Source organism: Lucilia sericata, unplaced genomic scaffold, assembly GCF_015586225.1.
Source record: "Lucilia sericata isolate MDLA Ls3-8-SP2 unplaced genomic scaffold, ASM1558622v1 Contig000519F_arrow, whole genome shotgun sequence".
Lineage (NCBI taxonomy): Eukaryota > Metazoa > Arthropoda > Insecta > Diptera > Calliphoridae > Lucilia > Lucilia sericata.
In genome coordinates this window covers 100,841-225,000 of record NW_023994531.1, presented here as the reverse complement: position 1 = coordinate 225,000, position 124,160 = coordinate 100,841, and the positions used below count along the sequence as shown (strand labels likewise).

At 30.6% G+C, this 124,160-nt stretch overlaps 1 protein-coding gene and 1 long non-coding RNA gene across 2 annotated transcripts; one reads left to right on the top strand and one right to left on the bottom strand.

Annotated features, from left to right (window-relative positions):
- Positions 1–7,552: 7,552 nt before the first annotated feature.
- LOC119605783 lies at positions 7,553–8,870 on the bottom strand. Its single transcript, XR_005231605.1, has 3 exons — positions 8,104–8,870; positions 7,811–8,020; positions 7,553–7,672 (listed from the first exon to the last, which is right to left on the bottom strand). It is a non-coding gene; the product is annotated as an uncharacterized LOC119605783 (long non-coding RNA).
- Positions 8,871–14,419: 5,549 nt separating this feature from the next.
- LOC119605784 (mediator of RNA polymerase II transcription subunit 26) lies at positions 14,420–71,270 on the top strand. The gene is made up of 5 exons (XM_037959087.1): positions 14,420–14,804; positions 14,930–15,435; positions 15,502–16,609; positions 57,322–58,164; positions 65,453–71,270. Exons 2-5 carry the CDS (start codon positions 15,370–15,372, stop codon positions 68,347–68,349), a joined length of 4,914 nt encoding a protein of 1,637 aa, XP_037815015.1. The 5' UTR covers positions 14,420–14,804; positions 14,930–15,369; the 3' UTR covers positions 68,350–71,270.
- The last annotated feature ends 52,890 nt before the right edge of the window (positions 71,271–124,160 follow it).

Below are 124,160 nucleotides of genomic sequence, written 5' to 3'. Positions count from 1 at the left end.
GTATGTATGTATGTATGTATGTATGTATGTATGTATGTATGTATGTATGTATGTATGTATGTATGTATGTATGTATGTATGTATGTATGTATGTAGGTATGTATGTAGTATGTATGTATGTATGTAGTATGTATGTATGTAGTATGTATGTATGTATGTATGTATGTATGTATGTATGTATGTATGTATGTATGTATGTATGTATGTATGTATGTATGTATGTATGTATGTATGTATGTATGTATGTATGTATGTATGTATGTATGTATGTATGTATGTATGTATGTATGTATGTATGTATGTATGTATGTATGTATGTATGTATGTATGTATGTATGTATGTATGTATGTATGTATGTATGTATGTATGTATGTATGTATGTATGTATGTATGTATGTATGTATGTATGTATGTATGTATGTATGTATGTATGTATGTATGTATGTATGTATGTATGTATGTATGTATGTATGTATGTATGTATGTATGTATGTATGTATGTATGTATGTATGTATGTATGTATGTATGTATGTATGATGTATGTATGTATGTATGTATGTATGTATGTATGTATGTATGTATGTATGTATGTATGTATGTATGTATGTATGTATGTATGTATGTATGTATGTATGTATGTATGTATGTATGTATGTATGTATGTATGTATGTATGTATGTATGTATGTATGTATGTATGTATGTATGTATGTATGTATGTATGTATGTATGTATGTATGTATGTATGTATGTATGTATGTATGTATGTATGTATGTATGTATGTATGTATGTATGTATGTATGTATGTATGTATGTATGTATGTATGTATGTATGTATGTATGTATGTATGTATGTATGTATGTATGTATGTATGTATGTATGTATGTATGTATGTATGTATGTATGTATGTATGTATGTATGTATGTATGTATGTATGTATGTATGTATGTATGTATGTATGTATGTATGTATGTATGTATGTATGTATGTATGTATGTATGTATGTATGTATGTATGTATGTATGTATGTTTGTATGTATGAATGTATGTATGTATGTATGTATGTATGTATGTATGTATGTATGTATGTATGTATGTATGTATGTATGTATGTATGTATGTATGTATGTATGTATGTATGTATGTATGTATGTATGTATGTATGTATGTATGTATGTATGTATGTATGTATGTATGTATGTATGTATGTATGTATGTATATGTATACATGTATGTACGTATTTCCTAATTATAGAAACTTAAGGGATTCAATTTCTATCTAATATAAAAGGATATGTTTTAAAATTAAATTAATTACATCGAATGGTCATTATAATAGTTGTTTTCATTATTTTAATCATACTGCGTGGCTACGTTTAAGCCGTCTTAGCTTTTGAGCCAATGAAGACGGCGACTACGCGGCCGCAAAATATTACCGGCGGCCAGCCGCCGCCGATTTGTGCCGTCTCGCCTTGTATCTCTAGTATCGACTTTTGTGACGCACAAGGAGGAAACAAACAGGGGTTTTTTCAATTTTCTTTCAGAGTTGCATAGAATGGTACTTTTTTGTGTATACACATGGAAAAGTACATAAAAAATGTAAACAATGCAAAAAATACATAAAAAACGTAAACAAAAAGAAAACAAACCATAACAAACTCATTGATTTATTTGTGAAATATTGAAATATGGTAATAAAATTGAAAATTCTTTTTGAGCACTGAATCTGAAATACGTTGTAGATAGGGAATCGAAAAACGAATCGATCTCTATATTAATTATTCTTCGGAGTACTTTCTATTAGATGCTGTGATGTAACAAACTTTGAAGAAATTACAAATTTAACAAAAAAGGGTTTATGCTTAAAAAAATTAAAAATATTCTTTCAACAACAAAACAGTCAATAGTGCCCGATGGGGAATTGATAGACTAATTGATTCCCATATTGATTTAGCCGGTGTATCGTAACAAACTTTGACAAATTCGCAAATTTTATGAAAAAGTTTTTTTAAACATTGAAAGGCTCACATTTTATGAAAAAAATATTTTCTTAAAATATTGATTAATCAATTAATCAATGAATATTTTAAAATTTTTTAGTATAAAAACTGTTTTATTAAATTTGTAAATTTGTCAAAGTTACGTTACACCGTCTTATAGCAAGTACTCAGGAAAAAAAATCAATATACGGTTCGATTTGTCTATTGATTCCCTATCGATCACATATTTTTTAGTTTTGCTGCTCAACGAATATTTTAAAATTTTTTGGTATAAAACCTTTTTCATAAAATTTGCGAATTTTTCAAAGTTTGTTACTTTATACCGTCTTATAGCAAGTACTCAGGAAAAAAATTGATTCCCTATCGTTCACATATTTCAGATTTTCTGCTCAACGAATATTTTAAAATTTCTTAGTATAAAATCTTTTTCAATTAATTTGCGAATTTGTCAATGTTACGTTACACCGTCTTATAGCAAGTACTCAGGAAAAAAAATCAATATATTGATCACATATTATAGTTTTGCTGCTCAAAGTATATTTTAAAATTTTTTAGTATAAAAACTTTTTCATTAAAGTTGCCAATTTGTCAAAGTTTGTTACGGTACACCGGCTAATAACAAGTACTCAATATACGGTTAGATTTGTCTGTTAATACCCTATCGGGCTTTGTTGACTGTTTTGTTGCTCAAAGAATATTTTTAATTTTGTATAAGTAAAAACACTTTTGGTTAAATTTTTAATTACTTCAAAGTTTGTTACATCACAGCATCTCATAGCAAGCATCGCGAAGAATATTTAATACAGAGATCGATTCCTTTTTCGATTCCCTATCGATTATATATTTCAGTTTTGGTGCTCAAATAAGATTTTTAATTTTATGACAATTTTTCACAATTTTATAAATAAAGCAATACGTTTGGCACAGGGTATACAGAGGCGTCACGAGCAAAAAACTATTTCCCTCTCTTTCGCACAAAACGAATTCAATAATTTTTTTTAGCTGTATTTTATATACCTCTTCTCACCAAACAATTTCAAAATCAAACAAAAGCTGATTTTAGACTTTTTTAAATGTCAAAAGTGACACCTCTGTATACTTTGTGCGTTTGGTATGGTTTGTTTTCTTTTTGTTTACACTTTTTTTGTAATTTTCCACGTGCATACAGAAAAAATACTTTTTTGCAACTCTGAAAAAAAGTTAGTTAAAGTTGAAAAAAGTTTGTTTTCTTCATAGAGGTGTTTGAATTTTCTGAAAATAGAGTCCCTTTACGCAGCAAATACAGATTTGCCTTTTTTACCCGTTTTTTCGCCCTAAGGCTGGGATTTCTTAATATACAGTGTCTCACATAAATATTCCAATTTATTATTTTTTTATGAATTACTGTGTTATTTTATGATGCTACTTTAAAATACTATTATTATAGTATTTAAAATTATCAAAATCATATTTTATAATACTTTGCCTTTAGAATAGAAAAAAAAATCGTTAATATCGAAAATACCTTTGGTTAAGGAGAGAAAAAATCATTATTTACTATCGAAAGTACTCATTTTGCCTGTTTTTTACTCTTTTTGCCCCCTCCTAATCCAAGTTCTGAAAAAACATATAGCCTATAACACTCTCCAAGTATAAATCTAATTATGTTTCAAATTTGAAAACCGTTTAGGCGTGAAACGGCGAATTCATTTGAATTCGCCGTACCTACTTATGGTTTTTGACATCTACGTAAACCAAAATTGCAAAAACAAAATACATGTAAAATGTTGTTGTTGCAGAACTGCCATTGAATTCGAAAGATATTAAAATTTGTAAGGAAAATATATTCTGAATTGAATAATGTTTGTTTCAAACGAAAAATTCTATTCCGGCAGATTAATTTGCAAAATTTAAGTGAGTGCCTGAAGTTAAGTAAAACTTAATTTTTTGTGAAAAATAAACATAGAAAAGTACATATTCGTGAAAATATTATATTACGAATGAATGAATATTTGTTGCGAATGGATAATTCTACTCTGGCGGAGTAATTTTCAATATTTAACCATAATGTAGCAGCCGCCGGACGGGTAAATACCTCATATGGGTTTTGTTATATAAAGCGTTCCGGAACAGACTTTTTTTTAGTTAATCTCTGTGTATATATAAAACAATATTGTTTAATTTGTTAACATTTAATAGATTTCAAAATTAAGCCATAACGTAGAAGTCAGCTGCCGCCAGCCGGGTAAATACTTCATATGCGTTTCTTAATATTAAGTGTTCCGGAAGAGATTTTTTTAGTTAATCTACACAATTTTAATATAAAATAAAACAATATTGTGTAATATGTTAACATTTAATAGAAGAAAATATTTTTCTTAAATAACATATTTGTATACATACTAATTATGCCATTTTTTAAATAAAATGATATTTGTTTACGAGATGCTTGGAATTTTCAGATTTTTTACATAAATAATTTAAAATATTAACGAAATTTTTCTCCGTTTAACGGACATTTTTAAATATAAAAATGTAAACAATAACAAACTTTGACATCTACGTAAACCAGGCGAATTAAGAAAAAATTATCAGCTGATTGAATAACACCACCTTATATGAATTCGCCTTGCTCTATATATAAAAAATTTAATGAATTCGCCGCAAAATGAAAAGACTTCACCTAATAATCTATTCGCCTTGGAACAGACAAAGAGATTTATAATATATATTAGGATTAATTTTCATATAGCTTTGGATCTAATTATTCTAATTATGGATACTTTTTTAATTATTAGCACCAGGTCTTTCTATGACCTATCATATGATACTAATATTGTTAAAATTGAGCATACCGTTCCCAATATATTGAATTAAGTAGATAGTTTTTGAACTCCTTAATTAGAAGAGAGCAAACAAAAAATGGTATTGTAGTATTTGTGTCAAAAGCAATATTCCATTTAGGGTCGTTCCTTGACTTCATAATTTCAGATCCTTATTTTAATGTTATTTTAATGTTTTAAAAACTTTTCATGAAAGGCAATGTTTTCATTGATCCAAAACAAGAAATAAACAAATTAATTAATTTTTAATTACTTGATTTTTTTTAGAAAACAGTAACTAATATTATACCCCCTATTAAAATACTTCTAGCCGAATTTAAATATAAAAAGGGATCTGGTAAATTATATAAGTCTTATATCATTACGCGGTTCCATTAAAAATGTCTATTATTTGCAGAAAATGTAAAAATGGATCTGACTTTGGTGGGAAATGTATTGGTCATAAGAGAATCCCATTTTTATTGCTTCCTAAAGTATAATAGGTAATTTCAATAAATACAAAAGTGTGTACATATATTCAATATTAATTATAATATTATTTTTGTTTATTTCGTTGAAGGATTAATGCGTTCCAAAATATAACTCTTACAATTTGATGGATTGATCATAAAATTTATGAAGAACTACAAAAATATTTTAGAGTCCTACGTTTTACAATTTTTGGAAGTGTACCCATCAACAGTTGGAAGATTAATACAGATTGCCTGAAAATTATCTTATAAGGTTTAGATTACAATACTTTTACATTACAATACATTGCATTAATATCAGAGTTTCATTGTCTTTAATACAAAATCATATTTGTTGTCAAAATGTATTGAACAATTTTCATTCATGTATTATGAAACCTATTTTTTTGGTTTATTTTCAATTTCAAATTATTTATGAAGAAAATTATATTGAAAAATAAAGAAAATTAATTTACAAATTAAAATCTAAAAGAAAACTACATACAAATAAAAATTTTCTAAAAGCGTAATACATATCATCATACCCATCATACTCTGTGGGGGAGCCCGGATATTAATGACAGAGGTGAGTGTTTACTTCAATACCTTTTAACTACTAACCTAAGTGTTTGCAACGTTTTTCAATAGGATCAGGGAACAGGTCATTGATATTACTTTGGTTTTTGTCTATATTAGACAAATATTTATTATGCTAAACGTCAAATTGTTATCATGATAAAAAATTAGTGGGTACAGACGGAATTTATTAGCGTTATAACGTCGGTATGACAGTGTTGTCTAAACAATTGATTAAACAACGTTGTCTTGATAACAAACGTCATTTTATTGTCAAATTTGTTTAGAATTTGGTTTTTGTGCAATTAAAATTGATTTTTAACATATGTTTTAGGGAAATTAGTGTTTATTTACAAAATTTGCATTTAATTTGAATTGCTTTTATAAAATATAGCATTTGTTCAATAATCTGTGAGTTGTCGTGATAAAATCAGCATTTTGTTACCCCTATGCATTAACATAAAGAAAAAACTGAAAATTTTTTTGCCGACGTTTTGTCAAGTGCCGTGATAAATATTTGTCTAATATAGACACGGGGTAACCGATCATAAACCATTGACATACATTCTCGAATCGAAGACAGGCTCAGTTTACTAATGACATATTAGCGGTAAAGACAATGTTGTAGCTGACAGATTATCAAGATAAATTTACGGGTTTCTGAATGCATTGAATGTCAAAAATCCAAAATAAATAGATATACTAAATCACCTCATGTTGAAATTCCAATTCCTAAATGTAGATTTAAACATATCCATATGGATATTGTAGGACCATTATCAGTTTCAAGAAGTTATAAATATATTTTAACATGCATCGACAGAAGAAAGTGTTAAAACTTTTATTCAAAATAATATTTCTCGTTTTGGCATCCATTAAAAACAATTTACATCTAGTTTTTTTCGAATTTAGTAGACATACTTGTAGCCTCCGGTAGGTTAGTGGTTAGTGTTCTAGTCTGGTAGACCGGAGGTGGTGGGTTCGATTCCCACCTGAGACACTGGTTAAGGAGCGCACAACAGGCCCGATAGAGGCCTAGGTGTATTTCTTCGGATTTAATGTATATACATCCTCCTTTCAAACTAACTAACTAACTAGTAGACATACTTGGTATCAAAAAAATTTACATCTCTGCCTATCATCCACAAGCTAACGGAATCATAGAAAGATTCATTTTTCCTCTATTCGAACTGTTATTTCTCATCATAGAAACAGTCGTAGTTTAGAAAATAAAACTGAGTTCTTACTTCAGAAACTACGGAAACATTTTTCCTCTATTCGAACTGTTATTTCTCATCATTGAAACAGTCGCAGTTACATTCCTCCTTCTTTAATGAATTGTTCGTACGTTTTTGTAAAAGTCAATAAAAAAATTGGATTGCAATATCATTTTAAAGGTCCATATAAAGTCATAAGAAGAAACGATAAATTTTGTAAAATTCAGAAGGGCAATCTACATTGTCGGTTGCAATCGATCATTTGAAACCAGTTTTTATCGATGAATCAAAGTTAAATGAAGTACTACATAATACAAACAAATACTTTTAATCTAAACTAAAGTTACTTTATACCATATTTCCAAAGCTGACGGGGGAGTAGATGTAGAAACTTAACTTGTTTCTTAAAACACTTATTAATATATATAAAAACTTTTTCCTGTTATTGTTTGATTTGAAATATTTTACTTTTTCATTATAAATAATTTGCTTGATCAATAAACATAATTTTTATTAAAATATAAAAAATATAAATTAATTTAAAAATTGTTCCATCAACGGCTAAGCCGAAATTTTTCATGAGCCGACCATATGTTTTTGAAAGCTGAAAATAAAATAAAATTTAATCATAATTATAACTATTCAGTGTTATTTTTAAGATAAATTTCACAATATGACAGAGTACTGCTTTTGCGAAATTATTTCACAAATATTTCATACCAATTTTGAACAGAGTACCTACCCAGCAGTTCGGCGGGACAGTCCCGAACCAACCACTTATGGTAGCCCTAGTCACCCGACTGCCCAGGCACAAAGTATACAGAGGCGTCACGGCTAAAAAATATATTTGTCTCTTTCGCACGATACCATTTCAACTTGTTTCGTTTTCGTCTTATTTTTTGGGTTTCTTTTCAATTATCTTATTGGAGGTAAGTAAATTATTAGTTAATTGCTGTAAAAAATATAAAATAAAACATCATAATATGTATATTAGTGTAATGACTTTTTGCAATTTTTGCAAATATCAAAAAATACCATAGCAAGAGCTTGTAGGGCGTGAACAGATGAAGGAATATGATATTATTTTTTCGCGATCGTGAAAAAAGTTCCAAGTGTGCCCTCTTTCGTTTACTCGGGAGATAGTAATGACGACTGTCCACTCCCTGTGTACAATAAAGTGGCGACTGTCTTCGCATTCGATTACGAAGAATATTTTCGTGACAAATGACCAAAAACATTCAAATAGGGTACAACCAGCTGGTTAAACTTTAGTGATAAATAAGAATTGTGTCTCCAATAGATGTGTAAAATATCGACATTCTGAAGTACAATATGTCCCCTCACTCGTTTACATAGGGTACTGTCAACCATATGGTTACACATTAGTGTAAATGACTGGCTTTTACGTATGCATTCCCTATAAGAACAGTGGCAGTCATTTAACCGGTCATTTGACTGCCACAGTGATGAAAATGTTCATCAAAAGTTACTAATTATCTGCAAGGTATATTAATTATAAGGTAGTGTTAACAGAGCAGCTGATTGTTTTTTGCTAATACACTTTTGATTTTTTTATATGTAGTTTGACAGTGTTCTGGCACTTTGAAGTGTAGGCATGCTGTCAAACTCCGTATATAAAAAATAAAATGAATTCACTCCGTATTTCTGAATTCGCCGACGACACTACCTTATAATTAATATATCTTGATTATCTGTTTCTTAAAAAGTGATGGAAACTTTTGTGCACATGTGATTTTGCATCACCCTCGCACTTATGAATTCTATCGACTTTAACACATATATTTGAGTTGCTCACTCTTTTGATGTTTAGTAATCAAGGATGACATAAATATTAGTCACGATTGACTGATCATGCTTGATGGATATATCCATCACAGTGAACAAATAAGAACAAATTAATCGGTCATTGTTGACTAATCATACTTGATAAATATATCCGTCAAAACTGACGGCATAGACTACTCCAAGACTGGAATCAGCTGATTTTAGCAATATGGCGTAGGCAAACAAAAAAAATTTTCCGAAAGATCAACAAAAGAAAATGTATAATGAACCGCGGGAGATTTAAAAGAGGGACATATATATTTCCATCGCTCTTCACCTTACACTTAATTTTTTTCAAATGTAAAAAACAAATTGGATTACAGTCAAACCCATTTATAACTATTTCTTGCTCTTTACGAACTCATCTTAATTACCAGAATTTTGATACAAAAACATATTTTATAAAGAATTCTTGGTTAAAAGGAATTACTATTTAGTCCCATTACTATTTAGAACATTGAGGAATAATTAAAAAAAACTTTTAATTAGAATCTAAGCAAATATTTAATAAAATAAAGTTGTTTTCCTTTTAATCTTATTTTTTTTTTGCAATTCTTCTTCACATACAATTTCTTCAATGTTTACATTTTTTGCTGTTATTTTTCAAACGAACGATAAAAACAATCATACAGCTCATCTCACACATTCATCGATTTTTTAATCTTTTATCTTTTGCTCTAAAATTTTAACTAATGGCGGAATTCAAAAAATGGTAAAAAAAATTTAAAAAAAACCATTCGGTTCGAATTTACTTTTTTGACAGCTGTCAATGGTTCCTTATCTGGTTATCTGTGACTGACGGTTATATCAATTTATAATTAAAACACAATTTATTAATATTTTAAGATAAATATATTTTTATATTATTAATATAGTAAGCATATACATAAATTAACAATCATTTCACCATTTTACATACCTCGCAGAATCTTAAATCCTCCCTCTTTCGCTTCTTGATATTTGGCTTTCGCAGAAACAATGAATTTATAACGACGAAAAATACAACTCTGAAACACAGCGACAGTCATTTGGCTGTCATTGTAGATGAAAATAAAGATTTTAATATATATTAATCAAAATGTAGTTGTTTCACTCTTTCATATGCAAATGAAACCCTTTACCACACATTGGGTACATCAACAGTAATTTTACCGGTCATTTGATTGTCATTATTGATGGAATTATCCATTAACAATTTTTTTAGCAATTTTATAAAAAAATGTTGCAAGTGTGTTAGTAAAATCATTCTGTAGTATTAGTTTCGGTCATACATTTCTTGTAGGGTTGATTCAAGGCGAATTCAGATAAGGTGGTAAGGCTCAAGATATATTAATTATAAGGTAGTGTTATCAGAACAGCTGATCGTTTTTTGCTATTATGTTCATTTTTCGCCGTGGTGTATAATTAATGTCAAACTTTGTTTACATTTTGTAAATGTCAAACTTTGTTTTCATTTTGTTAATGTCAAGCTGGTTTCATTTTGTATATTAAATTTTGTGATTAAAGTGAAATTGTGTGATTAGGGTATATTTTTGTGTTTTTAATCTTTAAAAGTTAAAACATCAAAATAAATTATAAACAGATTCAAATTTATAAACATTTTTTGTTTAATTTAAATTCGCTTTGATTTATTTGTCAGCTGTTTTTGAAATTTTTCCTTTACAGCCAATTCGCCTTCAAGTGCAGGCACAATGTCAAACTACATATAAAAAAAATATAACCAATTCGCTTGGTATTCTGAATTCGCCGATGACACTACCTTATAAAATTAATATACCTTGGTAAGGCTGATAATTTTTTTCTTAATTCGCCTGGTTTACGTAGCTGTCAAAGTTTGCTATTGTTTACATTTTTATATTTAAAAACTTCCATTATACGGAGAAAAACTCCGTTAATATTTTGAATTACTTATGTAAAAAATCTAAAAATACCAAGCATCTCGGAAACAAATATCATTTTATTTAAATAATGGCATAATTGGTATGTATACAAATATGTTATTTAGGAAAAATATTTTTTTCTAACGTGATTAACTAAAAAAAATCTCTTCCGGAACACTTGATATAAAGAAACACATATGAAGAATTTAGCCGAACAGCGGCAGCTTACTTTTACATATGGCTTAATTTTGAAATCTATTAAATGTTAACAAATTAAACAATATTGTTTTATATATACACTATGTAGATAAAGAGATTAACTAAAAAAAGTCTGTTCCGGAACGCTTTATATAACAAAACCCATATGAGGTATTTACCCGTCCGGCGGCTGCTACATTATGGCCAAATATTGAAAATTACTCCGCCGGAGTAGAATTATCCATTCGCAACGAATATTCATTCATTCGTAATATAATATTTTCATGAATATGTACTTTTTTATGTTTATTTTTCACAAAAAAATAACTTTTACTTAACTTCAGGCACTCACTTAAATTTTGCAAATTAATCTGCCGGAATAGAATTTTTCGTTTGAAACAAACATTATTCAATTCAGAATATATTTTCCTTACAAATTTTAATATCTTTATCTTTATTTTTTAATAAAATATAAATTTTTTACAAAAATTTTTCATCAAATGAATTCGCCGTACTTATGGTTTTTGACACCTACGTCAAGGTATATTAATTATAAGGTAGTGTTAACAGAGCAGCTGATTGTTTTTTGCTAATACACTTTTGATTTTTTTATATGTAGTTTGACAGTGTTCTGGCACTTTGAAGTGTAGGCATGCTGTCAAACTCCGTATATAAAAAATAAAATGAATTCGCTCCGTATTTCTGAATTCGCCGACGACACTACCTTATAATTAATATATCTTGGGTGATACCAAGTCAGGTAATGTTCGTTTTGTTGCTAACTTTGAGCATTAACCTATTAGATCCCAACCATCTTAAAATCAATAAATGTAAATTATTTATTTAATTTAAAATAAAATTGAACAAAAAAATTATAAATTTTGAAAATGCGATTTTTGGCCTGTACTCGGATGGGTACGGAGGGACAATATGGGTATAAATACAAATAAATAAAAAAATAAAACCAATTTTTATTTTTTTTTTCAAAATTTTGGTATTTTCCTACATAAAAAATCGAATCAATTGGAGTTGAGATTTTTTCCATTAGATTAATTCAGTGCACTTTTTCGACTCATTATTGATATTTGTGCTAAAATAAATTAATTAAAATTCATCAAATGGGATGTATTTTTCACTGCCATGTTGTCTGGTAGATTCTCCAGTAATTAAGTGTATTCATTAATTTCTTGGAAATATTTAAAAAATAATGAAAAATTTAAATGTGAACTGATTTTATTATAAAGATAATCAGTAGCACCTGTCAGGCTTCTAAAATTTTTACCAAAAGTGTCATAAACATCCTTAAAAGATGATTAAGATATACCCAGTGTGCTGTGCTACCCTAAACACAATATAAATTCAAATTCCAATTTACGATTTTTGAGGATTCTTGCTCTATTTTTTGTATTTGATTCATGTGGGGACACCAGACAACAATTGTAATTTTACCAATTTTTACCAAACGTTAGTATGGATTTTAACGCTACCCATGCAAAATTTAAAGATTCTAGCTCTAATAGTTTTACTGACATACGAATTTTGTATTACATTAATAGCAGATGTCAAGTCTCCTAGTCCGCCCATTTTTTCTCTCTCTTTCTCTCTAAGAATTTCTCAAATATAAGAATTTATGTATTTATATGTTACAAACCAACAATTAGAAGATTCTACTTCTACCCAGCAAAATCTTCAATTACCCGGTAAGTAGACAAGTAATATTGGAGCAAAGTGTAAGTACTTTCTTTTTGGGTGAATAACTACTTATTTTTGTTTGACGATGACCAAAAATAACTGGTTACAAATGTGCTCACCCGTCTTTTCCGGATATAAAACCTGCCTTACAGTTATTTTCTGTGTTTATTAGTCTATTCTATTACCCAATGCTCCATTAACAAGTTGTTTGATCGTGCTATTTGGAATAGTTTTTACACAAAGGTACAAATCAATATGTCTTCAAAAATCTTCTAATATCGACTATGTTTAAAACCATTAAATAATTCCTTATTATACATACGCTTTATACATCTAGCTAAAATAATTTTATTAATAAAGATCACTCATTACCAAGTAATGTGTGAAATAACTACATTACCTACAATACTCATTACCAAAATTTGAAAATATGTTACCGGGTAATAGTTTCCCAAATATACAATTTTTTTATTTAATTTATATTGGAGCTAAACGAATTCCAACTCTTATTTTGGAGATTTTTTGCTTTTTGTTTTTACTTTGTAAAGAAATTGACAGTTGTTCAATAACAGAATTGAACATACACACAAATAAAATAGAGAATTTTATTTGTACTTATGTGTTGGTTGGCTTGTAGGGTATAAAAACACTATATTTATTTTATTTTTTTATTTAATTTATATTGGAGCTGAAATGCCCCCTATTGCTAGTCCTTCAATGTATTTCCCCAATATAAACATGGATGTCAAAGATTTTCCTGCTAAATTTGAGGATTATAGTTCTAATAGTTTCTCAGATATAAGAAATTTTGTATTTAATGTATATGGGGTTCTAAAACTCCCGCCCATTTTCGGTCCACATTTACACATAGACGTGAAAGTCCGTGCTAAATATTAAGATAATGCAAGATAATCGAATTTATGTATTTAATCCATAGTGGCCGTGGTACTCCCTATTGTTATGTTAGCCCACCCATTTTTTTATAAATACACTAAAATGGTTTCGACAAAATTTGAGAACTCTAACTCTTATATTTTCTCAGATATAATAATTTAAAATTTTCTTTATATGGGAGGTACTGCCCCTATTTCTAGTCCGTCCATTTTCTCACAAATGTTCATGTGGATTTCAATGTTGTTCGTTCAAAATTTAGAGGTGGAATTTCTAATAGTGAATGGAACTTTTATCAAAAAAGTCTAAAAAAAAATTATTTGTGAGATTGGTTTTTAATGAGTTAATGAATGGGGTCATATTATTGGAAAGGTATTTCAAAGCTCTTTCAAACGATATTTATATCGCCCGGATCGGTTCAGGAATAGCAAAGATTTTGCATAAACGTATATAAACTTTAAAGGTCTATAACACAAAAACTAAAAAAATGGTGACCAAAAGACTTATATTAAAAATCATAGAATCAAAAGTTTCATAGGCTTTCAAGATTGGAGAGTTATATATATTGTAAATATAAGCCCATGTGTTTTATATTTAACTCTGTTTTTCTTAACAGCAGCTGGTCAGCTATAACATGAATAATAAAATGTAAATTAAATTTTACCTATGTGGCAACGTTGCTGGTAAACAATAAACTTTGCGTAGATTTGGCTGCACTCTATTGTTTCAGTTATTCCAAGAATACACCAGAAAAAGCAAGCACAATATAGACAAACATAAATAATATTATGTTTTCTCTTTTTAGCTTATGTATTTTGTGTCACTAATTTAAAGAACGAGGTAAAACATTTTTGCATAGCAGGCTATGCCATTCACTATGGCTACCACAACGTTTCACTAGTCTAGGATTTTGTTAAAAAAGGAAAATATTCGTGATTTATTAAAGTTGTGAGGATAAAAACAAAAATGTGATATTCTTTCTTTCAGTGCAATTTTATAAACAACTTTTTGTTTTCCCATAAAAATAAAATAAATTTTGAGAGACCTTAGTCATTGTGCGGCGACAAACATTTTTAATGTTGTAATATCTGTTTTTTGTTGTAATTACACACATTTTCAATAAATTAACCATCTATTGGGAAATTGTATGAAATTGTATTGTTAAGCAAACATTTTTATAAACAAATTTGAAATAGTTCTAGGATATGTTTGTTCATATTGTATGTTAAGGTAAGCGCTCTCTTGCGGTCTAAATTAAATAAGTATGGTGTTTTAATTTGTGAAAAAGTGATTAAAGTTGAATATTTTGACAAAAAATTAATCGAAAGTCAAATGAATTGATTTTTTTATTGCAGCTTTTAAAGCCATCCAACAACAATAAATCTCACGGATACACATCAATAAAAACATAATTTGTTGTGAGTTATATCTGGAAAATAGTCATAAAACGTCATTGCTTATTATTTTGCCATTAGTGCCTGAAACATACGTTTTTCCAATTCAAATCTAATTGATGAATTCTATAGTGATACCTCCTCTGTAACATCATTCAGTAAAAAAGTTGACATTTCATGCCGAAAATACTATATATATCCAAAAATATATATAATTGACATTCCAAAAGTTCTATTATTTATGTACCTACATAAATTATTATCATATACTAATACCTATGAAGGACGACAAATGAACTAGATCGCAATTTTGTTTAATCGTAAGCGAGCGAGATATAGGATATATATTTGAAATAGACTCATATATATCGACATACACATAATTGGGTTGAAGACTATAAATGAACAATAAGCATATACTTGATCTTACTTTTCGATTATCTCAATCTCTCGATCAGAACTATGATGTAAGGATAACGTTGGTATATTTTTTTGTTGTTTTTTCTTAACAAATATCGATTTTGCCGTTGTAGGTCGTTAGTATGGAGACAGTTTTGTCGGTCATTTCGGCGCTGGAGGGAACAACGATTACAAAGGAACAATTGGAAGCCACCAGATTGGCCAAGTACATTAATCAATTAAGAAGACGTACAAAATGTGAAAACTTAGCTCGCCGTGCAAAATCTTTACTGAAAAAATGGCGGGAAATGGTAGGAATACAACAGTCTAGTGAATCATCATCAGCGGCGGTAGGTTCAGGCGCAGTAACTGCAACTGGGCCCACTGTGAGTAACCCTATTTCCACAACAACCGCACCTTATAATATGCCAGTCACCGACAATGCAGTTTCTACGTCTCATTTAAAAAATCCTCAAATTAGCCATCAACAACAAAACAGACAAAATCAATATGCAACTAGTGTGAAACAACATCAAATTCAACAACAGCCTTATCATTCACAACCATCCTCGCCTGTAAATCTTCAAGATAAATCCAATCCCAATGAATATTTAATTTCAATGTCCAACCCTGCGACCGGTTCACAGGTGACAAAAAGCTCAATAACAAATATACGTAAGAAAAAAAGACTTGAAAAAAGTTTAAATAACGATTTAATAATTCAGCACCAACCGAAACAACAACCCACAAGTTTTGCCAATTTAATTACTGGTTTAGGTAATACATTTCCTTCAGAACGAAAAACTCCACGGGAAAAATCCGAAACTGTTGCATCGACCGTAAAACCAGTAGAAACATTTATAATCGAACACTCATCAAATTCGAATTCCGATTTAATATGTTTACCATCCAACAATACTGTTAGTAATTTTACCTCAGCAACTGATGTTCCTCCCGTTGTAATTGATTTACAAGATACCAATTCTAGTATGACTTCATTAGTGTCAAAAGATGTAACAAATGTATCCTCGTCGTTCTATAAAACAAAAACTTCTACAAAGAAATCAAAGAAAGAGAAAAAACGCAAAGATCGTAACGTCACGTCACGTAAAAATCAATCGATACAAGACTGTGAAGATCAAAATACAACAACTGCTTCCTATCAGCATAAACGGGCATCTGATGTATTACAACTAGATGAAAAGTCACATTCTGCCTGCCCTACAATATCAAATATATCTGGTATGTATAATTTCATGATATTATTTTAAATTAATAATAAACAAGTAAGGGAGTTATATTCGGCTGTGCCGAATCTTATATGCCCTTCATTCACCATAGCCTTTTTAATTATTATTTTTTTAATTTTTTATTTTTTTTATTTATTTATTATTAGTAATATAAAGCCATACCGGCCAAAATAACAATATTACGCAGTAAAACATATATCTGAAATAATACAAACATTTTGATTAATATGCAAAATATAAAAATTATTAATTAATTACAAAATTATTTTCAGTATTATTTTTCAACACGTTTACATACTTTAAATTTTCTAATTTTTTCTTTAAATTTTCAAAATACATATTTGCAATTTCTTTGTTATAAATAAGCAAATGCAATTTTCTCACAAACAATCCGTACCTTGTTGTTTACTTGCGCCTAAATGCACAACAATTCTAATTATTTGACGAAATTTTTAGAGGTTGTCTTGGATTTTTGCTCATATCTGATATATATGGACCTATTTTGCTGATTTTAAATAGGAAACATCGAAAGCATATCTGATAGAATGTTTGAAAATTTAGGTGCCTAAGATATCTGTGGGTCTTCAGAAAATTGATTTCAACAGACACACACTGACAGACAGATAGACATGGCTTAATCGTCTCTGCTATCTATAAGGTTCCATAATATACAATAGCGAGCACAAAATATGCAACGCGTGACGATATGATCTTCGATTTCGTCTGTTTCGAAATAACGGTAATGAATCCATCTCTTCTTTTTGCTGTTTATTCTCTTAACTCTGGGCTTCCAAACAAGCGAAATTTTGTTTCAATTTCTATTACGCAAAGTGAAATATTTTATATTTGCTGAAAAAAGTGAACTTTTTTCGCGAGCACAAAAAATGCAACGCAATAAAATAACAGTAAATTTATGATTTTTATTGCGTTTTGAATGAAAGTTTCTTGAAGAAATTAAACAATACGAATATTATAATAGTAGTAATTATTATCTAATCAAAAAGAACTATTATTAAAGCTCTAGAGAATAAGAATCCATGCTTGAAATTGGTTCGTTCTTTTGAGTGAAAAATTTGGCGTAAATCGATATGAATCACGATTTCACTTCAGAAAAAGCATGGAAAGGGAACAGATAGTGGTTGTCTATGGAAAACTTCCACTTTTAAAGACCGTCAGGTGGACGTTGCTAGTTTCACAAAGGAGCATATGGGTGACTCTATTGGAGTTCACATTGCTCGCGGACGTTTTAATAAAGTGTAATTTGCTTGGAAAACATTTTACTAAGGAACCATTCATCAGTAGAGTCAAGAAAAACAAGCCCCGTTATTTTGCGAAACGTATCAGCATTGGTCAAGTGAACAGCGGGTTAAGGTCTTATGTGACGACGTGAGCAAATAAAATTTATTTGGCTCCGATACCATAAATTTCTTACTAGATGGCCTAGACAAAGACAATATATTCGTCTAATAGTCACATATGTCGAAAAATCCATTTTGGAGTGGTTCAAGAAGCGAGATTTTCGCAATGAAATCACTGATTATATGTCAAGCATTTACAGTACCACCTGACCAATGCTTAACACATTTCTCAAACTCAAAGCGGTACTTTTTATTGACTCTACTAATCTGGGATTTCTTTGTGAATCATTTTCCAAGCAAATTACACTTTGTTAAACCTTCTGCGGGCAATTTGAACTCCAATAGAGTCACCCATATGCTCCTTTGTGAAACCAGCAACGTCCACTGACATCTTTCGTGAGGCGATTTTGAACAATTTAATCATGTGACGGTCTCTAAAAGTGGTAGTTTTCCAAAAATGACCACTATCTGTTACCTTTCCACGCTTTCTCTCAGGTGAAATCGTAATACAGATCGATTTACGTCAAATTTTTCACTCAAAAAACAAACCAATTTCAAGCATGAATTCTTATCCTATAGAGCTTTAATAATAGTTATTTTTTGATTAGATAATAATTACTACTATTATAATATTCGTATTGTTTAATTTCTTCAAGAAACTTTCATTCAAAACGCAATAAAAATCATAAATTTACTGTTATTTCATTGCATTGCATTTTTTGTGCTCGCGAAAAAAGTTCACTTTTTCCAGCAAATATAAAATATTTCACTTTGCGTAATAGAAATTGAAATAAAATGTCGCTTATTTGGAAGCTCTGAGTTAAGAGAATAAACAGCAAAAAGAAGAGATGGATTGATTACCGTTGTTTCGAATCAGACAAAATCAAAGATCGTATGACCCCGCGTTGCAATTTTTGTGCTCGCTACTGTATATACAGTGATGTTCAATGAAATAGAGCAACCATCACGTTCAAAGTTTCTCTCCACGTAAAATCTCTCCTACAAAGAATAGAGTTGGAAAAAATAACTGAAATTTTGTATTGATCTGCTAAGAATATAATATCAATATTTTTTCAATAATTTACGTCGCTACTCGTAATTTTAATGTAATTTTAAATTAAGCTATATAATAAAATAAAGCCAGTTTGCAAAAATATAAAAATTTAACAATTGACAGACAATTTTCAAAAATTTTGAATGTTGTAATATCAGTTTTTTGTTGTAATTACACACATTTTCAATAAATTAACCAACTATTGGGAAATTGTATGAAACTGTATTGTTTAGCAAACATTTTTATAAACAAATTTAAAATATATCTAGGATATGTTTGTTCATATTGTATGCTAAGATAAGCGCTCTCTTGCGGTCTAAATTAAATTAGTATGGTGTTTTAATTTGTGCAAAAAGTGATGAAAATTAAATATTAAAAAAAAAAAAAAATGAATCGGAAGTCAAATGAATTGATTTTTTTATTGCAGCTTTTAAAGCCATCCAACAACATCAAATCCTACGGATACACATCTCAATAATAACATAATTTATTGTGAGTGTTTGAGTTTGTAAAAATATAAAAATTTAACAATTTTCAAATTGAAATCGATCCAAATAGTATAGCTTTTTATTATAATTCTAAAAGATTCTCATTAAAAAATTATAATTATGAGTTCTAGGGAAGGGCTATAGACAAATTGATGAAATAATTGGGTGTACCAAGAAAGTGATAGAAGATAAGATGCTGTAAAATATGAATTCAATCAAAAAATATAGAGGAAAAAATGAAAAATTATTCCTTTTTTGAAGCGAAAAATTCTGACTCATGCAGAGGATGACACTTTTGTGTGCTCCGTGTACCCTTAAAAGGGAATATAACTTAGATGTTGCCAGCTTAATAGTAAGATCTCTCATGTATTAAAATAATATAAAGGATAAAATTAGTTGAAAAGTATTATATGGTACTTTAAAGATCCTGAAGGAAAAAATAAATTTTCTCAAAAACATTTGAAATTTCTCCTTGAGCAGGAATCGAAATATTTTGTGGTCAGATGTAAAATATCTATTTATTTAATTCTGATATGATCCGTATAGCTGTACGTAGACGTTTCAACATTGGATTTTGTCCCCAATGTACTATAAATATCATTGTTCAGCTCCAACAAGATTCCCAAAATTTTATATAAAAATAAAACAAAGAATATTTCAAATTTATTAGAGATGAAGATCTCTTTTTATTTAAAAAATACTACCTCGTAGAAGTAGATGGTTTTTAAATGTAATATGCACGTAGTGCTTGTGTCGTAGACAAATCAAAAGTAATTTATAATGTCAAACGAAACAAGCATAAATTTGGTGCCAAACGAAACAAGCATATATTTGATGGCAAACAATATTTAAGCACCGTTAGCGGTTTCTCGTTGGAATCTTCCAACAAAGTTGCAAAAAAAGGGAAGCTTTATAGGATTCTAACGTTGTTATAAATAGTATTTCAAAAAGGTAGTTAAATCAATTTTAACTTAACATTGCCGGCCACCTTGCAATACCTTAGGAATAGCAAACGATTTTAAAACGATGTAGATTTTTAAGAACTCTCGACTTTCCCCACAGAACCTAAGTCCCGCAGGTGGATTTTTAAAAAGTCTCTCGACTTTCCCCACAGAACCGAAGTGCCGCAGGTGGATTTTTAAGAAGTCTCTCTACTTTTCCCACAGAACTCCCGCAGATGGATTATTATTTAATATAAGTAATATAATATATATAAAGATAATAAATAAGAAGGTAAAAACATTAATAAGGTAGTAGGAACATAAATATATTTCTGTGAGTGATAATAAATTAATGGTTAAAAAGCGTTAGACCACGTAGAATACGTTAAATTGTCGATATATGTTTCGAAGTCCCTAGGATTAGCTGGACCTGTCAGTATCCAACCAAATATAGTTTTCTGTGCCCATAATGACCCTAATATGTTTTGTTGTATTTCCGGTAAAATAATGCGAGAATATAAATCTGCTCCAATAAGAATATATACAGGTCTACTAGTAAAAAGAATCAGCCAAACAAAGATTTGGCAATATTTTTTCAATATCGACATTTACAGAAGTCGAACGCAAATTTCCTGTTATTTCTGGTAAAACAAATGCGTTAGTTGATAATTTTATTGAAGAATCTAAATCTGAACAAATTTCCAAAGGACAAAATTTTGTAACTCCAAAAACGTTAGAATTCGCAGAATGAGTGGGAAGTTTTAATCTTTTTCGTAAACGTTTAGAAATGAAAGAACATTCTGAGCCCGAATCTATTAAAGCACGGACCTGATACTTATGGTTGTTATGAATTATGTTTACCATTGCAGTCCCTATCAAAACGGACTGATTCTGTCTAGTATGAAATACTTGAGGATTGTATACTGCAGATGAAGCATAGAATGATGTCGATTTTTGCAAATAAAACAGTTATTATTGATCGTACAACTTCTGACATTATGTGTCCTCGAAAGGCAATTAGTACAGCAGTTATAATCATTCACACTAGAAATTCTTTGTTACTGAAAGATTTTTAAATCGACGACAATTTCGCAAATAGTGAGACTGATTAGGGCATAAGATACATGAAGGTTTAGTAATAGTAGAACTATTTGACTGCACTGAAGAGTCGACATCAGTCGAGTTCGTACCTTTAAGATCTTGAAGACATTGCAATGTCTGAATTCTTTCTGTAAGAAAGTTATCGAAATCTTTCCATGTGGACAAAATAGTTTTGTTCTTAACACCCTGTTCCCACAAAATAACTGTAGATCTAGGCAAACGTTGAATACACATAAAAATGATAATTGGGTCCCAATTATCAGTAGGCACTTTATAAACAGAAAGAGCCGCAAGGCAACTATTAATTCCGCGTTGTAATGTTTTGAGTGCTGTTATCGATTCCTTGTCAAGGAAAGGAAGACCAAAAATATGTTTTAGTTGGTTATGTACCAACATACGAGGATTCTCATATGCTTCCTTTAAATCGCGCCAGGCTACCTCAAAACTTACGTTAACAAGTGGATATTTAGGAACGAATTCTCTTGCTTCACCCTCGGTTTTTCGTATCAAATGGCAAAGGCGTTCTATATTGCTAATCCGTGAGCTATTAATAAAAATTGCGGTAAATAAATCCCTAAAAGCGGACCAAGAAACATAATCACCTCCAAAAGGATCGATATCACAAGGAGGTAGAGTCAGAATATGCTCTGAATTACCGGAGTTCGGATTTACCGTTGGAGATTCACTACTTTTCGAAGCCGATTTGAATTTATCTATTTTTTCATATATGGATCCTCCACATTGGACATAAGCTGAGTAGGTGGCTTGATATTTAGCACTCACTACTTCAAATTCACTAGTTTCTAAAGTGTTAAGACATACGTAGTAAGTCGTCTTAACATTTTTCCAAAGTGTTTTTAACTCCTCACTCTGAATCTCTAAGGTATAAACCGTATGAATTTCTTAGCCAAAATTACATATCCCTAAATGCAATAAGAACACCCGATGCTTTTATAAATGTGTTTAGTGAAGAAACCGATTTTTTTTAATATATGAAAAGTCAATAAAAATAAATAAATTAATTAATAGACCGATATCAAAATACTACTTGACTACAAAATTTATATAAACAAATAGATAATAGTCAAACTGGCCGAGCGTAGGATGACTAATATGAAGGTAGAAGAAGAATCAACCGTTTATGTATTTTATTGTTTTATTTTACAGATCTAAATCTGTAAACAAATAACGCACAAAAGAAGATGTAAAAAACACTGATTTTTGTAATAAAATTTACTTTAGTTTATTGTCCATAGGATCAAAAAGAAATTTCAAATATAAATAAAAACAAAACAACGACTTTTATCACTTGCTCACAATTGAAATATATTTACGTACCTTATTTCGTAGAAATAAATAAATGGTAAATATATCTCCGGTGGACTGTAATATAGGAATGGAGTTGTAGGTGCCAAAAAAGATCCGGTACTGATATCAAGATCCAAAAAAACCGATAAATGATCTAAGAAATCCGGCTCGAAGGACCAAATGTTCAGCTCCAACAAGATTCCCAAGATTTTATATAAAAATAAAACAAAGAATATTTCAAATTTATTAGAGATAAAGATCTCTTTTTATTTAAACCAAAATATTACCTCATAGAAGTAGATGGTTTTTAAATGTAATATGCACGTAGTGCTTGAGTCGTAGACAAATCAAAAGTGATTTATAATGTCAAACGAAACAAGCATAAATTCGGTGGCAAACAATATTTAAGCACCGTTAGCGGTTACTCGTTAGAATCTTCCAACAAAGTTGCCAAAAAAGGGATGCTTTATAGGATTCTAACTTTTTTGTAAATAGTATTTCAAAAAGGTAGTTAAATCAATTTTAACTTAAACAATCATTGAACATGGTGGCGGATACGTAATGGTATGGGGTTATTTTTCTTGTTTGGAACATGGTCTCTATTTCGGATTGAGGAAAGATAGGGCTGTAAATATCCCATAATTATAATTAATGATGCTATGCTGAATGAGAAATAGCACTTTTTTAACCCTTTCCGTGGTTTTGTCGAATATATTCGACATTACAATAGACTCTGTTTTTAAGCATTTTTTGGGTATAATATTTAACTTTAGTTTTAACTTTTTTCTTTTAGATAAAAATGAAGACTTTATTATATTTATAATTGAGATTTTGAAAGATCTTCCGTATTTTAAAAGTATTTAAAAATCAGATTTTAAGAAATTGTCACTTATGACTACTTTTTAAAAAGAGCTTTTTAACAACGTTTAAAAAACAGCTTCATTTAATGGTCAAAAAAATTGATTTTAGGAGATCGGACTATGCAAATTTAAATTGTATTTTATTGAAAGAAGTTTAAGAACACATTTTACAAAAAAAAAAATCATAAAAAATGTTGGTGGTACTTTTTGTGGAGACTGTTTTTCGAATGTCTAATATATTCGACATTTAACTTTGACTTTTTATAACTCACTAGGGAAAACTCAAATTCAAAAAATATTATTTTTCCCGGATTCAGCATACTCAAATTATCTTAAATATAAGTTTTCAAGTTTTTTTCTAGACATAAATTATTTTCGACCCTGAAAGGGTTAATGTGATTCCCACTATTATGTCCTCAATTTATTTATTAATTTTATTCATTTTCTTTGTACATTAAGATTGGGGAGGCGTTATGAAAAGGATAAATTCTGATTGAATATTATTTTGTGTTATTTATTGTAGCACAGTTTGTAAATATTTTGGGTTTAGGTATTATTGCTAAGTAATATATAAGTTTGTCCTTGAAGACTTTGTATTACTGAATAAATTGAATAAATAAAAGCGAAATTCTTTATATGACTCCATATTTCTTGCTCCAAAAAGAGGTGTTATTTCTTATTTTTTGTTGATATTTTCTGGTTTAAACTTATGTATTTCTACATTTTATTGTATTTTCTTAGAACAAAGAATTATTTCAACAATTTGCCTATAGCCCTTACCTTGAACATTACGTATTTTTATAATTTTTCTGCGACCTCGAATGCAAAGTTTGCTTGTGCCTCTTTTTGGACTCAAAATTAAATTTTTTTTAATGAGATTATATTAGGATTGTAATAATTAGGATTGTAATAATGTATTTGTATCGGTTTTAAAACGAGAAAAATTATGAACTCGTTTTTAAACGAGAAATTTTCTCGGATTCGGTTTACAGAATAGACAGGAATGATTTCTTACCAAGATCGGAGATTTTTACACTCACACATTATCTTTTAGAAATATTTTTCTGGTAAATTGTTGAAATTTGTATAGAATACTGAAACAGTTCCTATTTTAATGGATGAAACTGTTATATTTTCGCATTTACATTTTTCTCTGTTTAATCAAAAATTTCTGCTACATATATTCTTTTAATTTTAGTTGCGGAATATATTTGTATAAACACCTTGGAAATAGTTATTTATTTATATTTTCAACTAACTATTTATTTTTGAAAATTCTCCCGTCGATAAATTTTTGATTGATTTTTTAAAAAGCAACACTGTAATTTTAGAGTAGTGATTATTTTGATTATTTTATTAAAAAAAAATTTCAGTGGAAAATATATTTTCTGCTAAACTATATGGTAGAATTTGATGATTAATATCATAAATGAAAGCTATTTATCTGAACTTTCTTCTGTTATTCAGTTATTATAGGACTCGGAAAATTTTTATTCAAATTTAACTAAAATAAGCGTTGGAAAAAATAATAGAAACAAGTTATACAATGCCTTGTGTATGTAGCAAAATAGAAATAGAAAAGTATTTCTGAAAATGAAATAGACTTTTTGCTTTAATTTTTCACATTAAAGTTGGTTTTATCAGCATTTTATTGAGTATATGGAACCTGACAGCTGAATCGAGGGTCTCATTTTCTAAATATCTTAAAAACATAAATATAAAATAAAACAAATTGGTAGAAGTGCTAAAATCACCTATAAAACTGTTCCTTGAAATTATTTAGAGTCGAAAAGTTTATCATCATTGCCCGATTTTCAGGGCAATTTTTGGCCAATTTAGCTCTATTTTTTTTAATAATTCTTCATTTACATAACCGAGCCCATAGGGTCTTATATGGCTAATTAAAGCTACTAAATATATAAAACTACAAAATATATACATATATACATTTGTAAACTAAAAATATTATAATTAAAATCTAAAACAAATATTAATTGATATTTATATATGATTATGTATAACCAATAAACAATAAAAGTATAAACCATATAAATACATTCACAATAATGAAAACTGGCTAATATTAACATACTTTTGAAAATGTATTGAAAATGTATTTATTTTTTTTTTTTTTTTTTGAAGTTTTGCTAATTTTGGCCCTTGTGGGCTTGCGGAATTTTTTTGAAATAAATAAAAAAATTTATATTTTATATAAATTACATGTGGAGAAAGGTAAACATTTTAAGGTGCCAATATTCTTCCAGCTTCAATAATTTCAATTTGAATTGGTCTAGAGTATAAGAAAATTTTCTTAAATCTCTAGGCAACCCGTTCCAAATTTTAGAAACTCTAATTTGAAACGATTTTTGCAGACAATTTAAGTGCCTTATAGGAAATATAATTTGAGTATTTCTGGTTGAATGGGAAAACCGAAATTTGTCAACAATGTAAGTGGGACACCCTCTTATAATTGATTTGTAAAAACAATAATAATCTGATATTAATAAAATAGTCAAAAGATGAGCCAAGGAAATTATGGGTATGTTGAGTTACATGATTATGTATTTTCAGACCAAATACATAACGTATAATCTAGGGTGATCGACTCGATTTTTCAACCGGTTTTAAAACCGGTTTTTTCTGCTTTACCAGTGTCGGTTTTTTCTTAATGTTGATTTTTCGAATATCGAATAACCCGGTTTTTTCACTTTTTAAAAACCGGTTTCGAATACTTTCATTTGCTTTGTATTCAAAGATTATTTAAATATAATTTTTAAGTAAATAATAATACAGCCCGTCTAAATTTTAAAAATATTCGAGTCGAGGAACTAGCGTATATTTTTCTACAGCTCCTTTGGTTAAACTTTTTTGATTTTCCTAATTAATTAAAAAAAAATATTTGTAAAATTGATAACTGTTTGATAAAATTTTATCAATCTTAAGATTATATTCCAATTACAATAATTAATTTACGGCTGAAATTTTATGGAAGTGTTGGAATGCCTATGCAAATTTCCTAAACAGGGCTTTTAAAATAAGCTAGGATTACATAGTACCTTATGTTTAACAGAAGTGTCCCACTTTTTCCCTAATTTTTTTATATTAATGAAATAATGTAAATCAGACGACTAGATCTAAACAACATTTTTATTTTATAAAAGGTTTATAAAACAAAATATCCATATAAAATCTTATTTTTAAACTGTTTATAAAATAAAAATTTTGTTTGTGAATAAGGGGGATAATCTTTTAAACTGTTAAAAATCATTTCACATTAATCACATTAAGTTTTTCAAATTAAAATATATTTTTTTATTTATAATGAAAAACCGGTTAACCGGTTTTTTCTGAATTTGAAAAATATCAACCGGTTTTTTAAATGTCATCTATTCGAACTATTCGAAAACCGGTTTTTGGAAAATGTCGAATAATCGATCACCCTAGTATAATCCTGTTAAATATTATTCGAACAATTCGAACACTTTAGAATGGGTAAAAATGGAATGAAACATCGAGGTATTTTGATGAAATGTTAAAACTATGCTAAAATAAGTCAAATTTAATACAAAAATTCCAATTAGCATCGAAAATACATGACAAATCATAACGCAATAGAGGGTTTAGAATATGGGATTAATACCATTATAGAAACGATATATTCTATTATATAAAAATTAAAAATATAAAAACCAAAACATTTGAAAAAGTTTTCGTTTGATTATATTTTTTATAAGTCTAATAAGCCTTTATTATCAAAAAAAAAAAAAAAAAAAACAAAATTTTGTTTGTAGGATATACGATATAAAAAAATGTTTCTATAACGATATTATTTTCCAATGTTTTTCCAAACATTTTCGATACTAATTCGACTTTTTTTGTATTAAATTTAACTTATTTTAGCATATTTTAAACTTTTTATCAAAATACCTCTATATTTTTTTTTATTAAATTTAAGCATAAATAAACTTAAATTTACTTTTACCAATTTATTTTATTTTTATTCATGTTATTTAAGATATTTTGAAAGTGAGACCCTCGATTTTGCTGTCAGGTTCCATACATTCAAAAAATTTCTGCTAAAACCAATTTAAATGTGAAAAATCTAAACAAATTGTTTGGTCTGGCAACTCCGCCATGAAATAACGCGGAACATTTTTTCTTCTATAAAATAAATTGAAAAATTATAAAAATTATATTTAAGTGGTTTTTACTTATAATATAACATAAAAAACATTAATAAACTTTTATTAACTGGCTTAAATTCAAGTTTTTGTTTTTCAACAACAAATAAGTAATTTTGCAAAAACAATTAAATTTGCCGTGTTGTGTTGTTCCATCGTCTCACATAAACATACTGTGAATATCGCCAAATATAATATTTATGTATAAACAAACGATAAAATTTACCGGTTTCAACTCTACAAATTGGCCTCCAAACAATATAATCTCTCAAACACACCCGTTCCTGATTGTTTATTTTTGTTTATATATTGGGGCTCCAAAATCTACTGAACTTTATATCATTTGTCTTCATAATAAAGTTCTGAAATATATAATACATACATACATACATACATACATACATACATACATATGTATGTATGTATGTATGTATGTATGTATGTATGTATGTATGTATGTATGTATGTATGTATGTATGTATGTATGTATGTAGTATGTATGTATGTGTATGTATGTATGTATGTATGTATGTATGTATGTATGTATGTCTGTATGTATGTATGTATGTATGTATGTATGTATGTATGTATGTTGTATGTATGTATGTATGTATGTATGTATGTAGTATGTATGTATGTATGTATGTATGTATGTATGTATGTATGTATGTATGTATGTATGTATGTATGTATGTATGTATGTATGTATGTATGTATGTATGTATGTATGTATGTATGTATGTATGTATGTATGTATGTATGTATGGTATGTATGTATGTATGTATGTATGTATGTATGTATGTATGTATGTATGTATGTATGTATGTATGTATGTATGTATGTAGTATGTATGTATGTATGTATGTATGTATGTATGTATGTATGTATGTATGTATGTATGTATGTATGTATGTATGTATGTATGTATGTATGTATGTATGTATGTATGTATGTATGTATGTATGTATGTATGTATGTATGTATGTATGTATGTATGTATGTATGTATGTATGTATGTATGTATGTATGTATGTATGTATGTATGTATGTATGTATGTATGTATGTATGTATGTATGTAGTATGTATGTATGTATGTATGTATGTATGTATGTATGTATGTATGTATGTATGTATGTAGTATGTCTGTATGTATGTATGTATGTATGTATGTATGTATGTATGTATGTATGTATGTATGTATGTATGTATGTATGTATGTATGTATGTATGTATGTATGTATGTATGTATGTATGTATGTATGTATGTATGTATGTATGTAGTATGTATGTATGTATGTATGTATGTATGTATGTATGTATGTATGTATGTATGTATGTATGTATGTATGTATGTATGTATGTATGTATGTATGTATGTATGTATGTATGTATGTATGTATGTATGTATGTATGTATGTATGTATGTATGTATGTATGTATGTATGATGTATGTATGTATGTATGTATGTATGTATGTATGTATGTATGTATGTATGTATGTATGTATGTATGTATGTATGTATGTATGTATGTACAGCTGCGTTCAAAAAATAGGAGTGAGACTTAAATATAATTGTGCATCTTAATTTAAAAAAGAAAGATTTACAGAAATCCAATATTGTTTCCGATATTTCTTTGTTAAGTGTTTAAAATACAAAACAAATGAAATTTTGTATATAGGTTCATTTGTTTTTTTGGTATTCACTTTTTTCGAAATCCATATCCGAATACGGACTGTTCAAAAAAATAGGAGTACCGTATGTTATCTAACCTAAGTTAGATTAATTTCCTTTATTCGTAGTAAATATTAAAAATTTAACATAAAACTGTTATATTTAGATGATTTTGAGCTCAGTTCATAATTATTTGATTTAAAATCCTGAAAGAAAATGTCAGAATTGACGAAAATGAAATCTGTTTAAATATCTTGAAAATTATAAAAATATCGCGAAAAAAAATATGAAAATTCTCACGGTAATTTCATTAAAAGATTTTTTGAATACTTTAGGAAGTCAAATGTTTTAAAATCTCTCACAAATAATAAACATTTTATTCAAAAACGATAAGGGCTTCCCATAAGCGCTTATCATTTTTTAAAAATTAATCCCATTAGGGCGTCCCGAATTAGTGAAACTAAGCCAAATTGTAGTTATTAAACATCGTGATCAATATTCAGTTAGCTCAGATCAATTTTTAAACAAATCTTTTTTGAAAAAATTTAATTTTAGCTCAGATCAATTTTTAAACAAATCTTTTTTGAAAAAATTTAATTTTAGACTATAAAGCATATAGTGAAATCCATAAAGTTTGCCAAGTAACACATTTAGAGGTGGTTTCATAAATGGATGAGTTTTTAATGCATGAATACGACAACAAATTACATTTTTAAATCTAAATGAATTCAGAAAATATATTGGAAGTCCATTAATCGAAAAATATTAAGCTAAAACCAACTTTCAAGGAAGTTGTATAATAGGAATGATTCATGATGGGTCTTGACAAAAAGGGTATGGTCTAATAAATTGTAAAATGGTATCGTAGACCAAATGTTGTAGGTAAACATATTACCCCAAGATATGTTCTCATAATCCCAATAAACAAATTTGATAAAATGGCGGTTTTGTCCTATGAAAACATTACTGATTCCAAATTGGTGGAAGCTCGTTCCATAGGAAGTAGGCCATTACATGGTTGTCAACTTACTGATTCTAAAGCAAAACGTTAAAGGACCTTGCGTATAACATCTTTTAAGGCTTTCTGAATAAATTACTGCGTATTTGTAGGTAATCGGCCACGACAAGTGTCATCAAGCCCCTCAAAACCGTTGTCGGAAAGACATTAAGTTCCGGAGGCTCATAGACCCATATTCTAAATAAAATCTTTACAAAAATGACTGATGTTGTGCTGCCACACATTAATTAATAATATTTTAGATGAAAGTCCTTTCATTTTTGTTTTTATTTTAAAAATAGTTGAACTTAAATCAAATACTCCTATTATTTTGAACAATAAATTTTGTATATAAATTTTAAAAAATAAATATTTTTTTATATAAATTTATAAAATATTTAAAATGACGACTATAAAAATTAGAGAACAAGTTAAATAAATAAATTATAAAAATATTATATGTATGTATGTATGTATGTATGTATGTATGTATGTATGTATGTATGTATGTATGTATGTATGTATGTATGTATGTATGTATGTATGTATGTATGTATGTATGTATGTATGTATGTATGTATGTATGTATGTATGTATGTATGTATGTATGTATGTATGTATGTATGTATGTATGTATGTATGTATGTATGTATGTATGTATGTATGTATGTATGTATGTATGTATGTATGTATGTATGTATGTATGTATGTATGTATGTATGTATGTATGTATGTATGTATGTATGTATGTATGTATGTATGTATGTATGTATGTATGTATGTATGTATGTATGTATGTATGTATGTATGTATGTATGTATGTATGTATGTATGTATGTACGTACGAAGTGTCTACTACTTTGCAGCAAATAAAGTACGTACATATGGATTTGTGTACATAATTTTAATGGGAAACTTCTTTGGTTATGTCATATTTATATATAAATTGATTATGCCTTATAATTAAATTTATTCCATTTACAAAATTATAAAACTCACGATTAACTCGTTTTGACTCGAATCGCGAGCGAGTTCTATTTTACGCTCTTTAAATTTTCAACTCTTATCGCGAGTTTAAAAATTAAACTCGCGAGTCGAATAGATTTATTCGCCGGAAAATGAATTATTTAAATCGCTCGAATTAAACTCGCTCGCTAGCGAATTGAATTCGATCGCTATCTGTACCCTGGTTAACATTTAACAATGTAGCATTTATTTTAAAACATTTTGGAAGTTTCTCATTAAAAACTTAATTAAGCCAAATACGACTAGTTTTTTGTTGGTGTAATTTGTATAAAATATAATTTTTTAAATAATTTTTTAATTCAAAACGCAAAGCACATGCTATATTATTTCATGATAAGAACTTTTTGAAGGACATATAAATTCCATTGTTGCTAAGGTAAATTATTCCTTACGTCGTTTATACAGCATAAATTTAATTTTACCAATGCACATTAAAATTATGGTTGTCCACTCTCTCATTGTTTTTATATGTAATGGAAGTATATAGTGGCACCACAGGTAGTAACATGAATCCATGTTGGTATTCGAAACCACATTTCTGGATACGATGGAACCCAGCAAAAAAAGTGTGGAAAAAGATGTAGTATTTTCATCACAACTAGTAACGGAAGTGCTTCAATTTTTACATTAGCGTGTCATTGGAGGGTTATTGTTCAATTTTTTGCAACTTTGAACTACATCTAATCTTATTTTAAGAAGCAGTAAAAATCCGATATTTGGATTTCAAAAATAAAACACATTCTCTTAATGACACACTTATGTAAATTTCACTGGTTTGACATCAATTTTTTTTTGCTGGGAATAGAAGGATATTTAAAATCAGCCCAATCGGCCCATAAATAACGAAGATATGAGTAAAAATCCGAGACCACCTCTGAAAACAAAACACAGTATCAAACGGTAATTTTTTTGTTATTGTAATTTCTTGTTTATAAACACAAAGCAAAGAATGAACATAACGTTACGTTGTTATTGGCTAGAAATACGAAATTAAGTATGTAGAGCCTGGATAAGGCGAGAACACATAAAAGGGAACTTTTTGGTACTTTATCGTTCTACAAAAGGTACTTTTTGAATTTTCTATAATATTAAACCTAGAAACATGAAATTAAGTTTGTAGAGCCCGGATTAGGCGAGAACACATAAAAGGGGACTTTTTGATACTTTTTCGTTCTTCAAAAGGTACTTTTTGAAATTTCTATAATATTAAACCTATAAACATGTAATTAATTATGTAGAGCCTGGATTAAGTGAGAACCCATAGAAGGGGACTTTTTGGTACTTTTTCGTTTTTCAAAAGGAACTTTTTGAAATTTCTATAATATTGAACCTAGAAACATTAAATTAAGTATGTAGAGTCTGGATTAAGTGAAAACCTATAAATGTTGACTTTTTGGTACCTTACCATCTTACAATTGGTATTTTTTGATTTTTTGTAATAAAATTCGTACTGACTGTTTTAATTTAATCGCTTTAATCTTTCACCTAAAGATTCGCCTTTACTTGTTTATTATCTTTTTATATTAATTATAATAAACGCAGATAATCCTTTATTGGGAAACTTAGGTCCTATTTTTAATGATAACAGTATCCTAAGGAAATGTAGTAATTGTTTAAGAGCGGGTTTTTGAGTTGGCAATCAAATGCCAATTAATAATCAGATTAACTAATCTAAAAATAAATTTAATCTGATGTTAATCCCATGTGATGTTTTTGAGTGCAAGATTAAACTTCGCAGTGTTACCATACAAAACAACAGAAAACGTCACTGTTTGTTATCAAAACAATGCATGTTTTATAAAAAAGAAGAAGACAATTGTAATATTAATATGAAAATTAATGAAAACTTAAATTTAAAACAAAAAAATGTATTTTTATAAACATTGTATTAATTTTTGCATCAGCTGTTTACACTTTTTAATTTTTTACTCAAGTTTAAACCACCTCCATTGGGCGCTTAAACTTGCAAACAAGATTAACTAATTGAGTACTCAAAAACAACTATCGAGGATTCATTTTAATTTAATCGCTAATCGTTCACCTAAAGATTGGCCCAAAATTCGATATCCTTAATAGATTTTGCTTTAATAAGTGATACTAATTTAATAAAAAATTCTGGTAAATTTTTAGTACCATCTCTTTCACATCACTCATTTATTTATTATTGTCTTGATGTTCCGCTGTCGATTGGTGATTACGTAAAGGAATTTAAAGATTATAATAATGTCGACTGGATTAGAGTTCATGATATCATTTCGAGTAAAGATTGGAATAGAATCTTTTATATAAATAATGTTGGTGAACAAGTTAATATATTATACCAACTTCTTAATTCCTTACATGAAACGGTCCCAATTAGGAAAGAATGTCAAACAGTTCATAATAATGTTAAATTTTGTAAATTTTTTGATGTGAGAAAAGCGAGGAACATGAGGGATTTGGCGTTTAAAGCTTACAAAGAGAATATGAGTCAGTCTAATTGGGTAATATATTGCAAGTATTGGAACAAGGTTAAAAGTCTTTAAGAAAACATAAAAAAGTAAAACTTTTGACACGGTGTGTCAAAAGTTTTACTAAATTTGAATTTTCCTTTTTAAAGGTTTTTTTTTTTTTTGCGGATGATATCAACTTACTTTTTTCTTCCGAAATACAGTTCCTCGATTGCCATGAAATTACTATAAATTATACTTTGTTTAAAGTTTCCGAATGTGCGTTTAATAATAGATTAAAATTCAATCCATCGAAAACAAAAGCAATAACTTTTGCTACAAACAAACTTTGAATCGTTTCTATTATTTTTTCTATGGAGCAAAAAAACTTTACCTTTTATTTAAAATACAAATCATCAAATTTTAAGAAGCAGTTTTCATCACAAAATAAGGTCGTTTCTATTATTTATTACACAACGAAAAAAATAGAAAACAAGAACATTTTTCAATGATTGGTAACTCTGTCATTGAGAGTTGATATCTGTTAACTCTCTATTTGTGCAGTATTTTCCACTAATTTTATACACTAGGTTAGAGGTAGTTCTAAAAGTTAAAGTATATTTTTTATACTTTATATATAATTTTTTGTTTGATTTCTGTTATTCCTCTAATTTTATAGAGCGTTATTCAAATGGAGTCTTTTTCGAAGTTAAGAATGTCCGATAATAGACTATAATACTCTGAAAACACTTTATATAAAATGTAGAACAGTAATAAATTAATACGTATTCTCTAAAATATTACAAAAAATGTGTTTCTTCCCGGAATCCGCCGAGTTCAAATCGCAGGTACAGGTAAACTGTAAGAAATAATTCTTTGCCCACTCATTATCATGTTGGTTGCGATAGAACATCTTTGATTGATTTTTTCCTTATAAGTAATAAACTATCCGCTGATATATACGGCCAAATGCAGTGTCCAGGAGTATCCAGACATTCCCTTATTTTTATGGCCGTTGATATTCCAAAGCCATCTTGTCCGTTATTTGTTTCGTACAAAGATTATAAATCGTTAAGGTTAGAGGATATTGAGCTTTCAATTAATGATTTTGATTTTAGTGGTATGTATTTGACCAATAATGTTAATTTACAACTTGGGATCTTAATGTCGAGTATTAACGCCTTACATGATTTAGTTCCTATAGTTCGTCGTAGGTTTAGTGTGAATGGAGATAACTGGTTTAACAATAGGGACATATGTTACCACATTTCTCTAAGAGATTTAGCATATGCTTATTATCTTCGTTGCAAAACTTCATTGAATTGGAAAATTTTCTGTAGATACAGAAATAAGGTTAAAAGCGTTATAAGGAGACTTAGAAGTCGTGCTCATGCTCAAATCTTTCAAGATTCTAGCCCTGAAAATTTGTGCGGCTTCTTAAGAAAGAATGGATGTCTTGAATCTCGGGAACATTTAAATTTGTCCGATCCAGATAGTGTAAATGACTATTTTACTGCTTGTCAAATACAAGACCCAGGGTATTATGATGGTAGTGTTGGCAATCAATCTGTTTCCAATTTTTCCTTCTCATGCATTAGTCATGATGAGCTATACCTGGCATTTAAGAAAATAAAATCAAATGCCATTGGTCATGATGCCATTCCATTAAAATTTTTGAAAATAATTTTTCCTTATATTTCATCACATTTGCTTCACCTTGTAAATACCATTATCACAACATCGACTTTTCCTCTCTACTGGAAAATTGCTAGGATTGTTCCAATCACAAAAGAAGGACAATCAACTGAATATGATAATCTTCGCCCTATTTCAATTCTTCCGGTTTTTTCTAAGGTAGTGGAACATATATTAAAGGATCAAATGATTGAACATCTAGAACGTAGATCATTGATTCACCCTTCACAATCGGGTTTCCGACGTGGCTATAGCACAACTTCATTGTTGATTTCTTTGACTGATTCTATTAGACAGTTTTTAGACAGTCGTAAGAATGTTGTATTAATTTCGGTAGATTTTTCTAAAGCTTTTGATAGGGTAATACATTCTAGATTACTTATTAAGTTGTGTCAGAATTTTGAATTCTCCTCTCAAGCTTGTAATTTAATTAAATCTTACCTACATGATAGACAACAGTATATTTCAATTGGAACTTCGCTTTCCCACACTAGACGAATAACTAGTGGTGTCCCGCAAGGATCCGTTATTGGGCCACTTTTTTTATGATTTATATTAATGACCTTCTGCTCAAGTTCAGTGGTGTTTCTTGTCTGCCTTTTGTATATGCTGATGATGTCCAATTTGTTTGTTATTCTGATAATGAATTTGTTGATGTATTAAATGAGGGTATTAATTATATACTTCATGTTGTTGCATCATGGGCATCAGAAAATAGTTTCCTTGTTAACCCTAGTAAAACTAAATTAATGGGGTTTGGATTTGATACTAATAGGATGAATGTTATGATTAATAATTCACCTGTTGTATTCGTTAATAAGATAAAATGTTTAGGTCTTGTTGTTGATAACTTATTAAATTTTTCTCCACATATCAATTATCTGTCTTCACGAATATCGTTTCTCTTAAGAAGATTGTATTCAATAAATTTTAATTTGCCTTGTTCAATAAGAAAACGGGTCGCTTCGGCTATCTTAATGACCCATATAATGTATTGTTCTGAAATATTTACGGGTACAGGAGCTCAGATGCTTAGGAAATATAAACAAATCTTCGTTATTATACGTTACATTTTTGGTCTGAAAATACAGGGTCATGTAACACAACATACCCATAATTATCTTGGTTCATCTTTTGATTATTTTATTGATATTAGGTTATTATTATTTTTTTACAAATCAATTGTTAGAGGTTATCCTATTTACATTGTTGACAAATTTCAGTTTTCTCATTCAACCAGAAATACCCAAATTATATTTCCTATAAGGCACTTAAATTGTCTCCAGAAATCTTTTCAAACTAGAATCTCTAAAATTTGGAACGCGTTGCCTAGAGACTTAAGAAAATTTTCATTTACACTAAATCAATTCAAATTGAAATTATTGGAACAGGCAGAATAGGCACCTTAAAATGTTGTTTCTATTTATTTTTACATATAATTTATTTAAACTGTATTTCAAGCTTTTAATTTTTTGGACCTGAATACATGTATGCCAGCATTCATTTTTGTGTACATATGTATTTATATGTTACTTACTTATTTTTGATCTTACTTAAACATTTATAGATCTCATTGAATATTTTTTTTTCTAATTTAATTGTACCATTTAAAATTTGCAAATGTTTATATTTATATATTTTTTTTTACTGTTTTGTAGTTTTTATAAAGCTAGTAGCTTTAATTAGCCATATAAGGCCCTAAGGGCTCGGTTATGTAAATGAAGAATTAATAAAAAAAAATATTGATATACTCTTTTTACCGTTTTATTCCCTTTTCTATTGTCCATAAATCCCCATGAGATCTCCTAAAAATTTAAAAATTTGTTTAACAAAATTTCAAAAAAACTTAAATTGGAGATTTGAAACTTTTTTGACGATAGCTGAGAACAAGTTTGCGTTATCTTAAAATAAATAATAATAAAAAATAATAAAAAAGATTTTTTTAGAATATATCCCAAAAAAGTTTTTTGCAATAACTTTAAAAATGTTCAACCATTATGATTCCTCTACAATAAGGTGCAAAACTTATTACTAAATAGCAAAATTTGAGGAAAAACTGAAAAAATCGATTTTTTCCCTTGTACATGCACCTGGAAACTTCAGAGTCGTTGCGGCACCTGTTAATGTTATCCTATCAGCCTAATTTTTTGGATCACATATTTTGTTATTTGTTATTTTTTCACTGTACTTAATATATATTCCGGTTGGCCCTCATTAATAATAAAATAAAAAAAGTGCCATATATGAACCAGCCTAATATAAATATATGGGGCATTAAGACAGCCGAAGCAACTCTTCTTCTAATTGAAGAAGGTAAATGTATATTTAGTGAATACAACCTTTTTAAGATAAATGATATTCGGGAAGATAAATAATAAACCCGATTGAGAGGGATGTATTAATGGCATACGATCAAGATACTCTATTATCTAATCTTTTAAAATATGTTCAACCACCTTAGAAAATACAGGAAGTATTGAAATGGGTCGTAAATTATAAAGTTCAATAAAATGACCCTCTTTTCTGATTGGTACAACCCTAGCAATTTTTTCCCCTTGTCGCCGACACATAATTTATTTTAACATAGGCATGTTGTAGGCGGTAGTCAATTGACTATTTCTGCATGACTTTAATTGACTACAAAATACTTATTTATAACCAATTTGTAGTTAATTAGAACAAAGTTAATTAATTTTATTTATTTATTCAAGTTCATTTTTGTCAAAATATATTATTAAGTGCCTTTTACTAATCCATAATTTTTTTATTTTAATGAACTATTTTCGTAATTTTTAATAAAATTGACTTTGTTCGCTTTGATTGACATTCATATTTAAAAAAAACTTCTTTTACTTTTATTTATTTATTACCGTTATTTATAATCAATATGTTTGGTTGATATCTGCATGAGATTTAAACCAATTTGTAGTCATTTGCAAAATAGTTAATTTATAATTAGCGTTTTTATCAACCAACTATTTTATTTCCTACAGGGGACCTTTAGTATGCTATATATGGGCAATTTCATGAAAAGGTAAACCACGACTGAAAAAATAAAACCCTTATAACTTCTGCATTTTTGAAGATAATTCAACAAAATTTGATATGTGATCTTTTGTAGCACTAAAGACGAAGACTGTTGAAAATTTTTGAAATCTGTCTATTTTTACACCTCGCCGCCATACAACCGGACCCGAAAATATCACTTTTTAGCTCATAATTCTGTTAATTATAATACTATCCCTTCAAAAAGCGGCAAATCTAAAATGTTTATAAGCCTAAACCTTTATGACGATTTTCATAACGATTGGATCTCATTTGACCCTAGTTCCATTTAAAGTTTAATTTCAGAAAAACACTTAAACGTCCGTAACTCACCTCTAATTACTAGTATTATGATAAAATTTGGCACAAATAAGTTTTATATGAATTAAAATCACACCCTAGAATTTTATGAGGATCGGTCCTTATTTGACCCTAGTCGCCATATAACTCCAGTTTTTTATTTTTATCTAGAAATTGCTTAAACATGTATATAGGTCGGCCATGTCCGACTGCACTTTCTACTCCTTTTAATTTGTTAAAGTGTGTGTTTGCATATACGATGTGCCACGTACGATATTTAAAAATTTTCATTATAAAATTATATTAATTTTTTTTATTTAAAAATTATGGATTACTAATGAAAAATATGTCCCATAGTGTAAGAAATTAAAACAAAAATGATACACCTACAGAATTCACAGATTTTCGTAAATATTTACATGTACTTTAAAAACACTTCCGTTTTTTGTCACGTTTGATATCGCCATATTTTAATCCATATTTTGGAACACAAGTTTCCGGATGGGATGATTCCTTTTGCAAATATAGTATTTTTTAAATGGAACAGAATGACAAAATTGTTTTCCAAGTACTCCTAATTTTACAAAATCTATACCACACTGAAGGCGTGCGTATGTCACATACAATCGTATGGAATTGCCCATATGTATGTATGTAAGTATATATATTGTGTGGTAGATCCGTTCTTTTCAAATTTTTAATTGAACCTAAATTTATTTTTTAATATTGGAGATGTTTGTTTGATTCAAGCTTTTGCAAAATTTTTTTGCTAAAAAATATTGATAGTTGATGTTTCGCTTAATGATGAAAGCTAGACCACCGCCATGATCACGTTCTCTGTCTCTCCTTATGATGTTTTAATCACTTAAAGCTGAGAGTCTACAATCCCTGGTTAGCTTTCTATTCTGCTCGGCGCCAGTCGCGCCGATACTCTGCTGGGCAGCCAACAGATGATTAATACTAAATTATATTTAACTAGCTATACCCAGTGTGCTTCGCTACCCTCATCGTAATGGAATAAAATAAATATTATTGTAAATGTATATATATCTGCAATATCAAAAAGTCCCCTATTTAAATTTATGTTTATATATTCAATATTTTAGAAAACTCAAAAAGTACCAATGAAGTACGAAAAAGTAACAAAAGACCTCTTTTATTTAATTTCATGTTCCTAAGTTCAATATTATAGAAAATTAAAAAAGTACCAGTTGAAGAACGAAAAATTACCAAAGGGTCCCCTTTTATAGATTCTCATTAACTCCGGGCTCCACATGGTTAATTTCATGTTATAAAAAACACAAAAAGTACCTTTTGAAGAACGAAAAATTACCAAAAAGTCCTCTCTTATATGTTCTCACTTACTCCGGGCTCTACGTACTTAATTTCATGATTCTAGGTTCAATATTATAGAAAATTCAAAAAGTACCTTTTGAAGAACGAAAAAGTACCAAAAAGTCCCCTTTTATAGTTTCTCACTTAATCCAGGCTCTACATGCATACATTCATGTTTCTATTTTCAATATTATAGAAAATTCATAAAGTACCTTTTGAAGAACGAAAAAGTACCAAAAAGTCCCCTTTTATAGATTCTCATTTACTACGGGCTCTAAATGCTTATTTTCATGTTTCTAGGTTCAATTTAATAGAAAACTCAAAAAGTACCAGTCGAAGGACGAAAAAGTACCAAAAAGTCCACTTTTATAGATTCTCATTTACTCCAGGCTCTACATGCTTAATTTCATGTTTCTAGGTTCAATATTATAGAAAATTCAAAAAGTACCAGTCGAAAGACGAAAAAGTACCAAATAGTCCCCTTTTATAGATTCTCATTTACATGCTTAATTTTATGTTTCTAGGTTAAATTTTATAGAAAACTCAAAAAGTACCAGTCGAAGGACGAAAAAGTACCAAAAAGTACCCTTTTATAGATTCTCATTAACTAAGGCTTCCGCATGCTTAATTTCATGTTTCTAGGTTAAATTTTATAGAAAACTCAAAAAGTACCAGTCGAAGGACGAAAAAGTACCAAAAAGTCCCCTTTTATAGATTCTCATTTACTTCGGGCTCTACATGCTTAATTTCATGTTTCTAGGTTAAATTTTATAGAAAACTCAAAAAGTACCAGTCGAAAGACGAAAAAGTACCAAAAAGTCCCCTTTTATAGATTTTCATTTACTAAGGGCTCTACATGCTTAATTTCATGTTTCTAGGTTAAATTTTATAGAAAACTCAAAAAGTACCAGTCGAAGGACGAAAAAGTACCAAAAAGTCCCCTTTTATAGATTCTCATTTACTAAGGGCTCTACATGCTTAATTTCATGTTTCTATTTTAAATTTTATAGAAAACTCAAAAAGTACCAGTCGGAGGACGAAAAAGTACCAAAAAGTCCCCTATTATAGATTCTCATTTACTCTGGGCTCTACATGCTTAATTTCATGTTTCTAGGTTAAATTTTATAGAAAACTCAAAAAGTACCAGTCGATGGACGAAAAAGTACCAAAAAGTCCCCTATTATAGATTCTCATTTACTCTTGGCTCTACATGCTTAAAATCATGTTTCTAGGTTAAATTTTATAGAAAACTCAAAAAGTACCAGTCGAAAGTTCCAAAAAGTCCCCTTTTATAGATTCTCATTTACTCCGGGCTCTACATGCTTAATTTCATGTTTCTAGGTTAAATTTTATAGAAAACTCAAAAAGTACCAGTCGAAAGACGAAAAAGTACCAAATGGTCCCCTTTTATAGATTCTCATTTACTAAGGGCTCTACATGCTTAATTTTATGTTTCTAGGTTAAATTTTATAGAAAACTCAAAAAGTACCAGTCGAAGGACGAAAAAGTACCAAAAAGTCCCCTTTTATAGATTCTCATTAACTAAGGCCTCCGCATGCTTAATTTCATGTTTCTAGGTTAAATTTTATAGAAAACTCAAAAAGTACCAGTCGAAGGACGAAAAAGTACCAAAAAGTCCCCTTTTATAGATTCTCATTTACTCCGGGCTCTACATGCTTAATTTCATGTTTCTAGGTTAAATTTTATAGAAAACTCAAAAAATACCTGTCGAAGGACGAAAAAGTACCAAAAAGTCCCCTTTTATAGATTCTCATTTACTCCGGTCTCTACATGTTTAATTTCATGTTTCTAGGTTCAATATTATAGAAAATTCAAAAAGTACCTTTTGAAGAACGAAAAAGTACCAAAAAGTCCCATTTTATAGATTCTCATTTACTCCGAGCTCTACATGCTTAATTTCATGTTTCTAGGTTTAATTTTAAAGAAAACTCAAAAAAGTACCTGTGTAGAACGAAAAAGTAGCGAAAAGTCCCTTTATTATTAATTTCATGTTTCTATTTCAATATCATAGAAAACTCAAAAAGGACCAGTTGGAGAATGAAAAGTACCAAAAAATATCACTTGATACCGGGGTTCCAAATAACACAACATTAGGATATTTAGTGTTTCTAAATTTAAAAATTTTATCTAAATTGGATCATTGTGGTTGAATAAAATCAAATTTCCCGTTTTTACCCCTTTTGGTACTTTTTTACTCCCCATTAACGAAATAAAAATTCTATTCCAAAAAGTTGCAACATCGTAGTGGGAGCCCGTTATTATGTATTCATATGTATAAGTTAATAAACCAAAAACAATGTTTTATGAAAAAAGTACCAAAAATAGGTACAATTTTAACCCCTTAAACGTCCGAATATCCAAAAAGTACTAAATTCATATTTTTATTTTTTCGTTAAGTTATGAAGGAGTCAAAAATATTTTTTGAATGTGCACTGGTTTAAAAGATACATGGGGTGCGAAAAAAGTACCAAAATACAGTTTTTACCCGTTTATTCCCTAAAGGGGCCGAATTTTAAAAAAGTACCAGACACCTGTCCGTTTATTTTTTAAATGAACGGCGATAAGCTTTAAACTGTTTTTGTATCTTTTCTAGTTTAGGAGATATAAGGTTACCGAATTTACCCGTTTTTACCCTTTTTTATCCCCTAAACATTCGAATTTCCAAAAATCCCGTCTTAGTGGATCTATTTGGTGGGAGACCAACCTCCTGTCCAAATTTCAGCTCTTTAGCTTCAACCGTTTAGGCTGTGCGATGATGAATCAGTCAGTCAGTCAGTCAGTCAGTAACGTTAGAATTTTATATATATAGATTATATTACTACTTATTGATCTCAGGTTTTTATTATGTAATAATGTAATATTGATATTTTGGGCGCGAAGGCAAAAAATAAGTAAATTAATAAAATAAAAAAATAAAAATATCTACTGTAAGAAGACTATTACATAAATAGCCCTCATAATCCTTAGTACTACAGATCTGGAGGCATGGAGGAGCCTCATTCACGGACTTTAAAATTTTTCAAAATTTCATTGGACAAAACATTACCACCCCCCTAAAATTATTTTTCAAATCGGATTTTATTATTACTTTTTATACCCTACACCACTTTAGTGGGGAGGGTATATTGGATTTGTGCTGATGTTTGTAACGCACAATAATATTGGTCCTATACCCACCTTAAAGTATACCAATCGGCTTAGAATCATTTTCTGAGTCGATTTAGCTATGTCCGTCCGTCTGTCCGTCCATGTAAACCTTGTAATCAAACTACAGGTCGCAATTTTGAAGATAATTCAATGAAATTTGGCACATGATCTTCTATTGGCCCAGGGACGAAGCCTATTGAAAATGGTTAATATTGGTCCATTATTTCACCTAGCCCCCATACAACTGAGCCCACGAATAGGGCTTGTAAACCTTGTAATCAAACTACAGGTCTCCATTTTGAAGATAATTCAATGAAATTTGGCACATGATCTTCTATTGTCCCAGAGACGAAGCCTATTGAAAATGGTTAACATCGGTCCATTTTCTCATCTAGCCCCCATACAACTGAACCCCCGAATAGGGCTTGTAAACCTTGTAATCAAACTACAGGTCGCAATTTTGAAGATAATTCAATGAAATTTGGCACATGATCTTCTATGGTACCGGAGACGAAGCTTATTGAAAATGGTTAACATCGGTCCATTATTTCACCTAGACCCCATACAACTGAAAACGACGAATAGGGATTTTAAGTTTATAATTATGTTTAATATACTCGTATCTCGACAAAAAGCTGCAAAACCAAGTTCTATACTAGCCTTGATGACTCGCATGAATTTTATAATTATAGGGTCTCATTTGACCATAGCCCCTATACAAATCCCCCTTCAAAATTTGACTTAAATGTCCACAATTTTATTCAACAATAAATGGCTTAAGTATATGTATCTGACACAAGTCAACTTAAATGCTTTATTATGAAAACTAAATCACATTTCATTTTTGTAACAGGTGTAGGGTATTATATGGTCGGCCTCGCCCGACTATAACTTCTTACTTGTTTTTTTTTAATTTTAACAAATTAAATTTTAAATATAAAAATATCTTTTTTACTTTGTTTTTTAATGTTATATTTTTTCTTCGACACTTTTTTGGCCGTATTGCATAATATTTGTTAGACAAATTTCGAGCAATATTTCAATATTTGGCAATTCAAGTCATTTTCAGTTGTCTGGTGCTATACAGCCTATTCAGTGTTGAAGAACATTTTTTTTTACATTAAATAAGTTACAGTTTCATATTCCGCCGAATCTTATTACCCACCATCAAATCATATTACACGAAACCTACCATATATAAATAAACTATGATATTTATGAATCGATGCTTTTGTTATTGTCTTTTATTAGATTTATGTTGAATTTTATAATCGATGTTCAGGGTGATATTTGGAATAGGGCTTTTAATGAGGGCTTAAGTCAATTATGAAGCGAGCTCTTCCGACTTATACATTTTTAAAAACAATAATTTTTGTCCAATTTTTATAACCATACACTGGTTTTCTGTAAGAGGCGTTATATACGGTAGACTCAATTATGAACCGATAATTATAAAATTTAGAAGACAGATTTCTTATACATAGATTTTGGTCGAATTTTAACGCTATACTCGTATTTTTAAGCTAGTGATGAGGGTTAGTCATTTTCTGAAAGGGGCCTTATATGGGGAGTAGGGCCAGGTATGGACCAATCCTCATAAAATTTGTCAAGGAGATTTCAATTAGTAGACACGTTTATTTTGATTTTCATCACTACTCTTTTTTTAAGTCAGTAATGAGCATTAAAGTAATTTTCTGAAAGGGACCTTATATGGCGGTTAGGGTAAGTTATAGACCGATCATCAGAAAATTTCGTAGATAGGTCTCCGTTCGTTTAAAATTTGTACTGTCGAATTTCATCGCAATATTCGTATTTTTAAGCCAGTAATGAGCGCTAGAATAATTTTTTTTATATGAGGGATGGGGTGAATTATGGACCGATTTTCATAAAATATGATAGAGGAATTTTCGTTCCCATTAAACAGGTTTATGTCGAATTACAATGCTGTACTCATATTTTAATCTAGTAATGGAAGGTAAGTACCGATCCTCATAAAATTTGATAGAGAGATTTCGATTTATATGAAACATTTCTGAGTCGAATTTCATCGATGCATTCATATTTTTAAGCCAGTAATAACCCAGCAATTCTGGTGAAAAACCTATGAATTTTACATTATTTATTTATTTATTCAAACAGTAATATAAAAAAGCCTCATTAAGGCCAATAAAACTTATATTACAAAGGTATTTTTCCTGAACATTATTTAAATACAATTCAATGAGCAATAAGTTTACAAAACATTCGAGTTTATTGATTGATTTCCCTGATTTAAAAGCAAATAGTTTTATGTAAAAGTCTTAGCATATCGATCCCAAATTAACAGATAAAAATAAACATATATGTACATTTATATAATCATTAAGTTTTAATTAAAAAAGACAAATAGTTATAGAACTAAAATCATATGTTAGAAAAAGTCGATAACAATTTTAGGCGAAATGCATTATTGGAGTGAGAAAACACGAAGTTCTAAGGGCAAAAAGTTCCATTTACGAGCCACTCTGGCAACAAAAGATTTTTCAAATAATGAGTTATTAATCCTAGGTATACAAATGTGTGGATTTCTAGACGTATGTAAAAAATTAAACCGAGAACAGAGTTGAATAGGTACTCCCCACTTGACAGCTTTATAAAAAAGGAATAAATTCCGGAGGTGAATGAAATTATTAACATCACATCCAAGAAAGCGTCTAACATATTCCGATACATGATCATATCTATGAACACCATACACATAGCGTATAATCGTATTAACAATTCGATTATTAGCGTGTCATTGGAGGGATGTTGTTCATTTCCCTGCAGGAAATGTCAATAGTGAAACTGTACTGACTTACTATTGACACAGTCACCAGTACTAGTGACTTACATGTGCGTGTCATTGAGAATCTACTACTGACTTTAGTACTATTGACTAGGTACTTCTTTTGGACCATATGTAGACTTTGGAACCAGTGAATCACTAGTATATTTTAACAATTCTAGTCTACACTTTTGGTATTTTTTTTAGTAAATAGCTAATAAAAAATGCTAATTTTGTTAAAATTTCATATATTTTATTAAAAAATAAAAAGGTTTGAATTCATTTAGAAACATTCTTTTTTTAATAAATATTTTATTGCAATCGAAAAAATGTCGCCGACACATTATTAATCAGCTACCGCCAATCATTTGTTATTAACGCTTCGTTGACAATGTCGCCAGTAAGTCACCAAAATAGTCGACCAAACTGGTGACTTGGGGACACTTGTCGACAGATTTCCTTCAGGGTTCATTCAGTTCATTTGATGCACTTCGAATATGTTATTTGTAGTGACTTTTCTACATCTTTTTCCTCACTTTTAACTGGGATTTCATTTGTAAGCAAATATTTGGTTTATAAAAGCGAAAAATACGAAATCGCATTTTTAGATGTGATTAAGATGTCGTTTGTAAAGTATGACATCAATTATTTTTTGCTGGGAAGCGTTAAATTCATTTTCTTAAGGGTGCAAAAAGGTTATGAGGGGTAGGGCCAATTATGGGCCGATTCTCATAAAACTGTCAAAACATGTCTGTGTCGCATTTCATCGCTGTATTCATATATTTAAGCCATTAATGGGGGTTAAAGCCATTTTCTGAAACGGATCTTATATAGGGGTAGAGTGAATTATGGACCGATACTCATACAATTTTGAACAGTACTAGAAGGGTAATTTAATAATTTAGCGATTTGTCCGCATTATTGTCCCTTTCTTTTAGAATTGCGATTCGGTGTTACATTTTTACATACATTTATTTAATTTTTTTAGCACAAATAAACTAACACTGTTTATTTTTATAAAATTGCCAGCTATGTTTTGAAAATCATACTAAAATTTATCCTAAATAACAATCAACTCGATATCAATGAAAAACTTGCCGAAAAATAACAAAAAAAAATTCCGCATTAGTGGTCCTACAAAAATTTAAATTTTGTAAAATAAGTTTTAAAATTTTATCATCATATAACATCGTTCATGGACTAAATATGAACTAACTAATATCTTATAAGTTTCACCGTTATTATCCAAATGTTATGAAAAAAATTTCATAATTTTGTTCAACATTTTGAACTTTAAACTCTTATAACTAACATATGTAGCAACCTACGATCTTAATAGTTTGGAGTCTTATACTTTCGAATATTGTAAGTACGATACTATTGCAAGATTATTTATAAATATTAGTTGCAAAAATTTTTGAGATTTAAGTTCGGTCCCATATGAGTTAAGAAAAAAAGTGAGTATCGGTCCATAATAGATCGCATCGCCCATATAAGGTACCCATTAGAAAAGAACATTGTTCAAGTTCGATTTATGGTTTACACTTGTTTTGATAACATATGCAAATACTATTTTTTGCAACGTTAGAATCTTATTAAGCTCCGCTTTATTTACAACTTTGTTGGAAAATTCTAACGAGTAAACCGTTAACGGTACCTAAATATTGTTTGCCACCAATCTACGTTTTGTAAATTAAAAAACACTTCTTTTCTGATCGTCAACATAAGCACTACGTGCTCTTGGCGTTATTGCTTCTACGAGGTAAAATAATAATAATAAATAAATACAGAGAGATCTACGTCTCATTAAATTTGCAAATATTTTGTTTTATTTTCATAAAATCTTGGGAAATTGTGGTGGAGCTGAACATTTGGTCCTAGCGAACCGGATTTTTGTGTATCATATACGGATTTTTGGCATCTTCACTCCATCATCCCTTGGAAAACATACAGTCCACCGAAGATATATTTTTTATTAATTTTTGCGAAATTTCTACGAAATAAGGTACGTAAATATATTTCAATTGTGAGCAAGTGATAAAAAATTCTATAGTTGTTTCGCGATCACACACACATATTTTTTGTGATTTTTCAATTGGTTTAACTTGTTGTATTTGTGGATATTTTGCACTAATTTTAACTTTAATTTATATCAAAAAATATTTAAATTCTTTTGATCTTACGGACAATAATTTAAAGCGATATTGTTGATCTTATTTTATTATAAATTAGTGTTTCATTACATTTTCTTTTGTGCGTTTGTTTGTTTACAGATTTACATCTGTAAATTCTACCAACAAAATACATTACGGTGTATTCTTGTTCTTCCCTTATATTGGGTACCCTACGGTCGGTCAGTTTGACTATTATCAAGTTTGTTGATATAAATTTTGTAGTCAATTCGTAGTTTAATATCGAGTTATTAATTCATCTATTTTTATTACAATTTTTAAATATTAAAAATGTCGGTCACGTCACTAAATGCGTTTATTAGAGCATCGGATGCTCTCGTTGCATACCGCGTGAGGTTTGATAATTTAGATGATGAATTGCATGACGTTTTTAAGTTGGAGATTCGGAAACGGGAGTTAGAAAGACTTTGGGACAAAGTTAATTCGACGTACGAAGTATGTCTTAACACTCTAGAGTCTAGTGAATTTAAAGTGGTAGCGGAAAAATATCAAGCCACATCTTATGAATATATTGAATGTGGAGGATCTATTTCTAAGAAAATAAGAACATTGGAATCCGCTTCAAAAACTAATGAACCTCCAACAGCGAATTTGAATTCCGATAATTCAGAGCATAATCTGACGCTCCCTCCATGCGATATCGACTCTTTCGTAGGGGATTATGTTTCATGGCCCGCTTTTAGGGATTTATTTACCGCAATTTACATTAATAGCTCGCGGCTTAGCAATATAGAACGTCTTTGCCATTTAATACGGAAAACCGAGGGTGAAGCTAAAACAATCGTTTCAAGATATCCATTAAATAATAATAGTTTTGAGTTAGCCTGGCGCGATTTAAGGAATGCATATGAGAATCCTCGTATGTTGGTGCATAACCAACTAAAGCTTTTATTTAGTCTTCCTGCCTTTGACAAGGAGTCGATCACAGCACTCAAAACCTTACAGAGCGGAATCGATAGTTTTCTTACGGCACTTTCTATTTATAATGTGCCTACAGATAATTGGGACCCAATTATCGTGTTTATGTGTATTCAACGTCTACCTAGTTCAACAATTATTTTATGGGAACAGGGCATTAAGGACAAATTAAGTTTATCTTCATGGAAAGATTTAGATAATTTTCTGAAGGAAAGAATTCTGACTTTGCAATGTCTTCAAGAAATTAAAGGTACAAACTCCACTAATATGGTATCTTCATTGCAATCTCACAATTCTTCCGTTAAAATTTCTTGTATTTTATGTCCTAATCAGTCCCACTACTTGCGAAATTGTCGTCGTTTTAAAAGTCTTTCAATATCTGATAGAATTTCAACAGTGAATGAGCATAACTTCTGCACTAATTGTCTTTCGAGGACACATACTGCCAGAAGTTGCAAAATAAATAATAATTGTTATATATGCAATAATCGACATCACTCGATGCTTCATTTACAACATTTAGAAAATTCTGTGGTTGAAAGACCTACTGTTTCTACGGAACAGAACTCTGGTGCGGTTCTACGACCTACTAACTCCCACTACCAACAATCACATACGTCCAATAATGTAACGTCCAATTCACAAGTATTTCATACTAGTCAAAACCAGTCTGTTCTATTAGGCACAGCTACGGTAAATATAATTCATAATAACAATAAGCATCAGGTCCGCGCTTTAATTGATTCGGGTTCGGAATGCTCTTACATTTCTGAACGATTACGGAAAAGGTTAAAACTTCCCACGCATTCTGCACACGCTCAAGTTTCTGGCATCAATAATGTAGTTATTGGAGTTTCTAAATATTGTCCTGTGGAAATTGGTTCCGATTTAGACTCTTCAGTAAACCTTAGTACAAACGCATTTGTTTTACCAAAAATTTCAGGAAATTTGCCTTCAACTTCCGTAAATATCGATATTAAAAAGTTATTGCCAAATCTTCGTTTGGCGGATTCTAATCTTTTAGATAGTAGGCCTGTAGATATTCTTATTGGTGCGGATTTATATCATCGTATAATTTTACCGGAAGTACAGCAAAATATATTAGGGTCATTATTGGCACAAAAAACTGTATTTGGCTGGATTCTGACAGGACCAGCCAATCCTAGGGACTTTGAATCACATATCGCAAATTTACAATACACTACGTGGTCTAACGCTTCTTAACGTTTGTTTGAATATCACTTAAAATGCTCACAAGAATATATTTACGTCTACTTTAATATACATACTAAATTTAAATACACCACTTTGTGGTTGGGTCATTTATGACCATGCCCCTCTTTAAGGGGCCCAGTTCATGGTCTGCTTAAAACCATTCTCCATTTGAGAGCAGTATGTAGTCTGCGGAAAACTACATCCCATAAGCTTTGTCCTATGGGAACCCTTTTTCTACGAACCCAGTTCATGGTCTGCTTTAAAACCATTCTCCCTTTGAGAGCAGTATGTAGTCTGCGGAAAACTACATCCCATAGGCTTTGTTCTATGGGAACCATTATTTTACCAGCCCAGTCTGGTGTGATACCTTTGATCACTTGTTTTATGAAAAAAAGAAAAAAAAAAAAAATATTAACAAAAAAAAAACAATAAATTTATAGATATAGATCTCAATGTTAATTGCAACACTCTTTAGTGTTGCAAGGTGGCCGGCAATGTTCAAGTTCGATTTATGGTTTACACTTGTTTTGATAACATATGCAAATACTATTTTTTGCAACGTTAGAATCTTATTAAGCTCCGCTTTATTTACAACTTTGTTGGAAAATTCTAACGAGTAAACCGTTAACGGTACCTAAATATTGTTTGCCACCAATCTACGTTTTGTAAATTAAAAAACACTTCTTTTCTGATCGTCAACATAAGCACTACGTGCTCTTGGCGTTATTGCTTCTACGAGGTAAAATAATAATAATAAATAAATACAGAGAGATCTACGTCTCATTAAATTTGCAAATATTTTGTTTTATTTTCATAAAATCTTGGGAAATTGTGGTGGAGCTGAACAAACATTAAGCTCATAACTGGCTTAATAATATCAGTAGTCGTGAAATTCGACACAAACAAGTTTCATAGAAATCAAAAGCTTTCTACCAAATTTTATGTTGCTCAGTCCATTATTGACCCTATAGTCCACATAATGTCTCCATTAGAAAATAATTTTAAAGCATAAATGCCAATAAAGCAATGAAATTATCATAAATAAGTTTTATGTATACATAATTACCTCTAACAAAGTTTATGACGATCGGTTCAAATTTAGCTCAAACCCTAATAAAAAGCAATCCAACGTTGAGATCTACTTTTAGGTCGCACATGCACAAAAATTATTAATTTTCTTTTTAATTGCTATTATATAGTCTCCTTACAATTGGCGAATTTTGGATTTTTATGCAATCTAAAATTTTAAATTTTACGGAAGGCTACAGATGTGTATAAGCAGTTGGAATTACAAACATTTTTTTTTTATTTCTTCATTTATTATAACCGAGCCTTTTAGGCCATATATAGTTAAAAAAAAGCTACTACAACAATAATTATAACACATTTTTAGAGAAAAAATAATAATATAAATTTTAATATAAAAAATAATAAAAATAAAATAATAAAAAATAAAAAAATTTAATGATAATATTAAATTGCCTAAATGGTTATATTCCTTTTATATTAGCAATGAATACAAGTTGAAAGAGATGTTGAATGCACCAATCGAAGATCATGGTCAATAACATATTTTTCAAGCTTTCGCCTAAAACCGAGCGGCGAAGCCGAGAAAAGCTTCAAATCCCTCGGCAGGTCATTCCACATCCTCGACATTCTAATCTGAAATGAATTATTATATACATATATTTGAATGAAACCGGGGATATAATAATTGTGGGTTTCTGCTGTAATGATTGAAATTAAAATTATCTACAATATATTCAGGAAAGCCATTTACCATAATTTTATAAAAGAACAATAAAATCCTGATATTAATATAATTTTGAAACGAACACCCAAGAAATTGTAATACATAAGGAGAAATATGGGGACGTAGTCTTAGCCCATATACAAATCTCACTATTCTATTAAATATTTTAACAACTCTTTTAAATTCTACATTAGTAGTGCCACTAAATACCTCCATACAGTAAAGAATGTGAGACATTAGTAAGGTTTTAGCAAGGCGAATTTTTATCCACAAAGGAAAGTATAGATCCAAAGAATATAACCTTCTCAGCAAAAAAGATATTTTAGATGAAACGTGATCAATATGTGATGAAAAGTTAAGCCGATCATCAATAAAAACTCCAAGACACTTCATTCTATTAACAAAATCTACTCTCATACCATCAAGGGTAATTATCATGTTTTGTGAATCAAAACCAATCATACTAGTTTTTCTTGGATTTACAGTAAATCCATTATCAGAGGCCCAAAACATTACTTCACTAATTACAAAATTTACACCTTCTTGCAAGACGTCTAAAAAGTTTTTATCAGCATAGCATAGTTTATGCTGATGATGTTCAGTTTATTTGAACATCATCAGCATAAACGTATGGCTGGCAGGATAGACCATTACAAACATAAAAAAGGTCATTCATGTAAATCATGAACAATAACGGACCAACAACTGAACCTTGCGGAACACCACTAGATATCGGGAGATCTGAAGAAATGGAATTGCCAATAGAAACAAATTGACTTCTACCTCTTAAATATGAGCATATAAGTTCGCAGGCCAGTAATGAAAAACCAAATTGGATAAACAATTTTTCAACAAGTTTAGAGTGTATCACTCTGTCAAACGCTTTTGAGAGCTCCACTGAAAGAAGAACTACATTCTTACCACTATCCAAATATTTTCTGACAGAGTCAGTCATACTAATAAGAAGAAGTCATACCAATAAGAACGTTTTATAGTTTATATCAATATCATTCTAAACATATAAACAATTTAGTGAATACGCCCCGATAAACAAAGTACTACTCCATGGAGCACAAAAACAATTACCGAATTACCTACAATTAAATATACTTATAATACAAAAATATAATTGGTACATTATTTAGTAGAAAAATATAACATATATTTATAATTTTTTTTTTTTAATTATAATTATATTTTTTTTTTTAATAGTTAGACTTGAAGTTTTGCACACACTGATTAGGATTCTATAAATTGGTGAAAATAAAGATAATATTATTAGCCTAAAAATTACAGTAAAACATAATAGGAGCGAAATGCAATAAGGTTATATAAAAGATTTTTTTTTGCAACAAATGAGTTATACCAATTAAATATTTTATAAAAACTTAGGGGAAATGGCTGTACAATATACATTTACATAGTGGAATATCATTAAAAATATGCTCAGGGTTAATTATGAATTCGACAAAAAAATATTTTTAAATGCATATAATGAATGTGAAAATTTACGTTCCTGGTAAGGAATAACAGTATTCCATAAGCGCACTATGTTAACTCGAAATGATCTCGTCATAAATAATGAAACATGTGCTGGACATATTAAAGAATGTGTTCTATTTGAAATAGCAAAGTTAAATTTATTCTGCAAATAGTCAGGTTTACCATATTATAGTTTTAAAAATGAAAATCATTTTTCTCAACTGAACATATCGAAAGAAACTACAACCAAGTAAATCAACGTAATATTGAGAAACATGATCACTAATCCGAAGTCCATAAATATTACGTACTACACTATTAAAGGATCTTTTTAATCTGTCAATGTTGGAGTTTGAAGTACATGAGTAAACTTCAATACCATAAATTAATAACGGTAAACACAATGATAAAGCAACACGACGTTTTATTGAAGAGGGCAAGTAAAAACCAATATTATATAACTTTCTCAATGTCCAAGATATTCGTAAAATTACTGAATTTATATGAAAACTAAATGTTAGCTTATCATCCAAAATAATACCAAGTGTTTTATAATGAGGAACAATTTCTAATACTTCGTTATTCAGAATAATGTTTAAAGAAATAGATTGTTTAGAAAATACCATTACCTTGCATTTCATAGCATTTAGTTGTAAGAAGTTACGTTTTGACCAATCAACTAAAAGATCAAGTTATTTCCATTTTACAAAAAATTAATAAGCAGAATACATTTTCAATACCAATAGGAAAGTTGTTGAGTTCGCACTCATCAGATAATTTAATATTTCGCAATTATATTACAATTCCAATGAGTCTGAACACAATATTAAAGGATTAGACATTAAAAGCTCAAATCATTACTTTTTCAGTGCGAAATTAAGTTCGACAAAATGATGAAACTCTTTAAAGTCTAAGATGGAGCATAGGCATAAATAGGTATATTAGAACAAATTTAAGCGAAAATTAACCCTTTGGTGGTTATTAACCCATTGTCTACAATTAAGATGACTTATATAACACAACTTTTTTCTTTTTCTTTCGGACTCCCGAAAGTTTTTTAGAACTACTTTTCAGCGTGAGGCTCTTTGTTTCCAAGCAGCGCTTGCTACTGCCCAAAATATTAATTAGTTTTAATACAAAATTTTTTTCTTCCTTCCTACCGCAATTTTCCATTTTGTTGCTAGAAATTTCGAAAATTCGGATCTTTAAATACCGTAATTCCTTGCAAACACCATGGATGACAGGATGACAAAAACACATGTCTGATAAGGACATCATCGTTTGCGTAGAACTTTAATCAAATTTGAAAATACTTATAAGCTAGCACCCTAGAAAAAATTAAATTACTCAAAACGCGCAGAACTGCGCAAACTAATTCACAACATTTCAGGTTATTCAATTCTTCTTATTTCAGGTTTAACAAACGTTAACATTTTCTTAAAAGCTTTCATCAAGTTAAAATTTTAAAATCAAATTTTTTCAAGATTAATTTATATATTTTCTTTTTCGGAGTGAAGGAATATTATTTCCAACCGTTTACAAGAATATATATAAACTACTGACACCTCTAAGCGCTATCCATTTGACAGTTATTGAAAATTATTTACACACTTTCCAGAATTAACGTTTAAAAATAATAATAGACTCTACAAAATAAATTTTTTAAATATTTTGAAATTATGACTTTGACTGCGTGCAGTAAAACAGTGTTAAGCATTTCGCAAAAATTTATTGCGAATTTGAATATATTGGTGTATTGGAAATAGGATATCAAAAAATTTATTGCGAATTTGAATATATTGGTGTATTGGTAATAGGATATCAAAAAATAAATTATATTCTCTGCTCCAAAATTTGAATTTCGCACAGGAAAACTGGTAGTTTGAACTATAGTGCTGTGGGAAGACCAATGAATAAACGTAATAATCTGCATGTCGGATAAAACTAAAGCACAACCTCCTTCATTTTGTGCAAAAGAGTAATAAAATTCATAGCCAATATAATACAATAGTAAATAAAGATGTTTACAAATTCCAAATAATTGTGGTAATATAAAAAAAATACAAGAGACGTAAAAATTTATTGACCAACAGTGGCTTTTTAAATTACTATGAATTAAATTAAAAAAAAATAAAATTTTAAAAGTGATTTTGTTTGTGTTTAAAATATGTCAATAAGCCTAGGATTGAAACGACAAAATTAAAGTACATAACTTTGGATATTTAATTTTTTTTTTTAATTTTAAGAAAATGTCAAGAGTTATCGTGAAAATCATATATTTTTATATGTAATTTTTGAGCTTTCGCTGTGGCAATACACTTTTTAGGAATTAAGATACAAAATGGATATAAATAAAAATATACTTAAATATAAAGATATTTTGATAAAAAGCCTAAAATTAAATTAAATTTCTTCACAAATCAAAATGTCGTATGGGACTTAACATTGGAAATTAATATCAATATAGAAACCATTTATATGGTATAAAATCCTAAAAACAAAGTTTGTTTATTCTTTTTTTTATAAAAAAGATTTCTAATAAATATAATCAAACGAAAACTATTTCAAATATTTTGGTATTTATTCTTAATTTTTATATAATATAATAAAATGTTTCTATGATGGTATTAGTCCCAAACTCTTAACCCGCTAATTCCATTTTTACCCATTCTAAAGTTTTCGAATTGTAAAGTAGTGCAAAACTGGTCAAAAACTGTTCTGAATATCGGTAAGTTTTCGATATTTATTAATGTCCCCAAAACTTCTTCGACTCTAAATAATTAAAAAAAAATAGTTTTATAGATGATTTTAATACTTTTCCTAATTTATTTTATATTCATGTTATCTTTCTATTCTATATATATCAAAATTAGTGTGGGTTTGTATATTTGTATTTTTGAACCTTATAGACTACTAAACGGCTAAACCGATTTTCTTGAAATTTTCACAGCGTATTCCTGTATGTCTGGAAGAGGTTATAGGCTACTATTTGTTTTGAAATTTTAAGTGGGCGAGGAGCCACCCCATATTAAGAAAATATTGTATCCGTATATAGAGTTTTGTCGGAGCCATTTTAGTGTGAATATGATTATTTAGGGCAAAAAGTGGGCGGACTAACATTAGTGGGCGTAGCACCTCCTATATAAATTAAATACAAAAATTATTTTATCTTGGAAACTATGTTAACTATGTTAATTAATATATTATTTACGGCGGGGAGCCAACAGATGATTAATAATGAATTATTTTTTTTTAATTATATTACTACTTATTGATCTAAGGTTTTTATTATTACTGAGTAATATTATTATTTAGGCTTAATATAATCAAATAAATTAATAAATAATTAATATATATATTTTTGGTTTATTTTGCAGAAATTTTATCACTGTCGAATAGTTCAATGAGTTCAGTATTTCCTTCTACAGATGCAATATCCAAAAATGTTTTTCAGTCCGGCCAAAATGAATTAGCTGCTTCATCTGTAAAAATGTCTAAAGCAGATTTGACATTTGCAGGCAAATTTAAACAAAATACTAGTTCAACTTCAGGAGGATGTAACGTTTTGAATTATAACAGCGATAGTATGAATGTAAATATTTTGACTATTAACTCTCCCAACCAAAATAAATTTTCACTATTTGGGGGTGGTGTTGGAACAACAAATTCAAACGACAGTTCTTCAAACAGTCGAAGTTCACAATTTAATGCTGTCAATGCTATTAAACCAGAAGCAAGTAATAGCAAACATAATATGGAAGATATACTAGTAAAGCCTGATATCAATGAAAAGTCGATGTCAAATATGTCTAACAAAGGAAACTCTTCGACAGATAACTTATTTGCTGGTGTTGGCTCATCAACTATTACACCATCGCAGCAACAGCAATCTATAGATTTGACCACAATGGACTTTTCATCACAACAAGCTGTAAAACAACCAAAGAAAAGAGGTCGTAAAAAGGGCTCTAAAGGAGTTGACTCCGTAATTGCAAAGGAAACTAGTTTGTCATCGCAAATGCTAATATCGTCATTAAGTGTATCTGGTAAAAAAGTCAAAACCACCAAGGAACTCTATGCTGAAATGGAAAACAGAAAACTGCGCAATGTCAAAATAGTGGGACTAGGAGAAACTGCTGGTAATTTGTCTGGAAATTGGAATACACAACAACAGCTTCAACAGAAACCAGTGATTTCCCGCCGTCCATCATTTTGCTCAGGTTTGTTTTCGGGGAGAGTGATTTACTTCGCAAAAAATCAAAATGCGCGAATTTACCACAGCATTGTTGTTATAAAAAACCACAACCAAATGACAACTTCGCGCGTTTTGATTTAATGCTAAGTACATCACACCTTCATCTTGTACTTTAAGAGGTTTATTATACTGACAAACAAAAAGTCATATGGCATATTTTTATTTTATTTATCTAATAAGATTCAGTAACTTTACTAGTGGAAGATAAGAAGTTAAAATAAAAATAAATAATTGTTTGCGACAACTAAAAAAGTTTTGCGCGTTATAAGTACAATTCACAGAAAAAATATGGAAATATTCCGTCGTATGACGGAATATGTCAAATGAATTTTACTATTCATTAGAATTTGATGACTCTATTCCATTTTATTGGTATTTAACAGGGTTCAGAAATATTCATGTACGAACGCTTCAATTGATACATTCAGAATAAATATACATGAATGAAATTTGCAATTTCTGTTTTTTAGGTTCACATTCGGAAATGAGAAGCTAATTTTTCTTTAACGTGAGTGAAATGAATGAATATTTGATACTCTGGTATTTAAGTCTGAGAAGGAAAATAACTATTCCACATTATTTTTATGAGTTATTTTAACGTCATCACCACATATAACTGTTGTTCCGAGTGATTTGTTTAAAAAAATAAGTCAGAATTGAAGCACTTTGGTTATGTGGACGAATTATTTTCGTTCTCTGATTTATGTAATATGACATTGGACAAAATAATTAAATGATTCATGATATTTCACTGGGGACATTTGACGCAATTTTTCTTTATAGTGCAAAATTTGGAACAGTTTTTTTTTTTTTTTTTGAAGCGTAGAAAAAATTTATAATCAGTATAAATGTTTTAATACCTATGTTTATAATTGTAGTAATAGTGTTCAAGTCTATCAGTTCGGAGGTCGTGAGTTCGATTCCTACAACAGACTCTGATAAAGGGCACAACAGGCCTGTGAGTGGCCTTGGAGTATTTCATTGGATCTGTTGAAACATTTCCCAGATTTTAGAAAAACTAGAAATGTATTTCAATCTCAATAAGAAAATTAAACCTGATTAAATTAGTAGAGGTTAAAATTTTTCACATCAGAGTAGAGAAGTGTATATACAGTGTCTCTCATAAGTATTCGAATTTAGGTAAACTATGAAAAGAAACCAAATTTAATAATATATTTTGTGTGGGAAATAAATAAATTAATTTGTTATATTGTCTAGATAGTCCTTAGTTTTGATATCACGCCCCTTAAAACTTGAAAACTTTACATTTACTTAAATTAGTTGTGCTTTTTTTAAAAAAAGTCCATGAAACTACTTCACAAAAGTATGCGAATTTTTCCTGTATTTCATATTTGATCATATTATACGATACACACATTTTAGAATCGCATGGTTTTATGCTTAATATGGGTTTAAGGGGTTACTATCAACCGCATGGATATATTTTTGACCCATTTGGTCCACAATTTTGGGGGATTTGTACCCTCTTTTCATGTAATATCATTAAAATGGCGATTTTTGGCTATATTTGTAATGTTTTCACCCTTTTTCCAGAGATAAAACCAAAATTTAATATTGGAATTTAATAGAACCCATAGGGTATCTAAAAATAATATTTTTTGTTATAAGGATCTGTACTTAAACGTTCCAAGATGTATTTTTGCTATCGTTTTGCAGTTTCTAATTGAATTATCTGGATCATAAGTCCCTTTTCGTACCTCTAGGGACGATATTTTCCGACAAAGTTGTCTAGTGTATATTCATGTACATATTGGCACTAATATATTTTAAATTTTCAATATATTATAGCGGTATACAACCCCAAAACATGCCTTAACAAAACGTCATCCTATATAGTAGATTTCAGTTTTTACTACTCGTAACTTTTACGCTTATGTTGCCCGTTACAATAACACTGTAAGTCCAAAATTTTGGTTTTAATTTGATCATAGTAAATAATATTTAAACACATATCAACATTTTTGAGTTAGATCATAATGATATCGTGCCATGCAGCTTGGAGGCCATTGGTATATAAAAATAATTATTTTACTGTTTTGAATGGTGTTTCTTCGAGGCATGTTTTGGAGTTGTACACTTCCACAACACATTGAAAACTTAAAATGTATAAAAGCTGATATCTAAAAGAATATATACCAGAAAACTTTCCCCGAAAATAGTTGATCCTAGTATTATAAAAATGGACTTAAGTTCCAATATATTGAATTAGCGAAAGAAGAATGATCCGAATAATTTATCTTGGAACGTTTAAATACAGATTCTTGTAACAAAAGATATTATTTTTAGATACCCCAAGGGGTCTTTTAAGTACCAATATCAAATTTTTGTTTTATCTCTGAAAAAAAGGAGAAAAATTTACAATTATGGCCAAAAATCGCTATTTTAATGATATTACATGAAAAAAGGGTACAAATTCCCCAAAATTGTGGACCAAATGGGCCAAAAATATATCCTTTCCGTGGATAGTAACCCCTTAAAACAATATTACGCATAAAAACCATTCGATTCTAAAATTTGTGTTGCGTATAATATGAACAAATATGAAATACAGGAAAAATTCGTATACTTTTGTGAGGCAATTTCATGGACTTTTTTTAAAAAAGCACAATTAATTTAAGTCAATACAAATTTTTCAAGTTTTAAAAAGCGTGATATCAAACATAAGGACTATCTAGACAATATAACAAATTAATTTATTTATTTTGCACACAAAATATATTATTAAATTTGGTTTCTTTTTATAGTTTACCCAAATTCGAATAATTATGAGAGACACTGTATAAGTTTGTCATTCCGTTTGTAATTTCTATAATATAATTTTCCGACCCCATAAAGTATATATATTTTGGATTCTTATAGGTAGCGGAATTGATTAAGCTATGTCCGTCTGTGTTTGTTGAAATCAGTTTCATAAAAAGAAAATTTCATAAAAAGACAATTTTTTTCATGCTTTGATATAAGCAACAACAACAACACTGCTTATTCATTGAGTATTTCGTTTTATATGTTTGGATGGCTGTGTGTTTCATTGCCTTGTGTATATCGTTTTTGTTTCTTGGTGCATTCAGTTTCGTATATTTGGATGTCTGTTGGTTTCGTAGCGTTGTGTATTTTGTTTTTGATTTTTTTTTGAGTATTTCGTTTCGTATGTTTCATTGCCTCGTGTATATTGTTTTTGTTTTTTGGTGTATTCAGTTTCGTATGCTTGGGTGTCTGTTGCAGATGTCGATGCAAAATGATCGGCGGCGGCGGCGCAACCATTTTAGGTCGGCGGCGGCGGCTTATATTAGAAAATAACGGCGGCGGCTAAATTGTCGGCTCAATTTAACTTTTTCTTCAGAAATTGACCTTATAAGCGTTTATTATATTGAAAAATTTCTGTATAATAGTCTGTTATATACAAACCTGTCTGTTTTCTGTAGAAAATGGACATTATTATAGTAGCTATCACTATTTTAATATTAGCACAATATTGTGTGCCAACTCTTTTGAATTTGCCATAAGAATTTAAAATAGTGGCAACTCTATTCAAATTGGTGAAATTATTTTCTGAAAGACATGTGCGATTCCAATCTTTATCAGCGGCTACGTTTAAGCCGGCTTAGCCTTTGAGCCGAAAGAAGTCGGCGGCGGCGCGGCTTGCTAAATATTACCGGCGGCCTCGGCTTGTATCTCTGGTCTGTTGGTTTCATTGCGTTGTGTACTTTGTTTTTTTGTGTATTTCGTTTCGTATGTTTGTATGTCTGTTGGTTTCACTGCCTTGGGTATTTTGTTTTTTTTGTGTGTTTATTTCGTTTAGCGTTTGTTGTTGTTCGTTTTGCTATTGCTATAATAATGATATAAACCGGAAAATGAAATAAATTAAAATGAGGCGGCACTTACAACCGAACGGATCAGTACTTTAGGCGAACTAGCCAAACGCGGTTAAAGGACACGGCATCGATGTATACTGGACACATTGCACTATGTTTCAGACGTCCACATTTTTTGGCCAAAACTATTTATTTTGATGTCGCATTTTAACAAATTTTTAATGGCAGTATTCTAGGCCATACTTCGGAACTACAGAAAGTGTATTTTGTTTCCATCAACATTTAATAACTCTTTAATAAAAAGCCAATAAAATTGCTTTTTTCATTAAAAAAATAAAATGTAATTGCAAATACAGATTTTCTCAGATTGTTTTTTTAACTTAAACGAAGAAACAAATCAAAAAATTTATCTTGGAAATGAAAGATAAAAGAAAGTATTTTAATAACAGGGTGTGACAAAATTGCCAAAAATCAATACACTCCTCGCGAGACCTAGTGATGTTGGTAGGTCTAGTAGATTACAGTACCATTTTTAGAATCCGTATATTTTACAAAATTCCGTAAAAAATATAATAGTGTGTGTACTTTTTGAAAAGTAGTTAGTTAGTTAGTTAGTTTGAAAGGAGGATGTATATACATCAAATCCGAAGAAATACACCTAGGCCTCTATCGGGCCTGTTGTGCGCTCCTTAACCAGTGCCTCAGGTGGGAATCGAACCCACCACCTCCGGTCTACCAGACTAGAACACTAACCACTAACCTACCGGAGGCCAGTACAAAAGAAACTCTTTTCAAAACAGTTGAAAAATATTAAATCGGTTAAGAAAATTTTGAGATATAATTTTTTTAGTCTGTCTTGTCAAAAAAACTTTTGTCCAATATCTTCCGATTTTTAGGGTATATTGAAGATTCTAAAAATGTTAAAATGATCTACTCATCTAGGTCTATTAAAAGCATACGTAGAACATGGATGATTGGTATAACTTCTTAAATATTTACGATCACCAACTATTAAGCTTTTAAAAAAGTCCGACGTCTTCCCAGTATGAAACTTTAAGGATCTATTTGTCGGAAATGGTGGGATTTATTTATTTATTCATTACTGTAATATAAAAGCCTCATTAGGCCAATTAAACTATATTACAAAGAAAACAAAAAGCCTAAATATCAATTAAACAAAAATTGCTTATACCTAAAAAAAAAATCTCAAGTAATTACAAGCTATTTTTCTATTTTTCTAATTACAAGCTATTATTTCTAACTGATAATTTTTTGCGATTTTCGGAAAAACTGACTTTTTGTCATAAAATTTAATTATTCCAAAATTTAGCAAATACCATAACGATTGTAGTGACTTTTCTACATCATTTCCCCATTTTTAAATGGGTTTTTACTTGTGAGGAAATTTTTGGTTTATAAAAAATGTTTGGTAATAAAATAAATAAATAAAATATATAATCGCATTTTTAGATGTGATTAAGATGTCGTTTGTAAAGTATGACATCAGTTATTTTTTGCTGGGTATCAAACTTGTAATTTTTGACATATGATGGCATGTGTTGATGTATTTCCCAAAAATGGGGTGTTATTTCATTTTAATTTAGGGAGTTATTTCATTTTGTTGGGGCTTTTTTTTATTTTTAAATATGGGAATTATTTGATAATGAAATAAGTCCTCAAATTTGAGAATTTATTTCATTGTTGTATGGTTTTATTATAGTAAACTTCCTTGATGTTTCAGTGTTTGTATGTTTCTTAAAGAAATTATATTTTTATCTTTAATTGCAACTTTATATTTACCTAATTGTATTTGTACACTTTTATTATTCTATGGTAGTGGACTGGGTGGTTGTGACTTCTGTTTAACTGATCAATATTTTCTTTTTCTTATCATCATTTTAGGATGGTTGACTTTCAGTGTACCAGTTTTAAATGTGGTTGTCGTTCTGGAATCATACTTTGTATAATAACGGGAAATTATTTAATTTCTTAATAGCAGCTTTTTATTATCTGTGATCTAGTATGTAGGATCCGTATTGTTTGATTACATTTTAAATGATATTTCATGCTCTGGTGAACAGTGGTGTATTATATATGGGTTTCTCTTAACCGTAACTTTAAATTTGGAAATTCTACAATGACGACTACTTTTATTGCATATAGTGTTTTGTGATTGATGGCATATATTGATCTACATCTTGTGTTAGTGAAAGCTCGGCTTTTTTTACATGATATCCTTTGCTAAGAATTTTATATCTTTTTTGTCAGGCTGTCTTGTGGTGATGATTCTATTTCATCTGATTTTTGATTGCCAATACTTATTTGGATTTGTGTCTTTTTCAGAGGTTTGTTTTGTAAGTTTCATTGTTGTTTGACGCTTTGATAAGGGTGTCTTATATGGGTTTAGATTTTTTAGAGCTATTGTTACAGTGTTTTTGTCCATATTGGAGTTGTCTTGTATTAAAAAGGTGTGGTGGGATTGCTGAAGTTGGTATTTGTAGTTTAAGTTGTTTGAGTGTAGATCTTTCATTGCTTCAGATATTGTTTTATTTTCGGGTAAGGTTGATAACATTTTATTTGTATTTATAGTGCAGAGTGAGTTTTTATCTTTTGATGTGTGGGAATATCTTTAATGTTTGATTAATTCTCAGATTGTTTATAGAGAGAGAGTGTCTTGGTCATTGGGAGTTTTATTTTTATAGTTTTTATCTTCATACTTATTGTTCTCTTATTTGTTTATATACATGAGTTCTTTGCTTTGTTTTCAATTAATTTATTTGGTTTATATCCTATTCTGTCAGGAGTCTTTCAATTGTTTTTTCTATTGTGCGAATTGTTCCATGGTTTGGACACTATTTGCAATATCTAGTCTTGTTGTTGTTCTTCTTATCATTATGATTATTAGCTGTTGCAGTTCTTAAGGGATACTTAGATTAATGATTATTTTCCCTTTTTTTGTATTTTTTATATGTCACTCATTTTCTGTTATTGCATCGGGCTCTCATGTTCTTGTACTTTCAACGTTTTAGAAATTGCGGATCACGCAGGGATACAGTATCCTGACTTTGTTCGAGATTGTTTTTCTTAGCTGGTTTTAATGAACTTCCATTATTAATCTTTTGGCATTTTGAGTTAATATTAGAGTTAGGATTTAAATTTTGGATGTACAACTTTTAATATTTTTTTCAAGATTATTGATCTTATTATTAATTTATTTTTTATTTTTAATTATTTGTTATATGATTATATTTTTTATATATAACTTTTTATGGCCAATAGGCTAGGTTTATTTTGGAAATAAATTAAATTTTTACTTATTAAATATACGCGAAAACATAAGTTTTTTTTTCACACCGAAAATACTATACATTATTATATCATTAGTCTAACATTAATTATGAAATTTTTTGTCTGTTACAGATATTGCTGAAAGTGACAGCTGTACAATGACTTCTGAACCATCTCGCGATAGTGGTAACACTTTAAGTAAGACTATAGGTAAGCCTGAGACTCCAATGGATAATAATAGCAATTATTCTGAGTTAAAAATGTCCATTGCGAAAGGCGATGATGGTAGTACGCCTTCAATTGATCCAAATTCATCTTTAGCAATAACAACCAAAATTAAAAATGAAATACACGAAATTTTAAAATTATTAACACCACCACCTAGTATAAAAGAAATTGAATACCATTGTTATAATAATATAACACCATGTACTTGTACTGTTGAAGAAGTAATTGCTCCTGCAGAAAATGATTCCAATGAAAATAGTAATGGTGAAAGTAGCATACCAGATCCGAATATTAATGTTGTTGCACATTCACATATTCCGAAAATAGAAACCAGTAGTTTTACTGCTAATAATGTTAGAATTGCAGCCGACAGTTCTTCACCAAAAAGAGATCAGAAAGTTTCGTTATTGCCACAGCCACCATCAAAAATTAAGAAATCTATTTTTGACTTGGATTTTGACGATGACGAAGACCCCTTAAAATCAATAATAGCCGATATTGTTGGCAAAAATTCGAAACCAGACGCGGAGGCAGAAACAAACGTACCAGTTGTTAATGAAAAACCTGATATCCCATTAAGCACCGACGATGATCTCGGTAAAGTTGATCATCAAACTGCACCATCATATGCCTTAAACGTTCCTACTACTTCTTCTGATATGATAGTATTTCCCTCGTATGAAATTAAATACGACAAGGATTGTGAAGCTAAAAACCGTTTCGACGTACAGACACAAAAAATAACAAAATTTCACATAGATACTTTACATAATTGTTTTATACCCAATGTAAATGGCAACTGGAATCATTCCGATTATATTGATACCGCCGTTCGTTCTAAGTCATTGGAAAGAAATTCCAATGGCAATGACCAGGGGCCAGAAGATTTAATTATGGATGGTTACGATGTAGTGCCATTGTATGGTTCGGATATAAATGAACAAATAATTAAAGATCTAAGCCATGTCAAATTTACAAAAAAATATAAATTTAAACACACAAAATGCAAAAATGAAATATTATTCCACATACCATTTTTGGGGGTATCCCGTACACCTGATGCTACATGTGTTTCAGACGTCAAAATGGGAAACAAATACTTACAAAAAATAAAGTTGGAAGAAAAGGAAAATGATGATAATAAAATAAATTTAAATAATACGAAAAACAATTCTATATTACCCAACGAAAACGAAGGATGTGATGCCAAAGAGATGGAGAGGGTACAGAACGTTGACTCTTCAAATATTATTAATTTAACCCATAAAAAATCAAACTTAAAACGTACCAAGGAAAATAAGAAATTAAATCGATCCAGGATAAAACGCATGAAATCAACAATCTCATATGACAAAAATTATGAAGGTAATATGAAAAACAAAGAATCCCCCAAAAGTAATCAACATAGGTCTTCTAGTGGTGGTGATTCTGACTCAGATTATTTTGATGGCGACTTTGTTAACGACCATAACTATGTTTCAGAAACTGATCAAAATATTAGCAGCCAGGAACAAGACAGTAACAGTAACATTAGTAATGAATCTGAACATGAGGTTGTAAATCAAGACATCAATGAACACACTGAAGGTAAAAATCATATTGTATTGATAATTAAGAAAACCGCGGGCTCCCCCTCCTCCTCCAACTTAAAAACGATTTCCCCATTTAATTCCTTAACACACTTGTCATCAGATAATGAGTACAGTCCTGAGGAAAAAGCAAACCTTATATTTGTTGCAAACGAGGTAAAAAATGATAGTAGTTGCCTTAAGTCTGATAGCGATATATATAAGGAGAGCGAAGGAGACATCAAAATGTCATCATTACGACAACAAAAACGTTTAAGAAAGAAACAAAACAAGGATAATGTAACAACTCAAACTCATAAACTACATAATACTTTATTTTATCACGAAGAACTATGTCCGATGGTTTGGAATGGTTCTCATTGCCACAAAGAACGCATATTTCAAATAAGCAGCTGTAGTTCTGGTTGTAGTGAAGACGAAGAATCATCTAATGTAAATTTTACTGAGAAATGCACTACATCTTCACCATCCTCATCGACATCATCAGAGTGTTCTGACAATAAATACGAAGGCCATATGTTAAACTTGCAACAAGATATTATACAGTCAGAGTTTTTAAAAAGGTGTACTATACAAAGGGACATAGAAATTGAGAGTATGGTGCCAGAAAATGCAAAAATCCAAAGCGAAGACGAAGAAGGCCATGATGATGATCTACCAGAAGAAAATAATAATATGTTATTATCTTTCAATAATATATGTAATAAATATACCCGCGATGAAAATGCTGACAGTTATAAACAACCACAAGAAGAAAATAAAGACCATGATGAAAATAACATGCTGAAGCAGCAACAAAAAAAATGTGATGACTATAATAATTTAAATAATAATAATAATTTTAATTTAATTAAATATATTGATAATAAAACTAGTTCTGTTAATAATAATAATAATTCATGTAGCAATAATTACTCAGATACAAACATCGTCATAAGCAGCAGTAGTTGTAGTCATAAAAATCCCACAAATTACGCTCTTGTTAACCATAAAAATCTCAATAACAACGACAACAATAGTATGAAGGAGGAACAAATAAAGCCACTCAAAGAATATCAAACTGGCATACGTGCCGTAGATGAGGATGTTAATGACGATGATGGTAATAATTGCGCCCGTTTGCAACAATTTAAAGAATGGCATGAAGTTCTACAACTACGTTCATACAACGATGAATTATTAACTGTTTTGCCATATGTTGTACTTGAATAACTTAACTTGTTTACAATTATTTTTCTATTAAATACATTTTTGTAATTTTAATTTCGGATTCTTGTACTTAGTATGCCCTTCTTGAAAAAAACATAAGACAAAAACAAAACAAGCCATATTTCTTTACAAAAATGTATATTTCATATTCGTATAATAAATTTTTATGAGCTCAGGGAGATTATATTTAAAACGCATAAAAATCAGAAATTTCGTTAACAATATTTTTTTTTAATTCTTAACATAAAAGTCTATGATAATTATAAGGTACAACTTAAGAAATGTGTAAAAATGTATTTATTATTTTTCTTTGTGATTTTTGGACTCGATTGGGAAATATTTTTTAAATGTAGGCATGTTTGTAAAAAATATTTGTTATTTATAATACAATATTTCAAATATTGAGTCACTAAAGCCTCGTATATAAAATGATAACACTTGTTATATTCAAAAAATACTGAATTGTTTTCAAAATTTTGAAAAAAAAAAATAAAACAATTTTATTCGACGAATATGAAGAAACTATATTCGAATTAACCAAAAAGTTATCACAGTCGACTTGTACCTTATAATTATTTCGTATAAAGTTTTTAAAACTTTTAATGTAATATTTACGAATATAAAATTGCATCGAATATTTTGCATCCAAATAACTTGTCCATATAATTTATGAAGTAATTTGAAATCATTTTTAGATCAATGTCTTGTGTCATTATGAAATTTTTCTTGTTTCCAATTATTTTAAAGGGTATAATTTGTTTGTTAACTTGTTCATTTATTTAATGTTTGATCTTAATATCAAACGATCCAATTTCATTATTTAATTTTAGTTCTATTTTTTGCTTGTTCTTATTTATTACTTTTTTAAAAAATAGCTTTTTTAGTTTTTTATTATTTTTCTTAATATAACGTTCAGAATATTTTTTAAATTTTAAAACCTAAATGATTTCTTTCACATTTTGTTAAAATATTTTTAGTTTTGACCAAAATAGTTATTTAAATTTTTTATACAGAATGGCTTCAGTTATGTTTTGTATGAAATTATTTTATATCCAATAATTATTTTAAAGGGTGTATCTTGTTTTTTATAGCTCGTATGTTAACTTGCTCATATCTTTAATGTTTGATGGGATTATCAAACATTCCAATTCAATAATATAATTATAGTTTTCTTTTTTGCTTGTTCTTATTTATTAATTTTTGAATGAAAATGCTTTTAGTTATTTTTAATAATTTTTGAATTTTCTTTTAATATTCTTAATATAACATTCAGTAATATTTTGTTAATTTTTAACATATTTTTCTGTTTATGTAAAAATATGTTGAGTCATATAGTTTTTTAGACAGAATGTGTTGAGTCATATAGTTATTCTTTAGACAGAATGGCTTCTTTTGGGATTTAAAAGAAAAACGTGAATAAGATTTCATTTCTAAATATTTTTCAATTTAAAATCAGACTTGAATTTATTTGAAGCATAATCTCAAATTTAAAATTAAAAACGCCAAAGATGAGAAATCATTTTAAACGTTCGAAATTTACAAAAGTTAGAATTACATTTAATTTGAGCTAAAATTTTTGGATTTGATGGAATGTATAAGTTGTTTTTGTTATTAGTCTTATTATTAACCATCATAGCATAATAATACTCTCGATTTTTCAACTTTTTTTTTGTAAAACAAACATCTCACTATATAGTTCAATCTATTAATATTTCTGAATGTAATATATCAATATGTTGTCGTTAAAACTTTTCTATTTTAATAACTTCTTTAATCTTTAATAATAATTTAGTTTCGTTTATTATAGTTTAGTTTAGTTAAAATCTTTGCATTTTTTTATTTCTTATCGGTCATATGTTTTTGTTTACTTAATTGATCAAACTATTTTATCTATAAAACACAATACAATTTTTTTTAATGAAATAACTTATTTTTTCACGATGAATTTCAGCTTGAAAACAACTGTAATTTTTACCAATAAATTAAACAAACAATAAGCTTTTATTTAGTTTTATATTTTGCGTTTTTAATTATATTTGCACAAAAAAATTCTTAATTGTTTAACAATATTTATCTAACATATAGAATTTTTGAAATAAATATTTCTTAAAATGTTCATACATATCTGAATAAAAATTTTTGAGTAAATGATTTTACCAAAAAAATATTAATTAAATTATTTTTACCATTTAATTGAATTGATTCATGAAACACAAATTAAATTTACTCAAATACAAATAGTACCATATTATTTTTCATTATTACAAGAATTACGGATCAAAAACCAGTTCTTGCTGCCAGTGTTGAATTCTAAATATAATGATTGATAGATAAAATCGTTTGAAACATTAATAAAAATTTAAACATTCTCAATAGATCTTAAAACTGCATGTAGCTTCATTTGAGGTTCATATTTAAACAGAGTTGTTTTTGAGTAAAATGGCAAATAATTAAAGTTTTAGTTTATAATCGACTTGTAAATACTAAATAGTTTATATATAAAAATTATACGGGTATTAACATTTAACAACTACTGCTGCTTTATATGTATAACATTTAAAAATAATATATACACATCTATATATACAACAAAACTTATACAAGAACAAAAAATATTAAAATGAGACTATTGTATACTGTTTTGATGAAATGTAAATGAATTTTTTAACCTTGTTTTAGTGTCAATATTTGTTTTTTTTTTTTCTTTTTTAATTATTTTTAAAACATTTATGAATTTCGCTCATTTTCTAATATTTGGATTTGTCTTAATAAAATATTAATTAATACATGTTACCTAAATTTACTTATAGTACTGAAAATGTAATCCTAAAAATAATAATACTTTTGTGAATTACGATAAATTTGTATAAAGAATATGTTGATTTAGGGAATGAATTAATTTTTAATAAAATTATAATTAAAAATTTCGTTTATGTTTTATTTATATCAAAGGTAGTACAGTGTCCAAAGCTAAAGCTTAGTTCAAACCATTTAATAACAAAGGTAAAAACAAATTGTTTATACCCTTACATTCGTGAGAAGGTAAACAGTGACATCCACAAGTGTTCACAAAAGCATTAATTTAACATGTTTTTAGAATAAAATTTTTTTCCAGCGAAATAAAAATTGTACTCTTTATCAATATACATACACATAAATATCGAAATTATTATTTTTATGAATTACTGTTATTTTAAGATGCTACTTTAAAAATTGTATTTAAAATTTTTTAATGAAATTTTATTAATTTATATTATTTTTACGAAATACAAGAAAAAAATAATAAAAACTCATTAATGGTTTCCAAGAAAATGGAAAAAACCCAAAAAGGGTCATTTCAGGTACTGCGCAAAAATATTCCAATTTTTTCTAAGAACTTTTTTAGAATCTCTGAACACGTGTTTTATTGCCCATTAATTAACCCATTATGCAGGTAGTGGTTATATGGAATATTTAACATTATATTTTTTGGAAGTTTGCATAATTATGTTGTAATTCCTTCCTGTGTAACTCTTAAAATGTTCAAAGAAAAAGAGTTGATCAATTCAAATTAAAAAATTTATTTATATCTGTATAATCAAGGCCGATCAATTAAATACATATAGGAATTGTTTGATAGATTCCCATCGACAATATATATTTTGTCATTACACGCATGGAACAAAGAATTCCATCGAGTATTTACCATTATCAAGTCGTCCAAAACTGCTGTCAATACAGGACGACAGAGAAATACTGAGGAAATACCAATGGAACCTTCATCTATCAGCTCCAAAAATTAACAACGAACTCAGGACTATCCTGTGAATAAAATTTAGTGTCGAAATTGTGCGCAAAGTACTAGGGAGCAATAATATGCATGGTCAAGTACCAAGGTGGAAACCGATCATATCGAAGTTAATCGATGTTAAGTGTCTTGACTCCGCAAAAAGACTCATAAGTAAGAATATTGGATTCTGGAAGGAGGTTATCTTCGACGATGAGAACAAATATAATATTTTTGGCTCAGATGGTCGTCAAATGATATGGCGAAAGTTTGGAGATGCCTTGGAATTATCCAAGTTGCTTTTTTGGGAGTCTGTGTCCGTCCACGGTGTTGGACTGCTAAAATATATTTGTAATTATAGACTAAATATTATTGTAATTATAGACTAGAAGGTCTACTTGTCAATTTTAGAGCAGAATTTGCATGCTAGTACCACCAAAATGGGGCTACAACCCATTCAATTTATTTTTCAACAGAAAAACGATCCAAAATACACGACCTGGTACGTGAAAATGTTGATCATTTACAACACTAAGTATCTTCTTTCACCAAATTTTCAATGGAGTTAATGTCTGGACATAAATTCAATTAAAATTTGTGGTTATATTTACAAGAACAACTTTTAAATCACTCATTATCCTCCAAAACCACCATACGGTTGCTTTGCATGAAGAATGGGACATAATAACGCCATAACTATTCCATAAATTGGTAGAAACGGTCCCACGACGCTTGGAAGTTGTTTTTAGAAACCAAGGCTACTATACAAAACATTAATTTCATTTTATTTATTTATTTTACTTCATAATGCTAATCTAAATATGATTTATACAAAAAAAATTCGAATACTTTTGTGAAGCAATTTTTTGCACTTTTTTAAAAAAAAAGTTAAATTAGTTTAAGTTTTTTTTTAAATTTTTAAAATGTGATATAAAATTTAAGGACTGTCTGGACAACATAATTAATTTATTTATTTATTTCTCAAAAAAAAAATTTTCCTACAAAATCTATTATAAAATTGTGTCTGTTTTCATAATACATTAAATTCGAATACTTATGAGAGACACTGTACATATGTATACACTAACTGTTTCGGCGTCAAATCCGACAGGGTTCAAATCAAATAAATAAACAAAAAAATAAAAAAGACCAAGATTTATATTTTAAATTCAAAAATAGAGAATAAATTTCAACTTTATTAATTTACCTTAGTAAATCAAAAATAAAAACTATTTGCAGAACTTAAAAACTAATTTTCTATTGGTGGCAAACAATATTTAAATACCGTTAGCGGTTTACTCGTTAGTTTTATCATAGTTTTCCATCAAAGATGTAAACTAAAAGTAGTATATTACAATGTAATACACTTAAAGAAAAATATCCGCTCATTAAATAGTTCATACTTTAACATTGCCGGCCCCCTTGCAACACTTAAGGTGTTGTAATTAAATAATTATTAGGCCATTAAGGGCCTAAGTGGTCTGTACTAAAAATAAATAGAAAAAAAAATAATAATAAAAACTATTTTTTTTTCAAATTAAATTGAGTCATTAAGGACTCTAGTTTTATTTAAGGTGGGTCATTAAGGACCCTAGGTAAGCCATTAAGGACTCGGGTTGAGTCATAAAGGACTCGGGTTGAATCATAAAGACTCAATGATTAATACGGCGACAATCCCGATATAATCCATCCGAAAATGGTATATTGGGCAAGTGGAAGCCCAGGGCTCTGCAAAATGCTGTCTTTCATCATCATCGGAGCCACTTCTGGCCCCAGAACCAACGCTACCTTATCGGAAAGATGAAATGTTGGATCGGCTAATTGGAGCCCTTTAAAAGATTCCAAAACTAATTCCGACACGGAGATCGGCGGAGTTTTTATTCGATCCTTTTTTGGACTCTAGCCATTATAACAAGGCTTTATGTACTTTCGAACCACGACTCGATCTCCAACCTGCCATATTCGTGATTTCCAATCTTCACAACAGGAATCTTCAGTTTAGAGACCAATTCCGCACAAATGTAGCTATTTTGGCAACACAGGTCCAAAACTGATCTCACCAAAATTTGCCTGTGTGGCAAACAGAGGTGTATCTGCAGTGTTGGGGAAAGAGCTACGGCTTGTCGCATTTTTACATTAACAAACGAAGTGGCCTGATGTTCTCTAGGCTTCGTAGCCTTGGCTTTGGGAAGCAGAAGGAAATGGTGGGTTTTTTTGCAAAACTTGCAGGTACCCCCACTTTTACAGTTTTTACTAATGTGGCCACTAGACAAACATCGATAACAAATTTTATATAACGCCACTTTACGGAATCTATTCTCCAAATTCAATTCCTCAAACTTCCGACAGAATCTCAAGGTGTGATTCTTATTTCTGCATATCGGACATTTCTGGCGTGTTTGATGAATGACCGGATTCGAGCCCGAAGCTTCCACTTCTTTATTTGTTATAGTGGGCGGTGGAACTATGGATGGCACTTCAGCAATCTCCATGGTTACCGTTGAAATATTGGACTCCGGGGGTTTAGGAGCGCTCAAATTTAGCATTGCTTCCTTTAGTGCATCAACATTTAGAAACGATGAGTTGGCAACATCCTTTGGATCTTCATTAAGAAGTTCATCTTCCAACAAATCGTTGAGTTGTCTAACAGAGTCCATTATTCTAGGAAAAAGAAAAGTTAGTAGGAAGAAATTGATATGAAATGGTAGGTATTAATTTGGTAAAACAACAAGTTTGGTTATTGGTCTATTAAGAGTTCCGTTCGACGTCCGAACGTCGGCAAGGCAAACGTGACCATCAGTACCATTGTAAACTTTCATTACTCTACCTATCTTCCATGCAGTAGCAGGTAATTGCTCATTTCTCAAAACCACTAAATCATTTAGACTTACATCTCTTTGAGGATGTTGCCATTTGTATCTTTTGTGCAAAGTGACTAAATATTCCTCTTTCCATCTTTTACGAAATTGATGAATAAGTGCGTTCAATTTCCGATATCGATTTACAATACTAATCGAACTTTCATAAATTGTCGGTTCTGGCGGTGCCAGTATTGCAGAACCTATTAAAAAATGGCCCAGTGTGAGCGCAATAGGTTCGCTTGGATTGTCCGGCATGGTATACATGCCGACAAGCTTCGATCCTAGCCAAAATTGTCGATATTTCTTCGAAGGTGAATTTACAATCTTTAACTTCTTTCCTAAAATGGAGTTTGAAACTATTGATACCAGCTTCCCATAGGCCTCCCATATGAGGTGCGCCGGCTGGAATAAACTTCCATGTCAAATTCTCATAACCAATCGAAGAACACATTCTCACTTGACATTCCTTAAGAAAAGTCTTAACATTTTTAAAAATCTCATTGAGGCCCCTACGAAGTTTGTTCCGTTATCCGAAAATATTGTTTGAGGACAACCTCTTCGTGAAATGAACCGATCAAAGGCGGCTAAAAAAGCATCAGTGGTTAGCTCCGAAGTTGCTTCCAAATGTATAGCTTTGGTCGAAAAACAAACAAAAACACATACATAACCCTTTGTTATTCGACACGATCTACCCGTAAAGGTTTTTACATCGAACGGACCTGTAAAATCAACCCCAGTGGTTGTGAATGGTCTATCGATATTTGTACGCTCCTTTCGGAGGAATCAGAGAATATATGAATTTCAGCAGCCGAATCTTTCGAATAATTAACCCATCTTGGAATCTTGATAAGATTATCTTGGTCAAACAACTTTACAAATTTCAACCACTCTTCCCTAGTCGAGGTTGGTACGGAATTGGATGGGATGACGCATCCAATTCCGTATAGCCAGATGCGTTGCATAATTATCATGGCTATGATAACGACTGGACTTAACCAACCTACTGGATCAAAAAACTTGGCAATGGTCGATCGTATAAGAAGATTTAGCTGCTAAAGGACATACCCTAAAGTAAAAAGAGTCTATCTGCGCATTCCAATATATGCCTAACGTTTTCGAACTAGTAGACTCCATAAATGTTAGAAGCTTGGCGTCAACTAAATGATCAGTTGGCAAACCTTTCAAGATTGACTTATCAGTCCATTTTCTTAATTCGAACCCAGCAGACGACAAAGCCGTGATCAATTGGTCTCTAGCTAACAACGCACTAGAAACGTCGTGAGCTCCAGTCAATACATACATCGACATACATTCCTTCCCTTAAAATCTTCGAAGCCAATGGGAAGTTCTGCTCCCAATCATCTGTCAATTGTAGCAAAGTTCTAATTGCTAAATATGGGGCGCAATTTAGACCAAAGGTAACTGTCTGCAGTTCGTATTCCATTATATCTTCTTCAGCAGAACTCCTATAAAGAATTCGCTAGAATGGTGTATCTCATACTCGAATTTGTCTATACATTTTCGAAATATCGCAATTAAATACAAATTTAAATAATCGCCATCTCAATATCAAAATGACCAAATTTGAAGCATTAAACACAGCTTAGTAGTTTTACTCTCAGGTTTCAATACAGGAAGATGAGGTAAATAGCACGAGTGTGTAACGGCCAGATCTCCAGCTTTTATTGGCCTCATATGATCCAGTTCAAGATACTCCTTCAGCACCTCATCGTACATTCTCCTCACATCTGGTTTACGCATAAGAGACGTTTCAATTTTGACAAACTGCTTCAGAACACCTGTTTTCGAAATTCCTAAATTAATTTCCTGAGGAAATTCGGGTTTAAAGGGTAGTGAAACTATATATCTTCCTTTCGAATCCGTTTAGTGGTATTCTTATATATTTCCTCACATCTCCTATCGAAAGACGACAAGTTCTTTCGCTTGGGTGGTTCTTCTAGCTCCCAGAACTTCAAAAGATTTTCATTTAAGTTTTCTTCCTCCGTATAGCTGATAAAAGTGGTAAAAACGCTGATAGAATTTTTAGGCGAAATATCGAAATGTCAGAACCCAACCAAATACTGTCCTCTGAGCCATTAAACTCCCAACTATGTTCGACCGAACCTCACCTAACACTATACGTGGGTATAAATCTGCGCCTAATAACAAATAAAAATGTCTATCCGCTAATCTTATGTTTGATAATTCACCTTTTATATCCGAAGGACAACTGAAGGACGGCAAATTACCTGATATAGAAGGTAAAACAAAAGCCGAAGTTTCCAAAACAAAACCTCTGTCCAATGGGGAACCTATTCGAATAACACAACAGTTCTTCGAAGTAGTAGAAGCTTCTTTATGAACTCCGGAAATCGTTATATTCGTAGAATGTGACGGAAGTCGCAATTGATTACGCAAATGTTCCGAAATGAAAGAAGCTTCCGATGCTGGGTCAATTAAGGCTCTATCTGGATACGTCGTATCATTACAAAGAATCGAAACCACAGCCGTTCCCAATAACACAGACGAATTCTGTGAAATATGGAAGACTTGACGATTCAAATTAGCCAAAGCTGCGGCCGAAGTAGCTGGCTCTTTCGAATTTGAGTCAGACGAATTGTGCAACATTTTGGCTATGAACTGAAGACGATTGAGAGTTACCAACAGGCTTCTCTCGGTGAAGCAATGTATGGTGTCTTTTCTTACAAATGGAATGTTCGCTCTTACAGTCTTTAACCTCATGGGTAGGCGCGAAACAATTTACACAGCAATGATGTTTCTTCACAGTATTGTACCTTTCAGAAACTGACATTTTCTTAAACTGACGGCAAAAACGTAGTAAATGACCCGGTTTGTGACATAGAATACAAGCACTCAAAGAACTTGAAAGCACTCAAAGAACAATGCTAATATTGTACATACAAATTATATACCTAATTCAAGTTACTTTAAGTCAAACAAAGTAACAACAGTTTTTGTCTCCAAAAACGTGTCCTGGTCGCGGTAGGAGCATACTTCGTATACTTTGATATTATGTGATAAATGTTGCTATTAGGTAAATATTTTACATATTATTCTTAAAGAATCATAATGTACATGGATTTAGTATTTCAAAAAGATGTACATTGGTTGAAAAATGTAAAAGATATTTAAAATTCCCCGGGCCATTAACGTGCCTCAGAGCCCTTGATTAGGAAATGTGGAAAAAATTTAAGTTATTTTGAAAAATATTCTAATAAAACTATTTTATTACATAAAATATATAAAATATAAGTTTTTGCCCTTAAAAGATATCGTGGACCTGTTCTCAGCAATGATAAATAAAAATAAATAATTATTTACACGGCAGTTTCAAAACTCCATTTTCAGTTTTTTTAAATCTTTATTAAACAAATTTTAAAATTTTTGAAATAACACCGGGGGATTTATGGCCAATAGATCTGGCAATAAAACAGCGACAATTACGTCAATACCTCTTATAGTTAAGTTGTACCTGCGATTTGAATTCTGCGAATTTCGCGAAAAACTAATTTCTTTGAGTTTCCGATTGTGACACACAAATCGAATATCGTTATGAGGATTACGATAAAATCTATAATTTAAAATCTATAATCTATAGTAGACTATAGTCTAGACCAGGCATAGAAAATTGAAATTTTCAAATATTACTTATAACAAAAATAGTACCTTTTAAGTTTTAAAGTACTTAACTAATTTTCCGCTAGACTATAGATTAGACTTGACTATGATTACTGACTAGACTATAGACTACACTTTTGATTGGACTATAGACTAAACTAGAGATTAGACTATAGAACTATAGACTAGACTATAGAACTATAGACTAGACTATAGAACTATATAGACTAGATTATAGACTAGACTAGCCTAGACTATAGACTAAACTATGGACTATAGACTACACCGGGTGGTGACATGGTATGGGGAGCAATTTCGTATTATGGAAACATTGGGTTAATAAAAAAGGCTTTTTCGGGTTTCAATGACCTATATGGACCTAGCCCTTGGATCCTACAACAAGATAACGCCCCGATCCACACTACCCGAATCGTAAAATCTTATATAGAGTTCCAAAATTTTGAATTGTTGAGCTGCCCTCCATATTCACCAGACTTAAACGTTATAGAAAACTTGTGGGAATGGGTTGCCCGAAAAGTTTATGAGTCTGGAAAACAGTATTCAACAATTCCTGAACTAATCTATGCAATTAAAGAATTATGGGGCTCAGTACAACTGAATTACATGGCCAAGATATATGAATCACTTCCAAAAAGGAATTGTGAAGTGTTAGTCAACCAAGGAGGTTCAACACATTACTAAAATAGCTTAGTTTAATTTATATCGTTGTAATTAACTAGATCAGTGGTGGGCAGACACATACTATCAAGTAATTATTGTGTGTATTAAGCAGCAGAGAACCGTATTCAAGACAACATTTAGTATTAGTACACTGTAAAAAGTTGTTCATGAACAAAATAAAATATTTTGCGTGCAAATACACCTTTAATGTACATAAAAATACATTAATAAATTATTTCAATAATTTTTTTCAATAAAGAGTGAAAAAAAAACATGAAAAAAAGAGTGGAAAAATAAAATGAAAAAATGAAAAACTAAATATTTTTATAAATAATGAATATTATCTATACAAATTTATAATTGTCTTTAATTTTTTTAATGTTTTTTATAATTAAACAATTATTTTTGACCATCCATAGTTTTTTATAAAAAAAAACAATATTCAAAATTAACATCAAACATTTTGTATTAAAAGAGAACATAACATGCATTCAAATATTTCGCAACAACAAAACAACAAACAAGTTTTCATTTCACTTAAACACAGACACACCAATACACGCAAGCCTATTGTGTACGTGTGCCAACGAAGCGTCAGCACAACTTTCAGGCTTATACACGCGAGCATTCGAATCGCAATTCTACTCTTGACTGATCTAAATCAATAAGTTTTAATTACAAACTTTGTTATAAAATTACTTTTTCTGAGGGATGTTCTATTCAAGTGGCGAATTTTTAGCAGTAGCTTCTTTCGGTTTATGTTAAATCAAATATTACAGATATGACAACCATTCGTATCACATTTTATTCAGAATAAAAAGTATTATAATGAGGGGAAAAAACAAACTTCCTGAAATTCCTGATCCAAAAATATAAGCTTTGAAAAAAAATATATCTGTGCTATTCAAGTGGCGAGGAATGTATGAGACTCTTTTTTTATTCTTTCACTACATAAGTACTAAAATTATTTACATAATTAACAGTTCTAACCTAAGAAGTTAAAATAGACTATATGATATTTATTGGATGCTACGCACAGTTTTATGTTCACTTTTAGAAATACAGCTATAACACCAAATTTCCAGGCTAAATATAAAAAACATGAACGGATTTTCAAGAAATTTGGCAACATACAGTGTATTTTTGGAATCAACTTTTTGATCTGGATTTTATGATTCATGAAATTTTGCATGACAATAGTTCTATCGGGGAATGTTGGGTTAGTTTGAGGAAGAGAATGTTTAATACATCAAATCCGAATAAATATTCCTATAATTTCGTGCCTGTAGCAATCTTAATGAAATTCAATGATCTTTTTCCGTCCTCTTTTTGTTAAATTTATAATGCTAAAGATAAAGATAACTCTTTGAAAATTTACTTTAAATAACACTCAATTCGAGAAAACAATAAAGATCCGTAATCACTCATATTCTATATAATTGAGTTGAGTTTTATATCAAAAATATAAAATTTGAACTTATTGTTAAATCGAGACAAAGATCTGTGATCAGTTCACATCAAAAAATTATCTTGATGTAAATTCGGTTGCCATTTTGAATTTGACTACTCATTAGAGTGTACCGAAAGACAGCACTTTTGCAAATCTTATATATGCATATAAAGCATTGTTTATTTTAATAAGTAAAATTATTTGGGTATCGTTTTGTATATCCAACGATATTTGACCTTTAAACCTTTATTTCTTCGGATTTAATAATTGGTGTCTAAGTCCAGCCCAAACTTTAGTGTGAATGGATAAAAGCTAATGAATAAAAATAATATGTTTAAACATACTATTGTATAAATGGATGAATTTTTGAGAAAAAATGATGAAACAAAAACGGTGGTTTTACTCTTTAATGAACAACTCAAAATTGTTTGTCAAATTAAAAGTTGTTTTGTTTTCTCTGTCAAGATTCAAGGATTCTTAATATTTTCCTAGGGCAGAAAATAACGTAATTTTGTTCTTTTTAAAGAAATTTGAAATCTTCAAAAGAGTTCACTGGTAGGATTGAGAATACTGATTTCAGTATAATTTCTCAAAAAAAGTTTCTTAAATGTTTCTACAAATTAGTCAAAATTTCCTAATTTAAGCTCATTTTCAATTTCTAAATTTTTAAGAGACTTTTTGGTCCAAAAACTTACTTTAAAATATAATAGCTATTTTATCGTTATAAGCTAAATTTTGTCATCTATTAAAAAAGTATAGTCATTACAGATAGAAAAATATTCTCTTACATTTAGTAGAAACCCGGACAACGCCGGGTACGCGTACCTAGTTTTCTATATACTGCCATAGTAAGATTTTTTGTGAAAAAAAAGTTTGTTGCTGTACTACACCCCCTAGAACGATGAAATCCACCACAAAATATATGCCATCCGATTTTTATATTTCCAACTTAAAGTTCTACCTATATAGATTTTTATCGTGCACAATATCGTCCGATAGCAGTTATATATCATTGTCTATATACTGCCATAGTAAGATTTTTTGTGAAAAAAAAAGTTTGTTGTTGTAGCACACCTTCTAGAACGATGATATCCACTAAATATTTAATTTATGCCATCCAATTTTTATATTTCCAATTTAAAGTTCTATATAGATTCTTATTGTGCACCAGATCGTCCGATAGTAGTTATATATCATTTTCTATATACTGCCATAGTAAGATTTTTTGTGAAAAAAAGGTTGTTGTTGTAGCACACCCCCTAGAATATCCACTAAAAAATTTATGCCATTCGATTTCTACACTTCCAACTTAAAGTTCTATATAGGTTTTTATTGTGTACAAGATCGTCCGATACCAGTTATATATCATTTTCTATATACGGCCATAGTAAAATTTTTTTGTAAAAAAAAACTTTGTTGTGGTACACACCCTAGAACGATGAAATCCGGAAAAAAAGTTTGCCATTAGATCTGTATATTTCCAACTTAAAGTTCTATATAGGTTTTTATCGTTTGCAAGATCGTCCGATAGCAGTTATATCTCATCTATATATATAAAAATGAATGTGTGTTTATATGTTTGTTTGTTTGGACTTTATAGACATCTAAACGGCTAAACCGATTTTTCTGAAATTTTCACAGTCTCTTTCTGTATGTCTCAAAGAAACTATAGGCTACTTTCTACTTCAATACTTTAAGTGGGCATATCTCAGAAACTGCAAGAGCTACAATTGTATGCAAAACTTTCACATCCATATGAACACATGGGAACGAATTAGCAGCCTAGATACAGTGGGCGTGGCACCTCCCATATAAAGAAAATCTTAAATTAGTATATCTGAGAAAATATAATAGCTAGGTCCCCATTTTTTTCGGAGGAACTTTAGTATCAAATTGAATGTTTAGAACAAAAATGGGCGGACTTTTAGGCAGTCTTGATACCTCCCATATGAATTAAGTACAAAAATTCGTGTATCTGGAAAGCTATTAGAGCTAGAATCCTCAATTTTGCACGAAGAACTCTGGCATTCAATAGGGGCTTGGCACCTTCCATATAAATTAAACGCAAAAATTCGTATATCTGGGAAACTGTAAGAGCTAGAATCTTCAAAAATCGTAAAGGAAGTTTTTTAATTATTATAACTTTAGGATAGCAAATAACACTTGGTATAGCTTAGAGATATGATGATAAATTAATGTATCTTGGAAACTAAAACAGCTGGGGTCTCAAATTTTGTGAAATTCACTGTAGTAAGTATTCATATTATTATTTAGAGCAAATTACCAAGTTCTGCAACGTAAAATGGGTTACAATCCACAAGATTTAGAGAATTTGGTGGCAGAAAATTTACCGCATCTACAACTAGAGCAGAAAATGGCATACAATACAATAATGTCAGCAATTACAAACCAACAAGGAGGATTTTATTTCATTGATGCGCCAAGAGGAACCGAAAAAACCTTTCTCATCTCATTGATTTTAGCTAAAGTTCGATCACAAAAGAATATTGCCTTAGACATTGCGTCATCAGGTATTGCAGCAACACTTTTAGAAGAAGGCAGAACTGCGAACTCAAATTACCATTGAAAACTCAATTTTCTAAAGATTATGCAAGTGTTTAATAAATCTCGAAAATCCATGCTTCTCACATGGTCAGCTTTATGTTGCATGCTTGCGAGTTGGAAAACCTTCCGATTTGTATATATACGCGCCTGAAGGGAAAACGAAAAATATTGTATATCCCAAGGCTTTAGAATAGGAAATAATTATTAAGAAAAAATTAAATTGTAAGTATTAAGTCAATTATATTTTAGTAATTTTGTAAATTTAATTTTTAGGAATAAGAAATAATTATTAAAAAATAATATACATAAATATCAATTAATCAGTAAAATACTTTAAATATCAAACATTCTTTGTCTTATTACTTTATGGCTTTGGAGAGTGACAAACAAATATTTAAAAATTTTCCTAAACAAAAAATTTATTTCAATATATTTTGAATATCTTTTATTTTATATCGACAAATTTTCCTAAACAAAAAATTTATTTCAATATATTTTGAATATCTTTTATTTTATATCGACAGGAGTAGCAAAGCACGACGGGTTTTATTTAGCTAGTTTTCTATATATGGCCATAGTAACATTTTTTGAATGTTTTTTATTAAAAGGCATTCTGCACATTCTGTCTTTGACATTTGAGCTGTGAACTACTGTTTTTTCTTGTGCAAGCCCTACGGCGTGTGAAAGTTTGTGTCCTATTGTGATTTTGTGTAAGTGGAATAAGTGTTTGTTTAGTGGAATTGTGGTGCGTTTTTTTTGCTGTGATAAGTCTGGTTGAGGATATTGGAGTGGTTGGCGAAGGGAAAATGGGTGATGACGCCTAGACGTCAGGATGTTGGCAGAGTAAGGGTAAGATGGGTGATAATTAGAGAAAAATTTATAATAAAGGAAGAAAGGTGGTATCCAACAGGAAAATGGGAAAAATTTGGTGGCTAAAACCACTGTTGGCGGTAATGATGATGTGCATAATGAAAGTGGGGCTATGGATGTTGATATGCAAAATGGCCCTTCAAACATTTAGAAGACATAACTATTGCGTATCACCCCAGACGCCACGTCAGAAACACTTCTGGACAATTGTCAGACGAGAACGCACATTTTAAAAAACCAAAATACATTGATTTCGAATTTTCGTCTTCTAGAAATATACTTTTAAGTTACTTCTGGATGATAGTTAGAAGAGTGCATCCATTTTGCTTAAACAAAAAACCATGACTGTTGATTTTTTTTTCATCTGGAAGTATACGTTTTAGTGACTTCTGAATGATAGTTGGGTGAGAACACATACTTTACAATAACAAAATACATTGTTTCCTAATTTGTATCTTCTTGTTTTGTATGTTTATGTCACTTCTGCAAGACAGTTTGAAGAGTTTTCACATTAATGTTGTATTTTATTCATCTGGAAGTGTGGATTGTAGTCACTTCTGGACGATTGTCAGACGAGAGCACACATTTTACAAAAACAAAATACATTGATTTCTAGTTTTCCCCTTCTGGAAGTATACTTTTAGGTTACTTCCGGATGATAGTAAGAAGAGTACAAAAACAAAATTATATAAATACTCCATTTAGCGTGAACGCGAAAAAAAATAAATAAAAATAAATAATGCAGAAATTTTGCAAAGTTCAGTGATGTTTTGTGTTTTGTCCAGTCATGTTCAGTTTTAATTATTCATTGTAAAACTTAAATGAGTTATTGAATTTAATATTCATAGAAAATAGTGTAATTAATATGTTTTGAATCTTAAGTAATAAAAAACAATATGACAGTGCACGATGGGGCAGCCATATGGAGACTTGTGGCGATAAATCAAAAATGAAAACTGATTTTTATAAAACAAATGATATATCATTTGAAAGAGGACACTTTTTTGCATAAGATTTGTTCGCAACATTTTTTAACAATTGTAATAGCGTTATTATATAACTAGTATTTACTAATTTTTATAATCATTACATTATTTAGGAAAAATTAAAAAAAATATTTTTGGTATTTTTTATATTTTATATCTTTTTTGTATAATATTGTTCGGTGGGTTATGATATTTTTACAAATTCAAAATCTAGAGAAAATTATCTTTTTATTGATACCAATCACTTGTATCGAAAGCCATTGGTTGATTTATCGCCCTTTTTAATATGTATGTGCCCCTATGTGCAGTGTTGTGTTAAAAGTCAACTGTTAATAAACATTTAAGAAGTTTATTAAATAAATACCAAAAAGTAATTATCTTCAAGGATTATATATATATGTATATATATGTTCCTTTCACTCCTCGGGGGAGCATAGGGCCATAACAAGTTGGTTCCAATAATCTCGATCTTCGGCTCTGTGCTTGACTTCGTCTACTTCATGCGCAGTCTCGAGAGTTCAGTTATTAGTTGCCGCTTCCAGGTGTGCGCTGGTCTCCCTACTCGTCTGCTACCTTGCGGGTTCCAATCTAGGCATTTCTTGGCAATATCATCATCTGGTTTATCCGTTTTAATATTCTGCTGGTTTGCCTCTATCCAGAGTTGGTGGTTGGATATTGTTACGGGCCAGAAAATACGTAAGATCTTGCGGAGGCATTTGTTGAGAAATACCTGAAGACTTTGCACGTCACGTGGTGCCATGTTCCAGGTTTCGCAGCCGTACAACAGAGTTGGTTTTATGTTGGAGTTAAACAATTTTATCTTGGTTTGTCTCGAAATGTTGGAAGATTTTTAAACCGGGTTTAACTGGGCAAATGCATTCCGTGCCTTATTTATGCGACTGGATATATCCGCAGCTGAGCCACCAGTGGTATCAATTGTGCTACCCAAGTAGCAGAAGTACTTAACATCTTCAATATCTTGTTCATCTACGAAGAAACGTCGATCTGTGTTGCTATTAATGCGGAGCGATTTTGTTTTGGGTATATTTATCTTCAGCCCAACCAATTTTGCAATGTCACTGATGGTAGAAATATTAGACTGCATCTCTGAGAATGAGTGGCTAAGTAGACATATGTCATCAGCATAATATAGGTCCTCCAACCGTCCTTGTAAGCCCCACATAATGCCTCTATTATGACGACTTGTTGCCTTCTGCATCACATCATCGAGGACGCAGTTAAAAAGTAGAGGTGATAAGACACAGCCTTGTCTAACTCCAGTTTTAACTGTAATCCTGTTGCTCAGTTGTCCTTCATGCAGCACACGGCAAGTGGCATTCCTGTACAGGGCTTTGATTAGCCGAGTTAGTTTTTCGGGGACACCCTTACATACAAGAGATTTCCATATAGCGTTATGGTTGAGTGTGTCAAAGGGCTTCTCAAAGTCTATAAATATGAGGTATAACGGTGACCTCCATTCCACTGATTGCTCAACTATAATCCTAAAACTGCTAACTTGGTCAACACATGATTTTCCGGAGCGAAAACCAGCTTGCTCATTTCTGAGAGATGGGGAAATTGTTACCATGCTTTGCAAGGTTATGCCTCTCCAATTCTTTCTGTTGGTCAAATCACCCTTTTTGGGAAGATTTATGATGACTCTATCAGACAGCTAGATGTTGGTATTTGATGTATGTGAAGCACATTCGCAAATGGGTTGACATTGAGCAGTAGGTGTTGATAGCATGCCGGAGTAAAAACTCTCCCAAAGTGTAAACTGTTGAGTTTTAGATGTTATAAGTTCCCCCGCATCGTTCCTTAAAGGTTTTCCGGTCGATAATTTTCTATTTGCCAGCTTGTTAACAGTTATATACAGGTCCCTTACACGATGGGTTTCAGCCGCTGCCTGAAGGTCCTTCGCTATATTGTTAGTCCAATTGCGTTTATCCTTCCGAGCACTGCGTTTCACCTCAGAATTAAGGCGCGTGTAAAGTTGCTGTTGACTGGCTTTATTAGAGCGTGTTTTACTGGTATGCACAGCGTTCTTTGCGACTTTCCTCTGCTGAATTAAGTTCCACGTGGTATCGCTAATCCATTCTTTTCTACCAGTAGTCTTAAACCCCAGGTGTTTTTCCGCTGCCTTAGTAAAAATTTCCCGGATATGTTGCCAGGTTTGGGTTTCCCTATTAATTAAGGCACATCCTGATAATTCGTTACTGAATAGGTTGGCGATTTCAGGGGTTTTCAGCTTTGCCACATTGAATCTTCTCTGAGATACAGTGTTGTTCGTTCTTATGGCCGTGATTTTCATTCGCACAGTAGCAACTAGTAAGTGGTGATCGCTAGCAATATCGGCACCTCGTTTGTTGCGCACATCTAATAACGAACCGCGCCATTTTCTGCTGATAGTTATATGGTCTATCTGATTTTTCGTGCGACAATCAGGGGATACCCAGGTGACTTTGTGTACTCTTTAATGGGGAAATAACGTACCGCCAATGACAAGATTATTAGTCCTGCAGGTTTCCAGAAACATTTTCCCATTCTCCGTTAGTCGTTTTAAGCCATGCCTGCCCATTGTGCTTTCCACATTGACATTTTCTGAGCCAACCTGAGCGTTAAAATCACCCATCATAATCACAATGTCCCCTTTATGCACTGTTGCGAGGACACTATCGAGAAGGTCATAAAAAGATTCCTTTATGGAGTTTTCAGATGTGTCCGTTGGGGCGTAGCATTGGACAAATGTAATATTACGGGCATTCCCGCGCACTCTGGCAGTGATGATTCTGTCAGAGTGAGGTTTCCAACCCATTAGGGCACGCTTCACCTGTTTTGAAAGAACGAAACCGACGCCACTTGATCGAGGCAGCTCGTTCGTTGGTTTTCCGGAGAAAAGAACTGTAAGATCTTCTGCTGTCGTAAATTCCCCTGATTCACACCACCGTACTTCGCATAGCCCAAGTAATGACAGGTTGTAAACGGTAAATTGTTTGCATAATTGTGCAAGCTTTGATGTTACCAGAAGAGTACGTACATTCCATGTTCAGATTATTGTCCTATATTTCATGCCAAATTCCGTCAACATTTTATCGGGTTTATCAGTTTCCATTATTGTTCTGGTTTCATTATTAAGGTATATTTTAAGACGTACGGCTTATTAGACCATAGCGTCCTAGGATTATATAAATAAAACAAGTAGGAAAGTATAGTCGGACATGGCCGACCATATAATACCCTACACCATGAGTATATTTTAAAAATTTTTATTTTTCACAAAGAAACCTTTATGTTGAATTTTACGTTAATTCCAAAGTATTTAAGCAATTTATTGATAAAAACAAATTTTCTAAATGAGGCTTTATATAGGAGTATAGGTCAAACATGGGCCGATCCTCATTAAATTTGGGAAAAGGATATATTTTTAAATAATAGTTAATTATGTTGAGTTTCATTGCGATACAAATGGTTACAAGTCAATTTTAGACGTTTAAGACATTTTTTGAAGGGGGGTTTGTATGGGGGCTAGGGTCAAATAAGGACCGATCATTACGAAAATCTGCAGTGTCATTTATACTTATATGAAACTTATTTGTGAAAATTTTTAGAGAGATAATAGTATATTTGACGTAATTATGGCATAAAAAGCCCAAATCGGGAGGTACGGTTGTATGGGGGCTAGGTGAAACAATGGACCGATTTCAACCATTTGCAATAGGCTTCGTCCTTGTGCCAAAAAACATGCTTGGTCCAAATTTCATCAAATTATCTCGAAAATTGCGGCTGTACTTTGCGCACAAGGTTTACATGGACAGCCATGTAAAGTTATCTTTGGTTAAATATCTATCATTAGTGATTTAGTAACAAGCCAATTTAGCTGCATGTTTACAAATGCTGAGCAGTATAAGAGTTTAAGAGATGTAGAAGAGTAAAACAAAGCAGACAAAATATAATGAACTGTAGAACCTGGCCTATGTAATGTATATTCATTGATAATAAAAGTGTGATATTGAAATTAGTTTTAAATATATGAACTTCTTCATCTCCACTCTCATAATTACAAATTACTCTTTATTTTGATACTCAAAGACAATGAATAGAAAGATAAAACGGTATATGTTTTTGTTTTTACATTTTTAGTATGAAGCAAAATGTAGATATAATAACAAGCAAATGATTAACCAAAAAAATAAAAGAAAAACAAATAATAGTAAGCAGACTTAAAAATAGACAGTTGTGGAAGAAATATAAAATTATAATTGAATATGTATATGGTGTTAAAAATAAAACATTTTGAAAGAAACATTAAAGTTTATATGGTGAGTAGCTCCTCTACATTGACTAATTTTTCTGATCCGTTATCGAAAGTCAGCTTAGCTTGTGGTTCATTCCAGTTAAATAATTTGAACTTTTTTATTTTCTTCTCTCGCATTAGGTTAGGTTAGGTTGATAGGAGGATGTATACTACATCAAATCCGAAGAAATACACCTAGGCCACTATCGGGCCTGTTGTACGCTCCAATTCATGAAAAAAAAATTGTTCACTGAATGTATTATTTTTCCATGTTCAGAAACTCTGTTTCCTGGACGTAATTCCTAAGAATCTTCTAATCGGTGTTGGTTAAGAATGTTATTTCCGCAATAACATCACTTCCAAGATACTTGGATCTAACTTCGACGAATGCCTGACAATGGCAAAGAAAGTGCTCCAGAGTTTCACTGTCCTCTCCACATGCTCTACATTCGTCTGAATCCGCACGTCCAATTTTGTATAGATGTGCTCGTAATCCTGTGTGTCCACTCAGAATACATACCATCATACTAACCTCAGACTTGCTCATTTTGAGAAGATTTCTCGTCTTGCTCTCATCAGGGTCGCCCCATAGAATCTTTGTGGTTCTACCCACCGTTTCATTATTCCAAGAGGCCTTATGGGATTCTCTCATCCATATTTTTAGTTCAGCTTTTGTAGCGTCGAATGGTTTTGCGTTTGTCAGGTTAACTACATCGAGCTCCCTTCCCTTTAAAGCTATTACATTCGCCCTTTCGTTGCCGACTACTCCCGAGTGGCCTGGTACCCATATGATGTGAACCTTACCTCTGGGAGAGTATTCAGTTAAAGCTTTCTTACAATCCAATACGGTCTTAGATTTAATTCTATCACCTGATATCGCACAAATTGCCTTCTGGCTGTCGGTAAATATATTAAGCCCTGTGGGCGCCATATTTATTCTAATCCAATTTACACATTCCGTTATTGCTCTTCTACTATTGTACTTCTGCCTGGAAGCTTGTGTTATGATTAGGTAAACGGTGGTATATTTCTGTTTCTGGGTCTTCAATATAGAACCCCAGGCCCACTTTGTCCCCTAATTTAGAGCCATCCGTGTAGTAACGGATTCCTACTGGTATTTGCTCTAATGTTCCGCTTGACCAAGACATTCTATCTGGGATTAGCGTTTCAAAGTTTCCGACATATTCAGTGTCTGGTATGCGATTAGGCACGTCCGATGAATGTGTATAACCTTCCAATGTGTCCAGTATACATTGATGACGTGTCCTATAACCGTTTTTGGCCAGTTCGCCTAAAGTAAAGAGCCGTTCGACTGTAAGAGCCGCCTCATATCTTATATATGTTTCAATGGGTGGAATATCTAGCAACGTTTCCAGAGCCTTGGTTGAAGTAGTACACATGGCACCACTTATACCCAAGCAGCATGTACGCTGAACTCCCTGTAGTAGTTTTATATTACACTTTTTGTCCAAAGCAGTCCACCAGATTATTGAAGCATAAGCTAGAATTGGTCTAATTACACTTTTATAAAGCCAATTTGTCATAGTAGGACTAAGACCCCATTTCATGCCTATGGTTCTCCTACATATCGCCCAGCACCGATGTGCCTTGTTGATCCTATCCTCTATGTGGTGTCTCCATTTTAATTTCCGGTCAAGTATTACACCTAAGTACTTAACTTCGTCTGTCACCGGTATCTTCTTGCCCAAGAAGCAAGGTTCAGTATATGTAGAAATTTTTGTCTTTCTTGTGAAAAGACAGATTTCCGTCTTCGCCGGGTTAACATTGAGGCCTCTCGGTTGAGCCCAGCTCAAGGTAATTTGGATCATTTTCCTTTAAAAGTGTTACGACATCGTCTGCATATCAGACAGGTCTAAGTCCTTTCTCGGTTAGGGTCCTTAGGAGGCTATTAATCGTGGTAACCCAGAGTAAAGGTGACAAAATGCCACCCTGTTGTATACCGCGAAATACATTTTTCCTGATAGTTATATCGTACATCTCGCAGCTTATCCATCTGTTCCTTAGCATGTAGTTGATCCAGTTACGGAGCACCCGGTCAACATAAAACTGGTCTAGGGATTGGATAAGGGTATCAGTGTGCACGTTATTGAAAGCGCCATCGATGTCAATGCATACCGCCAGTGTATACAGTTTGCTATCGAAAGATTCAAGTGGACAAAGTGGACAACTTCATTTAAAGCGGTTTCCACCGATCGTCCCTCTACATAAGCATGCTGCTTATATTTAAGGTCTTTGTATGGTATGCTGCTTTTAACCATGCTATCGACTATCCGTTCCAAGGTTTTAGGGAGGTAGGGAGGACGTAAGACTTATCGGTCGATAGGACTTAAGTGTCGCATAGCTAGGTTTCCCTGGTTTGGGTATAAATATTACCCTTGCATCCTGCCATTTAACTGGGGTATATGCCAATTTTAAGCATGCAGTGAATATCTGTGACAGATGTACGGAAACCAGTCCCGCCTCCATCTGCAAAAGTGCCGGGAAAATTCCATCCGGCCCTGCAGCTTTATAGGGAGCAAAGCTCTTGATTGCCCCTTTAACCATGTCAGTTATAATAACTATTTCCGTGTTACCCTCCCCTTCCTCCAATATCGGTTCATCTATGTTATTCGATATACCGGGTGGGAAATGAGAATCCATTAGGAGTTTCATTGTCTCCTCCATATCCTCAAGCCTCCTGCCCATGTCATCGATCATAGATTCCGGTTGGACATGAGTTTTGGATAGGAATTTTTTTATCTTCGATACGTCATTTACGCTATCTACCTGTTCACAGAAAAGTTTCCAGGAGTCTCGTTTGGCTTTTCGAACGATTTTCTTATATTCACCAAGTTTATTACGATACTCATCCCAGTATACTGCGGTCTTTTTACGCCGTGCCCGGTTAAATAGTTTGCAAAGAGTCTTCCCAAGGTTCCGGATCTCCCCAGTTACCTGGGCAGATCTCCGCTCTCGCAGAGGGCAGCTGCCCTCGAACGATTCAACCAGGGCACTTGTGAACGTTTCCACTTTGACATCTATATCCTCTTTATTTCGACATTGAAAAGTGTTCTGACCTAAACGGTTCTTTAGTAAGATCCCGAACATTGTCCAATTAGTTTTAGACTTATTCCGAAACTTTATCGGCTTTGGTGGTGGCCTTAGTATTTTGAATCTTATGTACCGATGATCAGAAAAGGAGTGCTCGTCCGAAACTCTCCAATCCTGAATTTCGTTTATAAGCTCTTCTGAACATATAGTTATATCTAATACTTCTTCTCTGATTCTATTGACGAAGGTAGCTTTATTACCTAAGTTCAATTTTATCAAGTCTTTAGTATTAAGGAAATCCATGAGGGCTTGTCCCCTGCGATTGGTGTTTGTACTACCCCAAGCTACATGGTGCGAGTTGGCATCACAATCTATTACAATTTTCTTATTTTTCTTTGTGCCTCTTCAACCATTAGTTTTCTACAAAGGTATTTTATTCTTGATGCAGTTTTAGTTATATTATCGTTAAGGAATACTCGGATTCCGACAAATCTATATTATAGTGTTTACCAATATTCATAACCAAGTGTATTAGTTTTTCGGAGTTTAATTTAGATGGTATACCAGCCAGAGTAATGTCAGCTCGATTTAATTGGCGTTGCATTGAGTTATTTTCTATTTGAAGTTGCTTAATTTTAGTTCTTCAAGATTATCTATTTTTGTCAAGCAATTATTAATTTTAGTTGACATTTCTTCAAGATGTATAGAAATTTCCGTAGATACTTGGTTAGGTAGTTGTTCTATACGATTTTCCATATCATTCAATTTGGCGACAACGTCACTTAAGTTCGGGTGTTTCCAGATTTGTAAGTTTCACATTTAAATAGTAATGCCTCGCTGTATTCCACCATGTTCTCTGCCATTTCTTTGGTTAGGCCTGGTGTCATTTCTATAGCACAGTTTATATGAAAACTCTTTCCACAGAATTCACATTTTATTTTTTTATCACTGCGATTTAGAAGGGGCTTTTGATGGCATTTTAAAGTTTTGATTTTATTTTTTATGTAGGAATTAAACTTGTAGTTATTATATTTCCTTTATATTTTATTATTGTTGTTTCAAGTTTTAGTTATTATTCCTTTAGTTATTTTCTTATGCTTGAAGTTCTAATTATTCTTCTTTTAATTTTTTTTTTGTTTTTTTTTTTATTTATTTATAACACTTTTCTTATATTCTGTCACTGTTTATCATTGTAATTCAGCTATTACATTTATCAATTTATTTGAATTTTTTATACATATTTCTGTCACCTTTTGTCTTATTATTTTATACAGTATTTATGTACATATTTGTTATACCCACCATCAAAAAAGATGGGGGGTATATTGATTTTGTCATTCCGTTTGTAACACATCGAAATATTGGTCATAGACCCATAAAAGTATATATATTCCGGGTCCTTATTAAATTCTAAGACGATCTAGCCATGTCCGTCCGTCTGTCCGTCCGTCCGTCTGTCCGTCCGTCCGTCTGTCCGCCTGTCTGTTGAAATCACGATAGGGACCACACGAGAGGAGCTAGACAGTTGAAATTTTGCATAAATATTTTCTATTGTTAAGGTTTGTTTGGTATTGAAAATGGGCAATATCGGTCCACTTTTTCGGATAGCCCCCATACAAGTGGACCTCCAAAAAACAGCTTCAACGGTCATAACTGCTTTAGAAGTACAAGTATATCGATGAAATTCGACATAAATAAGTTCCATATGAGCCAAAATCTTTCTACTAAATTTTTTGAGGATCGGCCCATAAATGACCCTACCCCCCATATAAGGTCCCCTTCAGAAAATGACTTTAACACTCATTACTGGTCTAAAAAATAGGGTATAGCGATAAAATTCAGTATAAGTAAGTTTCTTACGAACCAAAGCCTTTTAACCAGTTTTTTTTAGGATCGGCCCATAAATGACCCTACCCCCCATATAAGGTCCCCTTCTGAAAATGACTTTAATACTCATTACTGGCCCCAAAATGCAAGTATAGCGATGAAATTCGACATAAATAAGTTTCATGTGAGCCACAATTTTTCAACAAAATTTTTTGAGGATCGGCCCATAATTGACCCTACCCCCATATAAGGTCCCCTTCAGAAAATTACTTTAACACTCATTACTGGCTAAAAAATACGAATATAGCAATAAAATTTTACACAATTAAGTTCCTCGCTAGCCAAATTTTTTTTAATAACTTTTATACGGATAGGTCCATAATTGGCCTTACTCCCCCTATTGGGTCCACTTCAGGAAATAGCTTAAACGCTCATTACTGTCTTAAAAATACGAGTAAAGCGATGAAATGTTACACACGTAAGTTTCTTACGAGCCAAAATCTCTGTAACAATTTTTTTTTTGATCGGCCTATAAGTGACCCTTCCCCCATATAAGGTCCCCCTCTGCAAATAACTATACTGCTCATTACTGGCTTAAAAATATGAATGTAGTGACGAAAATTGACGCACATAAGTTTAATGCGTGCCAAAATCTCTCCACCAAATTTAGGGAGGATCGGTCCATAATTTACCCTACCGCCCATACAAGGTCCCCTTCAGAAAATTTCTTAAACGATCATTACTGGCTTAAAAATATGATTTATGAAATACGGTTATGAAATTCGCTCCGAATTCCATGCGGAATGTGTCGGTAATTCACCCTACCCACCTATATAAGCCCCTTTTTAAAATTACATGAACGCTAATTGCTAGCATACAAATGCGAGAACAGCGATGATATTCAATGTAAACAAGTTTTATATGAACCAAAATCAGTCTACAAAAAGTTATGAGGATAGGTCAACAATTGACCATACACCACATATGAGATCCTCTTTAGAAAATTTGATGAAGAAAACTCAGACAATTACAAGTACAGCGGTTAAAATCGACATAAAAAAGTTTATACTTAGGAACATAATTCTTCATTCCGAATTTAATGAGGACTGATTTATAACTGACCCTAGCCCCTATAAAAGGTTCCCTTCAGGAAAGAGTTTTGGTTAATAAAATACGAGTGTTCCTTATTTAAAATACGAGTATGGCGCATAAGCAAGTTCTATACAAACGAAATCTATGTACAAAATTTTATGAGTATCGGTTCATAATTGACGCTCACGGTTTAAGAATTGAAATAAAATATTTGGTTTTTAAAAATTAATATTTTGTTAGTTCAAAAGAGCTCGGTCCATAATTGTCTTAAGCCATATTCCAAACATCACCCTGATGTTTATAGGGGAGCATTCCTTTTACGGCATACGGTTTGATGGTGGGTATATGAGATTCGGCACTGCCGAATATAACACTCTTACTTGTTTTTGTTCTCTTTTTTTTCAAATTTACGAAAAAGGAAAATCACAATATCAAAATTATAAATTTATTATATGTATTATTTAACTTATTATTTATGATTTAAGCAGCATATCTTTTAATAGTTCCGATATTTTTCTTTCAAGTTACACTATTTTTATTTATTTTTATACAATCTATAAGCAAAAAACTGCAGAATTTATGGATCGCAAAATTAACACGTCCTACTCTTTTGAAATTTTATTTCACTTTCTCCTGAGTTAAATATGTAAATTATAGTTTTACCTAACTAGATAGTATTAGAATTATATTTTGGAATCTTTTAGCTTTATAAATTGGCGAAAAAAATTTGTGAAGTAATCTCTTAGTGAGGGATAAAATGAGTAACATTTTTTTATGTCGTAAGTGCTATGTTATGTTATTTAAGTCAACGAAATTTTTATATTTCTTAATGTTGAAAATTTTCAGAAATTGATCTATGGACATAAAGCAGATCTTTTAGCTTACTCTGACAGGAGAATACTTAAGTATAATGTTATGAAACCACTTCAAAACCCCGGGCAACAGTGGACGTCCACTGTATGGCCTATAGGCGAGGTCTCTAATTGACAAATGATAACCTATTTCAGGCGCCTAAATCCAATCATCATCATGAGTACGAACCATTTACCGTTTAAAAGGAACAACAGAATGTAACAACCTCACATTTTTATCAACATTATCGGTTAAATAGCAAAGTCACAATCCAACATCATGGCTTTCAATGAGGTGATGTTGACTGCATCATAATCATAGAATTCATAAAATTGTGCAGCAACCGGTCGCGGTACCTTAAACGACAAAAAATGAAAGAACGTCCGTTCCCGGACACTGAAATTGGTCAGGTTTCTCCACCAAATCCGGAGAAGACACCAAAAAATAATCCAATAGAGATGATGAATTATGACGAACATATTAATGTGTAGGTATTGAATTGTGTATAGGAGAAAGATTCATTCTCCTACAAATATCTCTAACCCTCAAAGACTTAATCGAATCAAACAAATTATTGTTGAAATCTATCTAACAAGAATATCAGATATTTCACCCTCAAGGGGAACAATGTGTCCATGAGGAATATATACGATCCCTACCAAAATTATGTATATATATATATATATATATATATATATATATATATATATATATATATATAGAGAGAGAGAGAGAGCCAAGCCACCACCCCTTCCATAGGGTCGATCATTCCTATGATAGACATAACCTGAAATATCTACAACAATAGTAGAACTAGTCAACCAAGTCTCACTGAATCCGAAAACATCTGGAAAATTATCATCCAAAATGCGCTTCATCTCTGAAAAGAGTTAGGATTTAAATTCAGGTTTGTACAATTTAAATGAGCTACATTAAAATTTTGATTAAGATATAATTGTATGGTCCTAAAGGTAACATAATCGTTTATGCTTTCATTGACGACGGAGCTAATGTTTCAATGATTGATAACAGTGTAGTTCAAGAACTGGGAATATCTGGGTATTGCGATGTTTTAGAACTTCAATGGATAAATAATCAAGTTACTCGTGAACAATCGAAAATCGTAAATATCACCATAAGTAGCACAGAAAACAATTCTAAACAATTTAATATGAAAACGTATATGTTACATCTAAATTGAATTTGCCTCGTCAAAGCTTTAATTGTTTTATGATTCCTCAAGGTAGTAGCGGCTTAATTTCATCCGATATTGCTCTTCACAATTATGAAAATGTGAAACCTAATATGATAATTAGTTTAGCTCATGCATTTTTGACTGCTTGTATTGAGTCGCCTATAATGCTATCAACAACAGGTCGTATTATAACGAAAACAAGATTATGTATTGTATACGGAACAATTAAACGTACAGTGAATAGACAGTGGTAATATTGTTGGTTAAATATTTTTCTTAATATTTTTTATTTGTAAAATTTTTACTTTTTTAAATATTTTGTTTCAAATAAATTTATCAGCTAATGTTATGTTTTCTAAATTGTGTCTTTACTAAAATTTTTATTTTTAACTGAAAGAAGGTTAAACAAATGTAAGTTACTTTTATTTTCTTACACGAAACATAATTTATAATCATTCGTTATTTCTAGTGAAGAAACATTATTGTAACGTTTGTTCAACAAACATTCTTTTTATTTGGATCATCAACAAAAAAAAAATATTTTCAGATAATGCTACAAAGTTTATAGGAACTGCAAACAGCTTAAATGAAATATATTTATAAGCTATTTTCAGAAGAAGAGCACCGACAAAATATTTACAAATTCTGCGCTCAAAGAAATATTAAATGGTTGAATATACCTGCAAGGTCTCCGCATGTGGGTGGATTAGGGAAAGCTTGCGTAATATCAGTTAAAAAACATTTTTATAAGGTGTCAGAAGAGATAATGACTATATATATATTATATATTAATAACACAATTAGCAATTATAAGTCCAGTTAAGTCTCAGGTTAAAAAAAATAAGTTTAAGAATGAGGCATGGATATTCTTCGACAGGGTAGCAACGGTTGGATTTACGAAGACATCATGGAGTATAACAGTACATATCAACATCAGCGAGTATATAACAGCTATGAATTCTCTAAGCGATGCTATGATGTCCCTCGGCAAGCTGGAAACTAAAGAAGCAGTGTTCCAGTCATCATCGTATCAGAATTTGTATGAAAGAATAGAGAACAGGCATGATATGATAGTGGCCTCCGCACCGAAAAGACAAAAATGAATGCTGAAGAAGTGTGCAAGAAGATAAAAATATACACTGCGAAAGACGAATATTTGCTGAACATTGGATGAAAATTATCTTCAGCGAAAGATATGACAATGGAATCATACGCAAACAAAATAAAGCTGTATTTAAAGACAAAACGAAGCTGAGTGGAGCCATAAAAGTGCTGGAAGGAGAAATCCACGAAACCAAAGATGAAGCTACTCGAGTTGCAGCTATAGCCGTCATTAGATGTACTACAAAAAATTCAAAATGATCTCATTGGGGCAATATTCAATGCTAAAGGAAATTTTCTCAATGGAATTCTTCCGATAAGAAAGTTCAAAAAACAAATTGAACTTATTAAAGTCAACTTAAACAATAATTTGCGGCTGCCAACGGAAGATCCTGTAGAATTGGCTAAGGTGTCAAAAGTTTTCACCAGAACAACAGAAGATTTCGTGCTCTTCAGCATTCAGCTGCCGTTAATCAATCATGAAATCTTTCATGCATACGAAGTATACCAATATCCAACAATTCATGATGCATACTCGGTCAACATTCACAGTAAAGACAGGTATTTTCTTATCGATAAGAGATATACTTGTAGAAGTCACATACACAAGTAGAAGTCACATGCCAAGACCAAATTTTCAAAATATTGTGTTACACGGTTCCGGAATATTAACGATGGAAGCAGATTGTCATTTGGAAGCAGCAGATCTTGATTTGGTGGGCATATGATACATATACAACAGACGTTCATTATGTGTTCCCTTCTATGAATATATGCTAACATAAGTCACTTGAGGCTTAACAGTGAAGTAGAGGTATACAAAATTTCAGACATTCCTAAAGAAACAACAATTCTTGGTTTTCCGATGTTAGGTGGCCCTCAGCTAACATCATCTTAATCAATACAAAATAAGTTTGATTATTATTTTCATCATCATAGGGTAGAGTTAAGTTAGGAATTTTTTGATTTTTTATGATCTAAAGTTTTTTAAAATATGATTTAAAAGAAAAATTATATTTAAAATATTGAACTAAAAAGTTCAATATAAATTTATGTGATATTGTTATTTAAATATAAAGTTTTTTAAAATTAAATTATAATTTAGTAATTCAATTTCAAACTCTTATTTAGTTCTGTTTTGTTCTGAAAGACTAGGGCTTTCAGGGCCGGCAGAATGTTTAATCTTGTAGATTGAATTTTTATATTTAAAATAGAAAACTATGCATGTGGAATAGAAATGCATGTTTATATTAGACGGGCAATAAAACTTATCAATAAATTAGATGTTTTATGTATTTGCCCAAATCAATTAAATACCTTTAATGTCCAAAGCTATATGTTAGATGCTTGATCGTAAATGTTTTTGTCGACGAACACACGATCAGAGCATAGACTGATGGTTGCAACAAATGCACAAGCATTGTTAATGTGTGTTGTTTTGTGACCATGCATTAAATACATAATTTATGATCAGAATGTTTTCTGATTAGAATATTCTACATGCATCTTTCGTTCGTCGTTCACTTAGTCTTTTGTGTTTAATAGAGTCCTTTTCAGTTAACAGACCATTTCGTGCGGGATATCAATTCCAGCATATCTGCTTTGAAGCTCTATGATATCGGCGTGAAAGGTTGGGATCCGATTTTCGTATACCTTTGTACAAGTCGTCTTCCTGAAAGTTCGTTGACTTTGTGGGAACAACAACTTAAGTATTCAGAAAATGTACCAAGTCCTAGTTCTAATAGAAATCCTAGCTTGAATCTCTACTCTACTCCGTTCTTTCAAACAAATCCTAGTAATATACAGTCTACAAATCCACCAAATTCTAATGTTGTTCAGTCTTGTTTTTTTAACAATCAAAAGGGTGTTTTGTTTGGCATAGCTATAGTGTAAGGACCCAAAATGTTGCCATTTTGAGCCCCACATTTTTCTTGTTGTTTTTTTGTTGTTGTTGTTTTTTTTAAATAAATACATGTTTATGTCATCGGTGTTTGACTTGGCGGGCAATGGATTACATCCATTAAAGGGGGCGAATCAACTCAGCCCAACAGAGTAACAGAGAGCAGTGACATAGAGACAGGGATTCAGCCAGAGAGAAGAGGAATTCAACCAAAGCCAGAGAGAACTAGTAGGATATTCAGCCAAAGAGAAGAAAGATATTCAGCAAGAGAGGAATTCAGCAAGAGAGAAAAAATATATTCAGCAAGAGAGAACAAGAAGATATCCAGCCAGATAGAGAGATTGGACAGTCAGATTGGGATAAAAAGTTGTACCACATACCACAACCGTTACCGGTTCAAACAGCAGAGAGTGCAACACTACAAAACCACTGTAGTTGACAAACAAAACCTTTAACGGATTTACATCCGTGGAAGTTTACACTCGGGAAAATTAGGGTCAAGAACGAACTATAGAATTACATTCTAGAAGAAACCCGTAGGCAAGCACTAGCTCAGGGCAAAAACAATAGGAAATCTTCCTGGAAGTAAACACTCGGAAGAGTTAGGAACAATAGAAAATCTCTAGAATTTACATTCTAGATATTCCCAAAGGTAGGAGTTAGAGGGCAGAATTGGAGGAACATCGACATGCGTCACACGTTCACAAACCGGCCAGCGAGACAAGTTCGTATTAAGCAATATAAGTATTAAAATACTTATAAAAGAAAACAAATATATAAGCATAAAAGTGATTAATAAAGCCGAAAGACAAAAGAAAGAAAAAATAAACCATTCGAAAGAGTGTATTAAAATTTTATGTAAAGGGATCCTGGGCTAGACTGAGCACTACCCCAGCTTCAAACCCGGAATAACCGGAGGTTCCTTACAATAGCACATATTTGCCCTTTGGGACAAAGATTTTCGCACGTGAATTTATAGATTCGGGGTCTGAAAGAACCTTTATCTCCGAACGCTTCTGTAACCAGTTGCAACTCCCTTGCGAAGGTATCGAAGCTCAGATTTCGGGGTTAAATAACTCGGTTTCAGCAAATGTTCTGCTCCAATGCCGCGTGGTTCTCGGAACAGACTTAAATAGTAAGATCGAGATAGCGGTAACGGCCCTCATTGTTCCCCAACTTTCGTCCAATCTTCCTTATCATACCATTCACCGCGAAACCTTTTCGTAACTTCTTAATATTTGACTTGCCGACCCCAAATTTCATTCTAGCTCCAAGAGAGACATCTTGATTGGAGGTGATATATTCCCATTGATTATTGGTTCGGGTATTCGGCATAAAGTTTGCGATTCTCTGATTGCTCAAGAAACAATCTTTGGTTGGATTCTCACTGGCCCTGTATACAAAAATGTTCGTCTAAAACTCAATTTAGTTTCTCAATTTTGTGAAATTTCATTGTGAAATTTCATTGTCTTCATCCTATCGTGCGTGTGAGGAACTATTTGTTCGTACGAGTACAAGAAACTCTGAAGGTCGATATGTAGTAGCGTTACCTTTCAAAGACAGTATTTCAAATTGTCCAAATATAGGTCATTCTAGGTCTAGTGCAATGGCACAATTTCTCCGAAATGAGGCGAGGTTAAATAAAACTCCTGATCTGAATGAAGAGTATGATGTGGTTGTTCGAGAGTACGAGGAATTTGGTCATATGACTAGAGTTAACTCTCCAAATACGTCCGAAAGTACTCAAGATCCCAAATATTATTATCTACCACATCATTTGTTATCAAGACTGATAGTGTAACTACAAAGGTCCGAGTTGTTTTCAAAGCCTCGTCTCCTTCGTCCTAAATTCCATACTTCATGTAGGTCCAATTTTGCAAAATGATCTAACATTGCTAATCCTTAGATGGCGGTTCTATAAATTTGCCTTTAACGCGGTTATCCAAAAGATGTATAGACATATTTTAGTTAATCCTAAACAACCCGTATCAATGGATCCTATTTCATGATGGTCCAAATAGTACCATAAGTGATTACGAGTTGAAAACGGTCACTTTTAGCATTAATTGTGCACCATATCTGGCCATTCGATCTCTTACACAATTAGCTGATGACGTTCACGAAGTTTACCCAATGGCTAGTTCCATTCTCCGAAACTCGATGTATGTTGATGACGTTCTGGCCGGAGCTCATTCTGAAACCAAGACCATAAGAGCAAGAAATGAGTTAACTCAGGAACTATAATCAGCTGGTTTTGAGCTGACAAGATTTGTTAGAAAGATTTTCTTCCTTTTCCAAGGCAATGTGAGTAATGTCTACAGAATTTTCAACCGAACTCATCCGAGATTTCGTTTCAATTTCTATCGTGAAACTACATTGATATCTAGTTCCGAAATAGTTTCCGTGCGTGATCGACTTATTTCCGTTTGTCAAATAGCTGGATATCCAAACGAGTATAAGGCTCTTTTATCTAGACAAGAGATCTCAAAATCTAGCTAAATTCTAAACCCTAATCTATTTCTTCATCCAGAAGGCTTAATACGTTCCTGGAAGGCTTGAGTTATCTTCGGAGTTATCGTACAATGAAAAATATCCAATTATTATCCCATATCATTCCCAATAAGCCCGGTTCCTAGTTCGAGTTATTCATGACATCAGTACGCATGGAGGAAACCAGCTACTCAAGACTACTATTAATCACTGTAAGCCGTGCTTACTATACAAAAAAATATGCCAAAGACAGATTACGGCAGTCTTACCTACAGAACGTTTTGAAATCTCTAGCCCCTTTACTCATACCGGTTTGGATTTACTTACCTACCTTTACTAACTTACCTTCATTTACTTACTTACCTCAGTTTTAAGGTATATAGTAAACCCTTACAGTTTACGTGTTCACTGTAACGGGTTTGCTTGAAATAATGTATGTGGAAAAAAGTAGGCTATTTACTCAATTTTCACCAGTGCCCTAATTTTTATACATTATAATTTATTTAATTTAATTCATTTTTTTTTTTTCTTAAAAAATATTAAGAAAGAACATTTTGGGGCCCGAGCAGGGACTTGTGAAAAAATAATAAATAAAACATTTGAAAAAATATTTCAATTTTCTTTGTTTTATTAAATAAAAAATATTTACATAAAAGTGCATAAACAGTGCCAATAAAATATTTGACACAAAACAAAAAATTGACGTATTTTAATAAACAAAAATTAAACAAACAAACACAACATGTTTTTAATTCTGGACATCATCTTAAATAGCTTATACATATGCCTCGTCGTTGCCGCCGTATTATCTGTCGTGCCAAAAGAAACCAGGGAGTAACTCTGAATCTGAACAAAAGGTAAAAAGTGTAAAAAATATTAGTGTAAAAACCTTAAATTTGTAAGAGATTTTTGTAAATTATTAAGAAATTTTTGTAAATTATTAAAAAAAATCCGTACACCATAAAACATTTTTTACACTTTATTGTTGTAAAACATTTTATTTATTTAAATATTCGCGAGTGTTTTGTTTTTATTATAAAACAAGTAAGAAAGTATAGTCGGGCGTGACCGACCATATGATACCCTACACCAGTTATGAATATTAAATGTGATTTATTTCTCATAAATAAGCAATTTATAATAAATATAAATAAAATTTTGTGAATATATTTATATATGTATATAATATTTATTTGTGCTGAATTTCATCGCGATATTTGTGTTTATAAGTTAATTTTTGACATTCAAATAATTTTCTGAAGGGGACTTTGTAAATTTCATCCAATTATGTTGAAAACTGCGACCTGTACCTTGCGCACAAGGTTTACATGGACAGCCAGCCACACGGACGGACATAACTTGATCGACTCAGAAAACCATTCTAAGCCCATTGACTTTAAGGTGGGTATAGGATATCTTTGTATGTTTCAAACATCAGCACGAACCCAATATACCCTCCCCACTAAAGTGGTGTAGGCTATAAATACACACACAGGCACATATCATTTAATCTCTTTATCGTTGAGAGACGAATTAATATTTGTAAATTATTCTTGTTTGCTGTATGTAACAGTGTAGTGCGTTTACACTAGACATCGAAAAGTTAAATTTCATACAAATTGAAAATATCAACTTATTTGTTTGTTCGCACTAACTTCGAAATTTTTTATTGAATATTATTATAATAATATTGATTAGTGTGTTCAAACAACTACAGTAGAACCTCGATTATCCGTGATTCGATTATACGGCAACATCAATTATCCGGAATAGAAAAAAAAATTTTTTTTGCATCGACTTAATTTTTTTAAGATTGACTTAAATTTTTCTGTGTCGTTTAACCGTGATTACCTCTACTATCCGTGATTATTCGAAATTAAATAACATGAAATCCTTTTCTACCGTTCACTTTTTTCTGAAAAAATTATTTTCTTTTATATTTTTGAAACATGAATGTACATATATAAAATCCTTGAATTATTTAGATTTTATATAAATATGTACATTTTCATTTATTAATTAATAACAAGTTAGAGTGTTATATTCGGCAGTGTCGAATCTCATATACCCACCATCAAACCGTATGCCATAAAAGGAATGCTCCCCTATAAACATCAGGGTGATATTTGAAATATGGCTTAACCCATTAGATCCCAACCATCTTAAAATCAATAAATTTAAATTTTTTGTTGCAAAATATATCTTATTTATTCTGGCATCTTTGCAATGATTTTAGCTCGTTGTTTTTTTGAAGGCATATTAATTAGGTAAGTAATTTAAATGACTATGAACCAACGTTTGATAGATAATAAGTTTTGTTTTTGTATTAAATTTATTTTTAAACTTATAAAGTAAGCCTGTGGCTGATACTATCTTAGATTTCAGATGTTGAACATGAATATTCCATGAAAGATTACTTTGTAAATATATACCAAGAAATTTTGTCGACAAAGTTTCAGTTACAATGTTTCCATCGACAAATATATTGAAATTCTGACCATCTATCGAATAAGGTCTAAATCTTATTAGTTTGGTTTTTTTTTTGCATTTAAGTTCAACTTGTTAATCCTCATATACTCCATAATTAGTGCTGAGTCATATTCCATTTCGGTTTTCAAAACAAGTTCGTGTTTATAAGGGTATAAAATACTAATATCATCTGCGAACATTATAAGCTTTCCAAATAGTTGTAGATTTTGTATGTCGTTCAGATAGATAGAAAACAACAATGGGCCTAATACACTTCCCTGTGGAACTCCAAACTCAACAGCACTCAAATTGCTCTTCTGAGAATTAATTTCTACATATTGTTGCCTATTCGCTAAGTAGTTTTTTAGCAATAATAACGAACTCTGGTTAAGACCGTAATAACAAAGTATTTCTATCAATATTGCGTGATCAACAAGGTCGAATGCTTTTGATAAATCATAAAAAATTCCACCTACACCATTAAATCCATTATCTAAACCTTCGCAAATATTATTTACCATGTTGATTAAGGCTTCCTCTGTCCCACATCCTTTTTTGAAACCATATTGATATTTAAATAATAACTTGTATTCATCCATATACGATAATAATTGTTTATAAAGAATTTTTTCAATTATTGGCAGTAATGCAATTGGTCTGTATTTTTTTATGAGTACAGCATTGAATTCTTTGGGTATGATTAAATTTAAAAGTACTTCGATAATTGTTTAGAGTTCTTAACTTATTACAATTGTCGCCAGGTAAGTTTTGTATTTGGTCTTTCAATTTTCTTGAAGTTTCAATAAAATATTTGTTAAAAACATTGCTTTTTTGATCATCTGTAATCAGTTCTCCATTTTCATCTTTTACATTTATTTGACGTTTTATGTTTCGACCTAGATTTTCATTTAAAAATTTCCAACATTTCTTCGGTTCTTGTTGAATTTGGCTTAAGTTTTCAAAATAGTAATTATTCATACATTCTCTGCAGGCCTTCTTAATAATATTGCTAATTCTCTTCAATATGCTATCAACATTACATTTTCGTTTTCTTCGCAGTTTTAATAATTTTTTCTTATATAATATTAAATCCTGTAAGTTTTTATTCATCCAAGGCGTTATTTCATTTTGTTGTAATTTTTGTTCACATTTTTCTGTAGTAGCAATTTTAGCAGCATTTGACATGTATTTAATAATATTTGAGGCATCTTCCGACGGATTTCCAGATTCTTGATATGTCTGTAAGAAATTATGCAGTTTAAATTTTGCAAGCTCATAATTAAAAATCTTCGTCTTTATTTCAACATATTCATTATTACTTGAAATTTGTGACTTAATTTTGCATGATATTATATTATGATCTGTTAATTCACAAGAAATAGTATCTATAAACATTGTTTGATTTATATTACTATAAACATGATCAATACATGTACCAGATCTTGGTCGTGTTTCTAGTGTGTGGCAAATTTGGTAGGAAAAAGTTGATAACAAGTTTTTCAAATCAGACGATAATAAATTTTGTAAAATATCAATATTAGAATCACAAACAATTATGCTAGGATTTCTACCACAAAAGTCAGTAAATTTTCTATAAATTCAGAGAATTTAGAAATACAGCACTTCTGAGATCTATAGAATGATGTAAATTTTAAAGCAATAGCATTAATTTTGATATCTTCCAAGGTTATAGTAATTGTTTCGATAAAGTCTTTACTTTGACAGATTTCTGTTTTATATTTTAAACTGTTGTGTATAAAAATTGATGTCCCGCCATATCCATCTGATCTACAGCAATGAACACAATTGTAACCAAATATATTATAGATTTGCACTACGTTTAAAGAAAACCAAGTTTCTTGTACAGCAATGATGCTGGGTAGTTGTTAGGGTGATCGATTATTCGACATTTTCCAAAAACCGGTTTTCGAATAGTTCGAATAGTTGACATTTAAAAAAAACCGGTTGATTTTTTTCAAATTCAGAAAAAACCGGTTAACCGGTTTTTCATTATAAATGAAAAAAATATATTTTAATTTGAAAAACTTAATGTTTATGTTTAAATTTGATTAATGAAACATGGCCCGAAATGATTTTTAACAGTTTAAAAGATTATAACTTTAGATCTAAAATTTAGACGGGCTGCATAATTATTTACTTAAAAATTTCATTTAAATAATCTTTGAATATAAAGCAAATAAAAGTATTCGAAACCGGGTTTTAAAAAGTGAAAAAACCGGGTTATTCGATATTCGAAAAATCAACATTAAGAAAAAACCGACACTGGTAAAGCAGAAAAAACCGGTTTTAAAACCGGTCGAAAAATCGAGTCGATCACCCTAGTAGTTGTGGAAATTTTGTAATCATTGTTTTAAACTTATTAAACTTATCAATTGCAGAAATGCTTCTCATGTTAACAGAAATTATATTTCACAATGGGAAATTAAAAGATGTATAATAATTTTCAAATATTTCAAAACTATTAAAGTGTTTATTCATTAAAAATTGATTATTTATTAAAAAAAACAAGGCAATAAAAAAAAGATCTATATTTTTAATTAGGAGATAAAAAAGCAGAATGATTGTCATCGTCATCTGTGTCTTCTCTTGGGTGATGATTTGATCTACGTTTCAACGGATTAGTTGTTGCCGCCAATAGTAAACTATCTACATCTTCTTCATTTTTATTAATTTGGGCTTTGATAAAGCGTCTCTATTAACGTACACTTTTCCATTGAAGGTATAAACCGATATGTAACCAACATTTTTTAAAGATTTTGCATATTTCAAAACGTTTAATGTTTCTTTGCTTAAATAATCATGAATGAAAACATTTTTAGTTTCATAATTTTCTTTTAATTTATTTTTAATTGCCATAAGTTTATCTTTTACTTTTTTAGACTCAAATTTTACTATCATTAGTTGTTTTTTATTTGTAGGATTAATTTTTTTAATTTTTTAATTATTTTAATTTTAATTTTTAATTATTATTTTCTGGATCCTTATAGGTAGCGGAGTTTATTAAGCTATGTCCGTCTGTCTGTCTGTCTGTCTGTCCGTCTGTCCGTCTGTGTGTTTGTTGAAATCAGTTTTTAGAGGACCCCAGATATCGGCGAGATCCGAATCTTCAATAATTCTGTTAGACATGCTTTCGAGAAGATCGCTAAATCGGTCCATAAATACCGGAGATATGAGCAAAAATCTGAGACAACCTCTGAAAATTTCATAAAAAAGACAATTTTTTTCATACTTTGATATAAGCAACAACAACAACACTGCTTATTCATTGAGTATTTCGTTTCACATGTTTCGATGGCTGTGTATTTTTTCATTGCCTTGTGTATATTGTTTTTGTTTCTTGGTGTATTCAGTTTCGTATGTTTGGATGTCTCTTGGTTTCATTGCGTTGTGTATTTTGTTTTTTTTTTGAGTATTTCGTTTCGTATGTTTGGTTGCCTGTGTGTTTCATTGCCTCAATTTTCTGAATCCTCCCCATCAAATTTTCTAAAGAAAACCTTATATGAGGTGTATGGTCAAGTATTGATCTATCCTCAAAACTTTTTGTAGACCGATTTTGGCTCATATAAAACTTGTTTACATTGAATATCATCGATGTACTCGCTTTTTTATGCCAGTAATTAGCGTTAATGTAATTTCCAAAAGGTGGCTTATATGCGGGGTAGGGTGAATTACCGCCACATTCTGCATGAAATTCGGTAGCAAGATTAAGGTTCGTATAAAAGTTTCTTATGTCAAATTTCATAACCGTATTTCATAACTCGTATTTTTAAGCCAGCAAAGATCGTTTAAGTAATTCTGAAGGGGACCTTATATGGGGGTAGGGTCAACCACTCTAACACATACAATTTGTTACAGAGATTTTGGCTCGCGAGGAACTTACTTGTATTAAATTTTATCGCTATACTCGTATTTTTTAACCAGTAATGATTTTGGCTCGCATAAATTTTTCATATTTTTAAACCATTAATGAGCATTAAAGTGATTTTCAAGATGGGGATCTTATATGGGAGTAGGGTCATTTATGGGCCGATCCTAAAAAAAAGTTGATAGAGAGGTTTTGGTCCGTAAGAAACTTACTTATACCGAATTTCATCTCTATACTCCACAGTGGGGCAGAATGGAAATTTTTTGGAAATAAATCTGGCATTTCTAAACGGCTGATCCGATCGGGATAAAATTTGGCGTGAGCGTAGCCAAGGAGTATTCGAGTTTAAGTTTTGAAGATGAACCCTGCAGATGCCCCAGGGACGGCGCTGTGGCGGCTCAAAGTAGGGTACCTACGACATGTAAAATTTTTAAACTCGTGCCATTTTTTTGTTTTTCACCCAAATACAAAGATTTTTATATTTTGTGAAAGCGCTCGACGAGATCTTGAAAAAACATGCTTGGACATACTACTTATCTCTTATAATATCCGAGTTATAGGCATTTAAAAATTTAGTGATACAAAATTTACCATACCTTGGTCCGCCTTTTTTTGAATACCGGGCGTAATTTTGGACCAAATGGACTCAATTTTTTCTTGTTAGTTAGACAACAAAATTTCCAATAATATACAAAAAATTTCAGATCAATATCATTTACTGATCCAAAAATATACGTTTTTTAATTTAAAAATTCAAAAAATTTTAGATTTTTGGCGTTTTTTTGCCAAAAATTTGTCTTAACTCTTTTATTAATAAAATAAAATTTTCTTTAAGAACATATAACAATTTTATAGTTTTCTAAAAGGTATCTTTACGCAGAACGCTTTGGCGTAAAAAACTTGTCCTATTTTTTTAAAATGTTGCCACTGCGTCCTTCCGAATGTGACCTATTTTTTATCAAAACTTCAACTTTGGGCGACATGTTCTAAAATCCCAAAGCTGGGATCAGAAAACTGAAAGCACTTTTGGAAACCTCAATATGTTTTCTATTTACTCCAAAAGTATTTTCCCAGCCCTGAAAGAAATGTGAACCCTATGGGCAAAAAAGTAAAAAATCCCATTTTTGGGATTTTCATTCCTATTTTTGGGAATTGCGGGATGCCCTTTGACCTTTTCAATTTTTTTTTTGCATTTTCTTATTTTAAATGACAAATTTAACAAGCGTTGAAAATTTCATTGAGTTTTGTTCATAAATAAAGATTTTGTCATATATTACATATTTGTTTAATTTCTAAAACTATGATTTATATCAAAATTTTAATAGGGTCGCAGATAGCTACAACAATTTAGTCCATATTTATCCCTTAATATCATTTTTTAGTTAGATATGGAAATTATCGACCCTTTACAAAAAATTTCAAGCCAATATCTCAATTACATTCAAAAATATGTTCATTTAAACCTGTGTCCTTTAATTTCATCTTTTTCATATTTTAGTATTAAAGGTATTTTCAGACTACAATACTGAGTATTAACACACTTCAAATTAAAAATATTATGAAAATAATTCGCATTTTCAAAAAATCAATCCGAAAAATACATTTTATGTTTACACTATAATATTTGTAATATTTTTTATCAAATTTTCAATTATTTATGCACTTTTCGTTCTTATTTTTAATGTATTTTACACTTTTTGTTTGTTTTTTATTGTATTTATAAAATACATACCGAATACGTTTGAAAATAAAAAGTTTTTGAATTGTTTTAAAAAATTTATGAATACGGTCGGTATGCCAAAAAAATCAGTAATATTTCTGAAAATCAAATTACAAATTATATTTAGACTAGTAAATTGTGTTATGATACAAACATTTTTGACAAGTATTAATACTCAGTATTGTAGTCTGAAAATACCTTAAGTATGACAGAACATACATTTGGTGTTGAATAAAATATTTGGACAATTTTTAAAATTATTTAGTTAATTATTTTATTAAAGACTATAACATTGTATATACAATAAAAAGTTATAATTTTATTATGAGCCACGCACAACAACACCTAAATCACCCCACACAAACCACCTTTCCCGCCCACCGAAATATAAAACACAATTTAATACAATATCATCAGTTAGTATAATAGGTTTTTTTATTTGAAATGTTTATCTTAAACATAATACAATTAATTCTTACAACCTACTTATATAGTTAATTCCTAACACTACTTATTTTCTATAAAATAATCTGTCATATCGGTATACATATCCAGAAGGTAATATAAGTCCTTTAAATCTTCCTTGTTTTGAGATGATAGAGTTTCATAACAAATCCATCTTTTTCGCAGAGTTGAAAGAACAGGATCAGAAGATAGAAGTAAACTATTAAAAATATCTTCATTCTGTGATTGCCTGGAGCATTTTCTTGAGCTGAATAGTTGAACATGCTTAAAATCACGAAAAAACCTTCTCGCCGTATTACCGTCATTTGTACTACCGCAACTTGGAAGTGGTTTGTCGATGTTTAATCCCATCTGAACTTTAAATTCTTCTTGGATTCTGCTTTTTTCCGCCGCTCTCAGTTCTTTCAATTCTTCATTATTTTTTGTTGATTTAGTAAGATTCTCTGGCACACTTCTATATTTGAGGTCGTATGCTATGTGTAAAAAGTAATCCAAAAATCGTATTCTGGCATGAAGTGGTGAAATTCCGAAAGACAGGTCTTCTTCGTTAATACTTCTGCTTTTGTTTATATTTGAGAATTGCGACTTTTTCTCATTACATATTGAGCATCTTCAGAAGGAAGAAGTTTCTGTTATGGCATTGCTGACCTTTCCATCAATCATTGTTAAGCTTAGCTGATATGATACGTTAATAGAGAATTCCTTTATTTTTATGCAAATGGGCTCCAGTGCATTTATTTCATCTTTTAAATATTCCACTAAATTTTGTTTTTGTTTTCTTTGACTCCTTTATATGTTCAAATCCAATGGGTCTACAAAAATTTTTTGAACCCGGAGTTGTATTGATATATATATCTTCAAATGAATTTCCGATGCTTGACGATGATGGATTAAGGGAATATGAACGAATTCGTAATGGCACTAATGATGACATAAATACACTTTTGTAGTCTGCTAATGTCCGACTTCCACAAGCTTGTTTGTATTCTGGAAGTGCTGATAAATCGTCACATCCCCACTTACATATTAAGACAACATCACAGTTATTAATTTTCCTTAGTTGGTCTTCTGAAAAGTCTGACACAATTCTTGATCCTGTGTTTTCGAGCAAAGATGATATATCAATACAAGCTTCCACATCATTAACAGCAATAGGTGATGGTAGGATAGTTTGTTTTTTTTCCTAGATCGCCTTCTATGATGGTAATATATTGTGTCCTTTTTCATGCTTGTAATGTTGGAGTTGGTATACTTTCCACAATTCGCTTAAGTCGTTTTGGTGATGCATTAGGAAGAATAGTTGCAATATGTACGACACACAGTGGTATAGGAAAAAAAAAAGAGGGAAATAATTCGGTAACTTCTAAACGGTTAATCCGATTTTAATGAAATTTGGTATGCACAAAGAGGAGGTGTTGTCGAGTTTAGGTTTTGAATTTGGACCTTATAGGCCAACCAGGGGCCCGGCGGGGGGTCCTCAAATTAGGACACCTCGGCTATGTTAAATTTTTAAAACGATCCTATTTCTTTATTTGAGTTCCGATTTAAAAAAAATTTCGTATATAGAATCTCCTCATCGAGCACTATAAAAAATGTCGTCGTAGCAGTAAATTATCTCTTATAGTTTAGGAGATATTCGCATTTGAATATTAAAATTTTAAAATTTTTACCGTCCTTACTTTAGTTTTTTTGATAATAGCAGGTCCAAATATTTCCGATTTTCGCCATTTTTTTTTATTTGCTTAACAACAAGTTTATATACCAAGCAGTGAAAGAATTATGTAAAAATCATGACTGAGTCCAAAGTTATAGGCATTTAAATTTAAAAAATTAAAAAAAGGCGATTTTTTGTCATTTTTTTGGGAAAAAAGTATCTTTTTCTTTTTAAGTTATCTAAAAAGTTTCTAAGAAGATGTATATAGAATTTATACTTTTTGGAAAGCTGACTTTACATAAAATACGATAAATGAAACAAAACCTAAAAATTTTTGATACCGAGGGGACCAGGTCCATCCAAAAAAACCCTATTTTTTATGCAAAAATTCTCAAATCGCATAGTCGATATCAAATTATAGTGACCTGTTTTATATGACCCAATAAGTTCTTAATCATTTTGTAACGGGTTTCGATAACCCCGCCCCTGGTATGGATATAATAGGCAAAAAACCAAAAAATCCCATTTTTGGGATTTTTTAAAACTTTTTTGGGAATTCCGGGATTTCTAATAAGAAAATTCGAAATTTTTATTTAATTTTGGATTTTGAGTAAAAAAATCTACCTAACTGTAAAATTTCATCAAAAAATATTCATAAATAAAATTTTTATTGCAATTTGAAAAATTTGTATCTTCGCAAAAACTGAATAAAAAACATTTTTTAATTTTTTTTAAAAAAAGTATTCCGCGAATTTTTTAATTTTCAAAAATTATATACAGTTTTGAAAAATAGACAAAATTACCTTTCCATTGATATATAACATGCCTACCTAATGTTTTTTAAGTGACAAATTAATTAGGGAAAACTCAACATCTTTTAGAAAATTTACCTAGCTCTATTATTTTCATCCATATATGTAACAAATTTAAGAGTTAACCTTATGGATGAAAATAATAGTGCTAGGCAAATTTTCTAAAAGATGTTGAGTTTTCCCTAATTAATTTGTCACTTAAAAAACATTTTTTATAGTGCTCGATGAGGAGATTCTATATACGAAATTTTTTTTAAATCGGAACTCAAATGAAGAAATAGGATCGTTTTAAAAATTTAACATAGCCGAGGTGTCCTAATTTGATGACCCCCCGCCGGGCCCCTGGTTGGCCTATAAGGTCCAAATTCAAAACCTAAACTCGACAACACCTCCTCTTTGCACACCAAATTTCATTAAAATCGGATTAACCGTTTAGAAGTTACCGAATTATTTCCCTCTTTTTTTTTCCTATACCACTGAGCGACATCCATAGGTTGGTTTTCCTTTTTCAGCATTTCGTTAAATGTATCAGCAATTTCCTCATTTGAGATTGAAAAAAGTTTTTGTGTGACCCTCTTTTTTTTTTGACCTTGAACATAAGTCTTCGTATGACTTGCAAGTCGCACCTGTTGATGTGTTGAAAATTGAGATTTCCGTAGTAGTTTCCATCCAACTACAAAATTTTAATAGAAATTTCTTTTGATTTCCATCCACAGACTTACTTTTTACATCAAAAAGTTTTAAAAAGTTTTCAATTTTTGATATGCCTGTTTTGTCTACTTTTCTACTATATGTAGTTTTTATATAATTTGAAATTTCTTCAATTCTTTCTGGCCCTTTTGAAGATACACTCCATAAAACGGAACACAACTCTTCGTTTAATGTAATCTTCATTGTAGATTTATTAAATATGGTACTTAAAATCTGAGAAGTTTACTTATATACCAATTCTTGTCATTTCCGATACAGGTATTCCAAAGTAAAAAATTACGAATTGTCTACCTATTAACATTTAGGACTATATTACTATAACCTGTAATTCAGTCATTGATATTTCTTATTAGTGAATGAATCGAAATTATCATTACCTGTATATTTTTACCTACATGATCATAAACGAAACAGAACGAAATGATCTGTCGAAAAAATTTAGGTAAAAATTAGTTATAAATTTCTGAAAATTTAAGCATAATAGGACCTTTCAATTATAAGGATAAGCAAACAAATAGAAAATAGGTAAATATAAGATTTAAATATGTTCTGTCATACTTAATACTAAAATATGAAAAAGATGAAATTAAAGGACACAGGTTTAAATGAACATATTTTTGAATGTAATTGAGATATTGGCTTGACATTTTTTGTAAAGGGTCGAGAATTTCCATATCTAACTAAAAAATGATATTAAGGGATAAATATGGACTAAATTATAAATTAAAAAAAATTTAAATTTATTTATTTTTGTATTGTATATATATATATATATATATATTATATATTTTATTTATTTTAATTATTTATGCTTAGGTGATAATTACTAAGTAATATGTTAGATTGGCCTTAAAGGCTTTGTATTACTTGAATGAATGAATAAATAAAATAAAATAAAATAAAATAAAATAAAATAAAATAAAATAAAATAAAATAAAATAAAATAAAATAAAATAAAATAAAATAAAATAAAATAAAATAAAATAAAATAAAATAAAATAAAATAAAATAAAATAAATAAATAAATAAATTGTTGTAGCTATCTGCGACCCTATTAAAATTTTGATATAAGTCATAGTTTTAGAAATTAAACAAATATGTAATATATGACAAAATCTTTATTTATGAACAAAACTCAATGAAATTTTCAACGCTTGTTAAATTTTTCATTTCAAATAAGAAAATGCAAAAAAAAATATAAAAGGTCAAAGGGCATCCCGCAATTCCCAAAAATAGGAATGAAAATTCCAAAAATGGGATTTTTTACTTTTTTGCCCATAGGGTCCACATTTCTTTCAGGGCTGGGAAAATACTTTTGGAGTAAATAGAAAACATATTGAGGTTTCCAAAAGTGCTTTCAGTTTTCTGATCCCAGCTTTGGAATTTTAGAACATGTCGCCCAAAGTTGAAGTTTTGATAAAAATAGGTCACATTCGGAAGGACGCAGTGGCAACATTTTCAAAAAATAGGACAAGTTTTTTACGCCAAAGCGTTCTGCGTAAAGATACCTTTTAGAAAACTATAAAATTGTTATATGTTCTTAAAGAAAATTTTATTTTATTAATAAAAGAGTTAAGACACATTTTTGGCAAAAAAACGCCAAAAATCTAAAATTTTTTGAATTTTTAAATTAAAAAACGTATATTTTTGGATCAGTAAATGATATTGATCTGAAATTTTGTATATTATTGGAAATTTTGTTGTCTAACTAACAAGAAAAAATTGAGTCCATTTGGTCCAAAATTACGCCCGGTATTCAAAAAAAGGCGGACCAAGGTATGGTAAATTTTGTATCACTAAATTTTTAAATGCCTATAACTCGGATATTATAAGAGATAAGTAGTATGTCCAAGCATGTTCGAGCGCTTTCACAAAATATAAAAATCTTTGTATTTGGGTGAAAAACAAAAAAATGGCACGAGTTTAAAAATTTTACATGTCGTAGGTACCCTACTTTGAGCCGCCACAGCGCCGTCCCTGGGGCATCTGCAGGGTTCATCTTCAAAACTTAAACTCGAATACTCCTTGGCTACGCTCACGCCAAATTTTATCCCGATCGGATCAGCCGTTTAGAAATGCCAGATTTATTTCCAAAAAATTTCCATTCTGCCCCACTGTGTACTCGAATGTTTATGCCAGTAATAAGTGCTAAAGTCATTTTCTGAAAGGTTTTGGCTGGTAAGAAACTTACTTATACCGAATTTCATCGCTATACTCGCATTTTTATGCCAGTAATGAGTGTTAAAGTAGGGTCAATTATGGACTGTTCTTAAAAAACTTTGGTAGAAAGATTTTGACTTACTTATACCGAATTTCATCGCTATACTGGTATTTTTATGCCAGTAATGAGTGTTAAAGTAATTTTATGAAGGGGACCTTATATGGAAAGTAGGGTCAAATATGGACCGTTCTTAAAAAACTTTGGTAGACAGATTTGGACTTTCTTATACCGAATTTTATCGATATACTCGGATGTTTAGGCCAGTAATGAGTGTTGAAGTCATTTTCTGAAGGGGACCTTATATGGGGGATAGGGTCATTTATGGCTCGATCCTAAATAAAATTGGTAGAATGATATTGTTTGGTAAGAAACTTATTAATACCGAATTTAATCGCTATACTCGTATTTTATGCCAGTAATGAGTGTTGCAGTCATTTTCTGAAGGGGACCCTTATATGGGGGGTAGGGTCAATTATGGACCGATACTCATAAAATTTGGTGAAAAGATTTTGGCTCAAATGAAACTTACTTATGTTTATGAATGTTTAGGTCAGTAATGAGTGTTAAAGTCATTTTCTGAAGGGGATCTTATAGGGTCAATTATGGACCGATCCTCATAAAATTTGGTGGAAAGATTTTGGCGCAAATGAAACTTATTTATGTCAAATTTCATCGATATACTCGTACTTCCAAAACAGTTATGCCCATTAAAGCTGTTTTTTGTCCACTTGTATGGGGGCTATCCGAAAACGTGGACCGATATTGCTCATTTTCAATACCAAACAAACCTTGTCAATAGAGAATATTTGTGTAAAATGTAACTGTCTAGCTCCTCCCGTGTGGGCCCTATCGTGATTTCAACAGACATAAGGACAGACGTACAGATGGACAGACATATCTAGATCATCTTAGAATTTAATAAGGACCCAGAATATGTATGTATATGGGTCTGTGACCAATATTTCGATGTGTTACAAACGGAATGACAAAATCAATATACCCACCACCTTTTTTGATGGTGGGTATAAAAATATGTATTTACCCCCCTCATTTTATAAAACGAAACTTTCGTTAACGTAAAAAATTTGTATGAAGAATACTGGGAAATTTTTGAAAATTTTAATTTTTTCCATACAAATGGTTTTGAATGTTTGTCGTTTCGTTTTATAAAATGAGATCCTAAAAAACTAGCAAAAATTAGTACTCAATTAACCGGGAAAATTAATTATACAGAATGCTTCCGGTCCCGACCATAACGGAAGAACGAGGTCCCACTATAACTTAATAAATACGATTTTTCCTGGTAAAAGAAAATAAATTTATTATTTATGTTTACCAAAGGCTAAAATACGTGGTATTACGGAAAATAAATAATTTAATTTGAAGTGATCGGTACAAAATTGTGCATAAAAGAATAATTCGAGAAGAAATAATCCGAATATTGTGTAACCGACGAGAGACTTGTGACGACTTTATTTATTTGTTCCTGATTTGTTTTAAATAATTTATTTTTGACAACAGCTTCTACAAATTTTGTTTAATTTTGTTCACATTATTATGATTTTCTTCTTATTATTCTAGTTCCAAGAGAATGGTTAGCGTTAGGCATTGCAAACTAACATATGACATCAGTTTTGACTGTGACGTATAGGTGAATGGTAAATGATAGATACACTGTAAGGTTGCATTCAAATTTCACCAACAGATCAAATGACCTTAAACGTTACCGAAACACATTGAAAGTGACGTCACCGTTAAGACGATGAACTCACATGTAACGATTGTTACTGGTCATTTTGTGTTAAGAGTCAGAACAATTAAAAGCTAAAAGGAAATAACTTAGCTGGTAAAAGTGTCATTTGTTTAGCATAAAATTGTAATAACTGAAACCGATTTTGAACTAATTTTTTACAACAATATAAATCAATTTGATTAATAATTTTTTTTTTCAATACCATTAGGAGAATATTTGAAGGTAATTAAAAAAAATATGACAAACATTTATCTAAAGTTATCCACAAATAAATATAATTAAATTACTTTAAAACTCTTATTTTATAAAATCAAATGAGTACAAATTAATTTAATTTAAGTTTGCCTATTTGATTTATAAAATAACGTTAAATAATTGTTAAATTTAAGATATTAATTTTTAGTATTTTTTGTTAATTTTGAAATAACTTTAGAAAATGTCTTTTTTTATGTTACCAACATATACTGTTGTGAATCTTTTTGCTAAAACAAAAAAAAACAAATTATATATATGCAGGATAACGACAGTGACATCTGTGTTTCAGATCTCTGAGCTGAGATATAAATAGCGTGGTCACATACCCACAGAGCTCGTTTTTATATAAGTACTAGCTATACCCAGTGTGCTTCGCTACCCTCATCGTAATGGAATAAAATAAATATTATTGTAAATGTATATATATCTGCAATATCAAAAAGTCCCCTATTTAAATTTATGTTTATATATTCAATATTTTAGAAAACTCAAAAAGTACCAATGAAGTACGAAAAAGTAACAAAAGACCTCTTTTATTTAATTTCATGTTCCTAAGTTCAATATTATAGAAAATTAAAAAAGTACCAGTTGAAGAACGAAAAATTACCAAAGGGTCCCCTTTTATAGATTCTCATTAACTCCGGGCTCCACATGGTTAATTTCATGTTATAAAAAACACAAAAAGTACCTTTTGAAGAACGAAAAATTACCAAAAAGTCCTCTCTTATATGTTCTCACTTACTCCGGGCTCTACGTACTTAATTTCATGATTCTAGGTTCAATATTATAGAAAATTCAAAAAGTACCTTTTGAAGAACGAAAAAGTACCAAAAAGTCCCCTTTTATAGTTTCTCACTTAATCCAGGCTCTACATGCATACATTCATGTTTCTATTTTCAATATTATAGAAAATTCATAAAGTACCTTTTGAAGAACGAAAAAGTACCAAAAAGTCCCCTTTTATAGATTCTCATTTACTACGGGCTCTAAATGCTTATTTTCATGTTTCTAGGTTCAATTTAATAGAAAACTCAAAAAGTACCAGTCGAAGGACGAAAAAGTACCAAAAAGTCCACTTTTATAGATTCTCATTTACTCCAGGCTCTACATGCTTAATTTCATGTTTCTAGGTTCAATATTATAGAAAATTCAAAAAGTACCAGTCGAAAGACGAAAAAGTACCAAATAATCCCCTTTTATAGATTCTCATTTACATGCTTAATTTTATGTTTCTAGGTTAAATTTTATAGAAAACTCAAAAAGTACCAGTCGAAGGACGAAAAAGTACCAAAAAGTACCCTTTTATAGATTCTCATTAACTAAGGCTTCCGCATGCTTAATTTCATGTTTCTAGGTTAAATTTTATAGAAAACTCAAAAAGTACCAGTCGAAGGACGAAAAAGTACCAAAAAGTCCCCTTTTATAGATTCTCATTTACTTCGGGCTCTACATGCTTAATTTCATGTTTCTAGGTTAAATTTTATAGAAAACTCAAAAAGTACCAGTCGAAAGACGAAAAAGTACCAAAAAGTCCCCTTTTATAGATTTTCATTTACTAAGGGCTCTACATGCTTAATTTCATGTTTCTAGGTTAAATTTTATAGAAAACTCAAAAAGTACCAGTCGAAGGACGAAAAAGTACCAAAAAGTCCCCTTTTATAGATTCTCATTTACTAAGGGCTCTACATGCTTAATTTCATGTTTCTATTTTAAATTTTATAGAAAACTCAAAAAGTACCAGTCGGAGGACGAAAAAGTACCAAAAAGTCCCCTATTATAGATTCTCATTTACTCTGGGCTCTACATGCTTAATTTCATGTTTCTAGGTTAAATTTTATAGAAAACTCAAAAAGTACCAGTCGAAGGACGAAAAAGTACCAAAAAGTCCCCTATTATAGATTCTCATTTACTCTTGGCTCTACATGCTTAAAATCATGTTTCTAGGTTAAATTTTATAGAAAACTCAAAAAGTACCAGTCGAAAGTTCCAAAAAGTCCCCTTTTATAGATTCTCATTTACTCCGGGCTCTACATGCTTAATTTCATGTTTCTAGGTTAAATTTTATAGAAAACTCAAAAAGTACCAGTCGAAAGACGAAAAAGTACCAAATGGTCCCCTTTTATAGATTCTCATTTACTAAGGGCTCTACATGCTTAATTTTATGTTTCTAGGTTAAATTTTATAGAAAACTCAAAAAGTACCAGTCGAAGGACGAAAAAGTACCAAAAAGTCCCCTTTTATAGATTCTCATTAACTAAGGCCTCCGCATGCTTAATTTCATGTTTCTAGGTTAAATTTTATAGAAAACTCAAAAAGTACCAGTCGAAGGACGAAAAAGTACCAAAAAGTCCCCTTTTATAGATTCTCATTTACTCCGGGCTCTACATGCTTAATTTCATGTTTCTAGGTTAAATTTTATAGAAAACTCAAAAAATACCTGTCGAAGGACGAAAAAGTACCAAAAAGTCCCCTTTTATAGATTCTCATTTACTCCGGTCTCTACATGTTTAATTTCATGTTTCTAGGTTCAATATTATAGAAAATTCAAAAAGTACCTTTTGAAGAACGAAAAAGTACCAAAAAGTCCCATTTTATAGATTCTCATTTACTCCGAGCTCTACATGCTTAATTTCATGTTTCTAGGTTTAATTTTAAAGAAAACTCAAAAAAGTACCTGTGTAGAACGAAAAAGTAGCGAAAAGTCCCTTTATTATTAATTTCATGTTTCTATTTCAATATCATAGAAAACTCAAAAAGGACCAGTTGGAGAATGAAAAGTACCAAAAAATATCACTTGATACCGGGGTTCCAAATAACACAACATTAGGATATTTAGTGTTTCTAAATTTAAAAATTTTATCTAAATTGGATCATTGTGGTTGAATAAAATCAAATTTCCCGTTTTTACCCCTTTTGGTACTTTTTTACTCCCCATTAACGAAATAAAAATTCTATTCCAAAAAGTTGCAACATCGTAGTGGGAGCCCGTTATTATGTATTCATATGTATAAGTTAATAAACCAAAAACAATATTTTATGAAAAAAGTACCAAAAATAGGTACAATTTTAACCCCTTAAACGTCCGAATATCCAAAAAGTACTAAATTCATATTTTTATTTTTTCGTTAAGTTATGAAGGAGTCAAAAATATTTTTTGAATGTGCACTGGTTTAAAAGATACATGGGGTGCGAAAAAAGTACCAAAATACAGTTTTTACCCGTTTATTCCCTAAAGGGGCCGAATTTTAAAAAAGTACCAGACACCTGTCCGTTTATTTTTTAAATGAACGGCGATAAGCTTTAAACTGTTTTTGTATCTTTTCTAGTTTAGGAGATATAAGGTTACCGAATTTACCCGTTTTTACCCTTTTTTATCCCCTAAACATTCGAATTTCCAAAAATCCCGTCTTAGTGGATCTATTTGGTGGGAGACCAACCTCCTGTCCAAATTTCAGCTCTTTAGCTTCAACCGTTTAGGCTGTGCGATGATGAATCAGTCAGTCAGTCAGTCAGTCAGTCAGTAACGTTAGAATTTTATATATATAGATAACAGCAAGACAACTTTGTGGGAGAAGAATTTATATTCCACAACTTTACAAACTTATGATTTCGAATTATCAACCAGTGGATGATAATTGTTATGCACATGAAAAAAATATAATACCTGATAGTACATTTAGTATCCTATTTTAAAACTATCCAAGGTAAGTGTTTCAATTAACAAAACATAAACCCAATAGATTGTAAGCAGGGATGGAAAATGAGATTTTGTTTCAGTATCAAAAAATATTTCAGAGGGTACTTTTTGGATCTTAGAGTACTAAAGTATTTTTTTTTTTGCTGAAAGTTGTTAATTTTTTAAATACACCTTCACATATTTAAACATTTTTAAATAATTAACAACAGAAGTAGAAAAGGTATTATATATACCGTAGGGTGATCGATTATTCGACATTTTCCAAAAACCGGTTTTCGAGTAGTTCAAATAGTTGACATTTGAAAAAAACCGGTTGATATTTTTCAAATTCAGAGAAAACTGTTTTTTATTATACATAAAAACATCTAGTTTAATTTGAAAAAAAATTATGACCCGACCTGATTTTTTAAAATAAACATTATTTCTTTAATGTAAAAAATTGGGAAGAATCATAATCCTAGTTTATTCTAAAGTCCCTGTTTAGTAAATTTTCATAGGCATTCCAACACTGCTATAATATTTCAGCGACAAATTAATTTTTATAATTGGAATATAATCTTAAGATTGATAAAATTTAATCCAACAGTTATTCCAATCAATTTTACAAATAAATTTTTTTAATTAATTAGGAAAATCAAAAAAGTTTAACCAAAAGTGCTTTAGAAAAATATACTCTAGTTTCTTGACTCGAATATTTAAAAATTTAGACAGGCTGTATTATTATTTATTTCAAAATTTAATTGAAGTAATCTTTGAATACAAAGCAAATAAAAGTATTCGAAACCGGCTTTTAAAAAGTTAAAAAACCGGGTTATTCGATATTCGAAAAAATCAACATTTAGAAAAAACCGACACTGGTAAATAGTTAAACTGAAAAATTTGATTGATAATAGAATGAAACCATAAAGTGTTGTATACCATTGTAAAGCTAATGAAATTACGCGTATGCCGAAAAATTACATTTGTAATCATTTTGGTGTTGTATACAAATTTGTGTATGTCATTGAAATCGTCTCCCAAGGACCTTTCATATGAACCAAAATTTGGATATGGTTTATTTGTCAAAAATGTGAAAAAATAACATAAAAACCCTAAAAAGGGCTTTTTTATCCTTTGATCCAGCTCACCAAATATTGACGTCAGGACAAAAATTTTGAGAAATGGAATCTTACAATGAACTAAATTTTCATTTTCGGTGGGAACATCAGCAATTTCCATTTTGGGGCCACCCTAATATACATATGTGTTATTAAATTAAAATTCGATGTACATAGGTGTTCATTTGTTAAAAAATCAATAGTCATATCAAATTCTACACATGAGACCATACATAAGACCATCCATGACATGAAACAATAATTTGCTTTAAAGTCCAAATAATTTTCACCAAAAATTTCTCTTATTATCTATGGTTGAATTCTTAATTTCAAAACATATCGTTTTCTATTAGATAGAAATTGAGTCCTTCGAGCTTCTATCATTTGGAAATAATTAGTTTTAAAGTCAAATATTTTTTCAAAATTGAAATTTTTGGTAATTTTTTCATATAAT

Coding starts and splice junctions, on each gene's coding strand:
- LOC119605784 (XM_037959087.1), top strand. CDS start 15,370: ATGAACAATAAGCATATACTTGATCTTACTTTTCGATTATCTCAATCT. Junction 16,610..57,321: donor TACAATATCAAATATATCTG/GTATGTATAATT, acceptor TTTATTTTGCAG/AAATTTTATCACTGTCGAAT. Junction 58,165..65,452: donor CCGTCCATCATTTTGCTCAG/GTTTGTTTTCGG, acceptor TGTCTGTTACAG/ATATTGCTGAAAGTGACAGC.